The sequence below is a fragment of the Leucoraja erinacea genome, chromosome 17, assembly GCF_028641065.1.
Source record: "Leucoraja erinacea ecotype New England chromosome 17, Leri_hhj_1, whole genome shotgun sequence".
Lineage (NCBI taxonomy): Eukaryota > Metazoa > Chordata > Chondrichthyes > Rajiformes > Rajidae > Leucoraja > Leucoraja erinaceus.
In genome coordinates, this window is record NC_073393.1 from 20,577,243 (window position 1) to 20,721,421 (window position 144,179).

Consider the following 144,179-nt stretch of genomic DNA (forward strand, 5'->3'; position numbering starts at 1 on the left):
TGGTAAAGAAGCATCACTGCTAGAGATCGCCTCCAAAGCTCTCACTTCAACAGTCCTCTGTCTGCATCTGCTTTGAGGAAACCTGCTTCATTTCAGTTCCAAGAAACTGTAGTGACTTGTTTCAATGACTATCGCCCATCAACCATAATGAAGGATAGACAGAAAGGAAGAGGAAGTGGGGTGGCATTGCTGGTTAAAGAGCAGATTAATGCAATGGTAAGGAGAGACATTAGCGTAGATGCTGTAGAAGCGGTTTGGTTAGAACTGCGAAATAGCCAAGTGCAGAAAACGTTTTTTGGAGCTGTATACAGACCACCCTAGCGGCATGGCCCGAAACGTTGCCTATTTCCTTCACTCCGTACCCGCTGAGTTTCTCCAGCACTATTATCTACCTTCGATTTTCCAGCATCTGCAGTTCCTTTTTAAACAAATTCCTATGTTTCTTAGAGATTTGAAAGATTGGTGTAGGCCCACCTCACTGCCAGTCGTGTGTACAATCTAGAACGCCTACAATTCATAAAAATAGATTTAGGGAGGATGCCATCACCCTTGCACTATTAACAACTCTTGGCAATAAGAACATTTATGGCAGGGTGCTATTCATGTACAGTTCCACCTTCAAATAAATAGATTTATTTATTGAAATCATATTCTATGTCGCTCTTCCAGGGAGATGCTAACTGCATTTCATTGTCTCTGTACTGTACACTGACAATTAAAGTTGAATCTGAATCTGAATCTGAACACGGTCTCGCAGTTAAATCTGTGTTTCCAGCAATTTCCATTTGAATTCTCAGGACAATTGCTATTGTTGGCATTTTTAAAGGTCTCTTCTGTCTCTGATTTCGCCTGTCACCGCCGTGTTGTTGTTCGTGGGATCTTCCTGTGCGATGTCAGTTGGCGGGAACCGCCACGAGGAACCAAGTCGAGTCCAATCTTTGGTCGAGTCTTCTTCCCCTGGTCTCTGATGGGCGGGTCTTGTCCTCGGCTCCTGGTTGGCTGCAGTTGCTGGCGCGGGGCGGCTCGGCGGCAATAAACGTCAATTCAGATTGGATATGTACATTGTCAATTATAAATAGGGGCGGTTCCAAGGAGGCTGTGCACCAATTGGCGAGCAGTATCTCCAGTGGAGGTCTTCACAACCACTCGGATTGGTGAACCTTCCCATCCATCATCTCGAACTGCCGGCGCCTCCACCCTTCCCGCCCGTGATTGCTTCATTCAGTTGACAATCACCAGTAAGATTACATCATACTCAAAATACGGACTGCTAATTAGTCAACTGGGCTAATGAGGCGGTGCTTGTGGGCTTTCAATCCGTCGATGCAATGCTGAGGTCAAAAAACAAAAATAAAGTCCGAGAGAAGCCGAGGCCTAGTGGCAGGTAGGCGGGAGAAAGGCCCGGGGGAGAGCTCGGCGACAGGGCTCCAGAGAGGCCCGGGTTGAGAGCGGCGTTTGAACCCGTAGACTGGGCCGGGTTTTCCGGGAGCGCGCGGTGATTGGGCTTGCTGCAGGCTTCTGCTAAGTGGCCTGTTAAGGAGCGCCGGTGGGAATCGGTGGTGAATTTTGTACGTGGGGCTCAGGCCCAGTCTCTTGGGAATGAAGGAAGGAAGGAAGGAAGAGAGGGAGAGAGGGAGAGATGGAGTGGGAGAGGGAGAGGGAGAAGAGACGCGGACCTGCACTGATCCCAGTGGCCCGGTTCATCTGATGAAACTCGTCGGGAAGAGTTGGGAATAACTCTGGGTCAGGGGCTAGACCAAAGCATTTGTCCAACTGCCTCTGCACTCCAACATCTACAACACGCAGCCCCCTTATTGTTGCCATTTTCAGGTACCAATATACATGCACTCTAAGATCCTTCTATTCATCAACATTCCCTCCGGCATTGCCACTCACTAGATGGGCAGAGCAATATCAAATCGATTTTAATCCTGAGAAATGAGAGGATGCATTTTGGGAAGAAACACCCTTGTGTTTCTTCCCAAAATGCATCCTCTCATTTCTCAGAATTAAATTCCATTTGTTATCGCACTGCCCATCTAGTCTATATCATGCTGCACCCTTAAACAATGTTTATTGCGATCTACAACACCACCAATGTTCAAAGTGTTGGAGGAACTCAATAGAGAAGGCAACATCTGTGGAGGGAAATAGACAAGCAATTCAGGTTGAGAGCCTTTTTCAGACATACTGAAGAAGTGGCTCGACTCCAAATGATCAGTTCGGTTCCTCCGGCACTCTGTTTTGCTCACGTTTTCAGCATATGCAGTTTCTTGTGTCACCACCAATTTTCAGTTCAATTCACTGCATATTTACTTATCACACCTTGTATGTTCACATGCAAGTCACACACAAGGTCCTCCGCCATTACCAAATCCAATTTGACAGCCTATGCTGTATCTCACAGGCTGCAACTTTCTGGACCCAGTCTGCCATATGGAATCTTGTCAAAGGCCTTAATGAATTTCATGTGGACACTATCATACTCTCCCTCATACGTCCTCAAAAAATTCAATCAGATTTGGAAGGCAAGATTTTCCTGAACAATGCCCAGCTGATTATTCTCGACCAATGGTAGACAAAAATGCTGGAGAAACTCAGCGGGTGAGGCAGCATCTATGGAGCAAAGGAAATAGGCAACATTTTGGGACTGAAGAAGGGTTTTGACCCAAAATGTTGCCTATTTCTGTCGCTCTATAGATGCTACCTCACCTGCTGAGTTTCTCCAGCATTTTTGTCTACCTTTGATTTTCCAGCATCTGTAGTTCCTTCTTAAACATCCCTGATCAATGCCTGCCTTTCCAAGTGAAGATAATTCCTTTACCTTAGAATTTTTCTAGTAGTTTCCCAATCAGTGATGTTAGACTTGGTGCCCTGTAGTTACTCGGTTTGTCCCAGCTGCCCTTCTTGAATAAGAGGTCAAAATTGGCTATCCTTCTGTCAATCCAGTGCTTCACCCATGGCTAAGAATGATGCAAAAAAATGGCCATGAGAAGTATATCAATCTTCTCCCTTGCCTCCTAAGGCAGCCTGGGAAACATCTCACTTAGATCTAGGTAGATTTCTGCCTTTTGCATCCCAAGACAACTAGCCCTTCTTTCTAATGCTAACATGCCCATCTCATCCCTTGCTCTGAACTCTCCTATCACAATATTTTTGGTGTATACAGAAGAGAAAATTTCACATGGGACATCCTTGGGCCAACCAAATCCTAAAGCTCCAAGCACAGATTGCTCCTCTAGTCCCTAAGAGGGCCCATTGTTTTCCTTTTCCTTATAATATATTTATAGAATACATTGGCAATCACCTTAATCTTATCTACCAATAGTATTTCATGACCCATTTTTGCCTTCCTAATTTCCTTTTCAAGTACTTTCCTGCACTTCTTGTATTCCTACTGGGAATGTGTTATTTTCACAGCCTATACCACTCAAACGCTTCATTGGCTCCTTAGCATTTCTTCTCTTCCATTGTGCCTTTTCTTCCAACTATTTTTTGTTTATTCGTACTCCTCGATATGGGTATCACTAGCACAGCCAGTATTCTTAGCCATTGAAGAACTGGATAAGCTGCCATCTTGAAATGTCACAGCTCAGCTAGTAACAGTGTTCCCACAGTGCTGTTGGGAATGTGTTTCATAGAAACATAGAAAGTAGGTGCAGGAGGAGGCCATTCGGCCCTTCGAGCCAGCACCGCCATTCATTGTGATCATGGCTGATCGTCCCCTATCAATGACCGGTGCCTGCCTTCTCCTCATGATTTAAACAAAGCAACAATGACAATAAACTCTAACTCTGTGAGAGCAGTGCTTCAACAATTCCTGCCTCGCTTTTTGACTCCCCCATTGGTGGCTATGCCTTTTGCTGCCAAGGCCCTAAGTTTTGGAATTCTCTTCTTCACTCTGTCTCTCAACCTTTCCTTACGGAAAAAATTGTTAAAACGTATCTTTGATCAAACTATTAATGCCTCTTTAATTCCTTCAGTGACAGTTGCTGAGCATTTTGTCTGACTACTCTTAACTATTATATGTTGTGAAAAGTGAATTGCATGTGCTTGTTATGCTATTTTTGCTTTTGACTTAATGGATCAGGCTTGGACTATAGCTATTGGAGTGCCACGTATCTTATTCTCTATAACTTGATTAAATCCATATATTTAGTCAATTTATAAGATGATATGAAACATGGTACAGAGCTTCAAATGGAGCACCACCAGGGAAATTTTCAGCTTGAAGCTGAAAAAGGTTAAAGGTATATTGCTAGTTGTAATATTATTAAACATCAGGTATATGATCTATCCCCACCAGTGGCCCAGTCTGTATGTTTTCCAGGACTTTTAAAATTTGTTTGAGATGAGATGGAGTAAGGATGGAGGAGGTTTATAGAAAACAGAAACGATGACATGAACTATTTGGACCGAATGGCAAGTTCTATAGAATTCAGTGTAATAATATATTGGTCCCACTAAACCTCTTCTTCACCCTGTCCAAAGCCTCCTTATTCTTCTTTAATGGGGCAACCAGAACCGCACACAGTACACCAAATGCTGCTGAACCCAGGCTGCAACATGACTTTCTGACTCTTTTACACAATGTTCCAACCAGTGAAGGCAAGCATACCATACGCTTTCTTTACCACTCTCGATTTGTGTTGATTCAGGGATTATGGAATTGGTCCCCAAGATCCCTCTGTACATCAATGCGGCTGCGAGTCCTGAAATTAATTGCATACTTTGACCCCCTCCCAAAGTGCAACACCTCAAACGTGCTCAGATTAAATCAAATCACCTATTCTTTGCTCCATCTGTAACTAATCTATATCCTGCTGTATCCTTTGATAGCATTATTCACTATCCACAACTTTTTGTGCTGTCTGCAAACAATAACCATCCAAGTCATTGTGTTCCCATGTTATCCTTGGTTATCTCCACCAAATGAAACAATCTCCAGCATTTGCCTCCTTGGATTACTTTTATGCATTATTCTAAATTCTAGCAACAAGAAACCATGCTTTCTCATTGCTCCCCCTAAGATATCCCTCATTCCAGTAATTCCAGGAGTTGTACAGAGCCCTAGTGAGGCCACACCTGGAGTATTGTGTGCAGTTTAGGTCCCCTAATTTGAAGAAGGACATTCTTGCTATTAAGGCAGTGCAGCGTAGGTTTACAAGGTTAATTCCTGGGATGGCGGGACTGTCATATGCTGAGAGAATGGAGCAGCTGGGCTTGTACACTCTGGCGTTTATAAGGATGAGAGGGAATCTTATTGAAACATATAAAATTGTTAAGGATTTGGACATGCTAGAGGCAGGAAACATGTTCCCGATGTTGGGGGAGTCCAGAACCAGGGGGCACAGTTTAAGAATAAGGCGTAAGCCATTTAGAACGGAGACATGGAAACACTTTTTCTCACAGAGAGTTGTAAGTCTGTGGAATTCTCTGCCTCAGAGGGCGGTGGAGGCAGGTTCTCTGGATGCTTTCTAGAGAGAGCTAGATAGGGCTCTTAAAGATAGCGGAGTCAGGGGAGAAGGCAGGAACGGGGTACTGATTGGTGATGATCAGCCATGATCACATTGAATGGCGGTGCTGGCTTGAAGGACCGAATGGCCTACTCCTGCACCTATTGACTATTGTCAATTGGTCATGAAAATCTATGTTGCAGTGTCTCCCAGCCAAGGAAATCCTTTCCCAGGTAAAAAGCCAAGAATAAACAGTACCTGCATTGTACCTGAAGAATTGTTACCTGAAAGGCCATAGACCCATCATACCATTTGTCATTTTAATTGCTTGGTCCTCCCGCATATTTTCTTTGTCGCTTGAGCCGGAGTAGCAGTATTATTTTGTACAAATATTCACTAGTATTGACCATTTAAAACAAAGGACAGTGCATCATCTCAGAAGTACAGACAAAGCATGATAGTTTTGACATGTCTGAAGAAGGGTTGCGATCCAAAATGTCTCCTACCCATGTTCTCCAGAGATGTTCCCCTTACCGACTGAGTTACTCCAGCACATGTCTGTTTTTTGTAACCAGCATCAGCAGTTCCTTGTATCTCCGTAGTAATCAACATTTGAAGTGCTCTCATCGTTGAGCCAGGAAATCATAGTGTTCAGCTCCACTATAGAGATTTGGATAGTTAAAATTAAAAAAAGAAAATGCCAGAAAGTCTCAGCAAGCCCGCCAAATATGTGGAAAGAGAAATAAGAATTAATATTTCCTAAAGTCATACAGTCAAACAGCGCAGAAACTTCCCCCCTCAGCCAAACATGTTCATTAACCATTAAATACTCATCCATACTAAAACCATTTATCAGTACTTAGTTCATGGCCTTGGTGAAATGCTAGTCCAGATACGCCCTAAGTGTTGTGAGAGTGCTTGCCTCCACCAAACACACAGGCTATATCTTCTCTCTGAAGAAGAGTCTCGACTGAAGAAGAGTCTCGACCTCGCCAGTTCCTTCTCTCCGGAGATGCTGCCTGACCTGCTGAGTTAATCCAGCATTTTGTGTCTACCTTAGCTTTGGGTAAATAATCGCTTTTCAGATTCCCCTCTAAACTCATTACCACTTTCCATAAACATATACCCTTTATTTTGGACACCTTTGCTTTGTAAAGTGCTGTGTACATATTCTGTTGTGCTGCAGCAAGCAAGAATTTCATTGTCCTATCTGGGACATATGTCAATAAAACACTTCACTCTTGGAAACACAAGAATCTACAGGTTCTGAAAATATGAGCAAAAAACAAACTGCTTGAGGAACTAACTGAGTCAGACAGCATCTTTGGTGGCAGAGGGATAGTCGACGATTCAGGTCAAGACCCTGCACCAGTCCAATGCAGACCTTTGACCCAAAATATCAACTGCCATTTCCCTCCATAGATACTGCCTGACCACTGGGTTCCTCCAGAAGGTCTTTATTTTGATCCTGGTGAATCTCCCTTGCTCTTTCCCCAATTTCAGGTTAACTTTCTGTAAACGCAATCTGCCTGTTGAATGTTTACAGCTTTTTCTATTTTATTTTAGATGTACAGTACCAACAGTTTTTGATTTTTCACTTGTATTACTAACCCATGGTAAACTTGCAATGTAGTGCTGAGGGAGAGCTTTAAAATATGTTGTCATTTGGATAGAGTGCTAAACTGAACTATATATCGACTCTGAGATGTTTTGGAGATGCCAGACTCTTGAGAGTGATGTTACCACAGTCTTTTTTTTTTAAACTGTTACAGAAGTTAGCCTATCTGTAGTCTATTGGTAATGGGCTGCCTGTGTGAGTGCTAGGGATTGCTGTTTGAATTTATTTGGGAACTGAGTAGGCCTGTAATGCACGCTGATGGAAATAATTGTAGAAGATTGCATCATTCCTGGATACCTGTGGAGGAAGTGATTAGTGTGCTTCTGGGGGATAGGCTGCTAACACAGAAACAACGTCTCTTCGTCTTTGCCCTGAGCATAATTTGCCAGTACACCACCAGCTATGTCACACTTTGGTTCATGCCTCTTTTGCAGGTGACTCAGGTTGAGCCAGCAGCACTCCACCCTTTGAGGTCAGTATGATTGTTTGTTTATGGTACTTTTGTCTCTGGAACATTAGGTCCTGGGTTCAGTCCCCACCTCAGAACTTAAGCTCATAAAATCTTAAGTGCAGCATGGAGGGAGTGCTGTGTTTATCAGAGTGATGTTATAAGGGTGAGGCTTAAACTATGAAATGTTATTCCATAATTAGAAATGTAATCAAACTGGTCTCCTGATCACTGTGTTTACATTCTGTAAAGAGACGTTATTACCGAATGAAGTGTGTCACAATTTTGAGTTTATTTGACATTATTTTAAAAAGGCATTAGAATTTATTTATATTTTATGCTTAAATTACTGGTAGGTCCAGGTCTATTAGCGCAAGGCCAAAATAAACTACAGATACTGAAATCTGGAGCGGAAAACACACTTCTGGAGGAAGTCAATGGGCGAAGCAGCATCTGTGGTGGCAAAAGAATAATTTATGTTTGGCTTGAGGTCCTGCATCAAGACAGAGTGAAAAGGTATGATGATAGTCAGTACAGAGAGATGACAAGGGGAGGTTAGAGCAGCGTTGGTCGTTTGAACCAGATGAGGTTGGTGATGATGGGCAGATGGAGTCAGTCGTGACACATTTCATTCACTTACAAGATCGCTTTGCAGAACATAAATACTCTGATCTTTAAACAAAAATATTCAGAAGACCGGTTTGATTACTTTTCTAATTATGGAATAACATTCACGAGATCGAAGCTGTTGGGTGATAGTTGGGATCAGATGGGTGGAGAGGAGAAGAAGGGTAGATATAGAGGCTAGAAGGTGATAAGGAATCAGATAAGGAAGGATAATGGGTGGAACCAGGTGAGGGAGGGTGATTTATCTAGGTAATCGGGGAGGGGGAATGGAAAAAGTGAACAGAGGAAGAGGTGGATATGTCTATGTATGTATCTATGTCAGAGTAGGAATAAAACACTGGATTTGGCCACCTAAAACTAGAAATATTCATTGGTCTTTGTTATAGGCTATCCATATGAAATACGAGGTGTTTTTGTAGTTCCTTGCCTCACTGTGCCAGTGCAAAAGACTGAGAACAGACAGGTCAGTGTGAGAATGGGAAGAGGGGGTTAATATGATTTTCAATCGGAAGCTCAACATGGCCATTGTGGACAAAGCGCAGGTATTCTGCAAAACCGTTGCCTGGTCTGTGATTGGTTACACCAATGTAGAGCAGTCCAAAGAGGGAGCACCAAATGCAATTGACATGGTTGAAGGTGGTACTCGGCAAACATTGCCTTACCCCGATGTGTCACTGGATGGTGGTAAGGGAAGAATTGCAGGGACAATTGTTGTGCTCCCATTATTGCTGGGGATGGGGAGAGATGAACAGACCAGGGGAGTCATGGAGAGAGTGCTCCCCTGTGGAAATCTGGAGGGGTTATGAAGATGTAACTTGTGTTAGGGTTCTGCTGGATGATTCAGCAGAGATCCAGGAAATGGAGTAAGTATGAGTGAGGGCTCAATCAACTACAGCTGAGTGGCAGTCATGTCACCTGAAGGAGGAGGGCATTTCGGAAGTCCAGTATCTGAAAACCTCACCTTGAAAACAGATTAGACGGAGAAACTGAGAGAAGGCTGGTTGTGTAGTCAAGGTAACTGAGAATCAGTGGGTTGTTAATAGATACTTGTAGATTGTTTGTCTCCAGGATGGAGACAGAGAGATATAGAAAATAGAGAGAAGTGTCAGTCCCATATGAGTCTGAGGGTAGGAAATTGGTAGCAAAGGTGATAACATTGATAAACTGTACTGGGATTGATTTGAAATTACAGATTACGGAAGTGCATTTGATGTAGCTAGATTTATTTTCTAAATCCGTTTCAGTTCCAAAGGGCTAAAATAAATTCTCCAAATGCCACTTTTGGGGCAAATGTTGTGAACTTCTGCATGACACTAAAGCATCTCCAGCTGTGTTCTAGCCTTTCTTCAGCATCATTGCAGGAATTCCCATCGAGACCCACCTTAGCCAGCCTTCTTCCTTACTTGTTATTTTTTACTTTGTTATTTCTCTTGAGTGCCGTAACCACTCGCTGTCACTTGTTTATGATCTCATTGTGGCCCTGGCATTTATTTTTTTAACCTGTACTTTTCCTATAGCTGTAACACCTGTTTTTTGTTACTCCAGCTTTTTGAGTCTATCTTCGGTTTAAACCAGCATCTGCTGCACTATTAACTGCACTCTGTTTCTGCTATATTTTTGCATTACCTATTATACTCGTGTATGTTTTAATTGTACCCTTGTAGAGCATGAATGGGCTGGAAAGCACGCCAAGTTTTTCACTGTATCTCGGTATACGTAACAATAATAAACTAATATCAATCTTCGTTCATTGCACTAGAACACGAGACAGCCTTGAACTAGCCATTCTTGTCTGTCATAAACTATGCCCCAAGAATTTCACACCTCTGCCCAGCACCATTGAACAAACTGTTTGCAACCTTGAAATATTTGTCCTGTATTGAGCTGAATTGGTATTGGTTTATTATTGTCGGGTGTACCGAGGTACAGTGAAATTCCCCTGTGTTCTTCATCACTGAATGTGCCTGTGAAGTAAATAGCTGTAAGCGTGCTCTTCTCTCCTTGTGGCTCCTATCACCTGCTGATTAATTGGAATAGGAGCAATAAAGCGAGATAATTAATAAACTAAACGGTACAGTTTGTAAGGGAGAGACTTGGGTGAATGGCAAAAGAACCAAAAGATTACTTGAGAACCATTGTCATGATCTGGAATGTTCTACTGAAATGAGTGGGAGAAACATAATAGTAACCTTTAAAAGGACATTAAATTAATTCTTAAAGCAATTGGTGAAAGAGAAGGGATGATGGAGTAATTTGTGAGCTGCTTCAAAGAATTGGCACAGGCACCATGGAAAGAATGGCTCCATTATGTGTTATGGCAGTCTGTGTATCCACAAATATTACTCTGTTCAAAGCATGGCTGGCCACAATGAGTAGAACCTCACAAATCACCTTCTCCACCTACAAATGACCCTGGGGGGGGCTTTGTCAGCTCCAGTGAGAATCCTGTGTACTGTGTGATCTTCCCTGCTAGGTTTTCCGATTGCCTGAATGTCTGAGATGGTATCTTTCAGATTTTTTACCAATTAATACATGGTTTAGAATGATATAGGCTAGCCATGGGAAGGTGGGACTAGTCTAGATGGAGCATCTTGGTTGGCAGGGGCGAGTTAGGCCTGTTACCGTGCACCAGGTCTTGGGGCCATCCTAGGGACCAATGAATTTTCTGCCTGCCATCTTCTTGTGTTCTACCCTTTAGCTCCGTCCATGGGTTACCTATATAATGCTGTGTCCATATTCCCTCTTGCACCTACAACATCTGTCTTCATCCTCTTGTGTTTCTATACTATGCGTCTATCGTTGCTACTAAGCCACCTGCTGTAGCACTGCTCTCTCCCCAAACTTTGCATTCCACAGCTCCTTCAGTGCATCTTCTTGAGCTCCTTTTGTTGTTTTCTCCTTGAACTCCTTCTGTTGACAACATCATGTTGTTGTCTCCTGTTTGAGATCGTGAGGAAACTTTTGTACCTAAGGCATATTATGAATATTGTTGTACTGTCTAGTACATATTTGTTAAGGATATATTTTTTTATATATATATATATATATATATATATATAATATATACGTTAGCATTGTGACTATGTTGTTAGTCTGATCTTGCAAAGTCTGGTGATTGCCTGGAGACAGGTCAAATCTCATCAAAGCAGTTGTGAATTTAAATTTGGTTTAGTTAAATTTAGAACAACATCAGTGCTGTCAGTTATTATTAGTAACCTTAGAGCCACCAGTTTATTGTTTGTTGCTCGCAACCCCATTTTTGCTTCTCAGAATCTTGTATATCTCAGTCAGCACACTGCTCCAAGGAAAACAAACTCAGCCTGATTCTACTTGTGTTCTTTAGAAAAGGACATTGCAAACTCGGTCAAGGTATAACAATCCAGTGAAATAACCTAATAATTTGTGAAAATCAATAAATATTTAGAACTTTCCTGAAGGCCAGAATTCAGCAAATCAGAATCAGAATCAGAATCAGAATCAATTTATTTGTCATTTGGACCCCTGGAGGTCCAAACGAAATGCCGTTTCTGCAGCCATACATAACACACAAATAGACCCCAGACACAACATAATTACATTTAACATAAACATCCATCACATAACTGTGATGGAGGCCAAATAAACGTATCTCTCCACTGCACTCTCCCCCCCCCCCCCGATGTCAGAGACAAAGTCATAGCCCCCGGCTGGCGATGGCGATTGTCCCGCGGCCATTAAAGCCACGCCGGGTGAAGCGAGGTCGCACACCGGGTCTTGGTGTTGGTGCCCCCGGTGTGCGCTCGCAGAGTCCGCGGCCATTCCAGCCGCGCGGGGCAGCGGTGTCAGGCCCCGCTCCAGGAGCTCTTCGACCCCGCAACTCGGGCGGGAGAAGTCGCCGCCGCAGAAGCCCCGAAAAGCGGTCTCCCTCCAGGGAGCCGTGGGCTCGGCGCCGTCGTCCACAGACCTGTAGAGAGCCTCCGACTCTCCGGCAGCAGCAGCAGCAGCAGCAGCAGCAGCAACAGCATCAGCAGCAGCAGCGCTCCTCCACCGCTCCGGACCCGGCCAGCTCCGCGACGGTGACACCTGAGTCCCCGTCGACACCTGAGTCCCCGGTCTCCTCCTGTTGGAGGCCGCTCCTCGTTACGGCCTCAACGACGACTGAGACCCGACGAGAAAAGGTCGGGTCTCAGTGCAGGGAGAGATTCAAAAAGTTTCCCCCCCCCCCCCACCCCCCCCCCCCCACCCCCCACACACACACACACCCCAACATAAAATAACAAACACTACATAAAAACACAGACAAAAAATAATAAAAACGCGGACAGGCTGCAGAGGCCGCTGCTGGCCAGAGCCGCGCCGCCTACCGGAAATATTTTAAAAGCTTTTGCAATTATTCAGGCAAAAGCAACACTCTCCTTTTGGATTATCAGGTAACATTTTACAATAAAAGACTGTATAGCAAAACTGAGGCCCATTAAGTTAAGAGTTCAGTAGCAGTGTGGATAAAATCTTGACTCGAAAGTGTAAAGCAACGAGTCAAATCGTTCGGATTGGGAGATAGCAGGCAGTGACGTCTCCAGGAATCAATATTAGGGTCACTGCTTTTTTTAATGATGCATAAGTGGCTTGAATATGAGGATATAGGTAAAATTTGAAAGTGATCTGAAGCTTTGAGGCGTGGTAACAACAAAAAGGAGAGCAACAGCAGGCTGAATCATTTGGCAGACCATTGGCTGATGGAATTTTAATCCCAAGTGTGAAGTGATGCGTTTTGCCAGAAGGAACGAGGTGAGGCTATATACACAGTTGTAAACGGTGTGCAGGAACAGAAGGATCTGGGTGTTTATGTGCATAAATCTTTCAAAGTGGCAGGACGTGTTGATAAATTGGTCAGTAAAGCATATGTGATCCTTGGATTTGTGGAGGGAGAAAAAGTAGGGTGTTATGTTGAACTTTTATGAAACATCGATTACACCAAAGCTGGAGTTTTATGGCCAGTTCTGGTCATTACATACTTGGAGAACATTGTGATCACTTTAACCACGTGTAATAGAAAAAAAATCACATGTGGCTAAAGTGCACATTGTCAAATTTTAATAAAGGCCATTTTTATACATTTTGATTTCACCATGTAGAAATTACAGCAGTGTTTATACATAGTCCCCCCCATTTCAAGGCACCATAATGTTTGGGACACAGCAATGTCATGTAAATGAAAGTAGTCATGTTTAGTATTTTGTTGCATAACCTTTGCATGCAATGACTGCTTGAAGTCTGCGATTCATGGACATCACCAGTTGCTGGGTGTCTTCCCTGGTGATGCTCTGCCAGGTCTGTATTGCAGCCATCTTTAACTTATTCTTGTTTTGGGGACTAGTTCCCTTCAGTTTTCTCTTCAGCATATAAATGGCATGCTCAATTGGGTTCAGATCAGGTGATTGACTTGGCCACTCAAGAATTGACCATTTATTAGCTTTGAAAAACTCCTTTGTTGCTTTAGCAGTATGTTTGGGATCATTGTCTTGCTGTAGAATGAACCGCTGGCCAATGAGTTTTGAGGCATTTGTTTGAACTTGAGCAGATAGGATGTGTCTACACACTTCAGAATTCATTATGCTATTACCATCAGCAGTTGTATCATCAATGAAGATAAACAGTAATACAATTTTCCAAAGGTGATGGAAAGACTGGAGGAACGACTAGGTGCTGAGAGCTCTCTTATACCTGCATTAAGGAGGCAATTAAACACACCTGAGTAATTACAAATAATAATTACAATTATAAATAAATGATGGGTATTTGTCCCGAGCATCATGGAGTGCACTGTATATTTACCCAGATTTTTCTATAAATAGATGTTCCCTGACCTTCTGCTGTATTTCCATGAAATAATTCTCATATTAAAACTACATTTTAATAATGGTGACAGACTTCCATCACCTCTCGTGTTCTGCATCTCAGTTTCACCATTTTTTCCTCATCTCTGTCCTTATTCATCTTCCTCTCTTAACATGCTATCCAGGCATCAGCCGTGATGAACAAGCCTTCATAATCCTTTTTTCAGAAAGCACCAATGTGTTTGCATCATCTATATTCTCTAGGTCTCCATCTTTTTGTTCTCTCCAACCCTTGCCATTCCCTGAAACTTAAAACATGCTTGCTTGGTTTCACACTTTCCCAGTCTGATGAAAGATCATCGACCTGAAACATTAAATCTGTTTCTTGTATAACTGTATCTAAACAATATGGTTCATCATATTAATGCAGAGAGTGCAGAATACTGAATTGTTTATTCTGCAAGATACAATCACGAGTGAGTTGCCATTTTTGCGGGTATCGTAATATCAATTCTGTTTCTTGGTTCCCAAGGAAGTTCAGTGACTTCCACGATACGATTTGCCTTCAGGTCAAATTCTGCAACTCTTCAGCACTTTTGAGGCGAGATGACTTGTGTAAAACTTAAGCTTTGGTACTTCATTTTAGCAGAACGTTTTTGTAAATCCTCACTTTGAATGTGACTGGAGATTAAAGGGTAAATTTAAGTGGAAAACTGTTCATTTCACAGTGTATTAGTCATGTCAGACAAATTGAAGGAGTAAGAAAGTTTGTTTTATGACTTACATTGGTAACGTTGAAAGGTTTTAAAATTCTGAAAACTTGTACCATTTGTTTTCAACTTGCCTTTTTACAACTGTATTTGCAATGGTGGAGGATTTCTTGTGAGGGTGCTTGTCTGATCGTTTCTGATCCTTCCACCACTTTATGAGTCCTTCCACCACTAAAATGAGCCTTGCTAATTGCCGGCTCATTTTAGAATCCACCATATGAATAAAGATGCTGCCATTTTTTTGGACAGTGCGGCAACTTTGATCTTGTATGTGATTAAGGAGCCCTCAGGAAAATGGGTTTATGAGGGTTTAAGGAAGACAATTCCTCGCATGTTGCAAAACATACTGGACTAATAAAGTATGATTATGATTATTAAGATGTTAGTCATCCATCGCATACTTGGAAGTTTAGATACAGCTTCAAGTTTGTGGGAGGATCCCTAGATAACAGCCATATTTAGACTGCACACTTGGCACAGGAAGAAGGCAAAATGTATACACATGTTGTCCCTTCCAAGTTTTACCTATCTCTAATTCCTTGCAGGTGATAGTGCCACTTTGAGCCATTATGGACAAGCTTGTGAGGTTGTTCCAACAATGGAGTTCCAGGATTTAGTGATAAAGAATTTGATGTATGTCCCAGTATGGATGGTGTAGGGCTAGGAGGGAAACTGACAGGGTATGGTGTTTCCATGCCTCTCCTTCCATGTCTTCCTTCATGGTGGCTTGTAATAGTCCAGGCAAATTAAAATGCTATACAGTTTGTAAATGGTGCCAGTGATTGAAGTAAATGAAAGTTTAGACTGGTGGCTGATCTGCCAGTCAGCAAATACAAGCTTAAGTTGGACTTTGCTATAACTGTGTATATGTGCTTTTGAGTTGTAGTTGAGGGTGGATATGTAAAATAGCACAAGAACAGGCCCTTCGTCCCAAAATGTCTGTGCTGAACATGGCGCCAAAGTTATCTCTTATCTACTGGCACATAATCCACAGCCCCCCCCCCCCCCCCTTTCCCTGGTTATCCATATGCCTATCCAAACATTTCCCAAATGTCACTATTGTATATGCCTCAACCACCAACCTGGCAACGTGCTCCAGACACTCGCTGTGTAAAGAAAAAGCACCGCACATCTCGTTTAAACTTTACCTCTGACACTTTTAAGCAATGCCCTGTAGTATTTGATATTTCCATCATGAGAAAAAAAAATCTGACTACCCTATCTCAGCCTCTCATAATTTTATATACTTCTCTCTGGTGTCCCCATAACCTCCAGCATTCCAGGGGAAACAATCCAAGTCTGTCCAACTGATCCCTCTATCTAATATCTGCTAATCCAGGCAATGGTGATTAACATTGATATCCCCCACCCAGAGTACATTTTGTGTGGTAGCCACTTCTTATACATTGTACCTGGAAGGCAATGGGAGGAGGACAGTGGTTTGTGCTATACTGGTGGGTAGGCTCTGAGCTGCATTCTCTTGCGCTTGAGGGGAGGTGAGTTGATGGACTTGTGAAGGCTTAATTGTCCGATTTCAGGCCAGCCTAAATGATTCGAGTGAATGGAAAATTTTGAAAATGCAGTCAAGCATTCAAATAATTATCTGTAATATGCCCAGCAGAGATACTTCAATACATCTTTAAGTTGTTTGCTAAATTGCTTCTTGCAGTCAATTTACACTTTTCTCCTGCCCTCCACATAATTCTCAAGGAAATGGTGAGAGTATTTAAATGTTTAAAGAAAATCTAAACTGAAGATCAGTTTTCTAGTGACCAATGTGTCAGCCACAGTCCATAATCCAAATTGACGAGGTTATTTTAAAACTGTGCATGGTCAGTGTAGCATTGGGAGGCTTTGCAGACTTAGCTGTTGGAAATGGGTACTGTCTTGATCATGACATTTGACATCTCTTATCCTATCAGTATCTTGTTGTTTCCCATCTGTTCATTTGATAATGTAGCTCTGGTGATCAATGTTGCTCTAACTGCAGTGTGAGGATAAAGGTCTTGACCTTTACAAGTGATGTATTACCACAGCTTTGCGCTGTTCAGAGTCACCACGTTACATATAACACTAACAGCCCAGGATGATTTTATCATAGCAAAATGTCCCTGAGTACCTTCACAGAAATATGATAGGGGTAAATGGGATGCTGCCTCCTGCTCTCACACATGATGAGGATTACGTTGCATTTGATGCCGGTTACCATCCTGCACCCATAATTGCAACATCCATCATTCTAGGACATGCAGAAAGAAACAGACCCTTTGGCCCACCAGGCCATGTCAATGATCAAGTACTTATCTACATCAATCCCCCACAACAACCCTTGGTCCATAGCCTTCTATGCCTTGTCGGTCTAGATGCTACTTGACTGTTGTGAGAGTACTTAGTGAAATGTGTTGCAGATTCCAACTATCAAGGTGAATCCATCTTGGAAATTTGAAGATTTTTTTCCCTCAAACACCAATGGAGCTTTGGGGCAAGTAGAGAGTATTCCTTCACGCTTCTGACTGGGAACTTGTAGATAGTGCAAAGCATGTGGAGTGTGTGGACGTCAATCATTTGTTGCAGAATACCCAGTTTCTGATCTCCCTGTAGCTGCAGTTTTTAAGTTGCAAATCGCAAGCTAGTAATGAGATCTTAACAAGAAAGAATGTTGTGTTGTCAGTACTGCGATTTCTCAGGGTCATGCCTGGGAGTTTGATTAAGTATAAGATTAAGATGTCCATGAGATACATGCTCCAGATTCCCAGAACACGCTCCCATCTGCTCTGCAGTCACTAGGTTTGCAGGTCTTGGCATGAAGCAGCATCTTTGGCTCCTTTCCAACAGAAGAGTACTGCCGGCACAGCCCGAGAGAACAGTTGTCTAGCTCAGACAATTTTTCAAACACTGATTGTGGGCTTTTTTTTCTGACATCTTTCCAACCATTTTCCATTCCTTTTCCAAAGAGACAGATCCCTTGTGATACTGAGCAGTAGGGCTGTGCTAATGTATGTACTGACAGCAGTGAGCTCCTCCAGCACTGGTAGATGCACATGGGGCCTGCTGCTCTGCAGATGATGCTGCCACCTTATAAAGTCTTGTCCTTATGATCCCCTCGGGTAGAGTTAGAAGAGGTGGAATTGAAGAATGCCTCTGACAACCACAGTTTGCATTTAGACAACGTGTTAACCTTGTGAAATGATAGAAGGAGCTTCAATGGAACATCATCCAATGAAACATTGAAATAACCAATTAGGAATTTGTTGGGGCAAGTGACTAACAATGTGGACAGAGACTAGTTTTCAGTAACGTCTTATAGAAGAGGTTTGAGCATTAACTCCAGAGCTGGTGGCTTGGGAACTGAAGGACAGGCGACAGATGAGCACTGGGGATCACGGGTGGTAATTGTATTGGATTGGTGCTGAGTGTCGTTGTAACAATGTCCTGCTTTCAGGGCTCTGTACTTTGTTGACGAGAAACCCAGGTAGACAGTCAAAACCCATGGTGAAGCAAGAGGAAAGCAGTGAGTGAGGGGCTGCCCAGTGGGCTAATAGAAAGCTTGTGGCATGCAGACTAGTGGAGGAACTGAAGCCTGAAGGAGGGGAGCTTCTGGGAACAACCAAGATGAGTCTTTAATTATCATCATGGAATGGCAAAGGCAGGAGGAGGAGACTCTGAGCTTAATGGGAATGACAGAACAAAGCTTCTATAATGCAGAAAACAATAGGCTTGACACAGCACAGATGGTGTCTCCTTCATACAGGTGTTAATGTGTAAAGGCACTGCGGTCAGCCTAAAGTACAATGCCCTCCATAATGTTTGGGTCAAAGACCCTTCATTTATTTCTTTGCCCCTGTACTCCACAATTTGGGATTTGTAATAGAAAAAAATCACATGTGGTTAAAGTGCACATTGTCAGATTTTTTTAAAGGGTATTTTTATACATTTTGGTTTCACCATGTGGAAATTACAGCAGTGTTTATACATAGCCCCCCCATTTCAGGGCACCACAAAGTCATGTAAATGAAAGTGGTCATGCTAAAAGCCCTGTCACACGGTACGAGTTCATTCCAAGAGTTCTCCCAAGTTTGCCCTGATTCGAACTCGGAGATTTACGGTAATGGCCACTCGTCGGTACTCGGGGCTCTCGTGGACATTTTTCATCATGTTGAAAAACCTTCATGAGTTTTCCCGTGCTTACCTATCGTTAGCGAGTCTTCCCCAGCACCTGCCGTTAGCACTAAGAGACCTCCCCGAGCTCCGACGTACCCGCTACGTTCATTCTCCGTGCTAACCACGAGTTTGAATTTTTTTAAACTCGGTAGAGCTCTTGGAATGAACTCGTACTGTGGGACAGGGCTGTTAGTATTTGGTTGCATATCCATTGCATGCAATGACTGCTTGAAGTCTACAATTCATGGACATCACCAGTTGCTGGGTGTCTTCTCTGGTGATGCTTTGCCAGGCCTGTATTACAGCCATCTTTAACATGCTTGTTTTGGGGGCTAGTCCCCAGATTTCTCTTCAGGTTATAAATGGCATGCTCAATTGGGTTCAGATCAGGTGATTGACTTGGCCACTCAACAATTTACCATTTTTTAGCTTTGAAAAACTCCTTTGTTGCTTACAAGTATGTTTGGGATCATTGTCTTGCTGTAGAATGAACCACCAGTCATTGAGTTTTGAGCCACTTGTTTGAACTTGAGCAGATAGGATGTGTCTATACACTTATTCATTATGAATTCATTATGCTACTACCATCAGCAGTTGTTTCATAAATGAAGATAAGTGAGCCAGTATCTTCAGCAGCCATACATGCCCAGGCCATAACACTCCCACCACCATGTTTCACAGATGAGGTGGTATGCTTTGGATCTTGGGCAGTTTCTTCTCTCCTCCATACTTTGCTCTTGCCATCCCTCTGATATAAGTTAATCCACAAGACCTATTTCCAGAACTGCGGTTGCTCTTTTAAGTACTTTTTGGCAAACTGTAACCTGGCCATCCTATTTTTGCGGCTAACCAGTGGTTTGCATCTTGCAGTGTAGCCTCTGTATTTCTGTTCATGAAGTCTTCTGCAGACAGTGGTCATTGACAAATCCACACCTGACTCCTGAAGAGTGTTTCTGATCTGTCGGACAGGTGTTTGCGGATTTTTCTTTATTATAGAAAGAATTCTTCTGTCATCAGCTGTGAAGGTCTTCCTTGGACTGCCAGTCCCTTTATGATTAGTAAGCTCACCAGCACTCTCTTCTTAATGATGTTCTAAACAGTTTGATTTTGGTAAGCCTAAGGTTTGGCTGATGTCTCTAACAATTTTATTCTTGTTTCTCAGTCGCATAATGGCTTTGACTTTCATTGGCACAACTTTGGTCCTCATGTTGATAAACAGCAATAAAAGTTTCCAAAGGTGATGGAAAGACTGGAGGAAAGACGAGGTGCTGAGACCTCTCTTATACCTGTATTAAGGAGGCAATTAAACACAGCTGAGCAATTACAAACACCTGTGAAGCCATATGTCCCAAACATGATGGTGCCCTGAAATGGGGGGGACTATGTATAAACACAGCTGTCATTCTACATGGTGAAACCAAAATGTATAAAAATACCCTTTAATGAAATCTGGTAATGTGCACTTAAAACCACATGTGATTTTTGCTATTACAAATCTCAAATTGTGCAGTACATCTGCTAATAAATAAATGATGGGTGTTTGTCCCAAACATTATGGAGGGCACTGTACATGATGAAAAGCAACTTGAGTAATCGTCTGATCAAAAATATTCATTATCGTGGGGCCCTTCACCTGGGTACTGTTGGCGTGGTCACTAGTAATGTCTGAAGTTTATGGGGAAGGACCATTGCCAGACCACAATGAGAACATCTGAATTGCATTGTGTTTGAGGGAGACAGATCCCACCCAGTAGTGGGAAGGTGAAGACGGGTTCTCAATGATGGTGAATAATTAGCGGGGGAAATAGAACTGCTCCTTGGTGGGGGGGAATAACGGACAGAGATGGAGCACCCAGCAAGCAATGTGGAAGTGGGGGACAGCAAACACTCTCCCCCACTACCCAACCCCTGGGTGATGAATGATGGAGAGGGGTTGTTGACCTGAACCCCAGGGAAGAGCGAGGGAGGGGATGGGTGAAGGGAAGGTGCCTGCCTGTGAGAGTGGAGAACCTAGATGTGGCAAGGGTTTCTCTCGAGGCGGGGCGTAAAGAGCATTGACAGGGGAATGAGGAACAAAAACTAATTGCAGAGACAACATTGTTCTGGGTTGTTAGGCTGTTTTTGAAAATTCCCAACCAACAGGATTAAAAGCCTTTTCATGCCCAGACCTGACTATCGAAACTGCGATCTTGCTGTGACTGTGGTTTGGATGTATACGTTTTGATTTATAGAAGTTATTCATTCTTGAGTATTGAGAAACAGTGTGAGGAGAGCTCCTGAGGTAGTGTCGGTGCTCAAAGTCGGCTCTCTCCCTTCATTAGACCAGTGGTAATCACCCACGTCTGAACAGTAACCCTCTCTGCCAGTGCCTGTCGCCAATGCTCTAGGTTCATTAAGGGGAACTGAACATCTGAATTGCAACAGGCTGCACTGCAAATTTTACAGTGTATGATTAAGAAAAGCTTTGATTTTCCAAGCTTCATTGACCAGGGACTGGCGCATATAACCGAGCTGGGTAGCTTTCAGTTTCAGCTGTGCAGCAGAGTGCGACACTTCAGGTATCTCATAGGGAGGGTAAAAGGAGGTTGAGGTTGTAGAAAGTTCATATTACGTATTTCCCTGACGCAGAGCATTTATCATTTGCACATGCATCAAGAAATGTAGATTGTTACTTTTTTCACAGATTTTGCAAGAGCAAATGTTTATCGTGTATCCCAGATTTGTTGGCAGTAATTTGTGAAGTAAGGCTGCTTTAAACACAGAGGTTGCTTGTAATTGGCACTGTTGTCTCACAGCTCCAGCAACACAAGTTCAATCCTGATCTCCAATGATGTCTTTGTGGTGTTTGTACATTCTCCCTTTGACCTCGAGGGCTTCCCCTCAGTGTTCTAGTTGCCTTCCTCATCCTGATAATGAGCTGATTGCTTAATTGGCCACTATAAATTTACCCAGTGTAGGTAATTGGCAAAACAAAAACATAAGGGAAGTTGATGGACAGCTATAGGATGGATGCTATTAAACTGGAAAGGGTACAGAAGAGTTTCACCAGGATGTTACCTGGTCTTGCGGGCTTGACTTATAAGTGGAGGTTGAATAGACTGGGATTTTTTTTCTTTGGCGAGTAAGAGGCTGAGGGGTGACTTTATTGAGGCTGACAAGATCATGAGGGGTATGGATAAAGTGAACGCTCAGTCTTTTTCCCAATGGATTCTAAAGTCAAAGCTGGACTTTGAGCATGGGCTTATGGTGAGATGGGAGAGATTTAAGAGGGATCTAGGAAGCAACCTTTTCACTCAGAGGGTAGTCCGTATCTGGAATGAGCTGACAGATTATATTAGGTTATAACAGTATTATATTATATTGTAACAGATTATAACCTAATATTATAACAATTATAACTTCCAAAAGATATTTGGACAGATCTATGGATAGGAAGGCTTTAGAGGACTATGGGCTAAATGCAGGCAAATGGGACAAGCCTAGTATCCCACTTGGGCAGCATGGGCCTTTTTCCATGCTTGGCTTCTGCTTTGGTAGAGTCACACCACTTTGATAGTTGCCTCACCTTGTACATGCTTATTGAAGTTCATTTTATGTCAAATAAATATTTAAGTCGATAAATGCTTTCAAACCTAAATGATCATTGCGTCTTTAAATATTAACCATCTGTGCACACCCAGATCATTAGCAGCCTAATTCTGTCAGTGCTGTTTTGCCCTCGTGCCTCTCGTAAACAGACTGAGTTCCTGACACAATGGGTCCTGCTGAGTTGTAATGTAGTTAATGTTTGCTTTTGAGAATTATTGGGGATTGATGAAATGAGACGAGATCCCTGCCTTGTAATTATTCCCTTTTCCTCACCATGGGCAAGATTGATCAGTGGCTAATCCTGCTGAGCCAGTATCATGCTCTGTCTTTCCCCTGCCCCTCCCAGCAATCTCCAGCTAACTACCCACAATATTCAGACATCATTGTTAACTGAATGAAATCCCAAAACTTCCTCGAGATGCCTACGTTTGTCAGAAACGTGATAAGAGAAGGTAAAAGTGATATAGGGAGGAACTGCAGATGTTGGTTTAAACCAAAGACAGATACAAAAGGCTGGAGTAACTCAGTGGGCCAGGCAGCATCTCTGGAGAAATGTCACCTATTCCTTTTTCTCCAGATATGCTGCCTGACCAGCTGAGTTATTCCGGCCTTACCTATCGGTCTAAGGGAAAAGTGACATTAGGAAAGAGGAAGAATCTTCCAGTGTTGCCAAATGGAGCAGCAAGCATAAGGATTGGGAAAGTTTGAGAGTTTGGCAGAAGGTCGAGACATTGATGAGGAAAGGGAAAGAGTACAAGTGGAATCGAACAAGAATCACGGGAGATTAAAACGTATGTAGATATATAAAAAGAAAACAAAAACAGTAAAAGTTAGTGCAAATCGACACTGGAGAATAGAAAATGGCAGTGCGAAATATCACCTGGAAATAGAGGGAAATGGGAGGTCCAGTGTGAACGTGAAGCTGAAATAGCATTAGTAAAGCAGAAACATCTGGTGAAATGAATAGGACTAGAAGCCAATAAATGTCTGGAACCTGCTGGAGAAACTCAGCGGGTGCAGCAGCATCTATGAGGCGAAGGAAATAGGCAACGTTTCGGAACTGAAGAAGGGTTTTGACCCGAAATGTTGCCTATTTCATTCGCTCTGAAGATCACCTGCTGAGTTTCTCCAGCATTTTTGTCTACCTTTAATTTTCCAGCATCTGCAGTTCCTTTTTAAACATCCCTGATCAATGCCTGCCTTTCCAAGTGAAGATAATTCCTTTACGTTAGAATTTTTCTAGTAGTTTCCCAATTGCTTATGTTAGACTTGGTGCCCTGTAGTTACTTGGTTTGTCCCAGCTGCCCTTCTTGAATAAGAGGTCAGCATTGGCTATCCTTCTGTCAACCCAGTGCTTCACCCATGGCTAAGAATGATGCAAAAAAATGGCCATGAGAAGCATATCAATCTTCTCCCTTGCCCCAAAGGGTTTCAGCCCGAAACGTTGCCCATTTCCTTCGCTCCATAGATGCTGCTGCACCTGCTGAGTTTCTCCAGCGTTTTTGTGTACCTTCGATTTTCCAGCATCTGCAGTTCCTTCTTAAACACAAATGTCTGGAACCAGACGACCTGCATGCCAGGTTTACGTGGGTGTATTTCTGGGGATAATTGATGCACTGGCAGTCATCCTGCAGAATTTGTGGAACTTCTGATCAGTTCACAGACTGGAAAACAATTGCATTAACCCCACAATTTATGAATGGACTGGGGGATATGGACCAGCTAGACTTACATCATCGGAAGGATAATTCTGGAATCCACTATGAAGGAAGTGGTAGACATAAGAAACTGCAGATGCTGGTTTACAAAAGACACAGCGTTGGAGTAACTCAGCGTGCCAGGCAGCATCTCTTTAGAACATGGAACCAAGTGGTAACTGTCAGTTTGAAAATAGAAATAGATTTGAGCATTTATAGATTTATGGATCATTAGGTTTACGGATTTATAAAAAAAAGTTCACTTGGGTATTAACTCTTGAGGTTGCAATTATCAGAATGAATAAGGATGAACTTTTATAAAGTTGATAAGGAGCCATATGAGATTATGACACCAAGTTAGACTGCTTGAGAGAGAAGTAATATACTGGCCTACATTGAGGATTAGGAATGGATGTAAAATGGAGAGTAGAAATAAGCAACAGATCATGTCTTTGCAGCTATAACAAACAGAATAGTGCAGTGATCAGCTGTTCAGCCAGTATCATTGACTTCGATATATTACAGGTGACCCCACTAATTAGAGTATGCTGAACAAACAAAGCTTAGTGGTGTTATGAGAAGGATGTAGTGCGCAACGTAAACCGGCTAATTGGCAAGGAATGGCAGGTGGGTCCGAAGAAATGTCTTCACCTTGAGGATGGTGAATGTTTGAAATTCTCTGCACAAGAGGGAAGTGGGGCTTGATTGCTTAGGGATGGTTCTTAGATATTAATAGAATTGAGGGAAATGGAGTTGGTGCCGAGGTACAAGATGAATGTCGCTGGTTCTTGTACTACCCATTGTGTTGGCCAAATTCTGTCAGCTATGGTGATTTATTGCCGTGTCTTTGCAGGTTGTGAGGATCTATAGATCGGGGCACGTCGCTCCCAATCTTGGAAGGATCGCTGAGAAGAGGAGCCAGTCCATCAGGGGGTCATTGAGACAAATGAGCACGCAGTCTGTCATTTCCACTTTCCTTCAAGAGAGCGCTGGTCAGAATGGAGTGAGCGGAGCATCTCTCCAGAACGCCGGTGCCAGAGGCATCAGTGCCCACCAAGTGCCACCGGTCAACCCACTCACTCCCACGGGGGGTGACAAGGCTATGGCGCCCAGCAAACAGAGCAAGAAGAACGGGGGTCACAACAAGGAGAGTGACGAGTACCGGCAGCGGAGAGCCCGCAACAACCTGGCAGTCAGGAAGAGCAGGTTAAAGAGCAAACAGAAGGCACGCGACACGCAGCAGAGAGTGGACGAGCTGAAGGAGGAGAATGAAAGGCTGGAAGCAAAGATCAAACTGCTCACCAAGGAGCTAGGCACCCTGAAGGATTTGTTCCTTGAGCATGCACATAGTTTCTCTGATAACGGGCACCCCTCGTTCACTGAAGATTCTGGGCAGGAGCCGAGCAATGGAGGGCAATGAGCAATGTCACAGCCGGAGAAGTGTTACATTGAGGGGCTTTTACCTTGAACTCTCGAGGGTTTCATTGCACATGATCCTGCTGCTGATGAGCTTCAAGAGGTCTTGTGTGGAAGCAGCTGAACAGACTGTACCCAAACTGAGAGCATGCTCAACACTGACAGATAGCACCAGCACTCGTCACTCTCGCAGCTGCCCAATGTCCTTCCCTTCCCTTCCCCCTCGGTCTGCCTTGATCTTCTGTTATCCTAAAGGGAATGTATCAGGGCTGTCCATTCCCAAGATAGCACCCATTCATTTTACCGGCTGGAAAATTGTGCTGCAGAAGGCCTGACACTGGGTATTCAGCCCTATTTCACAAGCTTTGCTCATGACAGTACAGACGTATTGTGCACTGTCACCAGTTCACTCAGCCCAAGGACCTCTTGCCTTCGCCCAAGGGTGGGAGGCTCTCAGGGCTGCTGGCAGAGGCAGTCCAACTCATGTGTTTCTGTCAGCGCCGGGTCGCGGGGACGGGCGGTTTTGGGGGGGGGGGGGGGGGAGAAACAGGGGGGACTGTGGGGGATACTGTCTCTCACTCTGTGTTCCTGTGGGTGTTTGGAGCCTGAGGAAGAATCTTGCCAATATTGTTATTGCTGTCAGCTCCCATTGTCTCTACATTATACTTCAAATTGGTGGTGGGTACTTCACAGGCTGAGAGAAGGGAATGCCCCAGTGGTCTAGGGGTGGTGGTGGGGCTCATACAGGGGATAGAGCTTTCTGGAGATTGGTGATCAGCTAGTTCATGGCTCAGATCTCTCGGTATTTGGATTTTTGTATTTTAAATCTAGAAAATTAACAGCTGTACTAATTACAAAACCCTTCACCGGCAACAATTTAATCCTTGGTTGAAGCTGTGCAGAAGCCTCGTGGTTCTCTGTGGATAGCAGTTAGTTAGGTAAACGTCCGTCTGTAGCACCAGCCTCCTGTACCATCTGCCCGTGTGGCTGCCTCCCATCTGTTAGTTCCCCTGAAGTGCTGCCATCCTTCGGTCAATGCCCCGTGAGCCCTCGTCCCGGGCCAATCACCCATCGGGGGCAGGATGTAGGGTCCAGATGCACATTTATCAACGGCAAATGGAGCAGTGTAACAGCAGCCAGGCCCTGTGCTGGTGACGGATTGCTAGCCTTCAGTATGTGTTGTCACCAGTAGAAAGAAGGCTCTATTGATGAAGAACTTTGCTATGGCCACCCTTGAGGGCAGTGACCTGCACCCACTTGCTCCACTGGGAACCCTGGCACTTTCAATGACTCACCTAACACTGGGCTGGGCATGGCAGGTTCCCATAGTGAGATGAACAAGTTGTTTATAGAGTGCTTCCTGCTCCTCGGCCAATGGTAGCATAAGGCCCCAAACAGCCACTTGCAAAGGGAAGGCATTCTATGGTGTAATGTCCCATCTTAATGTTGGCACTGTTTCACAGCATATATATCAGCCCAGAGGAGAGTTCTGGATGCTATTGCATGTGAAGTTCACGAGCCCCGTTTGCTTACCCCCTTTAAGTGAATGTTTCCAGTTAAAGTGTACAGTCACAGATACAATGATAGAGAGAAAATGTGTTGGAGTGACTCAGGTCAGGCAATGTAGGTGGCAGGAATGGACAGGGGATGTTTTGGATTGGGACCTTTCTTCAGACATAGAATGTGAGAGAAAGCTAGAAAAGAGTGATGGAACAGGACAATGCCTGGCTAGTGAGAGGTGGATACAGGGGGAGTGAAAGGGGGATGATTGGAGGAGTAAGTGACAATGGCTGAAGGAGAAAAGGAAGCAAAAGCATGTCAGATAGGAGAGAAGAGAAGGAGTGAAATGTATAGCTGGAGGGAGGGATAAGGAAGAAAGGGTCAAGGTGGAGAAAGAATGGAAATAGGGGACTCTGGAATGGGAGATGAGTGAACCGAGGAGCAGAGTGACTTGGGGGCAGGGGTATGCACTGCAAGAATTGCCCATCTAAATCAGGCTTGTGTGGAAAGCTGCAACACCAGGGAGAATTAACGTTGGGCTCATGCAGCTGGAGACATCCATGTGAATGCGAATGAGATGATTTCATCAGCTTTAGTCTGGAGTATCACAGCCCAGAGGGAGCAGGATTGGTCTGAATGTACCCATTGATAGCACTGACTCCAGTGTAACCAGTGGATAATGTAAAGGGCTCTGGTATTTTGACCTTTTTGAGGTTATTTGGATGCTAGGCCATTAAAGTCAGAAGATTCCTGGTTCCAGCTGATTTTGCTGATTGGGATGAGTGGTGAGTTTTGCAGGGCACAGAAGCTTTGATGATTGTACCTCATTTCCTTTGCGTCAGGCATAGAATGGGAGAGGAAAATTAAATCAAGGGCCTTGAGTACCAGAAATGATTATGTCCAGTTTGATCATGTAATCCTGCAGTTATTTTACCAGATTCTTCAGAATCAATTGTAGTTGGTGTATTAATAGCAACAAAGAACTTCAGAAGCTCAAATGGTCAAAATACTTTGCTGTGTGGATTTACATTGTTCCTCAAGGTTAGATTTAATGAAAAATGGACTGAATGTCAGTGAAACGACTATCTTGTGCTTTTTTTAATGTCCACTTTTATAAATGAACACTTTACCCCATAATGTAAAGAGGAATTTTCTAACGTGCAAGTGAAATATTAAATAATGTTGTAATGTGAAATTGTTTTCCCATTAATCTGAGCCAGAACAGGTGTTCCTCAGATGTTATTGTATGAAGTGATTTGTTGAATAGGTTTCTCCTTATTCTAAAGTCTCCTGTGTAGGGATGAGTTGTCAGCTGAGCTAGTCCCTGAAATGACAAAAGCAGGTTTAAGGAACAGATTTTTTTGAGACTCTAAGACTTGAGGGAATACCTGAGATTTATGTCCCAACCACAGTTAGAGGCCAAATAAATGTCCACTCCCACAAAACAGACCAGACTCATGGTCCCAGATACACAAGAGTCACTTTGAAACTGTGGGACCCCAGATTAAAAAACTTCATTCAACCTTCACTCTACCAAACTCTTTAGACTTTAACGCAGCGGACACAGCCCAACAATACTCTTGTTCAAACTCCGTTCACAGAAATCGAAAGATGACTTCTCCTGGACACTGGCTTCCTTTCTGTCACTACGGTTTAAATATCCACCCATGACTCTGATCCACTGCAACTCCTGTTGATCCCATGTGATAGCAGTTGTATGTCTTGCTGCAGGTTCTCTGCCCACACACCCAACAAGGACATAGGAGGAAAAATAGGGTGGGGATTGGGCAGGGGACCATGCATTTCAGGGTAGAGACAGGCAGGGTCCGGCGTGGTCAAGTTGAGGAGCGGTCTTGTGTCTATCACCATTTGCTGAGGGTACAGAGGCAGGTAGAAGTACGTGCAGTGTCAGGCTCTCTCGACTTCCTTTAAAACAAGATTTCCTCCGAGCCAGAAGGCAGAAAGTAGGCTCTTTGACCCAACTCATCCAAGGTGCCCCATCTAAGCTAGTTCCGTTTGCCCATATTTCTCTAAACGTTTCCTATTCATGTACCTGCCACACTATTTTTATACGTATCCAACTACTTCCTCTGGCAGCTCATTCCATGTACCCACCACCCTCTTTGCGTAGCCTATGTGCCAGTCTAACTTGAGAGTTGCTTTCTGACTCTGGACTACTCCAGGTTGCCCTCTCCCTCAGGGCCACTGTTCATGACAGCACATCACAAAACTAATCACTGCATTAAACAATTGTTACACGGTCAGACTTTTGTTTCCTGTCTAAAAGTCAGAATCTTCCTTTATGCAAAGTGGGTTTTAAACCTTGTGTAAAAATCTGAATATTTTTGTGTAAGTAAATAAGAATTACGTTTTAATGTGTGCTTTTGAATGGCAAATACACTACTCAGGATACCGTACATGGAAAATTTAAACCTATTTTATATACTGCTGGTCAAGGTGAGTTATGCAGTGATTGGTTGTAAGAATGGAGATTAAATACTAATTTTCACAAGTGCATTTCTATTTCTACCTGTGATATTGTTTGCATTGGGCATTGCTCAGCCCTTCTTTAGCAGGCTGCCTCCATTGGGAGGTGCACCCGATATGGGCATTTAGAAGGTGGCTGTGTAGTAACTATAAATAACATCAGATTCACCAGGATGTTGCCTGGATTGGAATAAGAGATACTGAGGAGTGACCCGATAGTACTTTAAAATTGTAAAAGGCAGAGTTAAGAGATAGTCAATATCTCTACTACCCCCCCCCCCCCCCCCCCCCAGGTAGGGATATCGGGTCACAGAGCTATAGAGCACATAAACATGCCCTCTGGCCCAACTCGCCCATGCCAACTGAGTAGCTTATCTAAGATGGTCCCACTTGCCTGTCCTGGCCCATATCCCTCCAAACCTTTTCTATCCATGTATCTGTCTTTTAAATGCTACTCTGCCTCCTCTGGCAGCTCATTGCATGTACCCAGCACTCTGTGTGAAAACTTTGCTTCCTATTAAATATTTCTCCTCTCAACTTAACCCAAGCCCTTTAGATACAACGCCCAAACACATCAACATGTAGCAATCATGGCTTCTTTAATTTGCAAAGTTCTAAAAGGCAAGAACGGACTCAGTTAATTGGCATCGGTTAATTTCAGCAGACTGAGGCAAAGGCAGCGTTCATAATCCCCGCATGTCCCTGGATCAAACGTCCCTAGTTCCAGAAAATCCCCCCTCCCTTCCAGCAACAGCTGTGAGACGGGTGTACACCTCGCCCCTGGCAGTGAGACACATCCCCAGTAACCTCTACCCCTCACCCCAAGGAGCGGTGGTGGGACTGCGCGTGTGGTGGTGGGACTGCGCGTGTGGTGCCGGTGGGACTGCGCGTGTGGTGCCGGTGGGACTGCGCGTGTGGTGTGGTGCCGGTGGGACTGCGCGTGTGGTGCTGGCAGATGATGGGACTGCAGGTCTGGTGTTGGCTGCAGCAGGACCTGTGCCTCTCCTGCAGCTCAGTGATTGGTGAGAAATTTGTGAGCACAAAGCTTGATTGTAGACTCTGATTGGATTGGATTGAAAGCTATGCAGCCAGGCCCAGCCCTGGTGATGATTGCAGTCCAAGAGTTTCTGGTCTTCAGGCGGTCTGACTGGGCTGCTGGCCAAACTGCTTGCTGCAGCTGGTGCCCTGGGCCATGAAGGCCTCGATCTCCTCCACGGTGCGGGGAACGCATGTCAGCAGCTCCATCCCCGTGGGGGTAACCACAATGTCATCCTCAATACGTACCTGGGGGGGGGGGGGGGGGGGAGACAGGCAACGTCAGCAACAGACACACGGCCCCCCCCGCAGCACGAAGCTCCTTCCCCACCGTCCCTCGGCCCCACCCCATAATCGCAGCTCCCTCACCACCCCCTTGCACAGAAGCCCCCCCCCTCTCTCATCACCCCCCCCCCCCCCTTCCTCAGCAACTCATTGCTCCAACCAGCTCCTGCTCTGACACCATTGCCACATCAGTGGTGATACCAGTGTGCACACCCCTTCCACATCACCTTCCCCATACCCCCGCTCTGCAGCCCCCTCTGGGCCTCACTAAGGGACAACACTTTGCCTGATACTTCCTTCCCATTTCCTGTTCCCACCCAATCTTCTGACCTCAGTTGGGATAAACCGGCAAAAAAGTGCAGATGTTGGAAAACCAAAATAAAATTGAGAAGTGCCGTAAATACTCAGCGCATCAAGCAGTGTGGGCGGGAGCCTTGTGAACTGGTAATTGATGGTCTCATTAGAGGAGCGGCGATATTGGACCTAACCCTGAGAAATTAAGACACATTCACAGACACAGGTGTTGGAAGTTTGAGCAAAATGCAAAGTGCTGGAGGAATTAGCAGATCAGGCAGCAACTGCAGAGGGAATGAACAAGCAATGTTTCGGGTCGGGACTCTTTTCCAGCTTTCTCCTCCCTACACAATCTATTGGAAGAAAGGACCTGGCCCAAAGGTGCCGTCAAAATCGATGGGGGGGGGGGGGGGAATCACAAAAATCAGACCGTTGGAACAGCATCTTGTACTCAGCTTGGGTCATACAATGCAACCGTATGACCAATGAATTCTCCGATTTGAAATAGTACCCCCAAATTCCCTTCTCTTTCTCGCCTCACCCCTATGCACACCCATTTTCTCCCACCAGCCTCCTCCTTCCCCTCCTCCATAGGCTCATCTGCCATCTCCAAGCCTCATTTCCCCATTATACTCCTTTTCCCCCTCCAGCTTTACATTTCACTCCTCTGCTTATCTGTCACATTTTTGACTCATTTTTACCTCAAGCCTTTGTCACTATGTCCACCCAACTGCCAATCAGCCCTCACTCAGCTGACCTGTCAGGTCAGTGTGCACCACTTGTTCCAGGCCAAGGGATAACAAGGGGTTAAGTCTCTGTTCCTGTCAGGAACTGGCACCACTTGCTGCTCCTATTGGCACAGCTCCCTGTGATTCACTGTGCAGCTCAACAGTCTCCACATTATCTGAGAAAAAAAGCCCTGACACTGATTTTCTATCCCGTGGTATCTTATCAGCCTATCTCTAGCCATTCACAACGCCCCAATAAATGTCCCATCTGATCAGGTGTAAATCCAACAGGCAGTAAACTGGAGGTTGCTCCCACGCCATGAGTTTTACAGTGACCTTGTAAGGCAGTCTAAGCAAAAAAAATAGCCCCAGCGTACCTTACCCCACTGACTGCAACAAATTTCACCTGGCCTTGAGACACATCTGCATCCATATTTTAAGCAGAGGTAAGCTATTTATAAAATGGCTGATGTTGTCATACACCGTGGGCAGAGTCTGCACACGTCAGGTACAAAGTTGGGTTAGATTGGGAGTAAAGCTCCCTGCATTCTGTCCTGTCACACACTCCAGGGTAGCAGTAGCACAGGTTAGGCACAACAAGCTCCGTCTACCTTGTCCCATTATCAAACACTCCCATGAAAAATAATTTTAAAAACTTACTGGACAGTAAAGAGGGAGGAAAAAGCAGGTAAGATACAGAGTAGAACCCTCTTCAAGCTACACCTTCACACACTCCCACGGTAGGAACAGCATTGCCAAACTGGAATCTCCTTGTACTGTCCTCAGTCCCAGTGAAGTCCAGCTTGGGGGCGAGACAGAATAATGCTCCATCCTGGCCTAAGATTACAATTATTTCTTATGGCCTGAAACACCATGTGACCCTTCCAGTTGGTAAGGTGCTGCCATTATAGGACGAAGGGCCAAATGGCCTTGTGCTCTGCTCCAGGGAGCACCCACTAGACGGTACTCACCCCTCCAAAGCCACGGAAGCGGGTCAGGATGTCAGCCTTGATGAAGCAGGCTTGGGCCGGGTCGGACAGAGCTTGGTCCAACACGTGGTCGATGAAGTAGATACCCGGCTCAATGGTCAGCACCATGCCCGCCAGCAGGTGGCGCGCAGTCCGGAGGCTGCGGAGCCCGGGCTCATCAATTCGCTCCACACCCTGGAACACAAGGTAGACTCATGAGGACCCGAGGGGGCAGAGCCAGCAGCTGCCAACCCCAGGGATCTTGGGGGCTCCGCCCCCTCCCGCAGGCAGGGCTCCAGCCCACACGGAGGTGGGGACCAGCTCATGGGAACACAGCCTTCAGCTGCAGTTGGCCAAAAGACAGAACCACAAATTGGTCAAAGGAAAGGCACAGGGGGAGATTTGGGGAGGGGAGGGCTGCAGACGAGGGCCTGGTCCCCAGATCTTGCATAGAGATGATTTACAGCTCACAAAGGTCTTGGATTTAACGTGGCAACTATCCAGCTACAACTCAGCCTCAGACATGAACTGCAACTCCTCACTGACCCTCAATGGGTTGCTGAGACAGCAAGGGCTACTTCACAGGAACCATGAGGGAGTATCGGGAGGGAGAGCGGGTCACATGAGGAGGGAAAGCAAGAACAAGGTGGGGAGAAGGGTTGTTGGGGCTAAGTGTTGGCCTTTACGACTTCAGATTCAAATCCTGAGATAAAAGTTTATTGCAGATGTCCAGGGCATTGAGAACACCAGACCTGGCGTGTTCTATACAGGTCCACTCCACTGACCACAGCGGTAGTGCAGGGAAGACTCCAGGGATGGTGGCTTTGCTGAATCAGGAGAGATTGGGGAGGCTGGGACTTAGCTTAGAAGAAATCAATGTCAGGAATTTTCAAAATTCCACGTCGACAGGCAGATGCAAGGAAAACGATTATTCTGGCTGAGGGGCTTTGAAGCAGGAAGCATGCTGTTTGAACCGGAGAGGGTGCTTGGGACTGGGCTAAGTTCATTCCTCTGAGGTGGAGAATCTTTGTGGAGTTCTTTACTGCAGAGGGCCATGGGGGCTCTGTCACTAAAGTGGATGGAACTGTGGGAACCGAGAACTGAGAATGATGATGGGACATCCTGATCGGAGGCCCTCGGTCCTTCAGTACGGCCCAATTCTCTGTTCCCACCCAGGTGGCGGCAGTGACAGGACTGCGTGTGTGGTGCTGCGAGGGGTGAAGGCACTGCGTGTGTGGTGCCGGTGGGTGAAGGGACTGCGTGTGTGAAGGGACTGCCTGTGTGCTGCGTGTGTGGTGAAGGGACTGCGTGTGTGGTGAAGGGACTGCGTGTGTGGTGCCGGTGGGTGAAGGGACTGCATGTGTGTGAAGGGACTGCCTGTGTGTTGCGTGTGTGGTGAAGGGACTGCGTATCTGCTGAGCCCGTTCGAGATCACCAGCTGTCTCCTGGTTCAGCATCCAACATCTCCCTGGGACAGTGCCCGATGGGTTGTGATGCAAACACAGGCTGGCCAGCTCTTGGCCCCGGTGGACACAGAAAGCACGGGCCGCAGCAGAGAGCTCCAGAGGGAAGGTCAGAGTGTGCAGAGTCCACACCTCCTGGACAGTGGCTCTGACGGGGTTAACACAGGACAGCAGGAAATGCTAAGTGCTGACCTCTGGGTATCCGCCAACATCGTGCACGTCACAGCCCAGGAGATGGCCCAGTCCGTGAGGCATGAACACTGCTCCCAGATGAACCTTCATCATCTCATCCACGCTGCCCTGCAGAATGCCGATCCTCGCCAGCTCCTCCAGCTGCACTCGCTCAGCCAACCGATGCATGTCTGGCCACGCCACCCCTGTCACAGAGCAGGACACAGAGTCACAGCAGACATCAGCCACCTGGTCACCCATCTCAGCATACAATCACAGCACAGATACCACACTGCCCAGCCAAGCCAGTCCTGTCCTAGCACTGGGCAGAGTCCGACAGACGCAGCCTTTACAGCCTCCTCACAACCCAAGGAACATCCTGGTGAATCTCCTTATATATATATTCCGCTTCGGGACATTGGATAATAAAACACTCTACTCTCTTGCACCCTCTCCAGTGCTCTCACATCCTATACCTTGGTGACCATGACACAATCAGTAATCCAGCTGACGTCTGACCAAGGGTTTATATAGTTGATGAAGCATCACTTTCTTACTTCTGCATTCAGCACCCCAACTACTGAAGGCCAGTATCTCGCATGTATGTTATCTCCCTGCCTTGCGACCTTCAAGAATCAGTGGGCTTGTATTCGGAGGTCCCTCCATACCTTGATGTTCCCTCAGACCTGACCATTCGTGGTGTTTGTCCTAGCCTCATCAGTTCAAGCGTAATGCATGAGGTTTAGGAAATTAACTTGGTGACAAGTTGACCAAGTCAGGTCCATCACCAGTGCTGACCAGGGGATCAGCGACAGTCACTCATGGCTCTTGTCCAACATTCGGCAGCTGCCACCAACAATCGTGGTAGCAGAGGCAACCGGGGAACCGGGCCAGGTCTGTGTCGGAACGCTGGGAAGTCCATTCCGACTCAGCCTGCCGATGGAGGCAGGGCTCACAGAGACAGACCGTGACTGCACCAGGCAGGCGAAGGCAAGGCGGCTGGCAGGATGATGGGACCCGGGATGAAGAGAGATTTTGAGGCTCTGTCAGGAAAATGGGGGCACATTAAGAACATGCAGTTGGTATAAAGCAACTCCCTTGAGGAGTATCAGGAATGTAGGGGAACACTTACATAGGAAATCAGAGGGTTAAATTGGAATACGAGATATCCTTAGCAGGTAAGGCAAGAGATTCTATAAGCCTTTTAAGAGCATGAAAGTAACTAGGGAGAGTGCAAGTGCATTAAGATTAGTGTGGGCATCTATATGAACAATGACACAGTGGTAAGTAACTAACGTCAGGTTCGATCCTGACTACGGATGCTGAGTTTGCACGTTCTCCCCAGTGACTACATGGGTTTTCTCCAGGTGCTCCGGTTTCCTTCCACACTCCAATAATGTACAGAATTCTAGGTTTATTGGGTTCTGTAAATTGTCCCCGGTGTGTAGGATAGTGCTAGTCGGCATTGACTGTGGACCAAAGGGTCTGTATCTTTAAAGGCTAATATGTGGAGCCACTGGAAATGGGTGCGGTCTTAACTGGATACTTCCTGTCTGTGGAGAAGGTCATGGAAGCTAGGAAATTCTGGGAAGAGAATAATCATGGGCTGGAAGCCTCTATTTATACTCATATTCCTGTGCAGCTGGAGGACTGCTCCAACAAAATTTCGTTGTCTTGTACAATGACAATAAAGATTATTATTGTTATTATTATTTCTGACAGCATAAGCTTGGGCTACTTTCCCTGGAGCAAAGGAGGCTGAGAGGTGATCTTAGAGAGACATGTAAAATCTTGAGTGGTCAGTTTTCTTTCCCCAGTTAGATGAATCAAGAACTAGAGGGCATAGATTTAGATGCGAAGGGAAATATTTAATAGGAACCTAGGGGTGGGGGGCAACTTTTTCACAAAGAAGGTGGTGCATATGGAATGAGCGGCCAGAGGAGGTATTTGAGGCAGGTACTATTAACAACATTTAAAATACATTTGGACAGGTAGATGGATAGGAAAGGTTTAAAGGGATGTGGGTCAAACAGGAGCAGATGGGACTAGCTCAGGAAAGTACCGTTGTCAGCATGGAGTTGGGCTGAAGAGCACGTTTCCAGTGGGTGTTCAGACTGAGATAGTTTGAGTGTGTGAACATCCATCCCACATCCAGCCATCTCTCTCAGAGCCCGTACGGGAACAAATCTGTCGAGTGTGCATGGCGCCAGCACAGACACACATCACTGTCAAACATGTAAATATTTACTGGTGTAGGCTGCTCTGGCTGGAGAAGATTCCTAGAAACAGCAGGCCTCGGGTCAATAAACAGCTAACGCCAGACAAGACTGGGGAGAGAAGCAAGCTGGAGTCTTGGAACCCCTCATTGCAGAGGGAAAAGCGTGCAAAGCTGCAGTGAGGCGGGAGGGGGAGCATCGCAGGTGGAGTGCGGGAGGTTGGGAGAGAAAGATAGAAAATGGGATGCGGGAAGAAAGCGATCGGGGGAAGAGAGGGATCGGGGGGGGGGGGGGGGGGTGGCACAACAGAGCAGGAAGAGGGTGGGAGGGTGACGGTGGGAGGGGGAGGTTCTGGAACCTTCTTCCAGAAGGTTCAGACTCCAGGGATCAGAGGTGTGTCGGCAAACTGGCCCAAAGCTGGGTTGGTGATGGGAGTCAGAGCGTAATGGTGGAGGCTGTTTCTCTGACTGGAAACCAGCACCACAGGGATCGGTGCTGCAACGTTTGTTGTTTGTCATTTATATAAATGACTTGGATGAGAATGTAGGGATATCATTAGTAAGTCTGCAGATAAAACGAGTTTGCAGATAGTGAAGAAGGTTGTCCAAGGACACAGCAGGACATAGATCAGTTGGAAAGTTGGGCGGACTAGTGGCAGATGGAATTTAATCCCAACAACTGAAATGTAATGCACTTGGGGAAGGGAAATTCTGGTCAGAAGGAGAGGCCCCGCTGGGGAAAGGAAGCGAGAGATACTGCCGAGGCCAGTGTTGGAGGAACACACATTGGGGTCGAAGAGGGACGGTGTACTTGGGGTTTGGCATAGAGTACGGCATCAGTGGCAACGCTTTGCTTCTGAAAGTGTGCCGAACTACTGCTACACACCTCAAAGGTTAACGGAGCGTTGCTGGAGAAGGAATGCTTGTAATGCAAACCTCCTCCACTGCCCCTGGCTGGGCTATCACTGACAGTGAGCCAGAGCTGTCATAACAGAAGCACAAGAGACGTGGCAACATAAAACACGTACAGGAAGAGGCAAGGTTCTCATCGGCTGGTCCAGCTGAGTGTGGTTGGGGTCTGTCCCACACTGCTCCCCCATCACACCTGAAACCTCCCTCCCCACACACCTACCCACTAAAAAATCAGTACAGCACAGGAACAGGCCCTTCGGCCCACAATGTCTGTGCTGAACACGATGCCACGTTAGACTAACCTCAGCTTGCAAGTGTTTATCCCTCCATTCCCTCACATCCACTTGTCTGTCTAAGCATCATAAGCACCACTATCGTACCTGCCTGCACCACCACCCCCAGCATCACTCCTCACTCCTCCCAGTCAGCAGTCAGTGGGCATCAGACCAACACTCAATTCCAAGGGGTTTGGGAATCGCTGCAAACAGTGTGTAGAGGTGAGGAAGGGCAGTCCCGTGTCCAGTTGTCACCCACTACAGGAGGGTCCGGAGATCCAGTGGATTCAGAACAGTGAACATTCACCGATTGCACTCGAGATTACTGTCTGCAGTGAGAATCACTTCAACTGTTATAAAACCTCAAGATAACAGATACAACTTTATAGGACTTTGGTTAGACCACATTAGAAGTATTACGTGCAGTTCTAGCCGCCCCATTACGGGAGAAGGTGCCGAGGAGGTTGTCCAGAATGGTGCCTGGATTAGAGGTTATTAGCTATCAGGCGATGTTGGACAAACTTGGAACGTCAGAGGATAAAGGGAGATTTTTTTTAATTATGAGAGGCATAAATAGGGTAGACAGTCAGAACCTTTTCCCCAGGGTAGCAATGTCAAACCTAGAGGCCATACATTTAAGGTGTGAGGGTGAAAATGTAAAATGTGGGCAGCAGTGCAGCGGATCAGGATGGAGAAGGGCGGGCGGCCCAGGTCTGTGAGGGGAGTGACACAGTGCAACGGTCAACAGCTGCTGCCTAGTCACTGTGAGCAGGTGGACATCCAGGTCACCAGCGGCTTCTGCGACTGGAACAAGCTGGGCAGCTCCAGCGTTATGTACACAAGCTTCCTTATCCATCAGCACAGGTCAACATCACCAGATCAGGGCAAACACACCCCCTGCACCAGTACAAACCAGAGCTCGGCTCCCCGTCACACAGGAGGATGAACCCTCTCACTGCTCCAGCTCGCACCACCAGCAACATAGAGATGAACAGCTCGACCATGTCAACCAAGTTGGCATACGGACCTAGTTCCATTTGCCTGCTTTTAACCCATATCCCTCTAAACCTATCCATATCCATCCTATCCAGTCTGAAGAAGGGTTTCGCCCTGAAACATTGCCTATTTACTTCGCTCCATGGATGCTGCGTCACCCACTGAGTTTCTCCAGCATTTTTGTCTACCTTCGGTTTTTCCAGCATCTGCAGTTCCTTCTTACACAACTATCAATACATCTGTCTTAATGTATTTTAAAGATCGTGACTGTATCCGCTTCTACAGCTTCCTCTGGCAGCTCGTTCAACAGATTACCCTCGGTGAAAGGATTGCCCCTCTTAGATCTCTAGTAAGCCCGTGCCCTCTAGTTTTAGCACAATCGCCACACTCTTTATTCTTTCACTGGATGTGATGTGGCTGCAAGTGCTGACGGTATCTGTCCGTCTCTGATTGTCCCCAGATGAGGTGGTGTGAAGACACAACCACCTTGCTGAGCTGGAGTCAGATGGACCAGAGAGTTCCTCCCTGAACAGGAGAGAACAGTGGGCTTTCATGACAATCTGGTGACTTTGAGGTCTCTGGATCAATGGCCCAAAACCCGAGCCTCCTGTCCGGTAACTTAATCCATCTGCCCCTGCGCTACTTCCTCTCAGTTGCTCACATTCACCAGGGCAGAGCATTCTAAAATTAGAAGGCTTACGGTGAGAGGGGGAAATTTTACTAAGCTGTCTGAGGAAGCTGCAGAGGTGCACACAATTCTGACCTTCAGAAGACATTTGGCAAGTTATCGTGAAAGCAAGGGTTGAGAAGGATATGGGTCAAATGCAGGCAAAAGGGGCTAGCCCAGAATGCCAATGGTCGGCATGGCCAAGGTGGGCCAAAGAGCCTGTTCCCATGTGCTATGACTACTTCTGGAGATATATCTCCACTGGGCGACGGGGATTTCCCCAAGTTCAACACTGAAGGTGGCCGACAGCAAGATTATGGCAGCCCTCGAGGCTGCTGGTTGGACACCTCAGCCTAATGTCTACCGTAGAGGTGGACAGGAGCAAGGACAGGCACAAGGACAGGCACAGACAGCTGTATCGAGCAACTCCAGCCCACAAATGCGTGCCGCTTTAATTCAGCTGTTCCTTGGACTGGGACGGATGAGAGGCAGCCCTCACTGAAACCGCAAGGACAATGCCCCGACGTGCCCTTAGGTGAGAGGGGAAATTGGCCTAAGAGGAAGCTGCAGAGGTGCACACAATTCTGACCTTCAGAAGACATTTGGCAAGTTATCGTGAAAGCAAGGGTTGAGAAGGATATGGGTCAAATGCAGGCAAAAGGGGCTAGCCCAGAATGCCAATGGTCGGCATGGCCAAGGTGGGCCAAAGAGCCTGTTCACATGTGCTATGACTACTTCTGGAGCTAGATCTCCACTGGGCGACGGGGATTTCCCCAAGTTCAACACTGAAGGTGGCCGACAGCAAGATTATGGCAGCCCTCGAGGCTGCTGGTTGGACACCTCAGCCTAATGTCTACCGTAGAGGTGGACAGGAGCAAGAACAGGCACAAGGACAGGCACAGACAGCTGTATCGAGCAACTCCAGCCCACAAACGCGTGCCGCTTTAATTCAGCCGTTCCTTGGACTGGGACGGATGAGAGGCAGCCCTCACTGAAACCGCAAGGACAATGGCCCCGAGACCAGTCGCCTCAGGCTCGCCTGACCCAGCAGCTTCTGCAGACACGCGGCTAGTGTTTCGCTGACCTGAGAAATCAGCATCTACTCTGTGTCTGGAACGTGAAACCGAAAATACAATTCTCGTGGAGAGAATAAACTAAAATTAACTTAACAGGAACTAAGTTTAAACAATCTCACAGACAAGTTGGTCCGTGGCACCTAGATTTCCCAGCAGTTCCACTCTGCAATAAGGGTGCAAATGACAATTAAATTGACTCTTGGGATCCAAGTACCAGTCTGGAGAAAGGTCCAGACCCAAAAGGTCATCTGTCCATTGCCTTACAGTTGCTGCCCGACCCACTGAGCTCCTCCAGCACTGTGTGTTTTACTCCAACTACAAGGTCGTTTAAAAATGATTTTCTTCTCGCAGAGGGTGGTGAAACTGGAACTCTCTCCCCATCAATTGGCGGAAGCTGAACCTTTAGAAGTATTTAAAGTGGAGTTGGATTTATATTTGAGAGATGTGGGATCTGGCAGGCAGGGTGATGAGGTTAGCAAAGATCAGCAATGATCACACTGAACGGGGACAGGCTTAAGGGGCCGATTGGCCTACTACTTTCTCTGGTGCTCCCTTATTGACTATTTATACAGTTCCTTTGTTAATTAAATCTGCTTTCACACCCTTTTCAATAGTGCACCATTTGGACTCCAGAAGTGACCCAAACCCTCAAGAGTTCAGTTCCCACAGCTTCAGTTTAGCAAGCTGACATCCGCCACCTCTGGTCACGGGTAAATCCCCTTCACAAAAACCGCCCCCGGTGTCATGGGGCACAGTGTGGCTGCTGCCACTGTGTTCAGAGGAACAGAGAGCAACTCATGCCATTTTACTCATCCCCGACACACACCGCCCCGCCCCACCATAGGACGCCCGCTCCCCGGCACATGCCACCCCCATCACCCCCTCCTGCTGCTCCCTCCTCCACTCCCACATGCAGGCACAAAGAGCTCAGGCTTGGGGGCCTTGAACTAATTCCTCAGACAAACACACTACCTCAGCAAGCATGATCTTCTATCCACGGTGTCTTTAATTGTAATCACAACATAAGTTTAGCATTAATGTGGTTACCTGGCATTACTGTTATTAATTTATTGCATTATTGCATTATTGATTATTGTATATTTATCTATGTATAGTGCATTTACAAACGTGTTTACAGGGAAAGTAAGGATTTCATCATTCCGTTGTCGGTACATGTTATAATTAAAAGCTGGACACTGGCAGAAGGGCCACAGGAGGAATGAACTCTGCAACCTCAGATTCTCCGATCCGTCAACTGTTGTCCTTCCAATTTTCACCAAAGACACAAGCTAATCGGGAAAAGAGTTTGAGGGGAGTTGGAGAAAGTTTTGTTGGGGGCTGCTAGGTGATGGAGACGGTACCTGCGGCCACAGTTCAAGCCCCTGGACGAGGCGAGTCCTGCGGGGCCGGGAGCAGGGGCAGCCCGAGGCTGCTCCCTCTCTGCTCAGCAGCCACTTGGTAAAGGTACTGGTTTATTATCGTCACCTGTACAGAGATACAGGGGGAAACTTTGTTCGAGTGCTATCCAATCAAATCATACTATTCTTTTTCTCCAGAGATGCTGTCTGAACCGCTGAGTTGTTCCAGCTCCAGCTGAGTTGCACCAGCTTACAAATCATAATACACACGAGTACAATCAAGCCATGCACAAGTACAACAGGTGGTGCAAAGACAAAAACACTTGAGTGTCAAATAGTGTTCGTGCTGTAGTGTTACGGTTAGAGCACCGCGGGTGTTGAGGGGGAAGGGGAGGAAGCATACCTGGTCTAATTGCGCTCATCACTGCCCGCGAAGCTTTCAGGACGGCTTTATAAACATCTCGCTGGTCAGGTGTGAACCTGCCGTTGGCTGGAAATGAGCAGGTGATGTCCGAGCCATAGCAGTAGTATTCGCCACCCATGTCGAAGAGGCTGCAATGACAAATTCACAACATTGTCACAGGATTCGTAATAGTCCCCGCATTGGCCTGCGGCCTTCACAGTCCAAGCACTCACTGGTACCTCGAACACTGAAGGGTGTGCACAGTGAAGCCCTCTCTGCAGCATCCCATTCGACACTCCCAGCATTGCTTGTCGCACCTGCATGTTTACTTTCAGATACCGATATACGACCCAGGTCTCTCTGTGCATTGTCCAATCTAACACATTCCTGTTCATCTCAGCAAAGCAGACAACCTCACATCCACCTGAATGTTGCCTGGATTAGGGAGTATTAGCTGTAAGGAGGTTGGACAAACTTAGATTGCTTTCTCTGGAATGCCGAAGGTCGAGGGGAAATATGATGGATATAAATAAAAATTGAGAGGCATAGACAGGGTCAGAATCTTTTCCCCAGGATAGAAATGTCAAAGACTAGAGGGCATAGGTTTAAGATAAGAGGGACAAAGTTTAAAAGAGATAGGTTTATTTTTAAAAGGGGAAGTTTATTTTTTACACAGCGTAGTGGGTACTGGAACGCACTACTAGGGATGGTGGTGAAGGCAGATACAAGAGTGGTGTTTAAGAGTCTTTTTGAAAGGCACGTGGATATGGACAGAATTAACCATTATGGATTACCTGCAGGCAGAGATTAGTTTAACTGGGCATCATGTTGGGCACAGACACTGCGGGCCGAAGGGCATGTTCTGTGATCTCTGCTGATAGCTCCTGTGTTGCTGGAACACCATGAGCAGGCTGCATTGTTGGAGCGTGGGAAGATCCGGGGAGAGGTAGGGCTCTGCGGCGAGCTCGGGCTGCAAGGATTTATGCTGCAAACTTGCTTCTGGTGTCAAATTCTGAGAATCGACTGGGAACTGGTGCGCTGCCAAACATGGTCACCTCGCCCCTCTCCTTCGCTGAAGGCACTGATTCGTGCTGGGGCAGGAGACAAGTTATTCCCTGGAAACAGTGAGCCAAACTACAGTGCAGATATTCCCTGCAGTTATTTATACCGAGAGTCACAGGCAGACACTCCCGCTCAATCCTTGGCCAGTGGAAGTGTTAGGAGCTCACCGGCTGGCTGGGAGAAGGGAGATGTGAGGGGGACAGGGGAGAGGCAGAGGCAAAGGCCAGTGGGACAGAGGTGAAGCATGGGTGAAGCGGATGTTGATGAGAAGGCTTCAGATTAAAATGCGAGATATTGGGGCATGGGTTTAATTTGCACTATTACAGTTACCTAGTATTACAGTTTTTAATTTACTGTATTATTATAATTTTATCTGTGTTATTGTTTACAGGCCTGTTAAGCAGCAGCAAGTAAGAATGTCATTGTTGGGTTGCCAGTAGGTATGATAATTAACCACTTGGGCAGACACCACTGCCTCTCCTGCAGCCCACCATTGCCACCCTGTGGCAGCAGGAGCAAGCAGCAACCACCATTAGACAATGGACACACACCAGCCTGCTCATAATACTTCACAAGTCAGCATCAGTGGCCAGAGGCTTTCACCGACGGCTTCAACAAGATAGTTCTGGGAGGGTCTCTGTCTTCGAGGAGGAAAGGAGGGCAGTAGTGTGGGTTAGGTGCTCTGAGCCACAGACACAGCCAAGGTGAGTGAGTAAAGTTAGCGATGTACAAGTGTCTGAACCCAGAGGGCAACGAGCTCCATGCCGGCACCGACCAAAACTTTACAACTTCATACAACTTTGGTTTGGCCATATTTGTGCAGTTCTGGCCTCCCCATTCAGGAAGGATGTACTGTAGCTACTATAATAATATTTAAAAGACATTTGGATAGGTACATGGATAGGAAAGGGTTGCAGGGATATGGGCCTAACACAGGCAGGTGGGTCTAGCAGGGGTACCCTTGCCAGCATGGGCAAGTTGGACCAAAGGGCCTGCTTCCATGATATGACTCTTTGAATATGTGAAGACTTTTGAGCGGGTGTAGAAAAGATTTATCAGATGCTCCCTGGATTAGAGGGCATTAGCTGTAAGGCGAGTCATATAGGTGTAAAAGCATGAAATCAGGCCCTTCATCCAAACTTGTCCATGCTGACAAAGATGCCCCATCAACCCACGTCCCATTTGTCCACCTTTAGCCTACATCCTCTAAATTGTTCCTAACTATGTGCCTGTTCAAATATTTTAAATACTGTAATAGTACCTGCCTCAACTAGTTCCTCTGGCAGGTCGTTCCACATACCAGTCACTCTGTGTGAAAAAAATTGCCCCTTAGTTTCCTTTTAAATCATTCCCCTCTTAAACTGTGTCCTCTGATTCATGATTCCCCTATTCTGGGTAAAAGACTCTGCACGTTCAACCTATCTATTCCCCTCATGATCTTATACATCTCTATAAGATCACCCCTCACCTTCCTGCGCTCCAAGGAATAAAGTCCCAACCTGCCCAGCCACTCACTGTAGCTGAGGCCCTCGAGTCCTGGCAACATCCTCATAAATCTTCTTTACCATGGATGGACAAACTTGGATTATTTTTTCTGGAACATTGGATGGCGAGTGGACCTGATAAAAGTATACAAAGTTATGAGAGGCATAGATGGGGCCGACTGTCCCAATCTTTCTCCCAGGATGGAGCTGTCGAAGACTGTAATACAACAGCATGTTGTGCTTTGGTCCTCTACCTTCCTCAGCCACCTGTTCAGCTGCTGGCCAATTGAGCAGAAAGAATGCCCTTTGATACTTGGCGAATGAAACACAAACAAGAAAGAGAACAACTCTTACCACATGTCTCCATCGCGGACGGTCCTGTTGTTCGGAGAGCCAGCATGTCCATAGTGCAGGACAGAGGAGTTCACCCCACTGTAAGACAGGACAACGAGTGTGATCAAGGGAGTGACTGCGAGCAGAGAAAACCATGATCAGGTGATGGTTGGTGTTGCTCAGGACCCAGGAGAACTCCCATCAGCTGTGTGATCATGCACATTCACCCAGGGAACAGACAGGTCCAGCAGACTATTGATAGATTGAAACAGCGTGGAAACTGGCCCTTCAACCCACTGAGTCCACGCCGAACATCGATCATCTGTTCACACTAGTTCTATGTTATCCCACTTTCCCATCCACTCCGTACGCATCAGCAGCAATTTACAGGGGCCAATAAACCGACAAACCTGCACACCTTTCGGATGTGGGAGGAAACCGGAGCACCATGTGGAAATCCGCGAGGACACAGGGAGAACGTGCAAACTCCACATAGTCGTATTCCTCATGCCCCGCAGGTGGCTGCACTGAAGCCAAATCTCCTGAGCCAGTGGCAATCGCTTTACCCTCCAAGTGTCAGACACTGAACCCCTGCTTGTGGCAGCCTGCAGTGCACACAGTGACGGCTACCATTCCCATGTTCCAGCTTCCCAGTCAGCTGGTTACTGAACTATCTAACAGGCTGCTTTTTTACCGCTCTTCAATACAAGTTCACAACTACGAGTCACAACTTTGTTGCAGAAAGTTTAAACAGATAGTTTAATAAATCTTAAAATAAAAACTTAAAACTTTGTATGACACCAGAGTAGCACCTGGTGGCGCTAGAGAACCACAAGAAGTGGTGATGCTCCCTTGCCACCTCCTCCCACAGCACAGCTCTCCCCGTTACCCCCTGCCTTGCTGTGGCGTTCCCTCCCTTGCATCCCCCTCACACGGCTCCATCCCTTGCCGTCCCCTCCCACAGTTCTCTTCCCGTATGAGCAGAGATTGCAGGCACTGACAAAGGGGCCGAGCTGTACGCTCTGGTCAGACACTTACCTGCCACAGATGCAGGTGTAGGACGTGTGGCGCATTCCTCCTCGAGTGTAGCAGTAGTGCTGGAACAGGCTACAGGAAACAAAACAGACCATCAGTGCTCTGTACTCCAGGCAGATCCCCACCAGTATCCACGGGCTCTGGGTCACAGGACAGGGGGCCGAGGGCTGCAGGGCGGGGGAGTGTAGGTCACAGGGCAGGGGGCAGAGGTTGACTCTGCTTCTGCTCCTGTTGCAGAAAGACTGAGTTGTTGAACAGCCCCGATTACAAAACCTGCACTGCACGAGTCACATCACTCTTAGTCACTTAGACACAATGTAAACTAAAAGGGCGGAACGGTGGTGCAGCCGGTAGAGCTGCAGCCTCACAGTGCCAGAGACCCGGGCTCGATCCTGACCTCGGGTGCTGTCTGTGTGTGGAGTGTGTATGTTCTCCCTGTGACTGCGTGGGTTTTCTCTGGTTGCTCCGGTTTCCTCCCACCTTTCATAGACATGCAGGTTTGTAGGTTAATTGGCCTCCATAAATTGTCCCTAGTGCGTTGGGAGTGGATGACATAGAACTAGTGTGAACGGGTGATCGATGGTTAGCGTGGACAAATCTAAACTCTAAAAATAATTTCTAAAAGGTAATTAGGAGAGAAGAATTAAAGTTCAGGGCAAAGCCAGCCAGAAACAAAGAATGGAGTTGTGCAGATAATTTAACAAGACTTGACAAAGGGAGTGCTGATTATCTAGGGAACTGGCAAGGTGATAGCAGTTGAATTAAAAGGGATATTCTGCACCTGTCACTGTAGTAGAGGTTGCAAGAAGCAGCTGTGAGCAGGAATAGGTGGGAGGAAGTCACAGAGCAGGCTGTGGAAGCTGCAAACTGACACCTCCTGGGTCCTGAGACTCACCATCCCAGGGTCTTAATGGGAGATGCCCTTACGATGTCGGCTCTTTGAGTTCATTGCCCAAAGGTCCCCAGAGTTGGAGAAGGTTCCAATGGACAGGAAAATAGCAAATACCATTCCTTTATTCATGAAAGGAAGAGAGACAAACAGAGCTGGGAGCCAAAGACCGAACAACTGAGGGAACATATTAAATCTATTATTTAAGAAGTCATAAAAGGATACCAAAAGAAAAATCAATGTAATCAAGCAGTCAGAAAGGGGTAATTGTTTGATCAGTTCAATGGAGTCTGTGCAAGTAGATAAGGGGACGTAGACCGAGCCATACAGCATGAAACAGGCTATTCGGCCCAACTCATCCATGCTGACCAAGATTCTCATGTTCCAGAAGGCATTTGATAAGTTGCTGAATCATTAGGTTAGTGCAGAAACTGAAAGTTCTCCTGGACAGGCCTATTACTAGCTAAGCTATCTGCCCCCCCACCTACCAACCTCCTGCCTGTTACTGCCACCGACGCTCCAAAGAAGGAAGTCCCAGTCTATCCAACCTCACCCTATAACACGAGCCCAGGTAACATCCTGCTGCACTCTTCTGCACCCTTTCCAAATTAATGACATCCTTATTATAGCCGAGTGGCCGACCACACAGCTTTCAAGTGTGGTCTCGCCAACTTTCTCTACTGCAGAATCTTGAACATGAATGGGAGAGAGACAGAGAAATAACTTGGGAAGCGGAGGGATGATATGAGGGAGGACAAGAGGGGGGGGGGGGGGGGGGGGGGTGTAGTTGAGGAAAGATGGGAAGTGCTGAGAAGCAGTGAGGATATTTCAGACAGGAAAGAGTAGAAAGGGGAGAAGGGAGCAAATTGAAAGAGAAGGCATTTATGTAAGGTCTCAGCGCTTAATACAGATAATCAGTCACTTTAATATGGGAAGTGTAAAGGATCGAGAAAGGGGTGAAATGATAACGCACCAACTCTGAACTAAAAGAGCCTCTGATATTGCCAGCAGGGGCTGGGGGGGGGGGAATTATCCTGTTAGAGCTGAGATTGGTTGGCAGCATGGCTCAGTGCAGGAGTAATTAATCCCACAGGGACCAATTGTTCAGGTTACCATTATCCACACTAATCTGAAGCAGGGGCTCGGACATGGCACAGAGCCTGTTGCTCCAATCCCCAAACCCCATGCCAAGCGCTCTCAGAACCTTTCCAGTCACTCTCAATCACCATTTCCGCTCCTCGATTAGTCCCCAGGCACTATGATAACCTCCACACTCATCTCAATCTTCAAAAGCTTCTGCAAAATTGAGTGGAAGATAATGCAACCACTATATTCAAACTATTAAAAAAAAAATAAAAAATTCACGAGCTGGATTCCTATAAAATATCCACAGGTAAATAGAGCACTGGGAACTGTTGTCCCAGTACCCCACCCCCTCCGCCCAGGTCATTGGGTCAGAGAGCAGCACAGCATGGAAACTGGCCCTTCGGCCCACCTTGTCCATACCGGCCAAGTTGCCATGCATTTGGCCTATATCCCTCTAAACCCTTCCTATCTATCGATCTGTCAAATGCCTTTTTAAAGGTGTAATTGTATCCACTTCGATACCTTCCTCTGGCAGCTCATTCCAGGTAAAATGTTGCCCCCAAGGTCCTTCTTAAATATCTCCCCACTCAATTTAAGCCTATGCCCTCTAGTTTTAGGATCCTGTACACTGAAAACATTCACTTTACCCATGCCCCTCATGATCTTGCACACCTCAATAAGATCCCCTCAACCTCCTATGCTCCAAAAAAGAAGTGCCAGCCTATCCAACCTCTCCCTATGACTCAAACAACTGACTGGCAACGGAGACTGCATTGTTGGAGACTTCCTTGGCTGCAGGTTTCATGATCTTAGTCCACACGAGAACTTCACTCAGCAATGTGGACATCACCATTTCTGGAAGATCCGTCATTTTGGACACTGCACAGTCAGATAGGGACACCGCTCAGAAACAAGCGCTTCACCCACCTGGCTCTCTCCGACCATGAAACGTCCACATTGGTCTTTTATGCTCCACACGTTCCCCTTGACGCCCCGCAGTTTCCACCCGGTGCCTACACACTGGAGGCAACGCACAGCGGCCAGTTAGCCCACTGAGCCGCTCGCACACCATGGGGACACGAGAGGAAATCGGAGCAGCCAGAACCACCCAAGGGAACCCACACAGTTACGGGGGAACGTGCAAACTCCACACAGACAGTGCTGGAGGTCAGGATTTAACCTGGGTCCCTGATGCTGTGAGGCAGCTGCTTTGCCTGCTGCGCCATGGCGCAGCTCTCTCGAGGACGGGGTTGTCACTCAACGATCTCTCCTGCCCTGGTACATTGGACGGGGGAGATATCTGGCAGAGGAGCCATCTGTCCAAGCAGAGACAGACCTTCACCTCACCATGGCAGCTGTCAGGCAGGCGGCAAGCCCATAGCCCACAGCCATAAAGGGGGAACACATAGATAGATTGTTAAAAAAGCCACATGATATGTTTGCCTTCGTTGGTCGTGGCATCTAGTTCAAAAGTCAGGAAGTTATGATGCAGCTTTATAAGACTTTGGTTAGGCCACACTCGGAATATTGTGTGCAGTTCCAGTCGCCCTATTATAGAAAGGTTGTGGATGCTTTGAAGAGGGTGCAGAGGAGATTTACCAGAATGCTGACTGGAGTAGAGGATATGAATTACAAGGTTGTAGTTGAACAGAAGGTTGAGGTCGAACAAACTTGGTTTGCTTTTTCTGGAATGTCGCTGGTTGATGGGAGACCTGATCCATGTATATACAATTATGGGAGGCATAGATTGGGTAGACCGTCAGAATCTTTTTCCTAGTGTAGAAATGTCAAAGTTCAGAGGGCATATATTTAAGGTGAGAGTCCCTTGTGTTGCCAGAGGTGGTGATGGAAGCAGATCCAGTAGTAGCATTGCGAGTCAGGGAACGGAGTATAGTCACGTACAGGCAGAGGAGATTTATTTAACTTGGCATCATATTTGGCACATACATTATTTTTTGTTCTAATAACTGCTGGGCATTCCCCACTGGGCTTGCCAAGCTCGCCCACGTACTCTGTGCTCCTATGTAGTTGAAAGTCACTGCTTTCGTACGATGGTAGTCCAGCTAAACCGGTTCCCCTGATCATTCTGCGATTGCTCTAACATCACGTAGACCGTAGCCCATCATGGGCAAGTCAAAGAATTGCTTCAGATACAGAGTGAAGCTCCCTCCACACCTTCCCACCACTCACTCCCAGGGCAGGTACAGAGAGAAGCTCCCATCACACAAACCCCGAGTTAGCCACAGAATAAAACACCTCTCACCTTGTCCCTTCACACACTGCCAGGGTGATGGAGATGGTTTGAGCCGGCAGGAGAGTGCAGCTGGAGCAGTTAGGACTGACAGAAAGGGAGAGGAGGCACGAAGGGCAGTCTCATTGTTCCTTGCTCCCATTCCTTACACTCTCCTTGTATGGTGACCATTGTGGTACATCAGCGCACCCTCACTCTCCGGACAACTCAATCAATGCTGATTAACACAACATGAACTTCAAACCCTCTCAAACGAGATTCAAACAAGAGTGATGCAAAGACAGCCTGTGCAGATGGATCTACAGCAAAGACGACCAAGCACTAACTCAGTCTGAAGACGGGTCCTGCCCCAAAATGTCAGAACATATCCCAGAACACGTTCCCCAGCGATGCTGCCTGACCCATTGAGTTACCCTCACACTCTGTTTCTCTTTTGGTATAGACACAAGATTCCGTAGATGCTGGAATCGTGAACTAATGAGAGTGCAGGAGGAACTCAGCGGGTCAGGCAGTATCTATGGAGGGAACGGACAGACGACATTTAGAGTCTAGAGCCTTCGTCAGTGAATACATTTGTCAATGCACCCCGATTCCCATGTAAGGGAAGTTGTTACAGGAGACATTACTGCACACAGAGCCTGTTTATCCAGCAGGGCAAAGGTTTAAAACCTCACACGAATATAATTATTTCAACTAAGACGCAGTCACGGAACTCTTCCTTCCCCGTACACAAAACGATCTGATGGAGAACAATTCAAGCGGCTAATTTACAATGAATTAGATATCAAGTAATGAAAGGAAGTCAATCATTTGAAAAAAATCCAATTCTGGCATCCATAACAATGAGCAAAGTTTGATTAATTAGGTTGTGTTTAGCTCAGTGTGGTTAATGTGTTCAATTAACCCTCTTCATCTGTCAACAGAATTCTTACAGACACACGGGAGACTGCAGATGCTAGAATCTTGAGCAAAACACAAAGTGCTGGAGGAACTCAGCGGGTCAACCAGCACCTGTGGAGGGAATGGTCAGACAAAGTTTTGGGTCAGGAACCTTCAGACTGATGGGAGTGGGGAGGCAGGGGGAAGAATGCTGAAAAAGAGAGGTAGGTGGATGCAGGCCAGTGGAGTGATCGGCAGGTGGGTGGAGTAAGTGATAAAGGCCACTGGTGAAAATGAGACAAAAGAGTATCAGATATGGAAAGAGGTGAAATGTAAAGCCAGTTGAAGGGAAGTGGGAGGGAAAAGAGGAGAGTTAAAATTAAATATGGGACACGGGGATGGGAGAGGAGCGTATGAAGGAGATGAAAGGAGCAGTGGTGACCAAGGTGGTGGGAAATGGTGTGCGCACTAGTTCCAAAATATAACAGCTCCAAAATTCATCTTTCATTTTACTTCCATTGAAACAAAGCATGTGAGGCAGCACTTGTGGAGAAAGAAGCACACTTGATAGCTTTATTGACCAAGGTGAATTTTCTCTCTCTCCCCACCAATGCTGCCGACCCATGAATATCTCCGACATTCCCAGCTTGATGTTGGATTCTCGGCAGCTGTGGCTCTTTGCTTTTGGATTCTATTTACATGTTTGTTTTACACTGCAGTAAACAGGCAGTAGGATTTGAACTCATGTATTATAGATGCCGCAAATAACTAACAAAGACCGCAACATTAAAGGCAGAGTTACAATCGTGGATCCCTTCAGGCAATCTCTTATCTCGCTGCACTCCAGTCCCAAACCAGGTCAACTCCAGTGCCTTGTCTTTGTACCCACATCAACACAGGAGGCCATTTGGCCCAGTGCTAGTTTTCGGGTATGCAATCGCATTAATTTAAAGATTGTTGGTGGCAAGGTTGGCCAAGACCTCAACGAAGGTCTCCGCTTTCCAATGAATGGACAATGATCTCCTTCACCCACCAGCTGAGGAAGACCATGAGGTATTATTTAGAACATAGAACGGAACCGCACAGGAACAGGCCCTTCAGCCCACAGTCCATGCAAACATGATGTCAAGTTAAACTAATCTCTATCTGCACATGATAATATCCCTCGCTATCCATGTGCCTTGCTAAAACACCGCTATCTGCCTCTACCACTGCCCCCAGACCCAGAGGCACGTTCAAGGCACCCACTAGTTTCTGTAAATAAAAAATCTTGTTCCGCACATCACCTTTAAACTTAGACCCCAAGATCCATACTACCGTCTCTTCCCACACACCTTCCTGACCTATAAAGGAATGCCAGCATTTTTGGTTACTCCCCGAGATAGACATGATTTCAGTTTCATGTTTCATCTGAAAGAAAAGACAGAGGCACCCAGAAAGGAAAATGAGAAAGACAGATCGACATTCTCGTATGCTTGATGAAACTCATGGCTCGGTGTTAATCCCAGTCAGCAGTGAGAGTGCAGTCTGACCTTTGCCGTGAAAAAGGCCGGCGACATAACTAATGGTTACACCATCACTGCTCCTCGTGGAGTCCTGCCTATCTCCAGCAAGGCAACTATGCAATGATCCTATCTGCACTGCCCTTAAATTAACAAATAATTAATGAACAATTGAATCACATCTGTGGGAACAAGCAGTACAAAGAACAACATTAGGAAATTATGCTGGCATAAGACTTGAGTACTAGTGAAAGAGTTGGAAGTATTTGAGTTTGACTTGACTGTATTTGTGTATAGCATTATCTGATTTGATTGGATAGCTTGCAAAACAAAGCTTTTCACTGTATTTTGGTAAAGCTAAATGTAAAGACAGACACACATAGACTGTGTAGTGTCCACGTTCTCTTGGAAGGGCAAGGGCATACAGTGATCACACATTCAATCATGCAACTAGTGGGGCTCAGTCCTCAGTGCACGATATGAGAAACGGGCGGTACCATGGCGCAGCGGTAGAGTTACTGCCTTACAGCGCCAGACACCCAGCTTTGATCCTGACTACGGGTGTTGTCTGTATGGAGTTTGTACCTTCTCCCTGTAACCTGCGTGGGTTTTCTCCAGGAACTCCGGTTTCCTCCCACACTCCAAAGACGTACAGGTTTGTAGGTTGATTGGCTTCGTAAAAATAGATAATTGACCCTAATGTGTGTAGGAGTGTTACTGTGTGGGGACCGCTGGTCGGCACGGACTCGGTGGGCCGAAGGGCCTGTTTCCGCCTTGCATCTCTAAAGTAAAATGAACTAGAAACCTTGTATTTATATTTTAATCTGCAGGATCTAGTAATGAATTTATTCCGAACTATCCCACTGTCATTCTCAGTGACCAGCACAGACAACAAAGTCCCATCAACACTCAGTAGATCAATAGACGAGGGATAACAAGGTGGGCCGAAGGGCCTGTTTCCGTGCTGTATAACTCCAGGTCCGCATTGCAACCAGCTCTCACTGGTACATCACGTTTCAATGACAAGGTCTGTGCATCGGGTAATTAGCGCTGCCAGCCACTGGGTAATTTTGAATCAGTAGTTTACGGCAAAGTGGAGATGGGCATTAATAACTGGTCCCCAGCTAACAGCAGGCCGTACAAAACCAGATGACGGGAGCAAAACAAAGATCTTTCAACCTCTAGCTCAGGGAATTCTAACTGTAGTCTCAGGCTGGGCACGTAAAGATGATTTAATGTGCTGAAAACAGAAGTAAGAGGCTCTGACCTTTCCAGCTCGTATTCCTTCATTCCCACTCGTACTGCCTTCATCACCTGGGAGATCGAGGAAGAAAATAAAACAAGTGTAAATCAGTGTTTCCCACAGAACTTCACAGCAGCTCTGCATTAAAGAGAGACTTTAACGAGATTATGAGGGTCTGTCTTCGTCCTACTTTAGTGGTTTAAAGTGGTTTTCATACAGCTGCTGTCAATCACCACCAACACCAGTGTCCAGAGCCATCAATAAACTTTCTTTAAGAGCAAGCGCAGGGGATTCAGCCCATTATATAACTCTCAGGAAACCCTGAGATAGTCCAAGGTTAATAAATTACTCTGCAAAGTTGCACGTGCAAATACTACTAGTGCTGCACGTAGCAAGATGGCAGACCAAGGAGAAGGGCTGGAAAATCTGCAGCAGGGTGAAGGTTGTTCTTTTACCATCAGCACTGCAGGAGATTTATTGAACACCTGAGACTAGGCAGAAAGAACGAGGTTCCTGCGCTGCTTAATTCAGATCAATCTCAAACACAAAGATCCAAATCCACCTTCAATAATTTTAAAGTCACAGTCGTGATAATGCACATCTTTCCCTGAAAGACTCAATATTGACCGAGAGAGGTGATCTTTAGTTTTAGTAAGCTGCAAAGACCTGGAGTCTGCTGCCTAAAATCATTGGAGAATCATGGAGTCCTACAGCACAGAAACAGGCCCTTCAGCCCAACTTATCCATGCCGACCAAGTTGGTATATTGGCCTTGTACCATTTGCCTGCATTTGGCTCATTTCCCTCGAAACCTTTCCTGTCCATATATATGTTCAAGTCTTTTAAAAATCATAATTGTATTAATTCTATAGCTTTCTCTAGCGGCTCGTTCCAGATACGAACTAAGAGTAAAAGTTGCCTTTTAAAATGTATTCCCCCTCACCTTAAGCCTCTAGTTGTTGAATCCTCTACCCTGGGAAAAAGACTGAGTGTTCATTTTATCCATGCTCCTCATAATCTTGTAGATCAGAATAAAGTCACCTCTCAGCCTCCTGCGCTCCAAAGAAATACGTCCCTGCCTATCCAACTTCTCCCTATAACTGAAGCCCAAGCATCATCCTGGTCTTTTCTGCACCCATCCCAACTTAATGACATCCTTCCTGTAGCTGTGTGTGACACACTGTATCATTCACATGAATAACTCTGTAGCTCATCTTCGCCTAACGCCATGGCTCCATATTTCCCCATACGGCACTATTGCAAACTCCAGATTTCTGGTCATAAGTTCCAGTTGGCCCCAGTATCCACAGCCTTCTAGTAGAAACATTCCACCAGCCAGTGTTGAGAAGATCCTTTCGTGGTCACCGTGGGAGCACCATTGAGTTGCCGGACTGTGCTGTGTTTAGTGTGAAACACGACCTTGACCCCACTGAAACCATGCCAACCTTCAAACACTCATTCACACCAGTTCGATGCCATCTCACTTTCTTAACCACTCCCTACACACTAGGGACTATTTACAGAGGCCGATTAACCTACAAATCCACACGTCTTTTCGATGTCGGAGGAAATAGGAGCACGCAGAAGAAATCCACGCGGTCACGGGGAGAACGTGCAAACTCCACAAAGACAGCACCTGTGATCAGAATCTCACTGGCACTACGAGGCACCAGCTGTGCCACTGTGCTGCCCATTATCCAGCAGCACCAGCCAACCCCCGGCTGAAAGGCAGGCAGCTTCATAGAATATTGATGGCCCAATAATGGCTGTGGCGCGCACAGCACAGTTAGTGCATCAGGCTGGCTCCAAGTGTTGATACACCACACAGCAGCAGACTCTGCTCCATGCTGCAGATGGTGAGCTACACCCTCCCACACAAGGTGCAACAGCTCGTCCCTTGGGTCCACACAGACTGCATAGCCGATGTCTCCACTCCCACTTGACAGTGTTGATGGACGAGTTCTGCAGGGACCTCTGCCACTCGCCGTCAGCAGACAGCTGGCGACAGCCCGCACAGCCCCTCAAGAGGGAGGGACCAGTTTATTCTGTGAAGAATTGCATTTTCCTCCTGACAGGTTTGCCTAAATAATTTACAAGATGTTTATTAAGTTTCAAAAAAATACCCCCTCATCTCAAGGACCAGTGGGCACAGACTGAGCCCATTCCAACTGTGGTTTCCCTCTCACCCGAAGGCTATGCCCTCTAGTTTTAGATTTTTCTACCCTGGAAAAAGACTGAGCATTCACTTTATCCAAGCCCCACGTGATCGTGTACACTTCATCGACGCAAAGAGAGACTCAGACATTCAGCACAATGCAATTAAATCAACAGGACACTCTAGGGAGTGCGAGGCTGTGCAGTGTAGAGTTTAGCTTTGGTTAGGCTACATTAGGAAATATAGCATGCCAATTTGGTCGCCTTATTATAGGAAGGATGCAGAGGTTTTGAAGAGCTGTGCTTCTTTTTCGATTAGAGTATATTAGCTGTTAGGAAAGATTGGGGAAACTTTGATTGTTTTCTCTGGAGCTCGATTATTCCTTGATTCTAAGAACAAATGGAACAGAGTGCTGCTGGGAGGAGTGTGATGGAGGATAGGAGGAGGATTGGTCAGGGGCGAGTGGCAATTGTGGTAACCTCACCAATGAAACTCATGATGGATTTATTTGCAGCAAGCTTACAACACAACCCTCGAACTATGGACTCGTTCAGCAGTGGATCTCTCCAAGCGATCCTGTCCTCACCATTCCTTCATCCCTTCAGTTGCCAGCAAGATTCATGGAAATATTGGAAAGCTTTTCAGATACTCACCTCCTTGTGGGCCTCGCTGGAGATGCGGTTGGTGTAGCGTACAAGCTCCAGCTCCATGTCTGTCTTTAACACACGGCTTCCGAGGTTTGGGGGAGAGAGGGAGGGAGGGAGGGAGAAAACAGTCAGTGTGAGTTACAGGTGCCTGGTATCACAGCTCCTCCATATACGTGGATTGTAACACATGACATTCAACAAAAGCCAGACTGCAGATTGACCCGGACAGTAAATGCCCAGGGAGTGCAGCAAGTGGGATTCATAATGGGGTCATGGCAACAGCTGATGGTTATTATCAGTGAGAACTTGTGACAGAGGATGGTGTGCGGTAGGACTCGGGATCGGGCTCTGAATGTTTGTAGACACAAGAAACTGCAGATGCTGAAATCATGAGCAAAACACAAAGTGCTGGAGGAACTCAGGAGGTCGGGCAGCATCTTGGAGGGAATGGATAGGTGATATTTTATGTCAGGAACTTCCTTCACACGCCTTCTCATACCATGACCATGTCCCCAGTGATGAACACCAGGTCATTACATCCCAGACCAACACAGATCTTATCAGCTCTGGCAATCTCCCCCTCTGCAGCCTCCAACCCTATCTCTTTCCCAAAATCCACAAGCCGGACCTTCCTGACAGACTCATTGTTTCCTGAATCAACCACTGCTTCAATCATTTACTTCTAGGTCCGAAGAAGAGTCCCAACCCGAGACGTTGGAATGGGTCTATTCACTCCATAGTTGCTGCCCGGCCCGCTGACTTCCTTCTGCAGTTTATTTCTTGCTCTGAACATTTTGTGGTATATTAATGATCCGAGCCAAAATGTATGAGCCACAATTACTGATGATACCAAAACGGGCAAGTAGCTAACAGGTTCAAAGGTTTCTTTATTAGTCACATACACCTAGGTGTAGTGAAATTACAGTGTGAGGAACGCCCGCTTGATCCACTGAGTTACTCTAGCACTTTCTGCTATTCATGTAAACCAGCATTTGTAGTTCCTTGTGTCTCCGTGGTATGTATACTGTTTACTCTGAGCTTCATGGAATTGCATTACACCCTGGTGTACATAACAATCAGCATAACAAAGAGTCCTGGCTGAGACATGGCATAAGAGCAGCAGGCAACGCTGGCATTGCATTCAACATTGGTTACACCATAGGTGGAGTGCTGTGTGGAGTTCTGGTCAGCCCACTGCAGGAAAGATACAACGCACCAGAGAGGGTGTCGAGGGGAGTTGCAATCTTGCAAGAGACGAGTTAAAGTTATGAGCAATGACCAGCCACACTGCATCGATAATATGCTAATTATTTACATCAAAGCTTTCCGAGAAAGCAGCAGGATGGGAAGGTTTGGGTAACAAATGTACAAGGGTCACCCTGAGTTTGGTAATCACAGAATGGAATCATAGAAGTATTGACTAATCGCAGCATTAAAGTTCAGACAGTCTCGCATTGAGCGCAAGATGAGATAAGGGAAGCTCAGGTCCACAGCTTTCTACACTTCCCCTCACGACTTAAACTCCGCAAGCACCCATTCCCACAGGAGCTTCCAAAGCGAATCGATCGACAGCATTTGAACAGTCCTCCTCTGGATTCTTCAAAGCAACCACTCCTCTATAGAACAACTTTCAGGCTGCAGTGCAGGTACAAGATCACAAGATTCATGGAAAAGGTGAATGGTCAGATTTTTTCCCCATGGTAGAAAAATATAAAACTAGAAGGCAAGGGTTTAAGATGAGATTGGAGAGATTTAAAGGGGCAACGTTCTGATAGAGGGTGGTGGGTATGTGGGACAAGTTGCCAAGATAAGTAGTTGAGGCTGGTACAATAACAATATTTAAATGATATTTGGACAGGTACATGGATAGGAAAGGTTGAGGGATACGAGCCAAACGTGGGCATGTGGAATTAGCACAGGTTCAGCGTGGATGAGTTGGGTGGAAGGGCCTGTTTGACTAGAAATCGGCATCTTTCAGACATTGCAAGTAGGGCTCAATGCAGCTGTAAAGCTGAGCAACTCGAGCTTTTGATGGGGCCGAGAAGAGGAAGCTACACACAGAGTCTAACCATTGGCATCTTCTCTCTGGGAGTGCGAGACAGGACGGTGTTGATATGGTTTCGCTTTGCATCTAACGCACACTATCCCAGACTATAGACAGTTTATTGGGACTGCCCCTTCCAAACAACAGTAATAGATTGGTGCCAAGTAGTTAGAGGCACTGCCATGTCACCACATGCATCCGGGATTGATCCTGCCCTCGTGTGCTGTCTGTGTGGAGTTTGCATGTTCTCCCTGTGACTGTGCCCATTTCCCGGATACCTCCCACATCCAGAAGATGTGCAAGTTGGGCAATTGTTCACTGTAGGTGTTACCCCTTAATGTAGGTAACTAGCAAAGAGAGGAGTTAGGCATGTGTGCGAAAATGAATGGGGGAAATGGGGGCAGTGGGTTGGGGGTAATGGTACCCATTGAAGTGGCCAGCTGGGATCAGCTGTGCACTGAATGAGCAGCCACTGTGCAAGCAATCATTTACAGCCACACACAGAGCCAGCTGGTTTCTCAGCCAAGAGAAAGTTGCCAGCACAGCATTCCTCAGCAGTGCACTGATAATCACAGTTATAAAAAATATATATATTGCTCATTAGAGATCTGGAAACCAACAACAGAATAGCCCTCAAACAGGAGACAATCTCTAAAGGTTTTGGTCATTAGATCAGGATAATTAAAGTTAACGGAAGGCAGGTAGTTGAACTGTTCTACTTCGGGCAGTGGTTGATTGGACGAGGTTGCACTTGGTCAAGAGGAACAGGCCACTCGGCCTCTCAAGTCTGCTCTGCCTGGTCAGTATCACGGCTGATCCAATCTTGGCCTTCACTCTCCCCACACCCGCCTCCCTCGCATTTTATGCCTCCACATTGAACATATTCAATGACTCCGCTACTGAAAATCTGGGCGGCTCAGAATTCCAAAGTTTCACATCCTTCTGAAAAGAAAATCCTTCTTGTTTCTCTGAAGTGGGCAAAGCGCGATTCTGAAATTATGCCAGCTGGTTCTAGACAAAATGCCCCGTCAGCATCCACCCATGTCAGCATCCACCCATGTCAGCATCCCTCAGAATATGGTTAAATAAATCTGCAATTCAATGAGCGTGGGTCGACAGGTTCACCTCCCCTTCTTCTGTCAACCCCTTCACCCACAAATCCACAGCTGCATTAACTCGATGTATATCTGATCTAAGAGGCCCAAAACTATATAACGGTAGACCAGGTGTGTAGAAAGGAACTGCAGATGCTGGTGTATACCAAAGATACAAAGCGCTGGAGTAACTCAGCGGGTCAGGCAGCATCTCTGGTGAATTCAGGTTTTGGGTCAGCACAAATCAGGGCAGTCAACAGTCGACCTCAGGAAGGGTGGACCCCATAATGGCCCATTGTTGGCTGGCTAAGTATGGTCGCCAGCGGCCTGTAATCTTGCATCAAACTCCTCAGCTTCGATGACTGCCCTTGGAAAGGCGAGGAGCGTGGTGATGGGAGGCAGGTAACAAAAGCCCCTGGGGCAAGAGCGATTCCCTGCTGGAAAGCCTGATACCTTCCATTGACATTCACTGCCTAGACTAACACGTACAATGTGGGTGCCAGGAATGGGGAGCAACAAGCAGCTGTTGATTCTGGGGGAGGAGGAGGGTTAATGACATTCACCAGAGGAGTCCAGCAATCAGAGGGTGACATTTCATCCAATCACACATGATCAAGTATCTCCTGTTCACTGGCCTACTCAGTGGTCCCTCAAAAATCTGAAATTATTAGCTCCCGGATGACTTGAAGCTGCATTCCGTGGTGAAAACCAATCTTAGTTCAGCATGATCCAGATATCAAATCACCTTGGATGATTCTTCCTCTCCATCCCCCGCCATTCAGTCAGAAACCTCTCAAAATCAATGCAGCCAAAAGAGGACATCTCATATATTCGGATAAACTCAAATCATATTTTATGTTCAATGGATGTAAAGTAATACTAGAAGCACAGAGCACAAGAATACACAGGAGATCTAAACCAACTGAGTGCCAGATATGCACAGCTGGGGATTGATTTAAAAAATAGTGAGGAGAGTGTTCTTCAGAAATTGCTTCAGACAGAACTGCTGGGATATTTTGCCCCGAGGTGGGTCGGATAGAGGTGACTGCCTTTCTTGTTTTAAGGGAATGATAAACATGGGCAGCAGAGGAGCTGGATAATGCAGAGAGAGCAAGGACCGGGTTAGAATCTGCACGGGCTCACACATTAATGGGTTTCCTGGTCCACTGTGGACAGAGACCCAGTACCCACTCTGTTAATGCAGTCCAGTGTCAAGAGAAGGGATCGTAACTTCAAAGATCAGAGCATGCTTTGCCTCATAGGATGGAAACATAGAAACATAGGAAGAGACAGATAAACTTAAAACGGCAAGTAAAGACATGAATTGCAAGGCCTCCAGGGAGGTGGAAGGAGGACGAGACTTTCTGCATGGTTCCTGCAGATAAGACGACCAAAAGCCCTTTTCCAGTCCAGTTACTGCTTATGGATTCTGTTCTTCTCAATCACTTTTAAAAGGTGCAATGAAGCAAGCATTACATAGGACATGCAACACTTCACAAGGCCATTCAGCCCACACTCCTTGCTACTGTCATCTGTCGTTCATCATCTCAATCTATCAGTGGGATCTTTCATCCCCTCCCCCTCATACGCTTGACCAGCCCCCTTTACAGGCATCCATCCCCTCGACGTCAAGCACTCCCTGTGGGAGCAGGAGTTGGATTCAACTATTGAAATGCACAGGATATAAGTGGGATATTAAAGAGTAATGGGAAATGAGAGGAGAGTGTGAACAGACTAGGTGGGATATTAAAGGGCGTGGGGAATTAATCTGGGCAGCTTGAATATAGAGAAACGTTGCTGCAGAGTAGTTTAATGCAGTCAAACACGTTGATTAAACTGCACTGCAGCAGACGCCCCTCCCCCCACATAACACACCAAGTACCGAGGAACAACGTGTGTCACTTTCCCTCATTAGAAGTCAGTCTGGGATCACACTCGGCATGCTCACTGTCAAAACTAGATTCAGGTACAGCTGCTTTCTCACTGTTATGAGACTACTGTACAGCGCTCCTATAAGCTATGGTGTAGATCCGATCTTCCGACAGACCTCATAGCATACCTTGTACTTTCTCGCAGCAACCATAACACTATATCGCAGTAACGCTATATTCTGCACTATGGCATCTTTCTCTTTGCACTACCCGTTGTACTCGTGTATGGCTTGGTTGCACTCGTGCAAACACACGGAATTCCAGATGCTGGTTTACAAACAATGACACAAAGTGCTGAAGTGACTCAGCGAGTCAGGCAGCTTCCCTGAAGGACATGGACGGGCGACAGCTATAGAAACAGAAAATAGGTGCAGGAGTAGGCCATTCGGCCCTTCGAGCCTGCACCGCCATTCAATATGATCATGGCTGATCATCCAACTCAGTATCCTGTACCTGCCTTCTCTCCATACCCCCTGATACCTTTAGCCACAAGGGCCACATCTAACTCCCTCATAAATATAGCCAATGAATTGGCCTCAACTACCTTCTGTGGCAGAGAATTCCAGAGATTCACTATCATTGTTCTCCAGAGATGCCGCCTGACCCGTTGAGATTTTCTTTTTGATTGTACTTGTGTATAGTGTGATTTTATTTGACTGAATAGCACGCAAACATCTTTGAACTGTATCTCGTTACATGTGACAATAATAAACCAATGCCAAAGCTTATCCATTGTACCTCAGATTAGATTAGTGCCATATACATAAGGGTGCAATAAAAACACCATAAAGCTCAGAGTACACAGTATACATGATAGATAGAAGAATACCACAGCAAATGCAAAGCAACAGAATGGTGCAATGGATGTAGTCCAATCTGAAGTAGTGCAAATTAAACTAAAACTGTCCATTCTTCAATGTGATTAATCTCCTCCCTGGTTGTGTAACATTTCCTCATAAAATATGTATGAATGTTTCACAATAAATACAGTCAACACTTTTCTCCAACCGAGGTCATTTTTCAGTAGCTGTACAGATGTTGTTGGCTTGCGTATCTGGAGGTTGAACCCTAGAAAGTGGAGGGACGCAGTGGGGCAGAGCTTTTGTTTCCCCAGAGGGCCACGTCCTGAGGGCACTGCTGGGAGTCAAGGGAAGCGCTAAAGAGGAGCTACTAGAGGTGCTGCATGAATGCTTGTTGTTGGAATGAGGCAGGGGCCCCGATGGAGTGGTGTGGTACGGCCCGAAGCCACGATTCACCTGCACTGCGGTCACAGAAAGAATTCTAAACAGATACTCACCATTCCGCAATCTCTGGATGCAGCAAGACATTATTCACATTAAACCTGGAGAAGAGAAAATAATAGATATTACTGAAACCTATGGTGCATCGTAGAAAAGTACACAGCCTCCCCTTCTGTTCATGCTGATCACCTTCTTTAACATAGAACACTGCACCGCAAGAACAGGCCCTTCAGCCCACAATGACAGTGCCGAACATCATTCCTTAACTGTAGCCATGGTTCAAGGATTGAACTTCAGTGAGGATAACTAACGGATAGAGTGCACAGTTGCCATGTCTGGACCAGTGACGGAGAGACACACACCTATAGTTTCCTTTAGAAAGCAATGTACCTCAACAGCACCTAGCAGGATTACACTTCATTTTCTCATTCAACTCAATAAATTAATTTCTCCAGAATGATCATACATTCAAACCTTACACCGGAAAATCAAGTCCATAATCTCAGCTGATACTTCCAATACAAGCACTGAGGGAGTGCTGCATTGTCAAAAGTGCCACTTTCCTTCATGAGATGTAAAAGCATCCTATCGGGATGAATATTGCCAGCGGTATGAATATTGATTTCTCTAACTTCAAGAAATCCCTGCTTTCCCTCTGTCTCCATCCCTCCCCCACCCTTCTAGTTTCAGTCCTCCTTATTAATGTTACGGATTGTATACCTCGTCGTCACTTTCCCCTCATCCGGGAGTACATTTCCTTGACCTGTTCTTTTCACACCTTCCATGTTCTTTGTACCATTCCATATCTCATTTCTCTCTCTCCCCGATTCTCAGTCGGAAGAAGGGTCTTGACCCAAAACGTCACCCATTCCTTCTCTCCAGTGATGCCCCCCTGAGTTACTCCAGCATTTTGTGTATATCTATATGGAAGCATCACAATTTGGCTTTGAAACAGCTCTGCCTACAGCAAGTCGATCCTCAGAACAAATTAAAACCGAGGGAAGATTGAGCAGGTTTGGGTTGGGTTGTGCACGGCCCAGGGAGGGGGAAGGTGTTGGTGTAAAGGGGGTGCAAATAAAGTCACAGCACTCCCAACGTGACATGTCTGTGTACAATTTGCACATCTCTCTATGAGCAAGGGGGATTCCCACAGCAGGTTTCCTCCCACTTCCCAAAGACTTGCGGGACAGTGGATTAATTGGCCGCGGTAAATTGTCCCTTGTGTGTAGGTGAGGGCTAGAATCCAGGGGGAGGTGGGGAGTTGACAGGATTGTGAGGAGAATCAGTTGTAGGGAAAGTGATGGGGAGAATGTGCTCTGTGGACCAAAGTAGACTCGAGGAATTGCCTCGTTTATAATATGGAACCTTGCGGGAGGAAACCCAGGGCCTGGTTAAAGACACGGTAACAGTGAGGCGGCAGGTAGGGACTGACGAGAGGACTCAGATGCACGGATCGCCCCAGAAGCAGTCATCACGTCGACTAGTCCAGAGCACAGGTCAGCACTGGCCTTGTTAGCAGCTTTCCGCCGCACTTTATGAGCATACTTATGAAATCTAATTTCACTAGAGGGTAAAGGGGCAAAGGATTAGCAGTCAATAAAAATTTCACAACGTGCAATTTTTCTGCCAGGCTTGTTAACCTTTTCACACAAAAGGGTCCCGCTCTAATTATGTTTTATTATCTCTGTATAAATACTGGATATTGGCCATTCAGAGAGTGCATTGATTTTTAGATGGTATATATGACTCGTTGACAGGATCGGCTGAATGAGTCAGACGCTAATGTATTCTGCAGGTTATAAATGGATCGCATTCTCTTCCTCCTGAAATATATTTGTAACACAGTTAATTTTAAACCTTGAGAATAAGGGTGGGCAGTTAAATGGTTTCAAATAATTAATTCTGCTCACATCCTATGTCAACGATATCAATATCAATGATTCATATGAGAGCAGACAAGGCACCATTAGTAAGTTTGCAGATGACACTAAAATAGATGGTATCATCATTAACAAGAGTGGGGTTTTCATCAGCTGGGGAAATGAGCCAAAGAATGCCAAATGGAATGCCAGTTAGGTGCTGCATTTTGCTCAGTTATACCAGGACATGATTTCAATAATGTAAGGGCCCGTGCTTGGTCCATAACCCTCTAAACCGTACCTATGCATGCACCCGGCCAAACGTCTCATAAAGGTTACATTTTATGATAGTACCCCAAATGTCTCTTAAATGTTATATATAGTACATTAGGAATACTTTGAGGAGAACAAGGGGTCATGTAAGGATAAGGGGGAAATCTTTTAGGACCGAGATGAGGAAAACTTTTTTCACACAGAAAGTGGTGAATCTCTGGAATTCTCTGCCGAAGAAGGTAGTTGAGGCCAGTTCATTGGCTATATTTTAGAGGGAGTTAGATGTGGCCCTTGTGGCTAAAGGGATCAGGGGGTACGGAGAGAAGGCAGGAACAGGATACCGAGTTGGATGATTAGCCATGATCATATTGAATGGCGGTGCAGGCTCGAAGGGCCGAATGGCCTACTCCTGCACCTATTTTCTATGTTTCTATGAGATATTGCAGTCGAGCAGTAAAATGGAAGAACAAGATCTACTGAATAAGTTAGAATTTAACAAGATCAATCAGTCTGAAGAAGTGTCTCAACCCAAAACGTCACCCATTCCTTCTCTCTAGAGATGCTTTCTGTCCCACTGTGTTACTCCAACATTGCGTCTATCTTCAGTTTAAACCAGCATCTGCAGTTCCTTCCTACACATCAATCTAACAAAAACTGATTGTGGCTTGTTTCAACATACTGGAGAGCATATCCATGCCCTTCAAAACATTCCAAGGAGACATAAGAAACTGCAGATGCTGCAATCTTAAACAAAACACAAAGTGCTGGAGGAACTCAGCAGGTCTGGTCAGATGCTGCCCGACCCGCTGAACTCCTCCTGTGGTTTTTTTTTATTCTAAGGAGACCTTTGTGCACTCTGGAGAGACGCAGCATAACATTTCATGTGAAAGATGAAGCTAAATACAAAACATGACCTCATTGTTACCAGTGGGATTATGTGCACACATCCGAGTTATTTCGGCAACTCAGGATCTAAGTTTCACTCACTGCGCCTGACTCATTCAGTGGCGTGAAAAACACATGTCTGTGCTATCGTTGAACATAGCTTTTAAAACCACAAGAAATTATTTATTCTCTCAGCTAAATGCAGTGTGTTTTTCCAACAGCCACAGATTAAGTGGAGGATTCAGGCATTATCTTAAACTGTCAGTCCTACCCAATATCTCCTCAAAGTATGTCAACTTTAAACATAGAATGATACAGCACAAGAACAAGGCCATTCAGCCCAATGTCTGTGCCAAACGCGATCCACATCTCTCCATTCTCTGCACAACCACCACTGCCGTGTGATCCTCCCTCACTGCTCCCCCCTCTGTGGTTCCTGTTGTTGGACCATGTTCTGACCCAGACCATCCACCTGTCACTTGCTGGGCTTTTCCCCACCCCCACCTCTGTTGCCCAACATTCTCGCACTAACTCCATCAGTCTGTGGTAGGGGTTCCAACCCAAAACGTTGTCTGTCCATTCCCTCCACAGATGCTGCCTGATCTGCTGAGTTCCTCCAGCGTTTTGCTCAGGATTCCAGCATCTGCAGTTCCTTGCATCAGTCTGGTTGGGATTTTATTAGCTGCAATAAATCATTAATGAAATTCATGCCCGTTTGCAACGTTTTCCTTAGGGACACAATTTCTGTGACGAAGATGAACTATTTTGATATTTTACGCAGCCGCTTCAAAACAAGGCTAACGTTAGAAAGACAGCAGCCTTCTGTTGATCACATCAGAACAATACTTCCAACTACTGGATTGTGCTGATCTGACGGGAAGTAACAACGGTGATTCGGTGGGTTTTTAAGCAAAGGCAACCCAGCCCACTGAGACCAGCAGTCAAAAGCTCCGGGATCCTGGCCAAGACAAACAGTCTAAGAGAGTCTTTTGAGTGCAAAAGCACAACGCGGCAGGCACTGGATCTCAGAGGATGTATGCTCTGGCCTTAGGGGAAGGGTTCACCAGCTTGAGGCTTAAATGCTGATAGATTGGATAGAATATGTTGCCTTGAACAAGAAAGCACCAGTGGGAGGGATGGTGCATCTGTGAAGGTGAAATTGAAAACTGGAACCCAGCAGAGGTCAGGAAGCAGCATCCATATAGAGGGCTCAGAAACCTGGAAATCCTTGCCAACAAACACTGTGGGTACTGAGGGCCAACCTAAAGTTACAAACTCCTAATTCGAGTCCTAAATCCCGTCATTTTGAAATTGTGACCATGGTGTTTAGATCCCACAAGCCAGAGAAAGCATCCTTCCAACATCTCCTTGCTTAAACATTGTAAGGAGCTCCTCGTGTGTCCACCTTATTAGATGCCAGCACAGTGGCGCAGCAGTAGAGCTGTTGCTTCCCACCGCCAGAGACCCGGGTTCGATCCTGACTATGGCCGTTGTCTGTGTCGAGTTTATACATTGTCCCTGTGACCGCGTGTGTTTTCGCCGGGTGCGCCAGAATCCTCCCACATTCCAAAGACCTGCAGGTTTATAAGTTAATTGGCTTTTGTAAATTGCCCCCAGTGTGTAATAGCATAGAGCTAGTGTATGGGTGATCGATGGTCGGCGTGGACTTGGTCGGCTGAAGGGCCCGTTTCCCCACACAGTACCTCTAAAAAAAAAAAAGCCTTCATGTCCAACAGAGCAGTGGTCTATCAGTACTGTGTTGGAACATTTACCACACTTGCCAGCAAACTCAGCATAAAGATTGTCAGTCCCTGTATGCCCATAGTTGCAGACACAAGGGACTGCAGTTGATGTACTCAAGACTGGTGCAGTCTCTAAAAAAAAGCATCAACTGTCCATTCCCTCCACTGATGCTGTCTGACTCAAAGCTCTCCCAGCACTCTGCCTTGTGCTCTGGATTCCAGCATCTGCCCGTCTTTTGTCTCTCCATTTGTTTGCCCTACAGAAAAGTCTCTCCAAAGTCAGCTCTCTTTGGCAAATCGTTCCTGCATTTCACTCTTGCACACGGTCCTCACAGATATAGTGGTGAAGTCCTTGCATAATTAGTCAAGGCAAAAGCATAACAAGCACTTACTGGCTGATACCGTCGAAGGAGGCTTCTCGAGTGATGTTCCCACTGTCAGTGTTGAGGCCGCGCTGGAATTACAACCACAGTTACGGATCACATGGTCATACAAGGGGAGGGGAGGGCCAAGAGGACGGAAGGCGAGGGGTGGGGGAAGGTGCTCAGGACAGGTGGAGTGGGGCCGGGCAGTGATGGGGACCCTGGACGGAGGGGCAGAGCCAGGAGTGGCCTCACAAGAAAGGTTTAGAGCTGGAAGAGGATAGAGTTGGTGGGGTGGGTGGTGGTGGGTGGGGGGGGGGGGGGGGGGGGGGGTGGGGGGGGGGTAGGCCAACAGTACATACCAAGGTGAGCAGCACATCAGGTTGCAGCTTCTTCAGCACCTCTGCAATCTGCAGGCAGAACAACTCTCAGTTATTCTCACATTAAACAACGGCCCCCATAGGAACGACTGAGTAAAAGCAGAGCACAGCAGCACTCAGGGAATTCTCTCCCTTCCAGGAGCCAGCAGCTCGACTGCCCCACCCCACCCACCCCTCTGAACATACCTCCCTCCACCACAGCACTGTGGCTGCCGTTTGTACCTCCATTTACACACTTGTCGGCACATCTCCTTAGACCACCACTCCAAATTCACAACCTCTGCCAAGAAAGTACATCACCAGTTCTTGGTTATCACTAGATCTATGTTCGCAAACCCACTTCCCAACAACACTACGAGAGCACCATCACCAGAGGACTGCAGTGGTTCATGAATGTGGCTCTCAATCTTTTCAGAATCAGACATGGGCAACAAATACTGGCCTTGCGAGTGAAGTCCAGATTCTATGAAATTAAAAGAACATAGCAAGAAAGCAGTGGTCAAAGAGCTGGAGGAACTCAGCAGGTCAGGCTGCATCTGTGGAGGGAATGGCCAGGCAATGTTTCAGATTAATAATAATAATACATTTTATTTGTATAGCGCTTTTCAAGGACTCAAAGTCGCTTTACACGGTGAGTCAAGAACAAAACAAAATAGAGCAGTAAGACAGAGGTGCAAAGGGGAGGGGGACATGGGACTAAGGGTATGCAGAGGTGAAGAGATGGGTCTTGAGGCGGGACTGGAAGATGGTGAGGGACTCAGAAGTTCGGATCAATTGTGGGAGGAAGTTCCAGAGCCTGGGAGCTGCCCTGGAGAAGGCTCTGTCTCCAAAAGTGCAGAGGTTGGATTTCAGAATGGAGAGGAGACCGGCTGAAATGGATCTGAGGGACCGTGAGGGTTGGTAGGGGGAGAGCAGGTCAGTGAGATAAGGGGGGGGGGGGGGGGGGGGGGGGGGGGGGGGGGGGGGGGGGTGGGGGGGGGGGGGGGGGGGGGGGGGGGGGGGTGGGGGGGGGGGGGGGGGGGCAAGTGGTTGAGGGCTTTGTAGGTGAGGACCAGGATTTTGTAGATGATCCGGTGGGAAATGGGAAGCCAGTGAAGTTCTTTGAGGACTGGGGTGATGTGGTGCCAGGATTTGGTGTGGGTAATGAGTCGGGCGGCTGCATTCTGGACCAGTTGGAGTCGGTTGATGTTGCTGGAATTGATGCCAAAGAGAAGAGAGTTACAGTAGTCCAGTCGGGAGGAGATGAAGGAATGGATGAGTCTTTCAGCAGCGGGGGGTGTGAGAGAGGGTCTGATTTTGGCAATGTTGCAAGGAGGTGAAAAAATGATGTTTTGACAACATGGCGGATGTGAGGCTCAAGGGAGAGGGTTGAGTCAAAGATCACGCCAAGGTTGCAGGCCTGAGGAGATGGGGAGACAGTGGTGCCGTCAATAGTGAGAGCGGGGTTGTTAATTTTGGTAAGTGTTGATTTGGAGCCAATGAGAAATTCTGTTTTGTTACTGTTTAATTTAAGGAAGTTGAGTTGCATCCAAGATTTGATGGCTGGCAGGCAGGAGTTGATATGGGAGAGAGGCGGGTGGTGGGGGGGGGGGGGGGACTTGGTGCCGAGGTGCTGATTGGGACCATTCATCAGACTGGCTGTCAGCCAGCGTGGTGGTCAGTAGATCAAGGGCTGCTGTCGTGAAAGGTCATCAACTATAAACTTTATCTGTTTTCTCTCCACCGCTGCTGCGTGATCCTCTGAGTATTTTGATTTATTTCATATTTCCAGCATCTGTAATGTTTAGCCGCTCCATAAGCCAAGCATCATGCAATTCTGTCTCATTTCCAGTTCTTGACAGCTTTGCTTCACAAAATCATATCACAGTCTGGGTCTTGACATTGCACTGAGTCATACGGAAGTGGAATCAAGCCCTTCTGCAGAAATTCAAGCATAGTCTGGGCTGCCTATTTGGTTGGTCATTGAGATAGCACTGCTCCTCCCTCAAATAAAATATTGAACAGAGCACTTGCATTCTCTCTCATAAAGGCAGCGAAAGCCATACAGCATCTTTTCAGAAAGGGAAATGGATCTTTCATGGTGGTAGACACTGCCTGGTCAATCATGGGTGCTGACCTCTTCACCATCAAAGGGATCAACAATGAGATGCAACCTCAAAAAGGCAGCTAATATCAAAGTCACTCACTATCTTGGCCATGCTCATCTCACTCCTGCAATCAGAAAGAGCCTGAAAACCGTGTCCTCTAGGTTCAAAAGCAGTTTCGTCCTGGCAACCATCAAGCTGATGAACAAGGTACACTAACTTCAGCAATTGTGATCTACGGACTTCTTTGGCTGCACTGCAGACAGGTGCTTTCCACTATTATGGTCATATAGTATTACAATTACTAATTAATTCAATTATTTGTCTGTGAATTACTGTGTTTACAATCTGTAAAGCTGCAGCAAGCAAGAATCTCATTATTATGTTGCACCTGTGACAATTAAACACTTTGACTTGACTCTTGGCCTGGATCTATTGGTATCCCATTCACACTACCCTGCAGAAATTGCCTGTTACTTTACCTGCATTCCATCAGAGGCCATGTCAAAAACCTGTCACTGACAGTGAAGGGCTGTGAGATGTTGCGAATGCTATGGAAATGCAGGTCTTTCTTCCTAAATAAATGTGTTCCATCACACCCTTGCGCTCAGATGGGAGGGAGTGATGTGGAGTGAAGGGAGGGGGAAGAGGGAGGGGTGATTCAGCTGACCAGCATCCCTGCACTAGCTGGGTAATGTAACAAGGCAAACTGTTTACAATGTCATCAAAAACCAGAGGACAAATGGAATATTGAATTGAATCCTTTATTTGTCATTCAGACCTTTCGATCTGAATGAATATGGCCGACAATCTGGAACTTGTGTGGGTTTCTGATGCGGGGGGAAGATGGGATCCTGTTAAATCATTGTGCGGCTTGTTCCTGTACTCAGCCTCTCACACACTTGCAATATCTTTGTGAATGAAGTTACGACATTCTCGGCCTGATAAAAAGATGATTAGTTTCTTGACTGACAGCGTAAATTCCAAGTGGCCAGAACACAGAAGCTTGTCTAGGGCAGATCAGAATCTCAGAGCTGTGCCACCCAGCACTGGATACTCTAATTAGACTTGGGCAACGCATCACTCTACTGTATGCTGGTAATGTAATTGGGGAACCAGCTTCAAACAGTTACTGTTGACAACGCGAGTCAAATTAACAGGCCAGGGACATTCGAGTTAGATTTAAAATTCAGCTCCATTGCTGCAGGCAGCAATTGCTCCACACCAATGTGCTTGTCTATTATCCGAGACGATCGCAAAGGTCCCCAGGTCACTTTAATTCTGAATTTCTTGCTCGTACCTTACTGTCTCATGCCAGCAGCCAGCCAATCAGACAGTTATGTTCCTTCTCTTGATTCTGAATTATGAATAGGAAGGTTTAGAGAGATATGTGCTAAATGCAGGCACGTGCCGTCAGAGTAGGCAAGGTAGGCACTGCCTACCCTGACTAAAATTATAAAATGGTAATTATTAAATATGAATAGTAAAGGCACGGGAGAATTATGCCCACAAAGTAGACATAATTCACTGTGCCTTTCATGCGCAGCACATGTAATACACGAAAGTGTGTGCAGCTCACGTGCCATCGACGCTACTTCAAGCCTTCAATGACAAGCGGAGCTGAAGGCAGCTGAAATTCTGCCTTTGAACCGTGGATTGTGCATGAGCAACACACGTTTCTTGGCAGGTTTTTCCAAACATGGATTGTCACATTTCTTAAGAGTATCTTAAGAAACAAAGAGAGAAGAATGGAGTTCGTGTACACATGTGGTATGTAGATATCTTTGAGCTATACGTTTTTAAATACCATATTTCCGGCAATGAAGACGCTATTTTTTTACCCAAAAATAAGGCACGAAAATTCACATGCGTCTTGGAGGCTGAAGATGGCTCGCGAAGGTGGCTCACCGGAGTGTCGCGGCAGCGGTGAGTGAGTGGGATACTGGCATGATCCCGACCCCCTCCTTCTCAACGCTCCTGCCCCCCCCCCCACCCACCCACCCACCCATTCAGTAATTCTGAAAGAAGGAGATTTGGAAGCCTTGGGCAAATTGAATTGTTACTTGCTTTATTTTTATTTTTTGAGCATGAGAAATTCTATGTCCCATCAGCCTTTTTTCAAAATTTAGCAACTCAAAATGGGGGTGCGTCTTCATTGCCGGGAAATACAGTACTTTATTAAGAAATATGGTTTTTGAAGACTTTATAAAAGTTGACGGACAGCTTACGGAGAGGAGAACAATCTGCGCATGAGCAGTATAAGATTTTTTTTTTTTTTTTTTTTTTAAAAAGCCGAATGACTGCCTACCCTGAATAATTACTCACGGCACGTGCCTGGGCAAATGTGACTAGCCCAAAATGCCTACTTGATCAGCATGGACAAGGTGGACTGAAGAGACCGTTCCCATGCTGTATAGCTCTGTGAATCTGAATTATTAGCCCAGTAATTTAACTGCTGTGCAACAATTCTTGTAGCACAGGAGGCTGAGTGAGGGGTGATCTTATGTACCTATGTATAGTAGGATTTCCTGAATGTTATGCCAAAGGAATATCCCTGTACCCAGGTACAGGTGCCAATAAAGTACCATTGAACCATTATGGAGGTATATAAAAACATGAAGGGAGTAGACAGGGTGAATACATTGTTTTTTTTCTTCTCCAGGGATTGGGGAATCAAGAATGAGGGGGCACAGGTTTAAGTTGAGGGGACTAAGAACTGGAGGGCAACTTTTTCCACACAGAGGGTTGTGGGGATATGGAATGAGCTACCAGAAAAATACATTTGGCCAGGTACATGGATAGAAAAGGTTTAGAGCAATATGGGCCAAATGGGAGTAGCTCAGATGGGTATCTTGGCCGGCATGGATGTATTGGGCTGTTCTGTACCTTTTCAAACCTCTAGTTTCTCTCTCCACTGACAGTCTGAGGAAGGGTCTCGACCTGAAACATCACCTATTCATCTCTGGAGAAGAGGTTGCCTGATCTGCTGAGTTACTCCAGCATTTTGTGTCTACCTTAGGCTGAAGAGCCCGTTTCCATGCCATGTGACTTATTAAGAAACAACGTTAATTATAAAGGATTTGCTGGATATTATATTGATTAAATGGCAATAACTAACTTAGTACATGACAGAAGGCAGTGTGTGATACATACAGCTAGTTAGATAGGAGCATCAGCAAATCTGCAGATGGCTAAAATAGAATTTTGTAAGAGTGAGGATAGACAACGACCGTGTAGACCAACAGACAAGGGATAGCAAGCTCCTGCATGCTGGGAGAGAGGGGATAAACCAAACGGGTGTAAAGTTCACGCGGGGAGAGCGCGCCCCAATCTTAAACACTGGTTCTGAAAGGGTTCAGTCCACAGACGTTTTGAGCTGTTGGCAGAGGAAGGGACAGAGATGGGTTTTTATGTGCTTACAAATAGAAAGCTACTGAACCACCGCCACTAATCCTGGGCTTTGTGGTCTGATTTTCAACTGAGACTCTCCAGGGACATTGCCGAGATGAAGCTCTTTGATGCAGAATCGCACACATTCACTTCACAGAAGCCTGCACACCAACTGTCAGTCACGCAGAATCATGAAAGGTTGCATCTGATTCTGGAACACGCCAAGTGGGACCTGCAAGGTCTTGTGTTCGGAAGGGAAAATTCTGACTACCTTAAATCCTACGAGTTTCACAGCATTAAATCCCACATTAAAGAAAAAAAAAAATTAAGGAGGCACTGCCAAAGTGTTTAGAAGCAGTCAGTAACATTCCTGAACAGAAAATTCAGCGAGTAGCGGAAAGCACAGGTTATAGGTCCCCTTAAATAGAAGATGAATTTAACAGGAGCCCTGCTCAATACGTTGACCCTCATCGCTGGGGCAGAAATGTGGTGCTTTAAAGCTCCCCGGAGACTCCAACCCTTGATCCAACTTCTGTACTCGGTCCATTAAAGAGGGAGTGCAGTCCAAGATATCGTCACTCAAAGTAGACATTAAACCAAGAACCTCGTCATTTCGTTCTCCCTCCCTCCCGCTGTCCCTCCTATGGCGCCTGTCTTTTATTGATCTTTCCTACATGGCTCGAGAGGGCGATGTAGAGTTGGTATCGATTTACTGTTGTCACGTGTACAGTGAAAATCATGATTTTGTGTGCTATCCAGGCCAGTCTAACTACACACAAGTACATCAGGTCGTGTAAATGATAAAATAGAGTGCAGAACGTTGTGTTACAGCTACAGAGAAACTACAGATTTAAAAAGTGCCCATGTAGTTAGAAGATCAGGAATTATATTTGCAGCATATCACAGAGTCACATAAGACAGTCGGTCTCCGTGCTGTGTCGCTCTGTGACTGTCAGGACGAAGTCCGTAACTCTCCCACACCTATTATAACAGCAATTTGATTGGCATACAATGCAGGAAATCTTACTATACATAGATACACAAGATTACCTCTCAGCCTCCTGCACTACAAGAATTGTTGCACGGCAATTTAATTAGCTAATAATTCAGATTCACCTAGCTATACAGCATGGGAACAGGCCCTTCAGTCCACCTTGTCCATGCTGATCAAGTAGGTATTTTGAGCTAGTCCCATTTTACCTCCCTCGGTAAGACATCTGACCCCTGTTGAGTACGTGTTTAAACTTGGCTCTGGTCATCTGGGATGTGGACAACGGATCGGCTGCAGGACTAACTCCTGGGTGCAAACCTCTTCCAAAACATCCCACCCTTCCCCAATAATAGCCCCGTAACTCTTCCTCCGACCTTCCAGATCTTTGTCTCAAACCCACAGCTTGTAACCAGAGAGGGACACTTACATCGCAATTGAAGTGAACATCATCCACAGCATACTTCTTTTTGAAGTGGTCACGGGAGTGAATCCTGCAGGAAGAGGACGAATGTCAGGAGAGAACTAATAGCAGAATGTAACAGGTTATCTTCAGAAGCACAAATTTTCCCTCTCTCCTCACCCACACACGGATGCTGCTCGACCCACCGAGTTCCTCCAGCAGGTGGTTTGTTACTCCATTCCTCTGCCTTCTCATTCCCAAGCTTTCCTCTCTACAGCTGGGGATTTTGTCTTTACTTCCCACTGGGCATTCCCCCCAACAAAACCCATGCAAGCAGCTGTGGCAACATTTGCTGATTCCAAAGTTTGATAATTTCCAAATATCGTGGTCTGCACATTATAATTAAGGTACATGATTATTTGCGGAAAAAGTAGACAAAGAATACACATCAATCAAAGAGACACATTGGATGGAATTTAAACTGATCAGGAACTAACACTTTCAAAATATTGGAGGCACCAGGAACTGCAGATGCTGGAATCTTGAGCAGGTGCTGAACAAACTCAACGGAGGAAATGGGCAGACAACATTTTGGGGGGGGGGGGGGGGGGGGGGGGGGGGGGGGGGCGGCTCGGGGGAGGTACCGAACGGAAGATGCGGCTCAGAGGAGAGAAAGGTTTTTGGGGCAGTATTGGAGTATGGGTGCCGAGGAACTGGCGTGGTTGGTATTAGACAAAGGGCAGTGGAATTACTTTCAGTGGAATCAGTGCGGTTACTTTCCAATAATTTTTCTGCTCAGTTATTAATACGGTAGAAAAGACTTTGTCCAATTAAATAATTAAACAAACCAGAAGACTTAATGCGCTTGGGTAAACAATTCCAGAAGGGCATTGGGAAGGAATTTCTTAAGCAGAATAACGTGAAAGGCCATGATTGAAACAGCAGAAGCAGTGGCTTCAACAATGACCGTCCAAACAATACCAGACCAGTGATTTATTAGCGATGGAACGCACCGGTACAGTGTACCAACACCTGCAATAAGTTAAAATCTAGACATCAAAATGTTTAGAATGTTATAAAAAGATTACTCAAGTTTAAAACAAAAGAAATGCTCTTATGAAATTAGGCAGTTACGCCCCTAAACAGCTTCTAGGATGACGATCTGCCATAGACATAACAGCAAGGAACCACATGCACACTGGCACCTTTTTGTCTTCAAAAACAGCCCTAGACAGGATGTAAGTAAAGATGGTCATGAGGAATGCAGCTAATGGGAGATCCCTTCCAAAGTGCCGGTATCAGAAAAAATGGCCATGTGTCCTTGTTCTTCATTGTATATGTCTGCCAGTAACTCTGACTGTAGTGGGACTGAAATTGCTCCCGTTTGTGACTGTGGTGCCCAGAGCAGGCCGTGAGAGAGACAGGACATTAGGCTGTCACGTTACATCTGCCCTTCCGAGGAGATGAAAATAGAAATGACCCCTCAAGTCAACTGCAGGAGAGGTTCAGCTTTTAGATCTATTATTATTTTTTATATAAAGTTGAGCACATCTAATTTGATCTACTCAAAGACAGAGGCCATTTGAGCCATATATTAATTAGCACTGCCACTAATTGCTGTCAAACAAGAGGGAGCAGGTGCAGCTTTAATTACACTGAGAGATGGTACCACGTGGAAAAATGTTCACTGCCACTTCCAGCCTGATCCTGCAGCCAAACTCTACATTATAGCCTCCTTCAATTAGCGGGCTGGGAAGCTGCTCACAGCCTGGCTGTAGTACATAGCCACAGAAATCCACAACACAGCAGACAATGAACAGGAAACAGCTCGCAACACAACAGCTGCTGGGAGCAAATTTCCATCGTTCATGGTTGGCCACTCTTGCTGTGAAGTGGCTTTCTCCAGCACCTCACCCTTGTGACTCTTCTGGAGAGAGCGTCAGCAAGCTGTTCAATTGCACAGGCACAGCACTCAGTCCCCGTCCAACAGTCACAAGCAAGCAGCTCAGGTGTGATTCCCGACTTACTTCCCCTCCGAGTTGGTAAAAACTCCGGGTGAAGCTGAACATCAGAAACAGAGTAACCGCAGGGGAGTTCCGTCACATCCACACACCCCGGTGTGGTACAGCAGAAATGAAAGGCCTCCAAATGTCCATGAACATCTTGCAATGGTATGACTAGTAAACCACAAATACACAGCCCCCACTGCTTATAGGCGTACAGCAAAGAAACAGGCAATTCAGCTCAATTCATCCATAGCTGACCAAGATGCCCATCTCAGTAATCCCATTTGACAGCGTTTGAAAAATATCCCTATAAATCTTTTCTATCTATGAACTTATTCAAATGTTTTAAGTGATGTTACTATAACCGCCTTAACTATTTTCTCTGGCAGCTTGTTCTATACAAGTACCACTCTCTGTATGAAAAAGTTGCCTCCTTAAATAGATTCCTATTTAATCTTCCCCCTCTCACCTTAAAACCTATAAAAGACTGCGCATTCACGCGATCTATTCCCCTTTAAATGTGCCAAATGGGAGTAGCTTAATTGGGGGATCTTGGTCTGCATGGACAGTTTGGGCCAAAGGGCCTGTTTCTGTTCGGCTGTGTGACAAGGATGAGTTCAGGAAATTTGGCAGAACCAGTGCCAACATGTCAGGGTGAGAATGCAAGGAAGATCAAACAAGGAGCATTAATAATGGCCTTACGTTCCCATCCACACTGCATAGCTCTCGGGGAGTTTGGGCACGAAAAGCAGGGACTTGCCGGTAGCAACATCCACGGCACCGCAGCAGTCAGATTCCATCACTCCGAACGTCCAGTGGAAGTAGGATTCCTGGAATAAGGAATACATGGCATGTAAAATATGACTTCAGAAAGGTTTCTGGCATTGAAGAGACTTTGGATAGGTGCAGGAAATGGAAGGATATGGGTCACATACTGGCAGATCAGAATTGGTATTGGCATCATGTTCAGCACAAGCATTGAGGGCCGAAGGCACTGTTCCTGTGCTGAACTGTTCTATATTCCAGTGAGGGCAAATGATAGAACAACTCAGAGACGGGCTTGGTAGTTTTAGTTATAGAAACATGAAAAATAGGTGCAGGAGGCCATTGGGCCTTTTGAGCCAGCACCGCCATTCATTGTGATCATGGCTGATCATCCACAATCAGTAATCTGTGCCTGCCTTCTCCCCATATCCTTTAATTCCACTAGCACCTAGAGCTCTATCTAACTATTTTAAATTCATCCAGTGAATTGGTCTCTATTGCCTTCTGCTGCAGAGAATTCCACAAATTCACAACTCTGGGTGAAAATGTTTTTTCTCATCTCAGTTTTAAATGGCCTCCCCTTTATTCTTATATTGTGGTCCCTAGTTCTGGACTCCAACATTGGGAACATTTTTCCTGCATCTAGCTTGTTCAGTCCTTTTATAATGTTATATGTTTCTATAAGATCCTCCCTTATCCTAATTTCCAGTGAATACAAGCCCAGTCTTTCCAATCTTTCTTCATATGACAGTCCCGCCATCCCAGGGATTAACCTTGTGAAGCTACGCTGCACTGCCTCAATAGCAAAGGATGTCCTTCCTCAAATTAGGAGACCAAAGCTGCTCATAATACTCCAGATGTGGTCTCACCAGGGCCCTGTACAACTGCGGAAGGAGCACTTTACTCCTATACTCAAATCCTCTCGTTATAAAGGCCAACATGCCATTAGCTTTCTTCATTGCCTGCTATACCTGCATGTTTACTTTCAGTCACTGGTTCCAATCCACAGGAACTGATCCTGAATCTATGGAACATTGGAAAATGATCACCAATGCATCCACGATTTCCAGCCACCTCCTCGAGTACCCTGGGATGCAGACCATCAGGCCTTGGGGATTTATTAGCATTCAGTCCCATCAGTCTACCCAATACTATTTCTCGCCTAATGCAATTTCTTTCAGTTCCTCTGTCTCCCTAGATCTACTAGAGACCTGGGTTTGATCTGACTGAGGGTGCTTGTCTTTACAGACTTTGTACTTTCTTCCCGTGACCATGTAGGTTCTCTTAGATCTTCAGTTTCCATCCACAAACGGATTCTCTCGAACTTCTACAGGTGCACAGTAGAGAGCATACTGACTGGTTGCATCGTGGCCTGGTTCAGCAACTTGAAAGGCCAGGAGCGGAAAAAACTGCAGAAAGTTGTGACCGGCTCTGACCTCCCCACCATCAAAGGGATCTATCGCAGTCGCTGCCTCAAAAAGGATGCCAACATCATCAAAGACCCACACCACCCTCGTCACACACTCATTTCACCGTTGCCATCGGGAAGAAGGTACAGGAGCCTGAAATCTGTAACATCCAGGTTCAGGAACAGCTTCTTCCCCACAGCCATCAGGCTATTAAACACATCAAATAAGCTCTGAACAATAACAGTCTATTGTTATTATTGCACTATATCTGTTAATTTATTGTGCATATATGGTCTATAGACACAATTAACTTTTATCTTCCGTTTTGTATCATGTTTACATATTCTGTTGTGCTGCAGCATGTAAGAATTTCATTGTCCGATCTGGGACATGACAATGAAACTCTTGACACCTCCAAAGATGTACAGGTTTGTAGATTAATTGGCTTGGCATTAATGTAAAATTGTCCCTAGTGTGTATAGGGTAGTGTTAATATGCGTGGTTCACTGGCCGGTGCGGACTCAGTGGGCTGAAGGGCCAGTTTCCGCGCTGCATATCTAAACTGAAAGAGCTGTAATCGAGTTCACATCTTGTTTTTTTTTTTGCACAGAATTGCAAATAATGCTGGAGGAACTCAGAGCCAGGCAACATCTGTGGAGGGAATGGACAGAAACCTTTTGGATCGAGAAGGGTTCAAACCCAAAACATCGCCTGTCCATTATCTTTACAGATGCTGCCTAGCGACTGAATTCATCCAGCGATTTGTTTTTTTGCTCAAGATGCCAGCATCCGCAGTCTCATACGCTTCCAATTGCCACACTAATATTTTCCATTCCCTGGTATCATTGGAGAGATCTCTACGGCTTGAATGAAGAGTTCTGCTCACTGTAGTGACAATTTAAGCAGAGTAAGGAAGCAGATGGTTCCCATGTCTTGGCCTGCCTCCATTTCCATCAACACTCGCTCAGAACTCTCCATCGCTGCTCCCATCAACTTGCACGTCCCTAGTATCCAATGCTAATGGGCTGCGATGTTCAGAGTTATCTGCATGCTAAGACAACACTGGCAACATCAGCTTTTTCCAAATCTCCCAGCAGGCTGGGAGAAGAACAGGAGAGAACAGTGTGTATTTATGAGATGGAACTGCCTGGCTCTCACTCACCATTTGCATCAGCCCAGCTGTTGACACAATGTTAATCAGAATTTAATTATCCTCTTTACAAACTCAGTTTATTGTGCGTGTGCATAAATTGGCAGAGGGTGATTCATGAACATCCGCAGTTGCAGGAACCACATTGTTCTATGGGAGATTCTAGAATAACCTATAACATCAGGAGGATGCCCTACTGCTGTATCCAGCATGAAGCAACACTTGAAACCGCTCAAACAGCTTGTAAAGGCTAGTAAATCACAAAGGGCCTGATAACCCAATCCCAGAGCTCTGAAAAATACGGCTATAAATACAACAATTTTTTTTGTTATTCTCTTAGAAAGTGTTTTATGCCATTGTTCCTGTGGATTTGAGGGACTGAGAGCTGGGAACTGCTGACCCGTTTACCTAATCACTAGCTGAAAACATTTCTCCCATCTCCCCATTCACCCAGCTGCTTTCCCCTCCTCCATATGCTCACCCCCCACCCCATATCTCCCTTTTATCCACCCTTTTCCCCTCCCCTGACCTCTTCCATCCACATCCCTCCCAGTTTACATTTCACTAGTCTCCTTATCTGACATCCTTTTGTCTCCTTTTCTCCTCTAGTCTTTATCACTTACTCCACCCATTTGTTAATCTACACCTGCATTCATCTATCACTTGCCAAGCATCCCACCCCACCCCCCACTCTATGCCAGTCCTCCCAAACCCCACTACTTCATCAGTCTGAAGATGGGTCCTGATTTAAAATCATTGTTTGTCCGCTCCGTCCACCGATGTTGCCTGACACGTTGTTTCTCCTGCACTCTGTTCCTGCTCCAGCATCCACCGTCTTGTGTTTCTGAAGTGTGAATCAGTTGGGCTGAGAGGCTCGTGTCTGTGACACGTCCCTTTCATCAGCTCCAACCTACATGTAATCCGTTTAACGGAAGGTTGCCTTTACCCACACCTGTTGCCCAAATTGCAGCCTCACCTGACGGAAAACGACGTCGGTATCAGTGCAGTAACGCTGCGCCTGCTCTCCACCCTGCAGCAGCATTACTGACTTCTTCGGCACCGCAGCATTCTTGCGCAGTCTTTCACACAGCCGTTGCCTATTCAAGGCAAACAGGGCCATGGGAACCCTGAGGGTCTCATTTCCCAGCGACATGGAGGGCCTAAAAGAGGAAGGTATTACAGGCAATACATCAACACCCAGCAGTACAAATGAGTAGGAAGGAACTGCATTTGCTGGTTTAAACCAACGATAGACACAACATGCTGGAGTAACTCAGCGGGACAGGCAGCATCGAAGGAGGGTCAGTCTGAAGGAGGGTCCTGACCCAAAATGTCACCCATTCCTTCTCTCCAGAGATGCTGCCTGTTCCGCTCAGTTACTCCGGCATTTTGTGTCTATCTTCAGTAAAAACTCTGAAATCTCCAAATCTCCAAGAGACAGCCTGGCTGGAAGATTACCACATCTCAGGATTACTCTCAGCCATGAGTTTAAGTTAAAGGGTTCAAGTCTCACGCCAACCCTCCAGTGGAGTACTTAACTATCAGAAACACACCTTTCAAAATTTCTCTTACTTATATTTTCTCTGAAGATGTAACACAATACTCTGCACTCTGTTTATTTTCTCTTTTGTTCAACTTGGGTAAACCAGACATAGCAGACATGAAACCTGGCCCCCTGGAAACTCACACGGTCCTATTTCATGATGGCCCAGGGAGTCATCCTTAACGAGTTGTCCAATACTCACTCCAACATCAGATACTGAAATCTGATCCAGTCATCAAGGGACAACAGATGCTGAAATCTTGAGCAAAACACAAATGCTTGAAGAACCCAGTGGGTCAGGCTGCCTCTGAAGGGGAAGCAACCCAAAACATCTGTCCATTTACCTCTATAGATGCTGCCCGACCCGTTGTTTTCCTCCTGCACTTCGTGCTTTGCTCTAGATTCCAGCATCTGCAATCTTCTGAATCACCAACAAGTAGTAACACTACTTGAGGGGAATAGAATATCAGACTGAGTTACAGTACCCATTGTGGGGACCAAAGGCACAACACTATTCACTTGTAATGGAAAAAGGGGATGATGACCCACAAATGAGGAACAGCTTCTTTCCCGCGGCTGTCACTCTACTAAACAACGTACCTCGGTGACTGCCAATCACCACCCACCCCCCCCGCCCCCGGACACTTATTTATTTATGTTTTTAATTCAAATCGTTTGCTATGTCGCTCTTCAAGGGAGATGCATTTCGTTGTCTCTGTACTGTACACTGACAATGACAATTAAAATTGAATCTGAATCTGAATCTGAAATGATAGCAGAAAACACAAAAGATCAATCACTTGGGAAAAACACTTTCAGGCATGATGGTTACTGTGTTCTATAAAGCATCTCCTTTAAGGTCAACATGAATATAATTAAAAATATAACTGAAAGAGTCAAGGGTGCTTATTTGTCAAATGTACCAGCAACAGAACAATGGGGTTTTTTTCTTGCTGCAGATTCATAACCATAATAATAGGTAAAGATATAATAAATGAGACAAATAACTGTAATTAGGTAACCATAATAGTGCAAAACCAAAGACTATAGTGCACCATTCGATCAGCACATCATTTGAACAGCCGAGAAGGTTGTTGGCTGCAGCCTTCCCCCACCATCGACAAACTGCAAGGACCAGGAAGAGAGTGGGTAAGATCATCTCTGACCCCTCGCCCTGGCCACAAACTCTTTGAATTACTTCCCTCTGGAAGGCAACTCCGGACTGTCAAAGCCGCCACATCCAGACATAAAAACAGCTTTTTTTTCCATGAGCAGTAGCTCTACTCAACAGCCAAAAGTCTGTAGCCTCCTTGTGCTCTGGTATGAGAGTGACCTGGAGCGGGGCCTTACATCGCCCGGCGCAGCTTTAAATGGCCGCGGACTTGCTAGCGCCCGCCGGGGGCTTTGACTTTGACTTCGGGAGAAGAATGGAGAGCAGGGGAGAGACAAGACTTTGCCTTCCATCACAGTGAGGTGGAGATTAACTGTGATGGATGTTTGTGTAAATTGTGTTGGTGTGTGTCTTGGTTCTTTTCTTGTATGACTGCAGAAACCAAATTTCGTTTGAACTTCATGTGAGGTTCAAATGACAAATAAACGGTATTGTATATATTATTTTATTTCATTCTTCATAAGTTTACACTGTTTTATTTTTTAATTGTCTACTGTATATCGTGTTGCTACTTGTGAGCAAAGCACCCTAGGCAAATTCCTTGTGTGTATACATACTTGCCTAATGACATTTATTCAATTCAAAAGACACAGCCCAAAGAAAATCACTGTTGTATAAACAAGGAACTACAAAAAAAAAAGTGCTGGAATAACTCAGCAGGACAGGCAGCAACCCTGGAGAACATGCATAAGGAACGTTTCTTTAGATTGGAAGATTAAAGTTGCCTAGGTTTGGCAGCACGATGGCACAACGGTAGAGTTGCTGCCTTACAATGCCAGAGATGCGGGTTTGATCCTGACTGTGGGTGTTTGTCGGTAGGGAGTTTGTACGTTCTCCCCGTGACCAATGTGGGTTTTCTCCAAGAAATTTGGTTTCTTCCCACACTCCAAAGATGTACAGGTTTGTAGGTTAATTGACTTGACATAAATGTAAAAATTGTCCCTAGTGCAGGATAGCGTTAATGTGCAGGGATCGCTGGTTGGTGAGGACTCGGTGGACCGAGGGCCTGTTTCCACGTTGTATCTCTAAACTAAAATAAGTGTTGCGCAGGGTGTTCAAGAGCCCGATGGTTGCTGGGAAGAAGCTGTTCTTGAACCTGGTGGTCATGATTTTCAGACTCCTGTAACTTCCTCCTGATAGTAGCAGCGAGATGAGAGCATGGCCAGGGTGGCATAGGCCTTTGCCATTGCCTGCTTTTTTGAGGCAGTGCCTCCTGCAGATCCCTTCAATGGTGGGTTCTTGGCAAAAGTGGGGAGCGGGGCAAACCGAATGGCTTTCAATAGACAGTACTGAGAAAGAATGGGATAATGGTGTCACCAGACGCAAGCATTTACTGCTCTTCACTGTTATCCTCAAGATGACAGTGACCCACCTTCCTAAGCTGTCATTACTCTTGTAACAAAGATACTGCCATGCTGTGTTAGGGGGGAAGGGGAAGCCCAAAATATTAACTCAATGAACATTTCACCACTGCTTTTACAATGGTGAAAGACATGAAGACTGGCAAACTCTGGACAGTTAATGGCAATTTCTTGAGGACGATCTGTATTATAGGTAGGGGTGTGGTGGATCTCCCAAGGCATATGAGAGTAGGTACATCTCCTGGTCCTGATCAGATATATCCAAGAACATTTGGGAGAAGCTAGAGCAGAAATTGTAGAAGCCTGGCTGAGATATAGAAATCATCATCAGACACAGCTGAGGTGCTGGAAGACTGGAGGGTGGCTAATGTTGCACCTCTATTTAAGACAATGCAAGGAAAAGTCTGGGAACTATAGACCAGTGAGATTAATACCCGAGGTAGAAGGTTACTGGAGAGGATTCAGAGGGATGATATAGATGCATTGGGAAAGACAGGGGCTGATGAAGGATATCCAGCAGGGTTTTATATGCAGGAGCTCGTATTCCATGAATCTGATCGAATGTTTTGAAGTAACCAAAAAGGTTGATGAGGGCAAAGCCGTAGACTTTGTCTATACGGCACAGAATGGATATATATGGAGAAATGGGTGCTGAGGTGCGGGGGGCAGGTCTGCACGCAGTGCAAGGAGAGGGGGTATTGCTTGAAATTGGAGATTGGTTGGGTTGCAAGGTATCCAAGTGGAACATCAGGATGCTGGCAGTGGGGTCTCAGTCACAACAACGCCAACAAAATTCAAGGGAACATGTAAATGCTCATAGTGGATGGTTAATGGCTTGAACTTGTGCCAAGAATGTTACGAGCAAGTTAATCAGCCCATATATACATCGTGACTAGGCCTGGCATCATAAAGACATAAACTGCCTCATTATCTGGTGGTAGCAGAAGCCAAAAAATATTTTGCATCCATCAGCAATGATGTGCCATATGATCCCAATAAAAGCACAATCGAAGGCCAATACCAATTAAATGCTCAGCATTTATTAAAAAATGGAATGTAAACTCATTTGTATAAAATAGTAGGGCACAGGGGCAGGCCCTTCAGCCCACCACAAACTTGCTGCCCATGATGGCAAATTAAAATAATCCCACCGGCATGCACATTTGTTTATATCCCCTCTCATCCCTTGCCTATACATGCGCCTGTCTAAATACTTCTTAAACATTGCCACCCATGGCAGCGCATTCCAGGCACTTACTACTCTAAGAACACTTGCTTGCTTTGAACTTTCCCTCTCTCACCATAAACCCATGGAACCCTGGAAACGAGCATCAAAAGGACACAAAGTGTTGGAGTAACTCAGCAGGTCAGGCAGCAGCTCTGGAGAACATGGATAGTTAACGTATCTTTAGACTTTAGAGATACAGCGTAGAAGCAGGCCCTTCAGCCCACCGAGTCCACGCCAACCAGCAATCACCCTGCACACTAGCAATATAGGGACAATTTACAGAAGCCAAATAACCTACAAGCCTGTACATCTATGGAGTGGGGGAGTAAACCGGAGCACCTGGAGAAAACCTTCACAGTTCCGGGAGTCCTGTTTCAGGTTGAGACGCTTCTATGCCTCCTGAAAAATGTCTGACCATCTATGGATAGGTAAAGTTTAGAGGAATATGGACCAAACATGGGCAGGTAGATGGAGGATTTTGGACAGAAGAGGCAAGTTGGTCCAAAGGGCCTATTTCCATGTTGTATGACCACGACTCTCCAATCTATGCCCTGCAATTTTATAAAACCCATCAGATCACCCCTCAGCTTACAACATTGTGGAGAAAGCAACCCAACCTCTCCTTATAGTTAATACTGTTCAAACCAGACTACACATCCTGATAAATCTCTTCCATTCCCTCCACAGTCTCCACATCCTTCCTGTAATGGGGAAAGCAGAACAATACTCCAAATGCAGCCTAGCCAAAAATCCACACTGTTGCAACATGACTTTGACCTGAACTGAATACCGCAACCAATGAAGGCAAGCATACTAAGCACCTTCTTTACCGCTCACCACTAACAGGGAACTTAGGGCTTATACTCAGAGATCCCATGACATCAATGGTTCAAAGGACCCTGCCATATACTGTGTCATTTCCCCTGACTTTTCACCTCCGAATGCACAACACGTCACTTGCCCAAATTAAATTAACGCCACAATTTTTCTGGCCATATTTCCAACTGATCCATTGGATCCACCTGTTGTATATTTTGACAAGTTTCCTAACTATCCTCAACTCCACCAACTATGGGGGAAAACAATTGGGAGCTGTGCTGTGTAGGTGCTTCTTAAAACCAAATGATCTTCCCTACTGACGTTTGTACACTCGTGTTGAAAATGGTCCATGGCAGATTTCTGCTGCTTTACACATTGTAAGATGAAGCAACACCCTATGCAGTGACCATTTTGCTTGGAGGATGCTGTGGCAGGAGATTGGAGCTTACCACAGGAGGGTGGGTGAGAGAGTTGAAGGCCTCCTTGATTGCCACATTTATTATTCAGCAAACATCTGCTCAGAATGGGGGAAGAGAGGGTTCAAGCTCAATTGGAGACAATTATCTCCACCAGGAATAAATGCTGCCCAAAGATCCTTCTGGTGGCAACCCAACTAGCCGGAGAGATGTGTAAGAAAGTCTGAAGATGGGTCTCAACGCGAAACGTCACCCATTCCTTCTCACCAGAGATGCTGCCAGAATTACTCCAGCATTTTTGTGAGCTGGAGAGATGGCTCTGGTGCAGCTTGAAGACTATATCCGAGTATTGACAGCAAGTGTGAGGGACAGCCCAGCACAGAGCAGTAACTGGTGACAAGCACTTCTTTCTCCCTCCCCCCCCCTAGTGGCCTAGGAGGTTGGTGTCTAGTTAAAAGTAGCTTGCTGAATTCCAAACCAGGGCAAACACCACAGGCAATCAAGCAAATGAGTTTCATGTTTAGATTAAACATTGACCTGCTGGGAGGAATTTTGAAGTGATTGCAGAAGTTATATTGCTGCAATCATGCTGATGCAACTCATTTGTGCTGTGCAGTATCTCACCAGGGCTGAGCAGCAGACTACTCAACAGAACAAGGGACCAGCAGGGGATATCCAGGGCACACCCAAGCACAGCAGTAGAGCAAGGCCAAAATGCAAGCAATTCTGTAGAGGAAACAGGTGGAATTCCAGCCAGATCTGGCAGCAGAGACACTTGGGGAGGTGGGCCAACTGCTGACCAATCACCGCATCTATTGGTAAGAATCTCAATCCAGGCAGCTGGAATCAAGAGGATCAGAGAGCCACCCGAACATTGGAGATGCCAGCACCAAGGGGCACACCCCAGCAGTACTCAAGGTGTCAGCTACCACAGGGCCTCCCGTCGGGCTCCCCACTCCGGCTCTGACAAGGCTGCCTATCATTGATGATAATCTGTCACAACTGCTGTCTCTTGGATGTAACGTCTATGAGAAACAATTCAAAATGCAGAAGTTGCTACCTGTGTCTCACCCACGAATCATCCCACAATCTCAAAACTCACTCACGTTGCACAGCGGGGAGGTTTACTGTGTGCTCAATCTTGCTCGCAGAACGCATTCTACATCTTTCCCTTTGCTATTATATACTTGATTGTGTAGGAAGGAACTGCAGGTGTGGGTTTTTAAACCAAAGATAGATACAAAATGCTGGAGTAACTCAGTGGGTCAGGCAGCATTCCGGGAGAAACAGAATACACGAGCTTAAGTCATAACCCTGACCCACCAAGTTACTCTGGCATTGTCTACCTTGTATTTATAATTATTTATTATCAATTGTCTAATGTATTGTAGATCAGACCTGATGGGAGAGCATGCAAAAACAGAGCTTTTCACTGTACCTCTGTACACATGACAAAATAAACCAAAACTATTTACTTCATGGCTGATGATCTGGACATCACAACCAGCATGTATTATCCTTCGCCCTTATGAAGATGGCAGTGAGCTGCCATAGCCCCTTGAAAGTATTTCCACTGTGCTATCAAGGAAGAGGATCAGAGAGAGTTGCAGTTAAGAGTTTTGTCTGCTGCACAGGAGAGGTGGAATTGCAGTACTGTAGATACTTTTTAAATTACAATAAGGATGGATCAGCACTTAATCCAAATGAAAGTAGGAATCTTTCAAAGCAGTAAATAATTGAAACCTTGATACCAAATCTTGTTCCCATGTCATTCTGAATGGGAGAACAAGCCACCACATTCATATTTCCACACGTTTTTAATTAAAATATGGACCTTGCATCATTTCACTTTTGATTAGCGACTCATCGCTGGTCAACTGTTCCAGCCATTTTCCATTTTAGTCCACTCCACCTAGCTTCATTCTGTGGTGATACTGCCTCAAGAAACACAGACCATTTAATAGAATCCTAATCTAATGTAATTCACACTCCTGAGGGGCAGTTGATCATTAGAAATCATTCTTTACTCAACCGTCAAGAGAGCACAACAGGGACTCCACTTCCTGAGAGTGCTCAGGAGGCACAACACCAAGAAGAAGCTGCTGGTAACCATTGAGAGTCTACTGACATATTGCATGTCAGTGTAGTATGCAGGCTGCTCTTCTGCAGATAAGAAAGCGCTCCAGAGAGTGGTAAAAACAACAGAGAGAATCACCGGCTGCCCACTCTGGAGGATATTGCCACTTCGCACTACCTCAGCCACTAAAATCAAAGACTCCACACATGCCGGTCACCACCTTTTTGAACTGTTGCCCTCTGGCAGGCGTTACAGGTTAGCCAAAACACGCACCTCCAGACTCAGAGACAGTTTCTTCCCCAAAGCAATCTTCACACTCAACATGAAAAAACACTGAGTATTATTCATGCTGCACTCTTCCATGCTGCTACCCACCTTGAACTTTTACTATCACCATGTACAGTACCGATTACTTATTTTAATACATGGTTTTTAACATTGTTTTTAAATTGTGTCCTGTGTTTTTATGTTTGTATATTATGCACCAATGGAGTGGCAACAACAATTTCGTTGGATGCAGTGCTTACAACAACAAATAAAGGCATTTCATTTCATTTTCACTTTCCCTTAATCTGCTGACTAGCTGGAGCACCCCACACCAGAGATCCCTAAATATGAATACTCTGCACAAATAACCACTGAATAGCCTCAAATGTAATCAAAAGCATTCAGGACAAATTTGTTGATGTCCCATCCAATTTAGACCCAGAAATGACTGCAGATCCACAATATACCATGGGAGCCAGCCAATTAACTGTTGGATTACTAACTTTTGGATTACTAACAAAGTGGAAGAACCAAGTACATACGCCAGTCAGCCAGAGTCACTTATGCTTAATTAAACATTAGGACTTGCCCTGCACTTCATTCCCTCTTTCTCTCCAGATTCCTCTCGATTCCACCATATCTCAACCGTCCGCAAAACAATAAGAACGAGCAGAAACGTCGCATCCAAGCACTAAATGTGATAGACTGAGTCAAGGTTTTCATTCGGCAGACTGTCCTGTTCTCCAGAAAGAGCCTTCCATAATTTTCCTTGGAGTTTTAAAAGCTTTTATTGAGCACCAGAGTCTCAGTTCCAGCATCTGCAGTTCCTTCTTAAACAGAGTGATCAAGTGCCTGGGTAACAGTCGAGTCCGGCCCCGTTACACGGACCCTGCCCCTGCCTGGAGCGCAGACGGCGGTCACTCGCTCGCTCGCCCGCCCGGCTCCGGCCGCCCCTTACCCGGTCTCTTCCCCATCACCCACCCACCCAACTCCCACCCGACGCCAAACCCCAGCCGCCGAAGATCCCAGTAACCACTTACTGTTCATTCGCCGACATCTTGCAGCGCTTTCTCTTTCACGTGATCGGTCATGTGATCTTATTGTGCAGGTAAGCCACGCCCCCTGCCCGGGCACCCAATGGCGGTGGACGGGGCGGGGCCATCGCAAGGACCACACGAGACCCTGGGACACAGGAGCTGAATTAGGCCATTCGGCCCTTCCAGTTAGACATAGAAACATAGAAAATAGATGCAGGAGTAGGCCATTCAATATGATCATGGCTGATCATCCAAAATCAATATTCTTGCTTTTTCCCCATATCCCTTGATTCCTTTAGCCCTACGAGCTAAAGCTAATTCCTTTCAGCCCATGCAGTTAGTCCATTCAGCCCATAGAGTTAGTCCATGGGGCACAATTTTGCCATTCAGCCATCGAAGACCAGAGGTTATAGCCTCAGAATTAAAGGATGGTAATTTTAGGAAGGAGATGAGGAGGGTTTCTTTAGTCAGTGGGTGGTTAATCTGTGGAATTCATTGCCACAGAAAGCTGTGGAGGCCAAGTCACTATATATTTTTAATGCATAGTTAGATATAGATTCTTGATTAGTACGGGTGTCAGAGATTATGGGGAGAAGGCAGGCGAATAGGATTGAGAAGTATGGGGTAGATCAGCCATGATTGAATGGCAGAGTAGACTTGATGGGCCGAATGGACTAATTCTGCTCATCACTTATGAACATGAGTTAGGCCATGTTAGCAGAATTCTGGCATTCAGCCCATCGAGTCTGCTCTGCCATTCTCCCCGTAACCTTTGATGCCCTTCCTAATCAATAACCTGGTGCTATTTACATCTAGGAACTTTGAAGCTCTTGGTTATCTTGGGCAGCTGCAATCCCTGGCCTATCAGACACGTACCTGGCACCTTCTGCCCCACAGAGCACATTCTTGTTTTGTGGGTACATAGATTGCAGGAGGTTGCAGCCCTTGTTTGAGTATTGGGAGGGAATGCTCCTCAAGATCTGGTTGCTCCCGGCGGGCAGGCCCGACTCGCCCATCGTGGGCCCACGACGGAGGACTCGCCCACCGCTATAAGAGGAACGAGGATCGCCCGCCGGGGACCGATAATAGAGGACCTGCCTGGAAGGCCCGGCTTCCCCACAGCGAGCTCCGAATCGGCATTGAGCTACAAAGAGCGTGGAGGGTTCAGAGAGTGAGCTAGACCGGTGAAGGCAATGCAGAACCCGGCAGAGAGCCGCTGAGTAAAAAGGGTTGACCCAGTGTGGGGGTCCACCGTGAACAATGGGGGGGTGCATAGCGGGAACAGGCTGGTGCTCCTCCCACATGCGGCAGCAGATAGTGGAGAAGACTTCGGTACAATTTTAACTTGGTCGGCGGCAACTTGTGACGACACTTGCGTAGGGCCTAGGTTGTATGCAAAACAAAGCATTCACTGTACCTAGGTATCCTATAAAGTTTCATACATTCCTTCATCTGCAGATGGAATGGATAGATGATATTTCATGTCGGGGCCCTTCTTTTCTTGTCAGGTCGGGGTCTAAACTGTCTCCCCCACCTGGTTTGCCCGGTGAGCAGGACCAAAAACTAGACCAGTCAAAGGGCAGATGAGCTTCTAGCGAGCCAACGGCCATCCACACTTCAGTAGAAGTTGCGATCACTGTTGTACGTAGCATTGTAAGGAATGATGATAAAGCACACACACCAAAATCCTATACCTCCAGCGGCAGAAATCCGCAGGAGCTGTAGGACAGAGATGTGTGGTGCGTCTGTCACTGTTCCCGTTGGAAACCAGCACCACTCCGTCGTTAATGTTTTCACCGATGATGAACCCTTCTTCTGACTGATGGGTCAGGGATTTCCTCGGTAATCTGTTCTATGGTGACCATTCACAGGCCCAGGCAGTAGGATCCTGGGTGGCCTGTCCGAGCTGACTGCCTGCCCCTCTTTCTAGGATACATTCATGCCTTGGTGTTCCTAGACATGGAAAGCATGGTCCTGGCTGGCTCACGGCATAGCTCAGTACCAAAGGAGGTGGATTGTACCCTGGATGCAGAGAGATTTCACATTAATGGAATGAGGGTAACCAGAGAGAGAATAGGGCACCTCAGAAACCAAAGTGTTGTGGAGCCGCAGCAGATGGACAAGGTCCTCAATTAATATTACTCTGTTTTTAGTGTACATGAAGAGTAGGGAACTTAGTTAGTGGTGGTACAAAGAACTGCAGATGCTGGTTTATACAAATAAATGACAGTGCTGGAGTAGCTCAGCGGGCCAGGCAGCATCTCTGGAGGACATGGATTGGTGACGTTTCAGGTTTGAAGTAGGGACCCGACCAGAAATGTCACTTATCCATGATCACCAGAGATGCTGCCTGTCCCACTGAGTTATTCCTCCAGGACAGAGTTTATTTTTAAGTTAATGGTAATGTCTTGAGGTTGGTCTGTATTAGGAAATGCTGGTTGGTTTAACATGCTTCAAAGCGGCTAAATCTTCCAGACCTGACCAGTATATCCAAAGAAGCTAGAGAAGAAATTGCAGGAATCCTACCAGAGATATATGCACCGTCATTAAACATGAATGAAGTGCCAGAAGACAGGAGAGTGGCCAATCTTGTACCTCTGCTTAAGAAAGGCTGCATGGATAAGATAGGTCGATGGTCCTGTTTCCATGCTGAGACAACATTTAAATTTAATTTGTAGGAAAGAACTGCAGGTGCTGGTTTAAATCAAAGGTAGACACAAAATGTGCAGTAACTCAACGGGACAGGTAGCATCTCTGGAGAGAAGGAATGGATGATGTTTCGGGTCGAGGTCCTTCTTCAGATTTAATTTAAATTAATTTAATTTAAATTTAGTTGTTGATTATTTGTAGCTGTAAGTAAAGATATTTTAATGACATTTGAAATACAACTGATTCCAGAGAAGAGCTCGCTGTACACTTTCCTGTCACACACTCCATGCTTAGGGACAGCATAGTTAGCAATAGAGTAAAGGTGAGAAGCCTCAGAAATATATTAAATACAAATATTGCTTTTCACTTTTTCATTATCGTTCTCACTATGAGGTTCTTTCCTTCAATTATTAATTTGTGATTTAAACAAATTCCATCCCTCTGAGCATTCAATTAAAATTTAAAATTGCAGCATTAGCCTGATAGCGAGATTTAGACTGAGATGCACTTCACATCGGCCCATTCCACATCATCTTCATCGTCTGTTGCTCCTGGCAACCAAGAGATATCTCCTGCAGTGATATTAGAGGCAAAGGGCAACATCTCTGGAGTGAGGGTAATAGGGTTGCGAGGTAGATTTCGTCAGAGTGAGAACACCGGCAGTGCAGCCCTCCCACTGTACCACCCCTCCCACAGTATGGCACTCCCTCAGTACTGCTCCTCCCACAGCATGTCTCCCTCAGTACCATCCTTCCTACAGTGTGTGTCTCTCTCTGTACTGCCCCTCCCACCGCGCTGCAATAGTCAGCCTAGATATAGGGAGGATGAACTGTTTGGGATTGGCATCCGTGAGCTCCCGAGTGAGCAACTCCCCAGTGAGGAAAGGCAACCCCAGTCTGCAGCATGCCAGCAGACCCAGTCACCTCCCGCAGGAAAATCTTAAAATAAATCCGAAGAAACAGATACTCTGGGGAATCATGTCCGCATAGCAACCGCAACCGCAACACAATGCATATCCTGTCTAAGATGGGATGGTTGAGAGTGTTGAGCTGAGGTTGATGGGTGGGCGGTTTTCTGCACAGACAAGGCAGCATGGATGGTGGTCTGTGTGTCACAAGCCATAAACTGAGGGGCAACCAAAGAGGGCCAGTGGAGGATGGGAAAGCTGAGCTCAATCCAGGCTGGTGATTGGCTTCTCCCTCAACCCTGGTCCCTGCACTAACCAACCACTGATCAATGAGAACTGAGAACAGACCCAAACACTGACCAATGAGAACTGAGGACAGACCCAAACACTGACCAATGGTGATTGAGGACAGCCCAACCAGTGACCAATGGGTATAGTTAAAAGCAGACCCAACTATTGACCAATGGGAATGGGTGAAAGCAGACCCAACCACTAACCAATGGGAATTGCAGAAAACATCATCAGCCAGGTTCACTTTCACATGGTCCTTCTCTGACTCTTCCCTTGCCTTGTTGGATTTCTCTGTTCATGGAGCTCTAATATTTATTACATAGCAAATGACCACAGCTATTTCAACTGTACTTCCTTCACCTCTGCTTCCTTCAGTCACTCCCTTCTATTCTCTCCCTTCCTCCGCCTCTGTTGCATTTCAAATAATGATGAGATGTTTCTACACAGGTGTCTTTGAAGTATCACCAACAATTTGTCCTAGTCCAATTGCAATAGCACTATGGCCAAAAAATCACACCAATGTCTCCACTTCCTTAAAAGGCTGAGGAAATTTGGCATGTTTCCAATGATTCTGACTAATTTCTACAGATGCAACTTAGAAAGCATCTCATCCAATCTCAAGAAATTGCAAAGAGATGTGAATGTAGCTCAGTACATTGCACATACCAGCCTCCCCCAGCAACTCCATCTACACCATGCTGCCTCAGGAAACCATCCAACATAATCAAGGACCACTTACAAGGGTTCCGCTCCCCTCTCCTGTCAGGCAGAAGATATAAATGCTTGAAATCCCATGCCATCAGATTCAGGAACAGCTTCTTCCCTGCTGTTATCAGTGTCTTGAACAGCCTGTTCATTTGGTAAGATGAATTAACCAATATTTCAATTTACCTTGTTGCAGCCTCTGCACTTTCTCTACAGCTGTAACACTGTATTTGGCGCTCTGTTTATTTTTGCACTACCTGTTATACTCATTTGTCTGGACAGCACAGAAAACAAAGTTTTTCACTGTATGTTTGTACATCTGATAATAATGAACCAGTAATCTCCACCAAAACTCCTTTTCTCATAGCATTTTACAATGCAACTATAGGGGGGGCAACAATTGCCCCCTCTCCCAAAATCAAAGGACCCAAATAGTCTTTCCAGATGAAGTAGCAATGTACTTCTTCCAATCTAGTGTATGGTAGTCAGTTTTCACAATGCATTTCTCCTCGGCATTGGAGAACCCAAACACAGACTGGGTGACTGCATTGCAGTGCATCTACATCCAGCCTGCAAGGATGACCCTGAGCTTCCAGGTGCTGGTTACTTTCATTCTATTCCACTCCAATTGATCTCTTCTTCTGCGGCTTCAACAAAACCTCATCTTCTGTTACATCAGAAATCAATACCAAATTCAATCATTTCAGATAGCTCCCATTTTTCTGCTTCTACTTACGTATTCACCAAGGAGAAATATATTGGAGGCACAAGAACCAGCAGATGCTGAAATTTGACCCATCAGGTCTGCGCTGCCATTTGATCATGGCTGATCTATGTTTCCTTCTCAACCCCATTTTTCTGCCTTCTTCCCTTTGACACCCTTACTAATTAAGAACTTATCAAGTCTGCTTTAAAAATACACAGACTTGGCCTCCACTGCCATCTGTGGCAATGAATTCCAGATTTACTGTTCTCTGGCTAAAGAAATTCTTCCTCATTTCCATTCTAAAGGCACGCTCCATTATTCTGAAGTTTGAAGAAGGGACCCGACCTGGAAATTTGTCTGTGCATTTTTGTAGGTTAATTGGCCCCCTGTAAATTGCGTGGGTGCGAAACTGGGATAACATAGAACGTGCGAATGGGTGATCGATGGTTGGCGTGGAGGGGGGCCTGTTTCAATGCTGTATCTCTAAACTAAACCAAACTAAATATTTATTTCCACAGATGCTGCCAGAGCCACTAAATCTCTTCAGAAATATGTTGTAATCAGTGATTTCAGTTGGAAATTCTAAAGCACAAGATTAAAAATTAGGAGGTATTTGATGCTTTGGAAGAGATTGCTGGAGCGCTTACATAAGGTCAAAAGTAATAAGAGTAGAATTAGGCCATTCGGCCCATCAAGTCTACTCTGCCATTCAATCATTACTGATCTATCTCTTTCCCTCCTAACTCCATTCTCCTGCCTTCTCTCCATAGCCCCTGACACCTGTACTAATCAAGAATCTACAGTATCTAGGGAATCTCTGCCTTAAAAATATCCATTGGCCTCCACAGCCTAATGTGGCAAATAATTCCACAGATTCACCACCCTCTGACTAAAGAAATTCCTCCTCGTTTCCTTCTTAAAGGAACGTCCTTTAATTCTGAGGCTATGACCTCTAGTCTTAGACTCTCTCACATCCAAGCCTTTCACTATTCAGTAAGTTTCAATTAGGTTCCCCTTCACCCTCTAAACTCTAGCGAGGACAGGCATAGTGTCGTCAAATGCTCATCATGTGTTAACCCACTCATTCCTGGGATAACTCTCGTAAACCTCCTCTGGACTCTCTCGGGAGCCAACATATCCTTCCTCAGATATGGTGCCCAAAATTCCTCACAATACTCCAAATACAGCCTGGCCAGTACATCCCTGTTTTTGTATTCTCGTCCTCTTGAAATAAATGCTAGCATTGCGTTTGCCTTCCTTACTACCGATTTGACTTGCAAATTGACTTTTTGGAAATCCTACACCAGCACTCCCAAGTCCCTTTTGCACCTCCGATTTCTGGATTCTCTCCCCATTTAGAAAATAGTCTATGGTTTTATTCCTCCTACCAAAATGCCTGACTCCACATTTTGCTGCACCATACAGTACTCCCCCTGCCACTTCTCTGTCCACTCTCCCAACCTGTCCAAATCCGTCTGCAGGGTCCCTGCTCCCACTACACTACCTGCCCAACCACATATCTTTGTAACATCTGCAAACTTGGCCACAAAGCCTTCCATCCCCTCATTCAATTGGAACATTGGTTATTGGGAAATAATCCTGATAATTAATCTACATTTAGAAACACAACGATTGATGAGGGATAGTCAGCACTGAATTGTTTTGTGGCAGATCCTATCTGAATAATTTAATGGAATTTTGTGTAGCTAAAAAGCTAATTATATTGATGTGGTTGATGCGGTTTACACAGCCCTCCCTCATTACTGAAAATATCCATCCTGGATAATATCCCAGTGAATTTTCTCAAGTGAGGAGGTTTATGGTGCAACAACAGTTTGCAATGGGGGTGGGGAATTGTAGTGAAGAGAGAGCTCCATGGAGAGGGTGCAGTGGAGGGAATGTGTTGTTGTGATGGAGAGAGTGTTGCAGTGGAGAAGAGGGATTGCGTTAGATGGGTTATTTTAGTAGAGAGGGTTACAACAGATAGGGGTTATGGGGGAGATGGGCTGCAATGAAGGGTGTTATGGTGGAGAGGGAGCAGAGATTGGGAGGGGTGTTTATGATGCTGGAGGGCAAGAGTCGAATAAAGAGATTCCTACTTTCTACAGATTTCCCAGCTCATTAATGCAACAACACAACAAATAAATATACAATAATCAATAATACAATGGTTTATCTGTCAAACTAGGTAACCGGAACAGAATAGTGCAAATTGACGTGCTTAGTACAACCTACATATAATCCATAGAAGATTGTTGCGAAGATAGAGTGGTGGTTAGGGTTGTGCACTGGTTGGTTCAAAGATGTTTGCTGGGGAGAAGCTGTTCTTGAACCTTCAGATCATAGCTCTCAGGCTCCTGTACCTTCTTCCCAATGGTAGTGGCGAGATGAGAGTGTGGCCAGGGTAGTGTGTGTGGGTCTTTGATGAAAACAGCTGCCTTTTTGAGGAATCATTTGTGTAGATGGCTTTGATGGTGTGGAGGTCAATACTTGTGAACCGGGCAATGTCTACCACTTTCCGCAGCTACCTTCATTCGAGTCACCGAATGTGACTCAGCTGTGATGCAACCAGTCAGTATGCTCTCTACCTGCACAGAAGCTGACTTTTACAACATAAAGCATTCATTTAAAAAGTTCCAGGCTATTAACGACTTTGCAAGAATACTGTTGAAAGCATTCTGTGATTCTGGGAAGTGCTATTTTTGGAGTGTCCTTGTATGTGAGCTGCAGGTTCCCAGAGGTGTGATGTGTGTGTGGCTGGTGGGTGGAGGTGAAGCTTGAATCACGACTGTGATATTTGCAGAAGCCTGAGTGGGCAGCGAGAGCCTGTGTTTTTGAGCACCAAAGGGTCAAACCCTCATTGAAACATTGGAAGGTGCCTGTTTTTTTTAAAGATTATCCTTGCTTCCCAACAGATCCACAAACTCTATGAACCAGGGGTGTTAGAGACAATCCGATGAGCCTGGACATCTGAACCGGAGCTTGCTGCTGCAGGTGGAATCAAGACCATCTCCAGCCAGTCATGTTATCTCAACCGTACCAAGAAATCTGAGGTAAGCAACAGTCTTGCTTCTGGAGTGTGGGTGCGTCTCTACTTAAGGCCAAGAGTTGAATAGAGAGGGAATGGGTCATCCGGACATCTGAGCTTCACTCCTTCTGCTGAGGGGGGTTCAGGAACCAGCCACACCTGGTGACGCTCTCCATACAGGAAGAATTACTCCTCAGATACCAAGGCCACTTTGCGTCGACCTATTTTAATGACAGCTGTAGATAGTTGTTGCCACTACTGGGCAGCTGCATGTAGCGCACCTTCAGACTGTCTGAAGGGTCCTGATCCAAAATGTAATTTGATCATTTCCCTCCACAGATTCTGCTTGACCTTCTGAGCTCCACCAGTGCTTTGATTTCTCAAGACTCCAGCATCTGCAGTCTCTTCCTAGGTTCCTCTGTTCATCCCATTCTTACCATTTATGTTTCTGCTTTCCCTAAAAAGTCCACCTTTGTACTTTCTTCTACCAAAGTGGAAGACGTAGATTGTTTAACTTTATGCTCCATCTGCCATGTTCGTGCCCATTTAGAAACATAGAAACATAGAAAATAGGTGCAGGAGTAGGCCATTTGGCCCTTCGAGCCTGCACCGCCATTCAATATGATCATGGCTGATCATCCAACTCAGTATCCCGTACCTGCCTTCTCTCCATACCCTCTGATGCCCTTAGCCACAAGGGCCACATCTAACTCCCTCTTAAATATAGCCAATGAACTGGCCTCGACTACCCTCTGCGGCAGAGAGTTCCAGAGATTCACCACTCTCTGTGTGAAAATTTAATCTGCCTCCTTCCCACTTCTCTGCTTCCATGAGGCAACCCACTTTCATTGTCGTGAGCAAACTTCCATATAGTGTCCCTGGTTCTCTCATCCTAATCAATAATACCATTGTGAACCACTGAGGCTCAGCACCATTCCCTGTTGTAGATACATTACAATATATTTTGTTTATTTTAGTTGCTTTTTAACTGAATTTTGGAAGGTGACAACCAAGACACCCCTGTCCCCTTCCACCCATATCCTTCGCCTGGCTTTACATTCACTCCTCCTCATCTGATATCCTTTTGTCTCCTTTTCATCTCTAGCCTTTGTCTCATACTCCACCCATCTATGAATCACATCCCCAGCCTCCCCACCTGGATCAACCTATCATTTGCCAGGTTTTGTCCTGCCCCCACCTCTCTTTTCCACCTTTCTCCCCCCCTACTCCGTCAGTCTGAAGAAGGGTGCCAACCCGAAACATTATCTGTCCATACCTTGCACAGATGCTGCCTGACCCGCTGAGTTCATCTGTACTTTGTGCTTCACCCATTATTTTCATTGTCACTTTCTTCAAAACCTTGGGTGCAGGGCAGCAGACCCACAATGTATTGCCTTCCACTCCCATTCATTTCTTCACTTCTGATTGTTGTTATTGCTGCTGATTTCTTTGAGCTCCTCATTCACTTCAGTCCTTCACTGCTTCTTGGAAGTTTTCTGTGCCTCCTTTGTTGAAGGCAGAAAGAAAATATTTGTTTGATTTTTCTGGCAGTTTATTATTCTCCAGAATAATTTCTCTCACCTCAGTTTATAAAGAATTCATATTAACCAGTGAATAGTTTCCTTGCTACACGTCTACGGGTTTATAGTTCAATTCGGATTCTTGCTGGCTTTCTCATTTCACCATTTCTTATTAAAAAGAGAGGAATTGATTGATGTCCTGCTAAAATCGCAGCGTTTTTTCTGAATTTCATCATTTAATTCTGTTCAGTCTGCAGGCAGCAGATATCAACACATCAGTATTTGGTTCTGTCCCTTGTTCTGTCATGTCTCATCTCTATCTCTCCTCAGTTACTCTTGGCATCTCTCTGTCTCTCTTCTAATCCATTCCCACAAAATCATTTTATTGTTCCTTCAAAAACTGTTACCTGGACCCAGTCGCAATTCCCCTCTGCAAATTATTTTCCCTTTGCTCATCTATCTCCGCCCTCCAAGACCATCAAATGCAAGATTAACATCAACCAGTCGACCCAACACTTGCCTCCTGACCAGATTGAGGGCATGTGGTTGGGCATCGATCCGGGTCAGGTGGCCCCACGCCACTATCACACCCAGGTATTCAGCGCAAACTCACACTCATTTGTCCCGCTCACACTCATTCACCACCCACTCATGCTCACTGCCTTGCTCACACCAATTCACCATCCTGCTCACAATCACTACCTCCTCACTGCCCCGCTCACACTCACCACGCTGCTCACACAGTCGAACACTGACCTTGAACTGGTCACCAACAGTCACACGGGCACTGATGGACACTCCCCAGAATAACGTGCTCGCACTCACTGACACACACACTCACACCTCACATATTCATTTACACACTCACTGCCGTGCACTCACATGCTCACCTGAATTATATGCCATCATGCATGTTCACACTTGCTGACATTGACATGCTTACACTCAAAAGACACAGTGACTTACACAGTAATTTACAGTGACTGGCACATTCACACATACTGTACTGCCATTTACACTAACTCACCAACACATTCACTATTACTGACATATTTACACTACAGCGACATTCACTCACCGAATCACATCAGTGTGTTTACACTCAGTCACATTATATGTTCACACTCAGTCACTGACATATTCACATTCAGTCACACTAACAAATTCATACTCAGTTACACTAACACTTTTACACTCAGCCACGCCATCACTTTCACACGCAGTCGCGCTGACACGCTGACACGCTGGTGTGTACACTGCCCACACACTCATACACGCCCACACTGACAGCCCGGCGTGTGTGGATGCTTGCACACCTGTGTCCGCACACTCGCTGTCTGAGCCACGGGGCAGCGAGTGCTGGAGCCGGTATCTCCCGGGGGAGCAGGGCAGCGCCGGAGGACAGCGGCTCGGTGCTGAAGGTCAGCGGGGCAGGGTGGGGAGCCGAACCGCCGGGCTCTGTCCTTGCCGGCTCACCCCTCCCCTCCCCTCCCCTCCCCTCCCCTCCGCCTGGTTGCTATGACAGAGCAGGTTTATATAAATCTCAGCCCCTGGTTTCAGCTGTCAGGTGTGCCACACATTCAGTTCTTGGGAGAAGGTTGGATCCTCCGGCTCGCCCGGAGCTGCCAGAGAGAGTGAGGTGGGAGCGTTCCCGCCTCATCAGCACAGCCTGCTCCAGAACAAAACTGCCTCGTTTTTTGGTGGCAACTTTGATTGAATTGTGAAGGAATATAACAAAAAGCGGCTCCGGGCTAGCGGGCAGATGCGCGCACAAGCGGTTCGGACAGGAGGATTGCAATCGACATTGTTCAGCGCTTCCTTCGGGAGGTCCGTTCACAGCGCTCAGCACAGGTCAGTGAGCTGTGAGATAGTCCGGCCACAGGGTGTGTGTGTGTGTGTGTCTGTGGGGCAGGTATTGGTGTGTCTGTCTGTGGGATGTGTGCCTGTCTGTGAGGGAGAGTTCGCGAGTCTGTCTGTAAGGGAGTATCTGAGAGTCGGTGTGGGTGGTGAGTGTGAGGGTGTGTGTGTGTGTAGGATGTGTGTGTACTGGACATGTGATGGTGTGTGTGGGGTGGTTTCCCTGACGGTGTTTGTGTGAGTGGGGTATGTGAATGTGTGGGGTGCGTGTGGTGGGGTTGGCTGGGTGTAGCGGACTGGGTGTGTGGCGGGCTAGGTATGTGGCAGGGTGGGTGTGTGGATGGGGTGGTGTGGGATGGATGCGGGGTGTGTGGGTGGGTGTGGTGTAGGGTGGGTGTGCGGCAGGGTCGGTATGGGATGGGTGTGTGGCGGAGTGTGTATGGGGCGGGGTAGGTGTGGGGTGGATTGGGCGTGTGTGCACATTGAGTGTGGAGAGTGTGTGGGGGTATTTGGCGGTATGTGAGGGGGGAGTGTGTGGGAGTGTATATGTATGTGCATGTGAGGTTTTGTGTTGCGAGAGAGTTTGCATGAGGGTCTGCATGTGGGGGTGGGGTGTACACTTCCACCCCGCCACACACCCCACATACAGGTTGGCAACAGGGTTACCCATTCAGCCTCTCACTTTGGGCTGAGATTTGGTCTTTGGAGTGGGGTCTGGGATTGGAAGGTGGGGGTGAGGATTGGTGTTGGAGGGATGGCTGGGGGGGGGGGGGGGGGGCTGGGACTGAGGTGGGTGGGTGACGGAGAGGGATTGGGCTGGGGGTTGGGGGGACTGAGGGATGGAGTTGAGATGAGGGGTCTATGGAATGGGATGGGGATGAGGAGGGGTTTGAGGTTTGGGGTAGGGTTGGTGTTGGGGGATTGGGGGAACACTTTCATTCCATTTGTGATGAGGCAGGCCAGCTAATCTATAGACCAGCTGCCTGCCAGAGACTAACACCCTGACAACTCCTTCCCTGGCGAGACGGTGCACAGCCCGGGATTTAAAAAAGCTTTGTCCACTCGGCTGGCTGCCCAGCATGGAGCAGCTGAGTCACGGTCGGTCCTTTGCTGTGGGAAGCAGGAGGTTCCAACCCCTATCAAATATCATTCCATTAGGGCCACGGACGACGCTCTGAAATGATGTGATTGCAGAATGTTGACAAGGTTTTGCAGAGTTCTTCATTCACCCCTGTGTTTGTGCTGTGTATTCCCCACTCCACCCCTCAGCTGTCACACAATGTAGAGGGTTTCATACTTCCTCAGTGCTCTAGGCTATGTATTTGTACTGGATGTGGGGCTGTGTGTTTTTCGGTACACAGGGCTGTCTCTCTGCATTTGTAAGGTAATCTAATGTTCCTGGGCTGCGCTCAGGCCAGAAGCAGTTTGCTGCGGACCCTTGCCAGTGATCCCTCGACTGTGTGGTCGATTACTCTGGCGGAGCAGACCGCAGTGTTCATTGGCTACATTCCTCAGCAGAGTAACCATGGGGACATTTTTCCAAATATATCTTTTCTTAAAAAATGTACAAATATATAATACACGACACGCGTATGTCGCTATTTGCAGCACAAGGCGTATTGCATTTGCTTGCAACATTGCACGGTGTCAGTCAGACATCGTTTTCTTTCACACGCATTGCACAAGCAATACCAAGTGGTTTGTGCAAAGTCCCAGCTCCTCTGTTCCCGGTAGCTGGAGAGCCTCGGTTGCTACCTTGGCACCTGGTGGCCATGAGGTGGCTGCACCAAGCTTCAGTGCGTCTCTCAGCGCGCACTCCTCTTGGTTTCTTACGGTCAGTCTGCAGTGTTCAGTCCTGGACAGCCTCTTGCACCAGAGGACCAGCTAGTTCTCTCTTTCCCAACTTTCTCCCATGTACTCGATCAATCCAGAGAAGGTTCTCAACCCAAAACATCTTATGTCCATTCCCATCACAGATGCTGCCTGACCTGCTGAGATCCTCCAGCACTTTGCATTTTGCTCAAGATTCCAGCATCTGCAGTTACCTGTGCTACCGGTTCGTTCTGGGCAGACAGCCTACAGGCCAAGTTGTACTTGCTCCATTTGATGCCCTTGAGGTGGCTGCAGTGTGGATCTGGGCCTCGTTGATTGTATCAGCTTTTATAGTCCATCCCTCATTGAACAGTTAACGATGAGCTCCCTCTCTCCCCCAAACTGCTGCAATCGTGTAGTGAAAGGGCCGTCGGGGAGGGAGTTCCAGGGTTTACACCCAGTGACGGTGAAGACAGTGATAATTTCCAAGGCGGGATGATGTGTGACTTGGATGGCACCTGGACTGTGCATTTGCCAAGACATCTGGAAAGGGTGTGTATCGAGGTTCACCTCAAGGAGCTCTATAACTCTGGACTCTACAGACTGTTCCCAAGGAGACGCACTGAACAAAATCAACTGTTGCTGGCAGATCAACTGGTGAAGTGTGCTACTGGTCCAACAAGCCTTTGCCATACAAAGGATGGGGATAGTTGCTGCAGGTGGATCTGCCTGTTCTCCTAGAGGGGAAGCTGAACTGGGAGTCAGCAGATCACACAGAGAATGGCTCTAATCGCTGCTTTCCCTTTTGCTGCCCACTGCGTTCAGCCTTACCACTCGTTCAGGCCACACAGTCGCAGGCTGCCTTGATGCCGAGGGCAGTCACTCTCCCGAGTTCAGTGGCTTATTCCGTGTTTGGGTCCTTTGGGGCTCTGTGTTCTGGGCAGGTCTGATCACTGGTGCAAGTTGAAACAACAAAGCAGCAGTCAGCAGCAAACCCATAAGAGGCGAGTGAAGAGATTACAATGTCCAAGGAAGGGGAGGGAGTGGGATTGTTACAACAAAGCCCGCCCAACTGGTGTCACCATCTGGTTGCATTCATGAGTGTTCTGTTTACCCTCAACACTATGGCACCAGCTCAATTGATTCAAAACTGTGCCATGTGTTCCAGCAGCATATTCATCACCCCAAATAGGGGCATCACTGATCCAAATTTCAAGCCATCTGCAGTTATAAAGTATGCATGGAATAGACGCCTCTTGATTAGAACATGGTCCCTGTGATGTGTCTCTGCATTAAACTTAGGTTCACCAGATGGTGTCTCCTTCCCTAGGCTTGCATTCATGGCTGTGTTTTTCAGAATTTGAATACAATATTATGTGTTTGAAGATTTGCAGATTTTACATCAGTTGTGATTAAACATTGATGTTTTCAGAGTGAAGTTTGGAACACAGAGAATGATGAAGGTGAACCTCCTGTGTGATTGATAGGTAATCAGATGAAGAAGGGTTTTGACTCAAATTGTCGTCAGTTCATTCTGTCCACAGGTGCTGTCTGACCTGCTGAGTTCCTCCAGCACTTTGTGTTTTGCCCCAGCATCTGCAGTTCCTTGGTACTCCCCTGTGAATGATAGGTTTGTGTCAACCACAGGGATTAAGGGATATGGGAAAAGATGGGTGCATGAGTTGACTGACAATTAGCTGGGATCTTGCTGAATGGTGCATAAGATTAAAGAGGGTTAAACGGCCTACTCCTATATTCCTAAATGTTGAGCGAGCCCAAGATGGGAAAGGGTCCCTGTGGAAAATAAATGGAAGAGAATGAAGGGGTTTGGGAGGCTCCTTGAATTGAAGGTGGTGGCCACTTTGAACTGCTGTCATACACCATTCTGCTGTTGTTGCACTTGTCGTGATGTTTATTGTTGTATTTATCATGGCTGTTCATCCTGAGCTTCATGTATTAGTATTGGCAATGGTTTGTTATGGCCATGTATACGGAAAAAAACATTCTATACATGAGGACAATCAAGCCATACGCAAGCACAACAGGTAATGCATCGAGGAAAATACCAGACAGCAGAATATAGTGACAGTGTTATGGCGTTACAGTTACAGAGAAAAGGTGCCCTTTAAAAAATGCAAGGGCTGTAATGTGGTAGGTTGGGAGCTAGGGTCGAAACGCCAGCTAATGGGTGGACCATTCAGTTGTCTGATAACACTGGGAAGGAAGCTACTCTTGAATTTGGTGGTAGGTGCTTTTTAGCTTTTGTATCCTCTGCCCGACGGGAAGGGGAGAAGAGGGGATGTGAGTGGTCCTTGATTATGTTGGTTGCTTTCTCAAGGCAGTGTGAAGTGTAGGTGGAATTGATGAGGGGAGTCTGGTCTGTGTGATGTACTAGGCTACATCCACAACTCTGTAATTTCTTGTGCTCTTGGGCAGAGCTGTTGCCCAACCAAGCCGTGGTTTATGGTGATGCATCCTGTGCGTGAATTAAAAGATAATTCAATTCTGCTATAAAGACAGAGCTCTTGTTCACACAGAGTGTGTTGGGTTAGGATTTGGTTTATGGAAAGTTGAGTGTATGGACGAACTGCCAGAGGAGGGAGTTGAGGCAGGCACAGTAACAACATGTGAAAGACCTTAGGACAGGTCTGAAGAAGGGTCTTGACCCAAAACGTCACCAATTCCTTTTCTCCGGGGATGCTGTCTGACCCACTGAGTTACTCTGGCTTTTTGTGTCCATCTTTGGACAGGTACATGGGTAGGAAAGGTTTAGAGTGATATGGACCAAACGCAGGCAAATTGGACTAGTGTAGATGGAGCATCTTGGTCGGCATGGATGAGTTGGGCCGAAGGACATGTTTCTGTGCTGTGACTCTGATATTTGAACAGACTAGGTCTTTATCCCTTGGGCACGTATAAAATGAACACCTGCACTGATACTGACTCCAACCGGGGTCAATCCGAACCAGACACTGGCCCAAGGACTGCATTGATCCCGTCATGGCCCTGACACAGTGTGTGGCCCCACCAGTCTGGGCGAGGTGGCTCAGCTTAGTTGCAGAGGTTTCAGGGAGCACGTTGTGAGATTGGAAAGCTTTTAGAAACATTAATCAGGAAAACAAATAACAGGAATCTGGAGAAGTCAGATTTAATAAAACAGCACCAGCAGAGATTTATTAAAAGCAAATCCTGTTTGACTCACCTGTCTGAATGTTTTGATGAGGTAAATGTGGAGATAACAGCCAAGGCTGAGTTCCACAGTGTCACCCAGAGGGGGATTATCGACAGCATGTACCAGGCTCCAGCTCCCAGTCACTCAACCCCTCCACCCTCACCAGTAGCTGGGGAACTGGGACAGGACAGGCTCATACACAGTCTAATATTAATATATTCACAATATTTGATTTTCATTCAAAACTCATATCCTTTCAAATTAAAACATTACCTAACCCATTATCCAACTGCAGCTGTATAGAATTCTATGTGTAGGAAGGAACTGCAGATGCTGGTTTGAAACAAAGACAGATTTTGTCCGGCTGAATTTAGAGTAGTGTGTATAGTTGTGGTCGCCCCGTTACAGGAAGGATGGGGGGGCTTTGAAAAGGATTCAGAAGGGGTTAACAGGGTGCTGCCTGGATCGAGGTTACCAGCTATCAGATGAGTTTGGACAGACTTGGATTGTTTTCTCTGAAACACTGGAGATTGAGGGGAGCCTACTGGGAGTATATTAAACTATGAGCGGTGTAGATAGGGTAGACAGTTAGAACCTTTTTCCCAGGGTGGAAACATCAAAAACTAGACGACACAACTTTATGGTCAGAAGGACAAAGCTTAAAGAAGATGTACAGGATATGTGTTTTACACTGAGAGTGACAGACGTCTGCAATGTGCTGCCAGGGATGGTGGTCGAGGCAGATATGATAGTGACATTTAAGAGGCTTTTAGATGGCATATGGATATGCAGGAGAATGGAAGGATATGGATCACGTGCAGGCAGAGGACATTCATTTAAATAGGCATCATTTTGGCATGGACATTGTGGGCCGAAGGGCCTGTTCCTGTGCTGTGCCGTCTATGTTCTAACCCATGCAATCTTGCCACAGGAGTGTGTGACAGTCTGAAGAAGGGTTCCGACCCGAAACGTCACCTGGTCCTTTTCTCCAGGGATGCTGCCTGACCCGTTGAGTTACTCCAGCATTTTGTGTCTATCCTTGGTATAAACCAGCATCGGTAGTTCCTTCCTACACAGTGTGCGACTGGCATGTGCAGAGGGTGCTTCACTCTGTCTATCCAGTGCTGTCCCTGCCCTGGGACTGTGTGATGTGACAGTAAAGAAGATACATTATTATGTGAGTATGCAGAGGTCTGAGATGCCCTTACACATGACTCACAAAGGCTGGCGTGCAAGTAGAGAAGTAATTAAAAAATCTAACAGAATGTTATCGTTAGTTATCGGCAAATTAAGTACAGAAGTGGGGAGGTGATGCTTCAGTTATGCAGGCCACTGGTGAGACCAGATCTGGAATACTGCATCCTGCATTGGCCTTCTTATTTATGGAAGGTTGTTAATGCATTGGAAGCAGGTCAGAGAAGATTTACTGCCTAATTTCAGGAATGGGCAGGTTGTCTTTTGCGGAGAGATTGGATAATGCTGGAGCATTGAACAGTGAGAAGCCATTTGTATGAAACATCCACAATCTTAAGAAGTCTTGTCAGGGAAGACACGAGAGACTTGCCCATTTGAGGCAGAGCTAAGACAATTTATTTCTCCCAGAGGATTGTGTGTCTTTGGAATTGTCTTGGAAATGGAGTGGAAATGGTATTTGAATGTTTTTTATTTGACAAACAAGGGTAAAAGGTTACTGGAGGTAGGGGTAGTTGGGAATGAGGAGATGAGATAGAGTCATAGATTCATACAGCACGGAAACAGGCCCTTCGACCCAACTCGTTCATGCCTGTCAAGATGCTCTATCTAAGCTAGTCCAAGCTGTCCACCCCTGGCCCATGTCCCTCTAACTCTTTCCTATCAATGTGCCTCTCGAAATGCCTTTTAAATGTTCGTGTCTGGCAGCTGGTTCCATATATCCACCACTCTCTGTGTGAAAAAGTTGCCCCTCAGATTCTACTAAGTCTTTTCCCTCTTGCTTATGCCCTCTGGATCTTGATTCCCCAACCTTGCCTAAAATACTCCTTACATTCACCTTATCTATTCCCCTCATGATTTTATACACCTCCACAAGATTACTCCTCAGCCTCCTCCGCTCCAAGAAATAAAATCATCGCATGCCCAACCTCTCCCCGTAAATCTGGTAAAATCCTTGTAAATCTTCCCTGCACTCTTTCCAGCTTAATGGCATCTTTCCATTAAATGTGACCAAAATTGAACATAATACTCTTTAAGTGCGGTCGTAATGTTACTAAGAGGTGGTGTAGGAAGGGACTGCACATGCTGGTTTACACCAAAGAGAGACACAAAATACTGGAGTAACTAAGTGGGACAGGCAGCATCTCTGGGTGATGTTTCGGTCGAGACCCTTCTTCACTCATGTTACTAAGCGGTGGAGCTGGTCTGAGTGCTCCTATTGCAAACTGTTTAGTAAGACTTGATCCTGTCATCGGGGCTGATTGTCCAGTGCTGAGGGATTGCTGCCTTGTTAAACCAGATGAGATGTCACGCTAGGCTCTGGGTGGAAGAGATCCCAGAAAGAGTTTGGAGGTAGAATGGAGCGGTTCTGCCCAGTGCCTGTGGCCCATCTCAGGGCTGCCAACAATCACTCGCTCATGAGGAACTGATGCTGGCGGCAGCTCGGTACAACTGCTGCTCCGCTCCGCCTTTCCAACACTTCACACCGGCCCCACCGTCTGCACACACTCCGCGTGCCTTGACATTGCCAGGACGGCTGCTACGGTAGCGCAAAGCCATGAATTTATTGATATTGAAACCTCATCTGATTTCGCCACTAAATGAAAGGTGGTGTGTAATCAGTGCTTCCACTGATGGAGCAGGAGGATTCAACGCTGAGCAGCTCTGATTAAAACTCAGAGGATGCAAGAAGTCTCAATGTCACCGGGGAGAGGATGGCAGCAGCTGGCAGTTCCAGATCTCATTTTGAAGATGAAATATTTGAAATGCGAGTGGAAGGGAATTCAGCTGGAGATGGACTCCAGTGGGAGAGGGGGTGGGGTAGAGGAGGGATAGAGACAGGGAGGGGGAGGGGCAGGAGAGAGAATGAGAGAGAGCAGAGGAGAGGGAGCTCTCCTCCATACAAAGGGAAGGAGGCGAGAAAAGACAGCAAAGGGGAAAGGGAGGAAAGGAGAATGAAGGGCGTGGGAAGGAGGAGAGTGGGAAGGAGCAAGGAAGGGAAGGAGATGCAGGGGAGGGGAGAGAATAAGGTGGAGAGAAAGGGAAGGAGAGGCAGTGAAGGACAGAGGGAGGGAGAAGAGGCAGAGAGGGGAAAGAAAGCGAGAAGGAGGACTGAGGGGGGAAAGGGAAGGCAGAGCTGAGGAGGGGGATATTGGAGAGGCAGGGGTTCTGAGACACTTGAGAAGTGGCATCACAGGTAACACAGCACGGTCTGTAAATGATATCCATGCGAACCTTGGATGGGTTTATTATAAAGGGTTGTACGGTGGTGCAGTGGTAGAGAGTTGCTGTCCACACCCCGAAGATATACAGGTTTGCAGGCACAAAATTAAAAATAGTCTCTAGTGCGTGTAGGAAATCGTTAGTGTGCAGGGATTGCTGGTCAGCACGGACTCGGTGGGCCAAAGGGCCTCTTTCCACGCTGTATCTCTAAACTAACCTGAACTAAATGCATATTGGTCGTCTTCAGTTGGAGTGTTCCTCCCCCTGGCGGACAGAGACATTCTCTCCGTGAGACCCATGCTGTCGAGGAGAGTCGAGTGTGAGGCTAGGTCCAGGGATCTTCCCCAGGAGCCAGTCCCACACAACATGAGTCCACTCCTGGGTGGGATCTGAGCCTGTAATACACACCCACCACCCTGGGGTGGGACCAGATCCTGTCAATTGAACCCCCACCCCTGGGTGACAGCTCACCACCCTGCATGTATCTGTCACATGAGGCCTCAGCCTGGGCATCCGTCCCAGCCCAGTGTGCCTGTCCCTCCCCCATGTTGTAATGACCAGGGCCTGTGTCAACCCACGGTTGAGTCGCATGTACATAGAGTGGTCAAAAAGGCTTTTGGCACGATGAACTTCATCAGTCAGAGTATAGAGTATAGAACTGTGGAGTTCAAGATGCAGTTGTATAAGACGTTAATGATCAAGTTCGTTCAAGTGAGTTTATTGTCATGTGTCCCTGATAGGACAATGAAATTCTTGCTTTGCTTCAGCACAACAGAACATAGTCGGCATTTACTACAAAACAGATCAGTGTGTCCATATACCATTATATAAATATATACACACATGAATAAATAAAATGATAAAGTGCAAATAACAGATATTTGGTTATTAATAATCAGAGTTTTGTCCGAGCCAGGTTTAATAGCCTGATGGCTGTGGGGAAGTAGCTATTCCTGAACCTGGTTGTTGCAGTCTTCAGGCTCCTGTACCTTCTACCTGAAGGTAGCAGGGAGATGAGTGTGTGGCCAGGATGGTGTGGGTCTTTGATGATACTGCCAGCCTTTTTGAGGCAGCGACTGCGATAAATCCCCTCGATGGAAGGAAGGTCAGAGCCGATGATGGACTGGGCAGTGTTTACTCCTTTTTGTAGTCTTTTCCTCTCCAGAGCGCTCAAGTTGCCGAACCAAGCCACGATGCAACCGGTCAGCATGCTCTCTACTGTGCACCTGTAGAAGTTATAGAGAGGCCGCATTTAGAGTAATGTGTTCAGTTCTCAGCACCGTGTTATAGTAAAGATGTTGTTAAGCTGGAAAGGGAGCAGAGAAGACTCGAGGGTCTGAGCTATAAGGAGAGGTTGAGTAGGCTGGGACTGTATTCCTTGGAGCACAGGAGGATGAGGGGGTGATCTTATAGAGGTGTATAAAATCATGAGAGGAATAGATGGGGTAGACGCACAGAGTCTCTTGACCAGAGTGGGGGGATCGAGGACCAGATGGACCTGTTTCCAAGCTGTATGACTCTATAACACAGCGTTTTCCTATACTGACCAGGGACTGTGTGTCAACAACGCGTTTTCCTTCACTTGCTGCGATGATTGATAAGTAAGTCTTTCTGCGGCTCAATATTCAATTCAGATAAATCGTCTTAATATTGAAATGGGTTTGGAATCCATGATTTAAGTGGCTTTGAATAATGAGATCAATGACTGGTTAGACTGGCATTAATCACCGACTTCACACAGTCCAGCAACTGCCCAACCCTCAGCTCACTACAAATCACAGTCCTTTAAAACAGTTCGACAAGGTGACAACTCTGTTTATTAGTCAACTGCAACTTGGAACCACCCACTGGTGTTCACAGCATCTGACTGTAACCCTGACCCTAACCCACTGACCTCTGGGGTGAAGATCATTGACCCACTCACCTTCTGACCCCTGGGGTGATTGACCCTTGGCCCCACTCACCCTGAATGAGCGAAATAGACTTGAAATCCGCTGAATCTAACATCAGGAAATACTGGGAAGGGGTCAAGGAGGCTCCGGTGTGAACTTTGATCACAAGCTCTGTGGCTGGTGATGATCAAGCAACCACTGTAGAAGGTTGAGTGTGAACGGCCAGTTGCCCCATATGATCTCCACCTCGTGTGTTGGGAATGGGCTGAGATGTGAGTGACCGTACTGCCCAGTTTGGCGCTGTTGCAGCCACTCCCAGCAATTTGTCGGAGCTGCCCTCTGGAGCAGTGAGAAGAACAGGGGGATGATGCCGGAATTGGAGAGATTTTTTGCAGTTTTCGAGCAGCAGGAAATTAGAATAATGAGATTCAGTTTAGAAAAGTGCAAGTGCATCATATGCAGATCCAGTGACGCACAGCCGGCACTGATGTGTGAGAATTTAATTTTCCTTTTCTTTTTTGCATTTTGTGCAGGAGACACCAAGAGCCAAAGAAGAGACGGAGCGAGGGAGAGCGTGAGAGAAGGAGAGAGGAAGAGAGGGAGAGAGTGAGAGAGGGAGAGCGGGAGAGAGGGAGAGAGTGAGAGAGTGAGAGAGTGAGAGAGGGAGAGAGGGAGAGAGTGAGAGAAGAAGAGAGGGAGAGAGGAAGAGAGGGAGACAGCGAGAGAGCATGAGCGACTGGGAGAGCAAAGCGAGAGCCAAAACCGCAAGAGAGAGAGAGTGAGAGACAGAACACAAGAGGCAGCAAAAAGGGAACTAGACAAAGTTAGACTAAAAACAGTGAAAGACAAAGAGAGGATGAGATAGTACCAGGCGGCCTGAGAGAGGGCAGCTGAGAGAGTTGGGGTGGTGATAGGGGAGTGAGAAACTGAGAAAGGGAGGGATAAAAGAGGGAGTTGGAGAGAACAAGAAGCAGAAGGGAAGAGAGGGAGAATAGGTGGGAGAGGGAGAGAAGGAGTGGGGGAGAGCAAGGCAGAGACAGAGTAGGTGAGCAAAGACACAAGCAGAGAGTGGCACAGAAACAGAGGGAGAGAGGCAAAGAGGGAGTGGTGGAGAGAGAGAGGCAAAGAGGGGGAGAGAGAGGTAGGGAGTGGGAGTGGGAAGGAGAGGTGGGGTGGGTGTGGAGAGAAGGAATCTCAGTGTGGCGAGAGAGGGGAAGGTAGAGAGCAGGAGAGAGACCGAGAAGGTGAGAGACAGTGCGTGAGAGGAGAGTAAGCCAAAGGGAGGGTCAGAGAGGACGGGGAGGGGGAGTGAGAGGTGGCAGTGCAGCAGTGAGTTCCCGACCTACTGCCACGTGGAGCTATGATGACCATGAGGCTCTCGTACCTGTTCTCCTTCATCCTGCTGTTCGGATTGCTGGGAGTGCTGTTCCTCCTCCACGTTCAGGATCTGATTGATGTTTCCCGCCAAGAAACCACAGGTCAGTGCGTAAACGTCTCTCTGCTCCTCTGGGAGGCGCCACTGAGCTCGTAGCATTTACACTCAGCTTGCTCAGATAACAGGCCGCACGCACACGCAAGGGGGATGCAGAAGAAGAGAAACTGTTTCCAATGGCTGCAGATAAATTATTTTGAAGTAAGGGACATATGAAGAAAGACTGGATAGACTCGGCTTGTACTCGCTAGAATTTAGAAAATTGAGGGGGGATCTTATAGAAACCTACAAAATTCTTAAGGGGTTGGACAGGCTAGATGCAGGAAGATTGTTCCCGATGTTGGGGAAGTCCAGAACAAGGGGTCACAGTTTAAGGATAAAGGGGAAATCTTTTAGGACTGAGATGAGAAAAACATTTTTTACAGAGAGTGGTGAATCTCTGGAATTCTCTGCCACAGAATGTAGTTGAGGCCAGTTCAATGGCTATATTTAAGAGGGAGTTAGATGTGGCCCTTGTGGCTAAAGGGATCAGGGGGTATGGAGAGAAGGCAGGTACAGGATACTGAGTTGGATGATCAGCCATGATCATATTGAATGGCGGTGCAGGCTCGAAGGGCCGAATGGCCTACTCCTGCACCTAATTTCTATGTTTCTATGTGTGTGGCTGCATCAGGTGTAGCGTAGAGCCAAGTCACGTGGGCACCAAGTGTCATTACCTGCTGAGGTTCTACCTGTCCCCGGTGTTGCGAAGGATGGGCCTGGCGCAGATGCCACGCAATGTGACATTGCCGCCCCATCTGTCGTTCGTGGAAAGGTTCTTCCGGACCAACACCTTTGACCACAAGTCCATCGGGCAGTGGTCAGCACGGAATGTCCTGCAGGCACTGCACCATCAGAACCTATGTTTCTATGTTTCTATATAGCAGGGAAACCAGGGAATTACCCGAAAGATTGTGACTATCTGAATGCTTCCCTAAAGTCTGAGGTGTTTGGGAGAAAATGTAATCCCATTAAGTAGCAAAAACTATTCACAGGGGCAATGGACCCAGGAGAGATACTGTTATAGGGAGAGGTTGGATAGGCAGGGACTTTTTTCTTTGGAGTGTAGGAGGCTCAGGGGTGACCTTACTGAGGTGTAAACGATCATGAGGAGCATGGATAAAGTGAACCCAGTCTTTTTCCCAGGATAGAAGGTTCTAAAACCAAAGGGCACAAGCTGAAGGTGAGAGGGGAGAGATTAATGAGGGGCCTCAAGGGCAACTTTTTGACTCAGAGGGTAGCCCGTATCTTGAATGAGTTGCCAGAAAAAGCTATAGAAACGGATACAGGTCAATGGTTGTACGTGACATGCGCGGGGGTCACAGCTGTGTGGGAGGTGGCTACTTGGAGTGAAATTGCTGCCCATTGAGACCAGATGCTGGTAAATGAATGGCTGTGACCCGGGCAGCTTTGTGCCCGGTGCCAACCTTAACTGACCCATATTTGCATGTTCCCTTTAAAATACGTCGCACAATTTGCAAAGCAGGTCTTGCACAGATATATTTAAACAATGAATTTAGTTCAGCCATAAATCACTGCTTCAGATCCAGACCAGGGATATTAAAAAGGAGCTCACAAGACGAGCGATTGGAATCCTCCCAATTACTGCCACCATTGTCCCATCAGAAAGCTTGGGTTAGACAACAAGTAAATCTCCATAAATCACACATGTACATCTAGGGCAGGTACTCCATGGTATACTCAGAGTAAACCTCCTTCAGTACAGTCTTGGCAAACACTCCCAGGGCAGGAGCAGCATGGGATACAGAGTAAAGCTCCCTCTACACTGCCTGTCATTATTCCCAAAGGAGTTTACAGTGATTAAAACATCTATGGTGTATGTGGCTGTGGAATAGTAATCAAGTGTACAGCAAGCACGAGTTAGTGGCAGAAAACTCTAACCAGGTCTTGGCAGGAGGAGTGTCCGTGCTCTGCGCTGTGTGGAATGTGCATGTGTGTACATGTCAATATATGTGTGTGTGAATGTTTGTGTGTGGAATATGTGTTTGTGCCTGTGTATGGATTGTGTGGAGTGTGTGTGAAGTGTGTGTGTGTGTTGTGTGTGTGTGTGTGTGTGTGTGTGTTGTGTGTGTGTTTGTGTGTGTGTGTTTGTGTGTGTGTGTGTGTGTGTGTGTGTGTGTGTGTGTGTGTGTGTGTGTGTGTGTGTGTGTGTGTGTGTGTGTGTGTGTGTGTGTGTGAATGTGTGTGTGTGTGTGTGTGTGTATGTGTGTGTGTTTGTGAGTGTGTGTGTGTGTGTGTGTGTGTATGTGTGTGTGTGTGTGTGTGTGTGTGTGTGTTGTGTGTGTGTGTGTGTGTGTGTGTGTTGTGTGTGTGTGTGTGTGTGTGTGTGTGTGTGTGTGTGTGTGTGTAGAGTGTGTGTGTGTGTGTGTGTGTTTAGTGTGTGTGTGTGTTGTGTTTGTGAGTGTTGTGTGTGTGTGTGTTGTGTGTGTGTTGTGTTGTTTTTGTGTGTGTGTGTAAAGTGTGTGTATGTAGTGTATGTGTAGAGTGTGAGTGTGTGTGAGTGTGTGTGTGTGTTGTGGGGCAGGTGCTGGCAGTGGGGAGCTGACCAGACTGCTGGGTTAGTGTGGGAGCTCGCCGTGCTCCGGTTTGTCAGTGTTGGCCAGGATGCAAGTAATTTTCCACAACATTAGACACAATTTAGTTCAGGTGCTTCGGCTGGAAACAAAGTCCCCTGTTGATCAATGTAAGCACATAAGCAAATAATTATATTTGTGGAGGCAGCAGACAGGAAATAGACTTTTGGTTTTGAAGGGTTAATCTGGAGGACAGGCTGTGTAGCTCGCCGTTGGTGCTTAGAGAGTGAGGGTAAATGAGAAACACTCCGCTTGTGTGGCTGTCCCGGAGTGACACGCAGAGTACTATCACAGCACGGTGCACACTCACTGCACTGTGTACACTCACAGCACTGTGTGTAGTGTACACTCACGGCACTGTGTACACTCGCAGCACTGGCATAGTGTACACTCACGGCCACAATGCCACAATATCATCTACACTCTGCCAGGTACCCTGATCCAGCAACTGTGCTAGGATGACAAAATCCAAGGTGGGAAAAATTGCAGGAATTCCTGGGGGACATGGCCTTGCTGGGAATTACTCTGGATGGTATATACCCTGGGCGGTGAATACTGGGCGGTGTATACTGGGCGGTGTATACTGTGGGTGGTGTATACTGGGTGGTGTATACTCTGAGTGGTGTATACTGTGGGTGGTGTATACTCTGGGTGGTGTATACTCTGAGTGGTGTATACTGTGGGTGGTGTATACTCTGGGTGGTGTATACTCTGGGTGGTGTATACTGTGGGGGGTGTATACGGTGGGTGGTGTATACTCTGGGTGGTGTATACTGTGAGTGGTGTATACTGGGTGGTGTATACTGTGGGTGGTGTATACTGGGTGGTGTATACTCTGGGTGGTGTATACTGTGGGTGGTGTATACTGTGGGTGGTGTATACTGTGGGTGGTGTATACTGTGGGTGGTGTATACTCTGGGTGGTGTATACTGTGGGTGGTGTATACTCTGGGTGGTATACTCTGGGTGGTGTATACTCTGGGTGGTGTATACTCTGGGTGGTGTATACTCTGGGTGGTGTGTACTGGGCGATGTATACTCTAGGCGGTATGTACTGTGGGTGATGTTTTCTCTGGGCGGTGTATTGTATACTGCACAATTATATAGATCCTGCGTGGTATATACTCTGGGAGTTGTGGTTCAATCTTACTGCATATAGGCACAAATATACTTAAGTACAAGTAGTGTAAGAACAATAGCTTACACTGAGACCGAACACAAGAGTTTCTGCACTTCCAGCGCCAATTTGTACCCTTCAAGTTCAGAATTGGTAAAAATGTCGAGTCTTAACTTGGCCATAAAGGCCCATTGTCCTGGCAGTGGCACTGGGTCGGAGTTGCAAGGGTCGGCCTGGCCAGACGATGTCCTCCAGCGCTGCTCGCCGCTCCGTGCCGCTGCAGGCCGCGTTTGATCTGCTCACTCGGCAACTTGAAGGACGGTTCAATGGGCCTTGGGTCGGGATCAGCTGGGGTATCTGATGTTGGCCAGGGGTGTGGGCTGGGGGGAGCTGGGCTCAGGCCACCCTCTCCCTCCCCTCGTCTGGACTGGTCACTGTGGCATTTCACGGATGCACCCAGCACCTTATGTCGTTTTTATTTCACAAACCTTATGGCAGAAGGAAAGTAGCCATTCATAAACCTTTTTCATTTTTTAAAAATTTATTTCAAAATAGACTTTATTCGAGAAATAAATATATACATGATCCTTACAAAACTCCATTCGACATTCTCACAGGCTATACATATATACAATACAGTTTCTCCAAATCATAAATGTATTCCCCCACACTTGCCACTCATGTGGCCCACTGGCATGAAATCCCTTCCCTTATTTTTGAAGGGCATCTCCACCACACCCTGCCCCCCATGTCCAGCAGCGGAAGGACCCTAGACTGTGGTCCTCCCCCAGAGGAACCCTTACAGACCTCTCCAGACTCTCTTTGCGAATCCACTCTCTGCAAAGAGGTGGGCAACCGTCTCCTCTCCATAGCAGCCGTCCCGAGAGCAGTGTGCGCTGGCAGTAAGGTTCTGACGGTGCAGTGCCTGCAGGACATTCCGTGCTGACCACTGCCCGATGGACTTGTGGTCAAAGGTGTTGGTCCGGAAGAACCTTTCCACGAACGACAGATGGGGCGGCAATGTCACATCCAACTGACTGGCAGATTGTGTGGCATTTGCGCCAGGCCCATCCTTCGCAACACCGGGGACAGGTAGAACCTCAGCAGGTAGTGACACTTGGTGCCCACGTGACTTGGCTCTACGCTCCGCCTGATGCAGCCACACACGAAGGTGGCCATCAGGGTGAGGGCGACGTTGGGCATGCTATTACCCCCTTTGTCTGCCGACTTGTGCATTGTGGCCCATCGCACCCGGTCTATCCTCGACCCCCAGATGAACTGGAAGACGGCCCGGGTAATCCCTGTGGCGTAGGAGGGAGGGACAGGACTTGCACCAAGTACAACAGCCCCGAGAGCACCTCACCTGATGACCAAATTTTTCCCCGTTATGGAGAGGGAACGTTGCTTCCACAGCTCCAGCTTCTTCCCCACCTTGGCTATCCGCTCCAGCCAATTCTTGCCATTCCTAAACCTGGTTCATATGCAAGGGAATGTTGTGGTTATTTTTCAGGTTTGAGCAGAAAGAGTTTAGCAGTGGTTGAAGAGATGATCCCACTCCAGGGTGAGAGTGGGGCAATTAGCTGCAAGGCCTGGGAAACAAAAGCTGCATTTAGTTAAATGCTCCGTGGAATCAGACCAAATAACCATGGCTGTTTAGCACAACAGCACAATTCAGAGCAAAGCTAATTACTGCTTGCCTCATTGACTCTAAACTGTGTATATATTTATCAAACCCATCATCTTATAAACAAGGCAACACAACTCAATGATCCAGGCACTAGCAGATTCTACAAACCTCTGCATACATTTTCATCTTTCTCAACAGTTAACAGAAACAGCACGCTGATGCAGCACTGCCTGTGTGGAGTCTGCACGTTACCTTTGTGTTTCCCCTTTGTGCTCCAGTTTCCTTTTATTTGCAAAGGACTTGTTGATCACTGTGTTAATTATCTTCTGTGGGGGGGGGGGGGGGGCGGGGGGAGGGTGGGGAGAGCTGACGAAACATGTGAGTGGCAGTAGGTTACTGAGCGATACGTGGGAAATGGGATTTAGGAAGTGCTTTGGTGTTCGTCCATCATTCCCTGAAAGTAGCAACACAGACGATATGTGGTGGAGAAGGCGCACGGCATGATAGCCTTCGTGGATCGAACCATAGAATATAAAAGTCGGGAGGTAATGTTGCAACCTTCTCAAAACACTGATTAGACCACACAGAGTACAGTGTGCAGTTCCGGTCACCACATTGCAGGAAAGATGAGGTGGTGCTGGAGAGGGTGCAAGGGAGAGTCACCTGGATGTTGCCTGGATCAGAGGCCTTTACGTATGAGAGATTGAACAGGCTGACCTTGCTTTCCCTGGAGTAACGGGGGCTCAATAGAGGCATTAAGATTACAGGGGTGACCCGATAGAGGCATTAAGATTACAAGAGGCGTAGATAGGGTGGCTTGTCAGAATCATTTTCTCTTGTTCTCAAGAGAGAGGAAGGAGTTGAAAGGAGATCTGAGGGGTAAGCTTGCTGCCAGAGGAGGGGTGGAATCAGATACAAATACTACATCGGGGCAGTAATGGGAGAGTATTTTGGTCAATGGCAAGACTGGTTGACTCTGGGAAGGAACCTCAGACCCAAAACTCTGCACGATTTCCCTCGGGGCCGCTCACGTTGCAGACTCTGCTGCTGGTTGTCATCCCTCTCCCTCTCCGCCAATTACCGACAGTCCCACAGAAGCTATTGTGTGCTGTTTGGAGGGTTACCTTGGCAACGCTCATTCCAAGGCCACTGCCTTCGTCTCCCGAGACAGTCTCCGGGGATGGAGGGCGGCTCGACTTCCACTCCCGTCCTGAGATGGCCACTGAGGGGACGCCACATGGGCTGGCGGTGGGGGAGGGGGGGAAGGCCAGGGGAGCCCTCCTCTTGCAGTCCTCGCTGGGATTGTGTGCGATCCTGTCCGAGGGACATGGCTCTCCGATCGAATGCATGAATGAATACTTCATTGTCACATGTGACAAGTCACAGTGAAATTCCTTGCTTGCAAACCCAAGGTATGCAAATAGTGATCACATAAGGACACAGACTAAAGTACATGCAGTATTCGTGCCAGGTCCCCCTTTGTTCTCCCCCTCGCCCCCCTCCCCCCCCCCTCTTCTCTCACGCCGATCCCCCCACGCTGGGTCCTCTATTGTTCCACCTCCTCCACTGTGAGCCGTCACAGGTCCGGGGTCCCCACCAGTCAGTGAGGACACGCCATGTTGGGGGGGGGGGGGGGGGGGGGTCTCCTCCTGCACAATATCCCAGCTGAGTAACCCTGGCCTCAGCGCTGGAGGTGAACTTGAGAGATTGACGGCTGCACGGAGCTGTTCCAGCACCGTGCTGAGGTTCAACTTAGCCCAGGGTTGTTCCAATGTTTAACTTGGGAAATTCAGCATAGGCATGTAGGGCCGAAGGGCCTGTTCTTGTGTCATGTGTACATGTAGTACCTGCCTTTTGTGAATCGTGCACTGGGACCTCAGCTCTCTGTATCTGATCTTGTAGATACTGGTCATAGATTCATAGAACTGTACAGTAGAGAAACAGACCCTCTGGCCCACTTCGTCCAGGCTGATCAAATTGGCATTGAACTGGTCCCAGAACCCTCTAATCCCTATCCATCCATTACCCAAAATGTCCAAATATATATTTTTTTAAAGTCAGAATTGCATGCTCCTCTATAGCTTCCTCGGATACAGACTACCCTCTGAGTGAAAAAGGTGTCTCTGTGGACCCTCTTAAATCTCCCCCCTCTCACCTTAAGCCTTTGCCCTCTAGTTTTAGAATCCTCTATATTGGAGAAAACCCTGTGGGCGTTCACTTTACCCATGCCCCATGTGGTCTCTGCTCCTCAGTAACACACCAGGATGACTGGCAGCAAGGCTGACCAGTCGACTGTCTACATTGGGAGTGCGAGCCATCAGGGCCAGTGTGCCGAGTCGACCACGAGAGGTGGCGTCTCTGACTTACCCTCAAGTATGAGGGATGGATATTCAATGTCGGGAATGTGGAGTAAACTGTGAAATGAATCAGAAACATTAAATATTCATGAACAGCAACCCTTATGAAATCTGTATCAACCCACAGCAACGCCAGCTCCCAGTTCTGGAGAGGGATCCAGATCCGTATCATGCCCAGTCTCTGCCAAATGATAGATTCACAGACTCCTCGCTAAAGCACTGTGATGCTATATGCAAAACCTCTCCCAGAATTCACCCACTGCTAATGGGTAGTGCAAGGTGACATTCTATGTCGAACAGTACAGCACAGGCCCTTCAGCCCACAATGTCCATGCCGAACATAATGCCAAGTTAATCTCCTCTGCCTGCACGTGATCTATACCCGGCCATTCCCTGCACATTCATATGCCAATCTAAAAGCCTCGTCAAACACCACTAGTGTATCTGCCTCCACCGCCACCCCTAGCAGCGTGCTCCAGGCACTCACCACCCCAGTGCGAAAAAAATTATTCCACACGTTTTTAATCTTTGCCGCTCACATTTTAAAGCTATGGCCTCCAGCCTTTCATATTTCCACCCAAAATACTTAGCAAAGTCAACAGTATGTTATCTGCCATTCTTTGATTTTCATCAACAGAATGTTATTGTTTACTATAAGGGGAATTGATTAATGAAAGCTGGGAAGCTATATTTAAGTTATACACAGCATTGGAGAGATGCCAAACTTTCTTAGTCTTCTGAGGAAGCGGAGGCATCGGTGTGCTTTCTTGGCCGTTATCATCGATGTGGTCGGACCAGCTCAAAGTAGTGGTGATATTTACACTGAGGGACTTGAAGCTATCAACCATCTCCATCCACTTCAGCACCAAGTCACACCAGGGGGCGTGTGCTCCACCCCGCTTCCTGAAGTTGCCAACGAGCTCCTTGGCTCTGCTACACCAAACGTCAGGTATGTCCCTCATCTGCCCTGCACCTTGCAGTGTGTCAGTCCACAGCACATGGCTTGCATTGGAAGACCAATTTAGGGCAGCACGGTGGAGCTGCTGCCTCACAGCGCCAGCCACCCGGGTTCAATCCTGACTACAGGTGCTGTTTGTACAATGTTGGTATGTTCTCCCGTGAGCGCATGGGATTACCCCGGTGCTCCGGGTTCCTCCCACACTCCAACGACGTACAAGTTTGTAGGTTAATTGGCTTCGGTAAAAATTGCAAATTGTCCCTAGTGTGTAGGATAGTGCTAGTGTACGGGGATCGCTGGTTGGCGCAGAATCAGTGGACCTGTTTCCGCGCTGTATCTCTACACTAAACTAAGACCATTTGGATTTAGGGCTGAGGAACAACTGTCTGTCTTGGTTCCTCCACAGGGACTGTGTACATTTAAACTGAGGGTTTCTCACCCTCCACGGTCAAAACGGCCCAACAAAGGATGTACTTCCTGAGTAAACACAATCTGCCACAGGCAATGATAGTCCAGTTTTATACTGCCATCATAGAGTCTGTCCTCACCTTCTCCATCATGGTCTGGTTTGGCTCAGCCACCAAGCATGACATCTGGAAGTTGCAGCGCACTGTTCGATCAGCCAAGAAGGTTGTTGGCTGCAACCTTTCCCCCATCGACGAACTGTACACTGCAAGGGCCTGGGAGCGGGTGGGTAAGATCTCTAACCCCTCTCACCCTGGCCACAAACTCTTTGAACGTCTTCCCTCTGGAAGGCAACTCCGGACTGTTAAAGCCGCCACAGCTAGACATAAAAACAGCTTTTTTTCCACGAGCAGTAGCTCTACTCAACAGCCAAACGTCTGTAGCGTCCGTTTGCTCTGGTATTTTATTTCATTTTTCACATGTTTAAATTATGTTTTATTTTTAATTGTCTACTGTATATCGTGTTGCTCCTTGCGAGCAAAGCACCAAGGCAAATTCCTTGTATGTATCCATACTTGGCTATTAAAATGTATTCAATTCAATTCATTTTGATAAACAGCAACCATCACCCTTCTGTTACATGTGGAGCAGATGGACAGAACACAGGACGTGAGAACAGAGAGATCAACTTTGTAAGGAGGAAAGGGTACAGTCAGACCCCGAGAAGTGACGCCATAACACATTGATTATGTTCATAAGTTCTATGCGCAGAATTGAGTCTACTCTGCCATTCAATCATGGCTGATCAATCTTTCCTCTCAACCCCATTCGCCTGTCTTCGCCCAATAACCCCTAACACACTTACTAATCAAGAATATGTCAGTCTCCACTTAAAAATGTCCATTGACTTGGCCTCCACAGCCGTCTGAGGCAATGAAGTCCACAGATTCACCATCTCCAAATAGGCTGCATTTGGAGTATTGGGTGCAGTACTGGAAGGATTTGGAGGCTTTGAAGAGGGTGCAGAGGAGGTTTACCAGAATGCTGCCTGGATTAGAGGGTTTCAGCTACAGGGAGAGGTTGGGTAGACTTGGATTGTTTTCCCCGGAAAGTCAGAGGTTGACTGGAGATGATAGAAGTATATAAAATTATGAGAGGCATAGATCAGGTAGACAGAACCTTTTTCTGAGGGTGGAAATGTCCCAACACTTGAGGGCATAGCTATAAGGTGAGAGGGGGAGTGTTTGAAACATATAAGATTGTTAAGGGTTTGGACACGCTAGAGGCAGGAAACATGTTCCCGATTTTGGGGGAGTCCAGAACCAGGAGCCACAGTTTAAGAATAAGGAGTAAGCCATTTAGAAGCCTTTTTCTCACAGAGTTGTGAGTCTGTGGAATTCTCTGCCTCAGAGGGCGGTGGAGGCAGGTTCTCTGGATGCTTTCAAGAGAGAGCTAGATAGGGCTCTTAAAAATAGCGGAGTCAGGGGAAATGGGGAGAAGGCAGGAACGGGGTACTGATTGGGGATGATCAGCCATGATCACATTGAATGGAGGTGCTGGCTCGAAGGGCCTACTCCTGTACCTATTGTCTATTGTCTTTAATGGAAGATAGACACAAAATGCTGGTGTAACTCAGCGGGCAGGCGACATCTTTGGAGGGACAGAATGCGTGACATTTGAGACCCCTTCTTCAGACATGTGGACAAGTTTTTTTAAATAGAGGGTAGCGAGGGCCTGGGACACATTTCCAGGGTAGGGGTGGAGGCAGATATGATAGTGGTGTTTGAGGCTTTCAGATAGGCACATCAAAGTGCGGGGAATAGAGGGGAATATGGATCATGTACAGGCATATGATATTAATTTTACTAAAGCATAATGTTCAGCACAAACATTATGGGCTGAAGGGCCCATTCCTGTGCTGTACTGTTCTGGGTTCTGAAGAAAGAGGAGATAAAGTAACAGAATTAGTGTGAGCTGAGAGAGAGATTGCAGGAACCAGGGTCTGCAGCTACGATCTACTATGGACTTGGGTTATACTATGTACAGGTACTTCAGTTTTGTACTATAATGATCTGGTTACTTAGTTTCACATTATTTATTTATTATTTATTATTGTATATTTATTTGTTGTGTTATTGCACTAAGGAGCCTGTAAAGCTGCTGCAAATAAAAATGTGATTGTTCTGTCACTGGTACATTTGAAAATTAAACACTTGACTCTTTATAAAACAAAAAAGGAGAATGAATAAGAACAGCAATGACAGAGCCGGAAAGGGAGAGCGGAACGAGTTGGGTCGGTAAGGTTTATCAACCTGTCCGTGAGTCAGTAACAGCTGGCAGCCTGAATGTAGCCAGTGCCTTGGTGGAGACTGTCAGGGCAGGCTGCCACCTACATGTAGTCATGGAGATGAACTTTAACATAAGAAGATGAAAATAGTTTAAGTAGTTCTGACATTAACACATATCATTATCCTGGAAATCAAACAGCGACTGTCAATAGTCACAGTCAGTGACCATGCCACAAATAAACAGGGATCCTGTTCAGTAACAGAGGAGTGACTTTTACCCTGACTATGCAGCAAGTCAAGTCCAGAACAAGGGGTCACAGTTTAAGGATAAAGGGGAAATCTTTTAGGACTGAGATGAGAAAAACATTTTTTACACAGAGAGTGATGAATCTCTGGAATTCTCTGCCACAGAAGGTAGTTGAGGCCAGTTCATTGGCTATATTTAAGAGGGAGTTAGATGTGCCCCTTGTGGCTAAAGGTATCAGGGGGTATAGAGAGAAGGCAGGTACAGGATACTGAGTTGGATGATCAGCCGTGATCATATTGAATGGCGATGCAGGCTCGAAGGGCCGAATGGCCTACTCCTGCACCTATTTTCAATGTTTCCAAGTCGGGCATTGAGCAACGATCCCCCAGCCTCTCTCCACCTTTCCCTACCTTACCTATTTCCACCTATCACCCACAAGCCTGTGTCCCACAACCTCCCTTCCCTCCCCCCCGGCCCTACCCGCCCATTACTCTCCCCACTCCCACCCCCAACCCCCCCCCCCCCCCCCCCAACCTCACCGTCTCACCTTATACAGACAGAGATGGTGTGAGCCAGAGACAGAAACTGCAGGAAACAAGATCAGCGAGTACGATCTACTATGGATTTTGTTTTTGTTGCACTAGGTCAGTGTTGCTGACTCACCGGCATTTCTAAATCTCACCGACCCATCTCGCTCTGCTCTCCTTCTCGGGTCTATCATTGCTGTTCTTATTCCTTCTATCCCACCTTGTTTTTTTGTAAAAGATTCACCGAATTTCTCCAGATTCCAGCATCTGCAGCCTTTCTCTATACTGAGAGATGGAACAGAGAACAGAGACAGCATGGATTCATGAAAGGGATATCACATTTGCCTGATTTTTAATGAAGTATGCAACAGAAGCAGTCATGAGGGCAGTCCCAGAGCAATCTGCTGGCCCAAGGGGGCAATGATGCCTAAGTGAAGCCATGAAGTGGGGCAGGAAATTGAAGGAGCTGGACCAGTGCTTACAGAAAACGAGACTAGATGGAACTAGTGGCAGCAGGGATCGGAGAGTTCGGGGTTCACAAGAAGTTCTCTCCCATCTTACCAAACCGAGCAACCTCGCCTCAGCGTAGCCTGGACAGAGTGCTGGGGGAGGGGGAAGAGTTCCAGAATTTCTCAGAGTCTAAGGAAATGATTTCTGACCTCACCCTGGTATAATGTTATAGAGGGGAAGAGGGAATAGGGAAGATGGGGAGAGCATGTTGGTGGTAAAACAGGAATGGTGGGAGTGTGAGATTGGGAGAGGAGAGACTCTAGAAGGAGAGTGAGCGGGAGGATGAGTGGAATGGAGGGAGAGGGGATGAGAAGAGAAGGGATGGCGAGAGTATTGTCACCTATATCCAGTTACAGTGAAAAACCTTCTACGCTATCCAGCAGTCATACTGTACATGAGTACAATTCAAGATTCAAGAGAGTTTATTGTCATGTGTCCCAGGTAGGACAATTAAATTCTTGCTTTGCTTCAGCACAACAGAATATATTTGGCATGAATACAGAACAGATCAGTGTGTCCATATACCAATTTATAAATATATACACACATGAATAAATAAACAGATAAAGTGCAAATAAACAGAGAATGGTCTATTAATGTTCAGAGTTTTGTTTGAGTTGAGTTTAATAGCCTGAAGGCTGTGGGGAAGTATCTATTTCTGAACCTGGACATTGCAGTCTTCAGGCTCTTGTACCTTCTACCTGAAGGTAGCAGGGAGATGAGTGCGTGGCCAGGATGATGTGGGTCCTTGATGAAACTGCCAGCCTTTTTGAGGCAGCGACTGCGGTAGATCCCCTCGATGGTAGGGAGGTCAGAGCCGATGATGGACTGGGCAGTGTTTACTACTTTTTGTAGTCTCTTCCACTCCTGGGCGCTCAAGTTGCTGAACAAAGCCACGATACAACCGGTCAGCATGCTCTCTACTGTGCACCTGTAGAAGTTAGAGAGTCCTCCTTGACATACCGACTCTCTGTAATCTTCTCAGGAAGTAGAGGCGCTGATGAGCTTTCTTTATAATTACATCAGTGTTCTGGGACCAGGAGAGACCTTCAGAGATGTGCACGCCCAGGATTTTGAAGCTATTGACCCTTTCCACCATTGACTCGTTGATATAAACGGGACTGTGGGTCCCCATCTTACCCCTTCCAAAGTCCACAATCAGTTCCTTGGTTTTGCTGGTGTTGAGGGCCAGGTTATTGTGCTGGCACCATTTGGTCAATCAGTCGATCTCTCTTCTATACTCTGATTCGTCTCCATCAGTGATAAGTCCCACAACAGTGGTGTCGTCACCGAACTTGATGATGGAGTTTGCACTGTGACCGGCTACGTAGTCATGGGTATAGAGTGAGTACAGCAGGGGGCTGAGCACGCAGCCTTGAGGTGCTCCCGTGCTGATTGTTATCGAGGCTGACACATTTCCACCAATACGAACAGTCTGCGGTCTGTGAATGAGGAAGTCGAGGATGCAATTGTAGAGGGATGCGCAGAGACCCAGTTCTGCGAGCTTGGTAACCAGCTTGGAGGGGATGATTGTATTAAATGGTGAGCTGTAATCAATGAATAACAGCCTGACATATGAGTTTTTGTTGTCCAAGTGGTCCAGAGCGGAGTGGAGAGCCAGCGAGATCACATCCACCGTTGATCTGTTGTGGCAGTAGGCGAACTGCAGTGGGTCCAGGTTTTTGTCGAGGTAGGAGTTGATTTGTGCCATGATCAACCTCTCAAAGCAATTCATCACCACCGATGTTAGAGCCACTGGTCTACAGTCATTGAGGCACGTCACCTTGTTCTTTTTGGGCACCGGTATAATTGATGCCCTTTTAAAGCAGGTGGGAACCTCAGACCTCAGAAGTAAGAGGTTAAAAATGTCCGTAAAAACTCCAGCCAGTTGGTCCGTACAGGTTTTTAGAACACGACCGGGTATGCCATCAGGTCCAGATGCTTTTCGAGGGTTCAGCCCTCTGAAGGAGTTTCTGACGTCGACCTCTGTGACTATGACTGAAATACCATCAAAGTGAATGGGGTTCGAGAAGGCACATCAGTGTTCTCCCTATCAAAGCGTGCGTAAAACGCATTGAGTTCATCAGGGAGTGATGTTTCGCCGACATTCGAGCTACCTCCTGATTTTGCTTTGTAGGAGGCGATTGCATTCAGGACCCGCCACAGCTGCCATAAATCTGTCTCATCCTTCAGCTTGGAGCAGAAGTTCCTTTTGACCTTTTTGATGGCCTTACCAAGGCCGTATCAAGCCATGCGCAAGTATACCAGGTAGCGCAAAGAGAAAAATACCTATACAGAAAATAATGTTACAGCGAAAAAGTGCAATGAGGTAGGTTGGAAGATTAGGACTACACCCTAGCTTATGGGATGGTTGTTCAGTCATCTGATAACAGCGGGGAAGAAGCTGCTCCTGAATCTGGTGGTGCTTGCTTTCGATCTTCTGCCTGACGGGGAAAGATGGAATGACTGGGGCGAGTGGTGCTTGAGACAGGAGGAGGGAGCAAATATTGTGCACCAGACCACATTGCTCTTGCATGAAATCCTGCAACACCACCTTTCATCCTGCTCACTGTCATCACCTTTAGTTCATTAATTTTGATAATTTATTGTAAAATGGTTAACATTTTCTGAGACTCTCGTTTTGCTGCACTAATGTTGATTTTGTAGATTGTCTGGGACTCACATGAGGTTGCAATCACCAAAATTATTTAAATTTAAGCACATCTAGAGTACACAAACTGGTAAGTGCTAGTGGTAGATCAGAGGGTAGGGAGTTCTCCAGAATCAGCATTCAGATTATAAAGCTAACAAGTAGGAAGAAAATTAATAATATGAGAAAACTGGTAGGTAACATCCAAACAAACAGCAGGAGATTCCAAGGAGTTTTTAAAAAAAAAGGAAGAGGGTATCTAGGGTAATTCCTGAATTGGGGAATTAACAATATTAGATAAAGCAGAAAACTTAAAATCAATACTCTGATCCAGTCTTCAGGGCAGTGTCAAAAAGGAGGAAGAACTTGTGAGGGACAAGGCACAGGTAGTTCCTCTGAAAGGAAATAGTTGCATCTAAGTGTAGTCCTGGTTCTGGTAAGAACACAAAGGCTGGAGGAACTCAGCGGGTCCGGCAGCACCTTTTGAAGACATGTAGAGGTGATGTTTCGGGTTGGGACCCTTCTTAGTCATAACTCTGTTCTGGGGGAAAGGGGTTGGGTGAATGAGGGCACATTGAATGCTTGTATCGTGAACATGCTCTCCTGCTCCTTGTAGAAAATTTGGGGCAAGCATGACATGGGCAGAATGGCCTCCTACTGTTTCTCTTCTGCTGCACATTCCAGCTCTACGTTCATTGCTGCAAGATTAGTGTCACTTTGTGTTGCTAATAAAACATTCCTTTACATTCCAGAAACCGGCCCCCAGGGAAATCCAGGAGAGCCACAGGTGAGTGGTGGAGCAAGGTTAATGACGACATACTATCACAGGTAGAAGGTCGGGGAGTGAAGCACATCGGGGGGTAATGTAAGTGGATTCAGTGAGCGAGGGAAATAGGGGGCAATGAGATGGGAGAGGGAAGGGTGGAAATCGTGCACTAGGATGTTACCTGGGCTTGCAAGCTGGAATTATAGGAAGAAGTTGAATAGGCTGGGACTTTTCTCTTTGGAGCAATAGGGGGCTGAGGGTTATTGAGGTGTAGATCATGAGGGCCATGGATACAGTGAACACACAGTCTTTTTCTCGGGAGTAGACTATTCTAAAAGTAGAGGGTATAAGTTTAAGGTGAGAAGGGAGAGATGTAAGAGGGACCTCAAAGGGGCAGGTTTATCACTCAGAGGGTAGTCCATATCTGGATTAAGCTGCCAGAGGAAGCTCTCGAATGGGATACAATTAAGACTTTTAAAAGACACTTGGGCAGATACATGGATAGGAAGGACTTAGAGGGTTGTGGACCAACTGCAGGTAAACAGGACTAGCCCAGAAAGCCAACTTGACTTGGTCGGCACAGACATGGTTGGCTGAAGGTCCTGTTTCCACACCGTAGAACACCTTGAGATGCAAGTAATGGGACAGAAGGCAACCATTGTCCTGATTGTTGAGTCTGATGTAATGATGCATGGTGTCCGATGCCCAGAAATTGCCAGCAGTGAGCAGAAACCATGGTCAATTTAGGATTATTGCAGTTTCCAGGGGCAGGGCAGTGAATGTGGAGAGACTAGGATGGAACCAACACTGAGCAGTCTGTGGTCAGTTGTGGCTGATTCCTGCCTCTGTGTTCCATTATACCAGGGGCTGGGCACACACTCCTCAGGGCATCATTATCCCAGTACATACCGCAGGCCATTGCAGCTTCCCACCCTCCAGAAACTCCCCGAATCTACCTGCAACAAACCGGCGAAACATTGGTTCAGACCCTGAGCCACAGGAGATGCCAGAGTGCGACCGCACAGCTTGGCCGAGGAGGGAGGTGTGAGGAGCGCGTCTGATGGGCAGATTGAGGAGGGGGTTCTGGAGCAGAGGCCCCGGGCAGCTGATGGCAAGGGACTGACAAAGGGACAAGGGACTTGGAACAGCGGACTGACAAACCGTGCATAACCCAGAGTGTAGTGACACCCAGCAGAGTCTCAAGCACCTGTATACGTGGCCTGCAATACTTTTTAAATTTTCCGTCAAAATGTTTGTGGTGGAAAAGCTGTTCATGAGTGTGTGGCAGGAGATGGTGATGTGATGAAATACTCATGGACAATGTCCATTCCTGCAGTCTAACGCCCCTCCCTCAGTTTTCTCTTTCACCCAATGCCCTAACAACCCCCATCTCCTCTCCTTCCTGCCCATCTGCTCCCCTCAGTGCCTAGCTCCCTCCTTTCAGCCCCCAGGTCCTTCACCCTCCTCTCAGTCCCCTGCTCCCTCTCCTCTCTTTCCCTCAGCCCCCCTACTCCTCTCGCCTACCCCAGTTCCCTCTCTCTCCCTACCCCAGGTCCTTCCCTGGGTTCCATATATGCAGCGATCCAACAGCGCCACCTGCCGGCCATGACGGGGACTGGGTGGTGAACCTGTGGAATTCATTGCCACAGATGGCTGTCGGCATGTCATTAGGTATTTCTTAAGGCAGAGATTGACAGATTCTTGATTAGCAAGGGTGTCAGGGTAACGGGGAGGTGGCAGGAGAATGGGGTTGAGAACTTATGACAGCCTGGACCAGCGTCAAGAGAGAGACAGGAGGCCATTGGCCTGTCATACCTGTGCTACCCTTCAGAAACATTTACTAGTCACCGGTCCACATCTATATGGGCAGATCCATGAGTATGGAGAACACTGGAGCAGCTTGTGGTGAGCCACTCCAAATTCCCATTGACCACTAGAGTGATTTCTCATCTGTGCAGCCTTGTTCTCATTTTAAAATTATTCCTCGTCCTTATTTTCCAGCTGAGGAAAGAATTATTTTGTCGTTATGCAACTTTTTTTTAACCATTTACATCGAGTCCACCCTCTTGTCCCTCCTTTAAACAAGGGAGTTCAAGGCTGGATTTTGCTGCATCAATGCTTGCCTTCATCGCCCACCCACCCACCTTTGATTTGCACTTTGCAGTCTCCCAGTCCCATCACAGCAAGTCAGAAGGCTAAGTGTACGCTGGGCTACCGTGCATGAGGATTTGAATATCTGAATAGAGCAGGTGCAACCGGCGATAGAATACTGTGCACAGGTCTGGTCTCCCTCTTCACACTGTTACACTGGTGACAGAGGCAGCAGAGTGACAGGTTCACTAGACTGATTTCTGAGATGCTATTTGCTGCAAGGAGAGGCTGAGCCTGTACTCTCACAAGTTCAGAAGAAAGAGGTGATCTGTTTGAAATGTATAAACGTGTTGCAGGACTTGGCAGAGTAGATACTTGGTGGCGTTTCTCTCGACTAAGTCATGTGGAACCAAGTGTCAAATCTCAAAATAAGCAAATTTCAAACAAGTGAAACAAAAACTGAAAATACCCAGCATGTCAGGCTGCCTCTGTGGGACGCGAAACAGAATCAACATTACAGGCTGAATAACCTTCATCTGAGGCATTCTGACCTGAAACAGTGACTATTTCTCTTCCCAAATGGCAACTTGAACATGCTGAGTATTTCCTGCATTTTTTGTTTTTGTCCCAAAATGAGAGGTCAGCTATTTAGGACTGAGATGCAAAGAATTTTGCACACATGGATCTTTGGAATTTTTCTACCTCAGTGAGCAGTGGAGCTCAGGCATGAAGTAAATTCCAGTCAGAGACTGACTGATTGATCTTTAGATGTTGAGAGATTGAAAGGTCATGGTTTCACCAGCTCAGAATGTCCCAAGGAGCTCAGAGTCAATTGCTAATTTCATGACGTGGCTAATGTTTTAATTCCAATCCGTATACAGAAGGATGCCACAAGCAGCAGTTAGATAATAACCAGATTTCAGGTGGTGGTTGAGGAATGGGCATCAGCAATCAAACCCTGGCAGCTGTATTTCCTCCACTCCTTCCATTCACATAGGAATTTTTATTTCCATCCAACAGAGCCTGTGACGAACATTTCATTGATGGTTCCCTTAGCATTGATCATACAAATGCTAGTTATGTCTTCACTGTGTATCCCAAACCCAACCAGCAGCTGGCACTAATCCACACTCAGCCTGCGCTACATCACCCAGATTAGAGAGTTTGAGTTTAGTTTATCGTCATATTAACTGAGGAACAGTGAAAAGATTTTGTTGCATGCTAACCAGCCAATGGAAAGACAATACAGGATTACAATCAAGTCATACACAGTGTACAGTAACAAGATAAAGGAAATAATGTGAATAACATTTAGTGCAAGATAAATCCAGTAAAATCGGATCAAAGATCGTCTGAGGGTCTCCATTGAGGTAGATAGTAGTTCAGGTCTGCTCTCTAGGTGTTGGTAGGATGGTTCAATTGCCTGATACCAGCTGGGAAAAATTAGGTGTTTAAGAGGGAACTGTAGATGCTGGAGAATCGAAGGTTACACAGAAAAGCTGGAGAAACTCAGCGGGTGCAGCAGCATCTATGGAGCGAAGGAAATAGGCAACGTTTCGGGCATGAGATGAAAAGGCAGAAGGTGTGAGACAGGGACAGAAGAGGGTGCATTGTGAATCCAGAGGAAGGAATATTGGAGGATGGGGAGAAATGAGTCCAGATGGAGGACAAGGCCAGGGGGGTGGGGGTGGGGGGATGGAAAAAGGAGATTGATTGTGAGTTAATCAGCCTAAACGGTAGAATTTGATGTTCATGTTGTTTGGTTGTTTTTCTTCTTTAGGGAGCACGAGACTGGGACCACAACGCGGCCACTCAGCCCATCCTCATCTCCGACCCTGCGATAAGCCCCGCCCAACTGTGTACAGACACGCCCCCTCTGCGACAAGCCCCGCCCCCGGGCACGACTCTCCGCGGCCGGAGGCGCAGGCGTAGAAGGAAGGCGCCGGGTGGCGCGATGTCACCTCAGCGCCGCTTGGGGGCGCCGCAGCTGGAGGACCAGCAGCAAGGCCTGGGGCGGCAGGGACGCGGGCGCCTGAGGGCGGTGCAGGATGGCCGCCGGCGGCTGGTGGACGAGGCCTGTCTCCAGTACCGCGGTGACGGGATGTCGGGCTCCAGGCTGCCGGCCCCACACCACGTCTCCCGCATCTACGTGGAGGACCGGCACCGCCTGCTGTACTGCGAGGTGCCGAAGGCCGGCTGCTCCAACTGGAAGCGGGTGCTGATGGTGCTGAGCGGCCTGGCCAACTCGCCGGCCCACATCCAGCACCAGGCCGCACACTACAGCAACTCGCTGCGGCGTCTCGACAGCTACGACCGCGCCGGCATGGCTCGCCGACTGCGCACCTACACCAAGGCGCTGTTCGTGCGGGAGCCGCTGGAGCGCCTGGTCTCCGCATTCCGCGACAAGTTCGAGCAGCCCAACACTTACTACCACCCGGTCTTCGGCCGCGCCATCATCGCCCGCTACCGGCCCAACGCCACCCGCCAGGCCCTGAGCTCCGGATCGGGCGTCACCTTCCCCGAGTTCGTGCGCTATCTGCTGGACCCGCGGCGGCCACTCGGCCTCGACATACACTGGGAACGCGTCGGTCGCCTCTGCAGCCCCTGCCTTGTCCGCTACGACTTCATCGGCCGCTTCGAGAACCTGGCGGCCGAGGCTGAGGCGCTCCTGCGCCTGGTCGGGGCCCCCGCCAACCTCACCTTCCCCCGCTTCAAGGACCGGCACCGGCGGGAGGAACGCACCGGGCCGCAACTCAGCCGCCGCTACCTCGCCCAGCTGTCGGCCGACGAGCGCCGCCGCGCACAGGACTTTTACCTGACCGACTATGCCATGTTCAACTATTCGCGGCCCTTCGGCCCAGGGTGAGGGCAAGGGTCGGCGCCATGGAGATGGGGGGCGTGACCTGGGGACCAAGTGGGGTAGAGATGGGAGCGGAGCCTATGTACTGGAAGCAGAGACAGTGCTGGAGTAACTCAGCGAATCAGGCAGCATCTCTGGAGATATTTTTTTATCTCCAGAGAAGTTGCCCGACCGGCCGAGTTCGTGTCTATCTTTGGTATGAACCAGCAGCTGCAGTTTCTTTGTTTCTACACGATGTATTAGACTAGAGGATGGGGTATGCACAGGGAGAGGGGGCTTTAAGGAACATGCCCAGGCAAGATTGACTCTTGAGTTTATACTCCCCAGTCTCCTAAAGGCCCTCCACCGTCCATTCTGCCCAGTTCTGGAGCATCCTCACTCAATTCCAAGGTAATGCATCCTAACTCTCGTCACCCAGTGCAAAGCATTCACAAAGGGTGAGGGTTACACTGGTGATGGGGACAGGGTAGGAGGGAACACAGCATTCCACCCCAGTACAGAGCTATTGCTCCTTTCTCCAAACCTCACATTTGTTATTTGTTTATTATTGTCCTGTGTACTGAGATACAATGATGAACTTTGCGTGCTATCCATTCAAACCATATTATACACGTTCAAACAAGCCATACAGAAATACAACAGGTAGTCATAGTTGTATAGCATTGAAAGGATAAAGTAGGATTGGATAGTTTGGGATTTTTTTTCCCCTTTAGCGTGGGAGGCTGAAGGATGTCCTTACAGAGGTTTCTAAAATGGTCAGTCTTTTTTTCCAGGGTTAGGGAATCTAAAAGTAGAGGGCTCAAATAGAAGGTGAGAGGAGAAAGATTAATAAGGAGCCTGAGGGGCAACATTTTCCCACAGGGTGGTGAATATATGGAAGGCAGGGGCTACATGGGTTAGGGCAAGTACAATTGCAGCATTTAAAATACATTTGGACAGATAAACGGATAGGAAGAATTTGGAGGGATATGGGACAAACACAGGTAGGCAACTTGGACCTAAGGGCATGTTCCCATGTTATCTAACTGATACTTTAAAATAATAGGTTTAAGGTGTTTAGGGTACATGGTATAGGTATGGAGGGAAGAAAATGTAGATGGAGCGGAGATTCTGTTGGACTGCCTACGGAATTGTTCCACAGCTCTCCAGTCCCAGTGAGCTTGCAAAACAGAATATCCATCCTAGGCCCACAGTATAATCCCACGTTTATTCCAGATTCCACTCTCTTTCTCTGACGCCTCTGTCCCTTCACCTGTTCAACAATCTTTTGTTGAACCCTCCCCTCCTCTTTGTCTGCCTGATTTCCCCCAATCCTATTTATTTTAGCCCCAGTCAATGACCTTCCCAGTGTATTGTAGTGAGGTCATCCTTAGTTGCTAAGACTTCGGTGCCTTTTACAAACCCATACCTGATCTTGTGGGGAGCTCATTGCGTGGCTCGTAGTCACTGATTGAGAGAGTGGGATGGTTTCAAATTCAACTTGGGCTGCATGGATGAAAGGTTTTGTTGACTAAATATCCTTCTGTGAATTTAACCTCAAAGTGGTCTCAAGCCAGTTTTCCAGTGAAACATTGGGAGCTGTTGCTGGAACTCTTCAGAGAGTCTACATTCCATTTATTCCTTTTTTCCACATTTCTATGTTCTTCTTGGTCTGATAAGGCAGCTTCACTTTGTATCCAACCCCTGCTCTTCCTGCTCCAAGCGTGTGCGACGGAATCATCGGGCGGAAGCTTCACTCTGTACTTAACAAAGTGTTCTTTTGTCCTTCCTCAGTAGGAACTCTCTGATCATTCTGTGCTCCCTTGGTACTTCATAGAAATAAATATGTTGTGTGCTGTGGAGAGGGAGCTGCACACTGTCTGTTGAACCTGTGATGGTTAGCTCTGGCTGTATTGACATCTCTTGCCTCATTGACTATAACAATTGAAAGACTACGATGAAAATGGTATAAATAGTTTTGTTTTTCAGGGCTAGTATTGTGGCAGCGTGGTGACATTTTATTTAAGGATAAGATAGAGAATTTATGGGAAATAATTGTATCGTAGCACATTAAATGTGAGTTGTGTGGTTCTGTGACTGGTGTACATTAGGAGGCTGGACCTTTTATAACCCATCAAATGTGAATTGTAAATTTAACTGAGATTTCTTGTGCAATAAATTATATTAAAACCTTTTCCAATAATTGCATATACTGCCTTCTACCTTAGATTTTCTATCCACAGTGACAAAATGGAAAGAGTTTGTATTTCTAAAGCATCTTTCACATCCTCTGAACGTGCTATGAAAAACGCAGTGACAGAATTATGCACATAAAAATCCCACAGAGGGAATGTGGAAATTGAACATAGAACCGTAAAGACACAAAAAGATGGAGTAACCCAGCGGGACAGGCAGCATCTCTGGAGAGAAGGAATGGGTGACGTTTCGGGTCGAGACCCTTCTTCAGACTGGATGGGATAAAAGCTGTAATAGCATAAGGGAAGGGAATAAAAGCTGTATTAGTATAAGGGTCTCGACCCGAAACATCACCCATTCCTTCTCTCCAGAGATGCTGCCTTCCCGCTGAGTTACTCCAGCTTTTTGTGTCTATCTTCAGTTAAAACCAGCTTCTTATACATAGTACAGCACAGGAACAGGCCCTTCTGCTCATGTCAGTGCTGAACGTGATGCTAAATTTAAGTAATCCCATCTGCCCGCTTATGATCTATATCACTGTCCGATTTCCCTCTATTAACACTCTACTCTGCCTAGCAGAGCTGGTCCACACCATCAACAACTTCCCCTTTGATTCCACGCACACTTCAACTCCAAGACGTAGTTATGAGCACCCGCATGGCCCCAGCTATGCCTGCCTCTACGAAGGGTACGTTGAACAAACCCTGTTCCAGGCATACACTGGCCCTATACCCAAACTCTATCTCTGTTACATTGATGACTGCATCGGTGCTACCTCAGCAGCACCCATGCAGAACTCATGGACTTAATCTACTTCACCACTAAATTTCATCCTGCACTCAAATTTACTTGGACCATCTCTGACACCTCCCTCCCCTTTCTTGATCTCAGTCTCCATCACAAGAAATAGACTATTGATTGATGTCTATTACAACCCTACTCCCACATTCCTCAGTTCTTGCAAGAACTCTATCCCCTACTCCCAATTCCTCAGTCTACGCCTAATCTGCGCCCAGGAGAGGTGTTCAAACTAGAACATCAAAGATCTCCGCATTCTTTAGGGAACGGGGGTTCCCCTCTCCCATCATAAATGAGGCCCTCACTCGTGTCTCCTCTGTACCCTGAAGCTTCGCCCTTGTTCCCCCTCCCCCTAGTCGCAACAGAGACACAGTCGCCCTAGTCCTTGCCTTCCACCCCATCAGCCATCGCATTCAACACATAATCCCCCAAAATATCTGCCATGGGCACCTGCATGGACCCCAGCTATGCCTGCCTCTTTGTAGGATACGTTGAACAATCCCTGTTTCAGAGGTACACTAGGCCCTATCCCCGAACTCTATCTCTGATACATTGATGACTGCTTCAGTGCTACATCCTCAACTTCACCACCAATTTTTATCCTGTACTCAAATTTACTAGGACCATCTCGGACCTCTCCCTCCCCTTTCTTGATCTCAGTCTCCATCACAGGAAATAGACTATTGACTTGCGTCTATTACAAACCCACTGACTCCTACAACTGTCTCGACTACACTTCTTCCCACCCTGTCTACGCCGCATCTGCGCCCAAGATGAGGTGTTTCATACTAGAACATCCGAGATGTCCCAATTCTTTAGGGAAGGGGGGTTCCCCTCTCCTATCATAAATGAGACCCTCACTCGTGACTCCTTGGTACCCTGTAACTCCATCCTTGCTCCCCCTCCCCCTCACCCTAGTCACAACAGAGACAGTCCCCCTAGTCCTTCCCTTTCACCCCATCAGCCATCACATACAACACATAATCCTCCAAAATCTCCGCCACCTCCAACGGGATACCACCGCTAGCCACATTTTCCTATCTCTACCCCTTTCCGCCTCCGCAGAGACCGTTCCCTCCGCAACTCCCTGGTTAACTCCTCCCTTCCCACCCAAACCACCCCCTCCCCAGGTACTTTCCCCTGCAATCGCAGAAGATGCAACACCTATCCCTATACCTCCTCCCTTGACTGTCCAGGGACCCCGACAGTCCTTTCAGGTTATGCAGAGGTTCACTTGCACCTCCTCCAACCTCATCTACTGTATCCGTTGTTGAAGATGTGGATTCTTATACATCGGTGAAGCTAAACGTCGACTGGGCGATCGTTTCGCGGAGCACCTTCGTTCAACCCGCCTGAACCTACCTGATCTCCCGGTTGCGAAACACGTTAATTGTCTTTCCCATTCCCACACAGACCTTTCTGTCCTAGGTCTCCTCCATTGTCAGAGTGAGATTAAACGCAAATTGGAGGAACAGCATCTCATATTTCGCTTGGCCAGCTTACAGCCCAGTGGTATGAATAATGATTTCTCTCACTTAAGGTAGCCCCAACATTCCCACTCTCTCTGTCCCTCCAAAAGTGCACTAGCTTCTACTTTTCACCTGACAAACAGGTAACAATGGCATGTTTCCTTTATCACCGTTACTTTTTTACATATCTTTTATTCGTTGTTCTTTATCTCTCTACATCATCGTCTATATCTCTCGTTTCTCTTATCCCTAACCAGAGGAATGGTCTCGACCTGAAACGTCACCCATTCCTTCTCTCCAGAGATGCTGCCTGTCCCACTGAGTTACTCCAGCATTTTGTGTCTACCCAGCTCCTGACTTGTTCTTTTTTGAAGCTGCAGGCAAGTCTGTTCCTGCAGGGTACCCAATCTCCAACCTGCCTGTGTAGTCCCACTGTTTATGTGGCTGGTCTGGTTAGGTTTCTAACAAACCAAAGTGGTCACATTAGAATTTGAATATCAGTGTAACATGCTATTCTCATTTCCTCTTCCATTGTGTTCTTTCTGAGTGGACAAGAAGTACTGATGGGGTTTTAAAATTGTGCCACATATGTTTAAAGTGGTATTCATGCCATTATCTACAAGTTATGCATGGAATGGATCCATCAGTTACTGCAGTGATCTGTAGAGAGCCATGGGTGCCACTTGGCTGCGAAAAAAAAAATCAACACTTATTTGAAGATGAGGAATGAAGATGAATTCAGAGAAAGCCAGGGGTTCCAGCTACAGCTCCAGGGACAAATCAACGGGGATGTAGAATGTTCAGGTGCCCACCTCTTTAATGTATTCAGATCTTTTGTTAACACGAGAAGCTTACTGTTGCACTTCCTGTGTACCCATTCCCACAGGTTGACTCATCTTACTGAACTTTTTCTTTTCTCTTAAGTACAACAAATAGTTTCTTCATCATGAAAACAATGAGTAATACAATAATTAGTGTTAATGATCCCAGGAAAATTATTACATCCACAGAGTAATAAACGTACCATGGAAGTTTGTAAGATTCGAAGCGTAATTGTGCTGCACCTTTGTGTCGAGCAGTGTACTCAATCCAGAAAATGGCTGGTTTGGTTAGGTTTGTGTCAATCCAAAGTGGTCATTCTCTAACTAATTCCCCTTCTTTTGTGTTATTTCTGCATGGACAGGAAGTGCTGATAGGCTAAAAATGGTGCCACATTGGGTAAATGTGATGTTCATGCCAGTATCTACAACTTTTGTGTGGAATGGATCCATCAGGTGGTGCACTTGTGATCTATAGAGCACTAGAGAGTCAGAGCGAAAGACAGTGGATGCTACTTGGCTATGAAAGAATTCAATATTTATTTGAAGATAAAGAAGGTGACTTCATAGAAAGCCAGGTGTTCCAGCTGTAAGACAAGTCAAATGGGATACAAATGTTTAATCTTTAATGTGTTCAGATGTTTCATTAATACAAAAAGCTTAGTTACACTTCCTCAGCACCCATTCCCACAGATTGACCAATCTTACTGAACTTTTTCTTTTCTCTTCAGTAGAACAAACAGTTTCTTCATCATGAAAACTATGAGTAATACAATAATCAGTGTTATTGATCCCAGGAAAATGATTACATCCACAGAGTAATAAACGTACCATGGAAATTTGTAAGATTCAGAGCGTAATTGTGCTGCGCCTTTGTGTCGGGCAGTGTACTCAATCCAGAAAATGGCTCTTTCCATTGGGGTCTCTGGCTGATCCCTGTGGAGAAGAGAGAGTTTCTGCATGTTTTCTCGATAAGTGGAGTTATTTAGGACTTCATTAAGTGCCGACACTAGATCTGATGACTGGAGAAATGCAACATTGACCACCTTTGCTGCTCCTCTAGTTTCAAGTCTGACCATATTATCAAACTGGTCATAAAACAATGGTAGGCCAACCACCGGCACCCCATGATAGATCGCTTCATATAGTCCATTGGTGCCACCATGAGAAATGAAGGCTCGAGTCTTGGCATGGCCCAGTAGGTCATTCTGAGGAATCCATTTTGCTATGAGGGTGTTATTTCCAATATTGGGAGGGATGTCTCCATTGTGTCTCCAAATGACCTTTTGGGGTATTTGGGCAAGGGCTTCAGCGATTTTCATTGTAAGATCCAAAGATAAAGTGTCTATAATAGTACCCAGTGACATCACAACAATACCATGCTCCCCAGAGCTGTCAACAAACGTTTGTAGCTCTTCATCCAGTGGTTTAGGTGGTTGACATTGGAAACCTCCGATGTACACAAAGTTTGGCATCGTAGGTCGCGGAAATTCAAGTACGAAATCTATTCTCATCAACCACACATCTGCCCTTAGGAGAACCGTCTTGATAGCAATGTCTCTGCCGAGGTATTTCTGGCACAAATCCTCGTACAAGGGATTAATCACAAACTCGGAAATACCAAACTGAAGGATATGTTGCAGGACATTATGAACTCGTTGAAGAAAACTCATTTTGTCTGTTAATTGGGATCTGAAGACTGGGACATAGGAGGGTGGAGATGGGGCAGCAAAGAAATGAGCATCTTCAGCAGTCATCCATCGGACATTGTACACCAATGGGATGTTGAAATAATAAGCAAGCATTGGGCCTGCATAAACAATTGGATCTGCAAGTATCAAGTCAAAGTTTGCATCTGCAATTTGCTCCAGCAATGCCTTGTCCTCAAAAATTGAGATGGTGACGCGCCTCAACCAAAGATGGCCCTCATGCATGAACATAGTTAGCTGAAACTGAAGCTGGAGAAATGTCCATAGTGGGATGTTGGCTTTGGAGGTGGCCAATGTGTTTTGTACCAAAGTTTGCATGCCATTAGCATCTTCCAACAACCCCGTACTTCCATGTGACTCGATGATCAGGGAGTGATAAAACTCTGGTTCCTTCTTGATGTACCAGGATGTTGATGAATGAAGTACAGTAATATTGTGTTCATGGCGTCTCAGTTCTTTCACTAGAACCCTCATGTTGACCCAGTGGCTTCCATCAAATGGGACGACCAGTATGTTAGCCGCATAAGTAACTGAACACGAAAGAGTTATGATGATACCAAGAGCACACGTGACTAATACGCTGGTGTTCCTTTGAGAAAATCCCATTTTGAATCAAATAGATGTACAAATCCTGTTTGGAAATTACATAAATTGTTAAATAAACAATATAAATTGGAAATTTAATCAGAAGGACCAGCGCAGCAAGTGTATGCAAACACAACTTGGAGGTTTCCCTCCAGGTCACACCTCACCCAGCATCTTCAAAGTGGCATCACAGGTAAATAGAGCTACCTGAAGACTTTCAGCACATTGGCCCTTATCAGTCAGTGTATCGAGTATAGAGGTTGTGAGGACCTGGCACAGTTGTATAAGACATTGGTGAGGTCACATTTAGAGTATCGTGCTCAGTTTTGGTCACCATGTCATAGGAAGGGTGTTGTCAAGCAAGAAAGGGTTCTAGAGAAGATTTACGGGGGTGGAAGATTGCAACCTTCATGTGGTCCGCCCTGTTTCGACTAATGCAATCAACTCGACGTGATCAAAAGGAAGATCAAATAGAACAAGTTGTCCAACAACTTTAGGCTGTGCACGCCACACGAAAGAAGAAAAAGATTTACGGGAATATAGCCAGGACTCAAGGGCCTGAGCTATTATTTGTTGGCGCGCAGGAGGGTGAGGGGTGATCTTGTAGCGGTGTACAAAATTTGGAGATAAATAAATCATGACAATGCATGGTCTTTTGCCGAGAAAAGGGGAATCGAGAACCAGAGTAAATAGGTTTAAGGTGGGGTGGAAAGCTGCAAGAGGATTTAGTTGAGACAGGTACGATCGCAATGTTTAAGCAGCATTTAGACAGATGCATGGATAGAATAGGTTTACAGGGATATGGGCCAAACACAGGCTGGTGGGACTAGTATAGATTGGGCATATTGGTCGGCATGGGGAAGTTGGGCCGAAGGGCCTGTCTCCATGCTGGGTATAACTCTATGACCTGAAAGACGGCATCAGTTTATGGAGGCGGTTCACCAGCTTTAAGGCCAGTGGGCTTGTCCCTGATGCAAATATCTAATAAACAAATAAACTAACAATTTAACATATAAACTACCAACTAATAAAGTCTGAAGAAGGGTCTCGATCCGAATCGTCACCTATTTCTTTTCTCCAGTACAACAATTCTAATATATTTCTGTTTGGTTCTACTCGCGATTCCTCTGCTCAAATATCCAATCACAACATTAGCTCACAGAGTGACATTAAATGCTGACGATCTGTCAAATGTCATTAACAAAGAAGATTCCAGAAACTTCATGCTAGAGCAGGAGGCTGTTTGGTTCATTAATCCAGTTTAGTTTACTTTAGTTTGGAGCAA

At 46.6% G+C, this 144,179-nt stretch overlaps 4 protein-coding genes across 6 annotated transcripts; 2 read left to right on the forward strand and 2 right to left on the reverse strand.

The window, feature by feature from the left end:
- The first annotated feature begins 1,184 nt into the window (after positions 1–1,184).
- On the forward strand, positions 1,185–25,807 carry LOC129705274 (CCAAT/enhancer-binding protein gamma-like). Of its 3 annotated transcripts, XM_055648781.1 has the most exons (3): positions 1,185–1,384; positions 7,509–7,546; positions 25,035–25,807. In XM_055648781.1, exon 3 carries the CDS (start codon positions 25,128–25,130, stop codon positions 25,599–25,601), a length of 474 nt encoding a protein of 157 aa, XP_055504756.1. In that variant the 5' UTR covers positions 1,185–1,384; positions 7,509–7,546; positions 25,035–25,127; the 3' UTR covers positions 25,602–25,807. The 3 variants fall into 3 exon arrangements, with proteins under 3 accessions (XP_055504756.1, XP_055504755.1, XP_055504757.1); XM_055648780.1 differs by lacking the exon at positions 7,509–7,546 and having other exon boundaries at positions 1,188–1,384; XM_055648782.1 differs by lacking the exons at positions 1,185–1,384; positions 7,509–7,546 and adding an exon at positions 7,890–8,038.
- A 4,357-nt stretch (positions 25,808–30,164) lies between these two features.
- On the reverse strand, positions 30,165–91,040 carry pepd (peptidase D). The gene is made up of 15 exons (XM_055648783.1): positions 90,924–91,040; positions 81,978–82,161; positions 78,380–78,507; positions 75,699–75,762; positions 68,789–68,836; positions 68,457–68,518; positions 63,362–63,406; positions 57,002–57,077; positions 54,219–54,265; positions 46,348–46,416; positions 45,331–45,408; positions 42,431–42,579; positions 34,550–34,734; positions 32,898–33,089; positions 30,165–30,868 (listed from the first exon to the last, which is right to left on the reverse strand). The coding sequence occupies exons 1-15, from the start codon at positions 90,938–90,940 to the stop codon at positions 30,719–30,721; spliced, it is 1,494 nt and encodes a 497-aa protein (XP_055504758.1). The 5' UTR covers positions 90,941–91,040; the 3' UTR covers positions 30,165–30,718.
- A 23,157-nt stretch (positions 91,041–114,197) lies between these two features.
- On the forward strand, positions 114,198–137,522 carry LOC129705276 (carbohydrate sulfotransferase 8-like). The gene is made up of 3 exons (XM_055648784.1): positions 114,198–114,351; positions 130,376–130,410; positions 134,261–137,522. Exons 1-3 carry the CDS (start codon positions 114,234–114,236, stop codon positions 135,344–135,346), a joined length of 1,239 nt encoding a protein of 412 aa, XP_055504759.1. The 5' UTR covers positions 114,198–114,233; the 3' UTR covers positions 135,347–137,522.
- A 3,594-nt stretch (positions 137,523–141,116) lies between these two features.
- Positions 141,117–142,915, reverse strand: LOC129705278 (UDP-glucuronosyltransferase 2C1-like). Its single transcript, XM_055648785.1, has one exon. It carries the CDS (start codon positions 142,913–142,915, stop codon positions 141,305–141,307), a length of 1,611 nt encoding a protein of 536 aa, XP_055504760.1. The 3' UTR covers positions 141,117–141,304.
- Between the last annotated feature and the right edge of the window lie 1,264 nt (positions 142,916–144,179).

What these genes read in the sequence shown, in the direction of transcription:
- LOC129705274 (XM_055648781.1), top strand. Translation starts at nt 25,128, where the DNA reads ATGAGCACGCAGTCTGTCATTTCCACTTTCCTTCAAGAGAGCGCTGGT.
- pepd (XM_055648783.1), bottom strand. An exon ending in GTCCGCGATGGAGACATGTG is followed by an intron (nt 42,580 to 45,330) that starts GTAAGAGTTGTT and finishes TTGTCATTGCAG; the next exon opens with CCTCTTCGACATGGGTGGCG. An exon ending in ATGTTGGCGGATACCCAGAG is followed by an intron (nt 33,090 to 34,549) that starts GTCAGCACTTAG and finishes CTTGTGTTCCAG; the next exon opens with GGTGTGGAGCGAATTGATGA.
- LOC129705276 (XM_055648784.1), top strand. Translation starts at nt 114,234, where the DNA reads ATGATGACCATGAGGCTCTCGTACCTGTTCTCCTTCATCCTGCTGTTC. An exon ending in TTCCCGCCAAGAAACCACAG is followed by an intron (nt 114,352 to 130,375) that starts GTCAGTGCGTAA and finishes TTTACATTCCAG; the next exon opens with AAACCGGCCCCCAGGGAAAT. An exon ending in GAAATCCAGGAGAGCCACAG is followed by an intron (nt 130,411 to 134,260) that starts GTGAGTGGTGGA and finishes TTTCTTCTTTAG; the next exon opens with GGAGCACGAGACTGGGACCA.
- LOC129705278 (XM_055648785.1), bottom strand. Translation starts at nt 142,915, where the DNA reads ATGGGATTTTCTCAAAGGAACACCAGCGTATTAGTCACGTGTGCTCTT.